Here is a 144,179-nt window from a genome sequence, read left to right as displayed (position 1 = left end):
TTGCTGGTGAATTACGGCCTGTCGGATTGGGGCGCTGCTGGTAGACACTGATTCCTACTGCTTCCCAAGATGGCAGATAGCGGAGAATCATGGGCTTTTTATTGATTATTTTCCCAGGGCCTGTATACACTTGGGGTTTACATTTGTTTGGAAATTTTGGTTTGAATCCTTAAGCTTTGCACGTTTTCCCGACAGCACAGTGTTTATTATGCAGCATCATTTTTTTTAAAGCACAATTAAATTGGCTTTGCAAGTCTTCTTACCTTTCAATATGGAAAACAAATATATATCCAAAAAAATATTTAATAATTTATTATGATTGTTTTGTGATAATAATTTTACAATTGTATTTTTTTCTGCATTCATTTCAGACATTTTGATAAGAGGCCTTTAAATATCATGAAAAAACATTTTAGTCAAGTCACTCTAAACTTTAAAACGGGAGAGAACATACAACTATTTTTACAATGAAATAAATACGTTTTATATTTATTTAAAAGTGTACCTTGAAAAACATGTCGAATGTGCAAGGACTGATACAAGCTAACATTTCAGCACATGTTTCTCTTCAATGCTGAAGGAATAAAGAGTTAAAAGACTTCAAGGCCTTTAAAGCTCTTCCACATTATCCAGATCTCCGTTTAACAACCCAAACTGACCATGTTGCCTCACCCTCACGTTTTTTTATCTTCCGATCTTATTGTACAAAGAGCAGAGGAGTTAAGAGTCAGGCGGAGATGTTGTGCTTGGGCTGGGTTTGGCCCCCCTTTTGATTTACACTTCCAATCTCTCCATATCTACCCTTCATTTCCTCCCATTTAGGTTTATGACTCTTGGTGACTGTTTGAAGATCAATAGCGAAGGACAGACCACTGCAGGGAAAACTAAAGCCAGACGTCTCACAAACAGTGTTTTTCTCTGTCCCTTTCACATCATCTCGATCTTCTCAAAGCCAGCGTTGCTGCTCAGAGTCGGGTCATTGAGTGTGCCGAACGCTCCACTTAAGCAACTTTGAACAAACAGAGCCATAATATCCGAGAAAAACCAGAGGAGGTCCGGGGGGCCTGGCTGAGTGCAGTGCAATTGAAATAGCAGATCTATGGACCTCTCAAAACTCTGAGGCTCTGGGAAAGTGTGACTGGTGTATTCTTGAGAAGAGAGAAGGGGGTGGTGGGGTGAGGAGGCTTCATTGTTGCTAATGCATTATTTAGCTTAATGTGACATGTTTGGGTATTAGTGCCTGTTGAAGCTCCATCGTGATGGCAACTACAGAAAAAAGTCTGTTTTGTCTTCATTAACTCCAGAGTCAGAAGTTCAGATGAGGCCAAGCATGTTGGCAGGCAAAGAAAATCAATGGCTTTCATGCGCCTCGGCATATACAAAACAGAACGATAATTCAGGGCAATGTAGTATAATCCACAGAAAATAGCTTCATGTTATGGTGCTGTGTGACAAGCAACTGGGAAAACACCACTGGAAAAACATTCAAATGCATTGTTATAATAAGTGACAATAAGTTAAATATTAGGGCTGTCAAGAGATTCATCGGATACAAGAATAAAAGTTGAAAAAGTGTTTACATAATGTGTGTTGTATGCATATTGATTTTGTATTTATAAAAACACATTATTGGGTTATATTTAAGAAAAATATCAAATCACACACACAGACATATATTATGTGAATACAAACCTTTATTCTGCATGTGATTAATTGCGATTAATCATTTGACGTCCCTAGTAAAAATATAAGTAAAAATAAAGGTCCTTTAAATTCTATAATTCGCATGAATTAGCAAACATAAATATGCTGGAGGAAGGTTTTAAAGCTCTCAACAGTCAATACCAAGCACAACAAATAACCCAAAACTCAGAGGCTTAACAGAGGTTAATATCTGTTTACCGTTTATATGTGGCACACAGCCTGCAGCACATATGACACACCACATCGCCGAATTCCCCAGACAGCTGACATCGGATTACCTGAAATCAAGATACTTCTGAGAACTTCTCTCCGGACAATGAGTAAGGGAAGAACGCGCTGGTTTGCGGTGGGCATATTGTTTTGCGTGGGGTTTCCACCAGTTGTCCACGTATTAAGTTTACCAACTTGGCCTCTCGGTGACCCGACTGGGATGAGCTGCTTCAAAAGAAGATTGATCTGTGCGTGATCTCTGCCTGAGAGAGAGTCATCGGGCCATGAAGAGGAGTTTGGAAGCAAGGCTAAATCAACAGTGACCGCATGCCTCTCATAGCCACCGTCCGCCTGTTCTATAGGGCTAAACTGACCTTGGATGCCAGGGCTACCAACTCTGCCCTCTTTGTGCATCTTAGTTTTACTAAAGGTTTAGAGAGGTAAACATACAAGGTGCTTGCTTTATGTTAGGTTCTATCAAAAATTGGATCTGTGGGGTAAAAATAGTGTATCAGACAAACTCCAATCCCTTACAAAATTTAAGCCAACCCTCACCAAAAAAGCGTATTCATATTCCAGAGCATTTACATGACACGTTGTGTTGAAAAACAGAACAAGAGTGAATGCTTAAAAATAAATATTTAATGATTTGTTTTGTTTTGTTTTGTTTGTACTTTCCATAAATCATGCATGAAACGATGTGTAAGCACTTTTTAATATTTATTAAAAAAAATTGTCTGCTTCACTCAAACATAATATTTGTAATAGGGCTGTCAATCGCATCCAGAATTAAAGTTTGTGTTTACATAATATATGTCTGTGTACTGTATATATTATTTTTTTATTTATAAAAACATAAACATACAGTACATGCATGTATTAGATAAGAAAAATAAATACAAAATATATAAAAATAATATTTATATATAAATATTGCCTTATATAACTTTTAAATATAAATACATGCATATATTTCCTAAATATGCATACATTTATGTGTTCATACTGTAAATACAAAATTAATATGTAAAGATAAAATAAATGTAATTCACGATGCGAAAGAAGAACCTTCTTTGTCTACATGGTTCCATTAAGGACTGTTAACACCCAGAGAGAGGAAAAAAGGTTCTTCAGATCATAGAGATTAAATGGTTCTTTGTGGAACCAGAAAATGGTTCTTCTATGGCATCACAGTGAAGAACCGTTTAAGCATCTTTATTTTTAAGAGTGAACTGACACACTGTATATTACAGCCCTAATTTCTAAATCTCTTGCCCTTCATTGCTTGTACTTCTGTGGATATGTTATGTAGACACGGTTATGGTCGAAGCCTCAAATATGCCAACAGTATTCTGTCTGCATGCTTTCTGTCGTATTAACTCCTTGTGAACTTATTAGACAGATTATTCTGAAATGTTCCACAATTCACACTGCTTTCAAAAGTTGTCCCGTGCAAATAAACCTCAACTTCATAAAGAAAAATATAACTTGAATATAAAGTTTAGTGCATGTAATGGAAAACACGCAACCACAATATGGATCCATCAACCTTCCTGCATTTTCACATAGAGCTTCTCTTATCCTTTTTCCATGATCTTAAAGATCTGTGGTAATTGTATATGCTAAATAAGCTATCATCAGGTGTAGTTTGATTGAGCTGAAGATTTGGTGGACTCACAGAGACTAGAGAGAAGTATCTTGTAACTTGGCAAGAAGAGCCATGTGCTCTTAAACGACAGAAAGAGGAGAACACAGGCTGGTTTTCACACAGCTGTGGTAATCTAAACAGACATACCGGGCTTTAAAAAGCCAGACCTATTCCAGGCAGCCATCTCTGCTGGAGTCTGGAAACAGAACGGGAAATGTGACTGCTTGGGACAAACGCCAAAAGAAAAAGAAAGGTCATAGACAATCACGCAAGGACAGTATCCATGAGCGCAACAGGTTTATATCTTTGTACTTTTTACTTGAACAACATGTTCTACATTTGGCATTTCGTTAATGTAAACCACATTCTAATAGTCATCTCACCTTTGTTTGTACACAAGAAAGTCCTGAAAACACTGAAAAACTATGATATCAGTCCATGTTATCTCTCGAGGTCTTCAAAATATGTTGAAACATCTATATGAAACAAAAAGTGGTGCAGTTGCCAACACTGGGAACATGTATGTATATACAGTTTTAGATCTAGATAGGTTTGCTGTGATATGAAACTCATTTAGCTTGACACGTAGAACGTTACTTTAGCATGCAAAAAGGAAGATCTATACTACGTATACCTCATGCATCTCTCACTCACAAACAGCTGTAAATAATGGGCCCTCTCCACATTTTTGTTTGATGTAGAGGTCAACACATTTGACCCAGGAATGCATCTATTCCCTAGAAAATCTAAAATGAATGCAATATCTGATCCTTATATTTTTACTGTCTTTCAATAGGGAACCAGAGTAACTGTGCTGTTGACAGCTGTGAACTTTGCAGTCAGTGAAATGTTAACACAGATGGTATAGAGGAAGAACTGTGTTTGTTTGGTAAACACATTGAGACTAAAACTAGTCGCATTTTATCAGTTCTGGCAGGGGGTTAAGGGTGGTTTCAGCATGTCCTTGACATTTTCAGATTCTAATTTCAGGCCATCAAAATTTAACCATTGGTTATTTTATATATTGCAGCGCTTGAATGCGGTTTCTGCCCTCAAAACTACATAAGAAAAGCAAGCCAGCCGCATTAAAAAAAGGACTCAAAAATAATGAATAATTTCAACAATAAGATTTATTAAAGAATAAGACACGAGGAATCATTAACATTCATTTTACAGAGTCATTTACAGCTAATCGTGTAAAAGGGATGAAGCAATTGCTCATGCATATTTAATGTGCATTTAACAAAAGCCCTTGAAAATCAGCAGGTGAACTTGCCTTCGTAACTTTATTTTGTCAGACAGACTGCGTCTGTAATGCACTGCTTCAGCTAAGTCATACTTTCCGTACCATTTCCATGTATGACTAACCAAATATATTAAGTTATAAATATCTTATTTAGAAAATTAACCATGTATACTGCATTAACATAGTACTTGCTATGTAGATGCATCACAGCAAAGCTGGATTTATAATAAATACTAAACAAAAAAAAGTAAAAAAGGCTAAAGACATTGACATCAGGGGGATAACAAAGAAGCTTTTCAAATGACATTTTTAGCATTCGTTTAGTTGTAAAAGTGCAGGCAATGGAGCCGGACAGAAATCGAGTTCCCAGCTGATAGGATCTCTGACCGAGAGCGTATGACAGGCAGTTTTAGGCCATTCAGCTGAATTCTGTCTAGGCACTTGATTGAGTGTCTTGCCGCCAAGTTGATTGGCCGCGTGTGAACGTTTCGTGAGTCTCTCACACGGTGGTCATGAGTTTTAATGAGCCTGATCTGAAACGCAAGATCTTCTTCTTCAAATTGTGAGAAGCCTTGATTTTGACGAACGCCTTCGCCTGAGCTGCCGTCATTCCATGGGACTCCGCCTGTTTGAACTGGGGCCAGTTGACCCCTGCGCTACCTTCAGAGTCGCTGCTAGTGCTGCTCTCAGCCACGTACTCCGCCTCACTCCCGCTTGACTCACTGTCTCCGAAACAGTTGGTGGTGTAGTTACTACGCTCATCTTCACTGGTGTCCAAAATGGTGGAATGGAAGAGGGAGGCGCACTCCGCTGAATATTCAGAGTCGCTGCCTACGTAAGCGTAGGGACTGGTGTAGTGCGCGTTAGACGGCAGGTACATGTGACCCAGCATTTCTTGTTTCTGTCTGCGATGAGCTCTCTTGAAAGCCTCCTCGTACGGGATCTCGTGGAGACCCCTCGGGCGCCGGTGGTAGTCGTTGCGCTTGTGCTTGGGTTTGGCAAGCACTGCGTCATGATGCCGATGATGCCTGTGATGTCTTTGGGAAGACGATCGGCCCGTGGAGCTGGTGTGCTTCTCCAGGATTCTTCCTTCAGGGATGGAGGCAGGGATTCTCTTGACTTTTGATGTGGACTTCTTAGAGGACTTGTGCGAGTAGTGGACATCGTCTGCATGTCGAGACCTCCTAGATCCGGTCCGAAGCTTGTGGGTGGTCTCGGACATGTGCTCGGAAACGTGGGATCTGGTTTTCGCACTGTTGGTGTCTTTCACTTTAACAACATTGATGTTTTTAGTGCCCCCCTTGCGGAGATATACGTTATGTTTTTGGCCAGGGATGTACTGGGCACTGACCGGTTGACCTCCCTCATCTTGGCTTTGAGAAGAGGAACCAAGACTTAGCAATTCTGAAGCCATCCTCTCCACCTCCTTGCCACACCCGACTGAAGTTTGAGTCTCAGGACTCCTCTTAACAGAGCATTCTTTCGCTGTCTGGCCTGATGTGTTGTCCTCCACAATGTAATTTGAGTGTTTGTTGAGCTTGGGAGAGGAAACTGCATTTGGGCTTCCTAAATCCTGGCAGTCCTTTGATACAACACTTACTGGCTGGCCTTTACCAGCTCCAGAATGTTTGTTCTTCAAGAGACAGTTAGTATCATTGGTGGTTGTGTAACCATTGTGTGGTTGACTTGAAGAAAAAGATGCTCTGTTTTGTAAAGTTCCTTCTTTGGACTCAACAGTCCATTGTCTTTGGGGCGAAGCTGTTCTTGGCTCAGTGCTTGTTGCTGACACATCTTGTAAACATGTCTGCCAGTTAGGCTTGAGGTCAGAGGTCCATTGTTGGGGCTGGACACCAGCAGGGGCCCTTGAGCAAAGGCTAGCCTGCCTAAAAATGCTCTTGGATGGGTCAGTGTTGATGCTTGTTCGGGGTCTGTTGGTCCTCAAAGGCTGCGCTCTCCTCTGAAGCAAACCAAAGATATAACTATCCAGTCTCTTGTTTGGCAAAGAACCATGCCAGGAGGAATTCTGGGAACTCGTGGGGTGATCTGGTTTCTGCTCATCACTCAACGCTTCACCCGGTTTGGAAATGTTACAATCATCCTTTAGGTAACCAGTCATGGATTGAAGGAAGATGGGGCTCTGAACAGCCACTGCATGTAGAGGGCTGGGATACCGGTATATATCACCACCATTTTTGGCAATGAGATCACAGTGGAATTTGGACACGCCATCACTGCCACAATCTGGGGAGGGGGAGTAAGACGCAGAAAGAGACCTGTAGACTGTTCTTGAGGTCGAGTCTTCGCATTGGCAATCACACTCGGCACAGACACTCAGCTCATCTGCCAACACCAGAAAACACAACAGTCAATAAAACCATAAAAGAATGCAAGCTGAACTATTATCAAACTGTTCATTTTTAAGAATGACACGTGAGAACACCCTATTGTAGATTCCTAGTGTTTAGCTAAGTGGGTGGTTGATTAGTTTGGATGTGCTAATGAGCCTTTTGTAAGTGGCTTAAAGGTGTGGTTGGGAGAGCCATCAGCAGGCATCCGAAACAGTTTCTATCCCTGTCTGGGACTGAATGTATCTCGTTTCACGTCTGTTTACACATTCAAGCTTCAGTAATTACAGAACGCAGAAAACAACGTCAGTTGAAGAACTAGAAACAAACGAACAAAGACACCCTTTTTTCTGATGCCAGCTGGAGCAAAGCATCAGTATTAAACAAAACGCAGAGCTGCATTTGATTACCAAAGCTTGAACAGTGTTTGGAATAGTGTTGATGGATAACACCAGCCAGAATGACTAGGAAACCTCAATATGTCAAACCGAATCTCACCTGCAGGCTTCTGCCGTCCCTCGGAGGCACAGAACGAGGTGTCAAGGGGGGTGCACAGGCAGGTGGTGGAACGACAACTGGACAAACACTCACTGAAGACCGAGTTGGAGGAATTGGAGAGAGATCCTGAAGTACCGTCACTTAGCTCGTAAAAGCCTGAGAAAGAGAGAAAGAGACTTTAACACTTCAATTTCACATCTTAGGGGAAAATGAGATCATGTGAATCTTGTGCAATGAGGCTTAGGTGCAAAAACTGGAAGTAATAAACTGACAGCTAGAGTAGCAAGCTGCTTTACTTTCAACTAAACTCTTTTACGGAAACCTACATCCGAAAGCAATTTGCATAACTTTGCTTCCAGGAAAGTATCAATTTGTCAAAGGAAATAGATCCGGCTACCAGGCCTCCATACATTACATTGATATTAGCATTCAATAAAATAGGGAAGATATGACAAAATCTCCCACAACAACTACAAGCAAAACACAAAATAGCTTTTAGCTTTCAAGTGGAAAAAATCTGTCATAAACTATTCCCATAAATAGTAGCTAGAAAGCCATTTAAACAATCAAGACTTTCACAGAGTAGCATACACATGTGTAATCAATCTCCACTTCGTATAACCTTCCACCAACAAAAGCGCACTCAGTCCCAGCACTAAAATGACCTCTTGTATTTGGAATGTAAACTAATGGAGCCATGCAGGCCTCCGGCACAGGGGCAGATTGTTCATATTACCAAATTAGTGCGTAAACAAAAAAGCTAAGCAGTTTCCAACTGACATTAGGCCTTGCAGGTACACATGCTACCACAGGCCCAAAGCACGTAAAGAAGGCAGAGCATTATAGTTCGTACCGGACGGCTGATTACTCACCCCTGGTGATTTTGGAACATTGCTAACGATTAAATTCATGTAAATGGGTCTAATTAGAAATCTGGACATCTTTGCGTTCGCTAGTTGCTAACATTGCTTTCTTTGCAGGCATTCGATTTAGACAACTTGACCTTTTATCCGTTCGTAGATGTACGACAGATACCAACCTGAGCTTGGCCGGCTGTCTGTCTCCACGTGTTCATGCGACGTCTCCGTGTCCAATCGCAGGTCACTGATCTGTCTGTCTAACTCCTGGAGCTGGTTGATCAAACCAGCATCTCGCTTCCGAAGGCAGTTCTATCAAGAAACAGTAATATTACATGTTTACAAATGACAAGTTTTCATAATGTTAGGGCACAGTTCTGTTTTGTGGCACACAATTTTGTAATTTTCGATTTAAGCAAACAGCCCCAAGTAACAGTGGTTTACAGCGCATTTTATAACAGCTAAGGACGTTAACTAAAACCCCCTTAGCTGTTATAAAATACACTGTAACCCTTCGCGGGCTTATTGATTTTATAAAAACGGTTATTCCATATATGTAGCATGGTTTCTTTAATAAAATGATATTAAGGCTATGTAATTTGATCAACCGTTATAAATCGTGGTATTTTATAACGGCTCAGAACTCGTCTCCGCCAATCAGAATCAAGGACCAGAACTGACCGTTTTATAAAGTAAAATAACTTTGCAACGGTCATCGTTTTAATTCTTTTTTCAAGGTATATGCAACTGCATATGTCTCAATGCTGGTGGCCCTGATCAGACAGACATATTTGTACGAACAAACCAAAGCGACGTCGCCTATGGGAACGACCATCCAGCTTTGTCACACCGCTTAAGAGCACTTGGACGCGTCTGACAACGCCCGTATCATGTGCTGCATTCCAAATTAAGCATGCCGAAATGGCAGACCGAGGAAAACGTGGCCCCTTCAGAGCAGATGGACATTACTTCAAATGACCCATAATCTGAGGCACGTTATCTGCACATTTAACTGCCGTTTGCTGACAGAAGCAACGCAGGGAGGATTCTAGACTACGTGGAGAAGTGGAATGGCGTTGCCTTTGCAGCAGAGCGAGGCTGTAAAAAAGCCTGGTACTGACAGGCAGGCCACAAGTGATTTATGGGCCCTGCGCTCTAAGCATGCTGGGCTGTGAGGACCAATTTTACACAAAGTGCCATTTGCACAGCACACCGACGGTTATTTTGAAATGGCATCAAATTAACCGCAGACGCTGTTGATGGCCTGGGCTTAGTGCCTACATTCTGAACAAGCTCAGCCTCAAACTTTGTCAGAGACATTTGTTTCGTTTGTTCATGAACATAATGTCATCTTTCAGACTGCATTGCAGCTCTTCCTTAAACCGTTTAGTCTCGAAAAGCCAGGAAACAAATCAAAACCTTGTAATTCTTTCCTGTATACAAAACATTAGCTACAATGCATAGATCCCAACGGGTTACAATAATGGAAATGTTTGCAAATAGTCTTAAGTGGAACCAGGTGTCTGGTAATTTTAATCTCGGTCATCCTCTGAGACAGCAGGGGGCTTGAGCCGGGCTTTAAAAGTTCATTTCCATTGAAACTCCTCAACTAATCTCATTCAGACCCCCCTAGACCAGCATCAGAAACACAGGAAGTTTGATTTAAATGCCTGAATGAAGATTTCAGGGCAGCAGTGTTGTGAATTAAATGCAAAACATTCTACTTTCGCAAATAGGTGTACAAAATAATTGCCTGATCCGTGTTTTAGAACATGCTGCTCTTAATCCCGCACATGTGTTCATGTAAAACGGTTTGTTAAGTATCCCTGTCTTGTTTTTGTTGTTAGTTTCACACCCACTGGACATGCCCTTTATTAGAAAACAATGTAATATATAAAAACCATCATTTTGAATAATCACAACCAAAAATATGTTTAATGAAATAATGCCAATTCAGATGTCCTATGATAATAAACTTTGATAAGACCGTATGAATAGTAAAACAAAAATATCCCTCGAAACCAAATTGCAAACAGATCACATCTTTTGTTCCTGAATATAGGATCGTAAAAATTTGTGATGTCATGGTAATAATATGCTACTGTATGATTTCCATATTTATTTTATACATTGTGTCGATATTGCAGGATATCCACGTGCCATGGGATACAAATAAAAATAAGATGACTTTACTCACAAGTTGTTTTCTCAGCAATAAAATATTCTCCTCCAAAAGTTTCTCTTCGTTGTTCAGATAACTGTCCTCCACTACAACGCTCAGTTTCTCCTCTCGAAGGTTTAACACACTCCTGACCAGCAGCTCCTGCCTTTGCCTCACGAACTCCAGTTCAGCCAGACCCGCGACGGTCGCGTCCGAGCGCTCGCGGGTTCGAACCCTCTCCAGATCCGCGTCCCGGGAGCGCGCGTCGCATTCCTTCCGATCGCGCATCATGAGAGCAGAATAATCCCTGGACATCAACATCTCAGACAGCTCGTGCATTTATACATCCACCAGTAATGACCTAACAGGAGTCTGATCACACCTTCTGAGAGATACTTATTACATGGTTAGACCAAATCCACTGATTAAACGTGATATTGTCGGACCCCAAAAATTAGAATAAACTGTAAAAACGCGCAATAGTGTTTGTCCTGTACTTATGGGGCATTTAAAAGCGTGATGTCCTTGATAAGGAGCAGGAAAAAGTCTAAATCCAAATGTAATGAGAAAGAGAGAGAGGTGATGTGCCGTCCGTGCGATGCTGAGTTGTGAATGTGAATGCTTACTGGAACCAGAGCGCGCTCCGAGGAAACCCACTGGTGATGCCGAGGGGTCCTATAGCCCGCCCAGTTACGCCCACCATCCATGCACTCTCTTCAGAAATCCACCTTTCGTTCTGTAACCATTTCAACCAAATTCATCAGTATTTTAGAAAGGAATACATTTCATACATCATGAAAGTGTCCTTGTAGTTATAATTTTGACTAGTTTTTGACGGGGTAGTAAAGAAAACCAAAGAGTGTCCAGTTATCCAAGGCAACTTCATATTTACCATACCTCCATTTGTAATTTTTTCATACGGTTCGAAGAAATAAATGTAGATTTTAAATTGTGTCTTCATACTATTGCATACACATATTACTCCAAATACTTTAATTTAACAGCATTTAAAAGCGATAACGCCCAAAACCACAATATTACCATGGTATCATGTCACAAACAAGAACAACTTCAAAAAGCAAACATGCACATTAAGGTGAAAATGGATGAAAATAATCTCAATAATTATAGTGTTTGTGCAATATAAGCAAATTAAGAGGTGGTTTAAAGTGAGAATAAGATTTAAAGCTGGTGTGGCCTTCTTTAATTAGTTTTATCAATAAAAGTATAATAACCTAATAACATGTTTAATGACTTACATTACGGATAATTATAGTTACAGATAATTAGAGGAATTACAGATAATTTATTTGAAAACGAAGATTTATGGATGGGATTAAAAGGTGTGGGGCTCTGAGGCGTCCAGGTGTGGTGACTGCCCTCTACTGTTCTTAAAATACAACATGATCTCCTGTCCTTAAAAAAACACTTTACAGGACATACTGTAAATATGAATGACAGTATTAGCTTTTCTGGCTGTTTATGCATAAATGGAAAGTCAAAGATTTTTACCAAGATGTGGTATAATCTATATCATGATCTATAGGTATTTAAAACATGGATCTTTAAAACACGTGTTCAAACATCCTTACTGGTAATAGACTACACAGCTGCTTCTATAAGACGCTGATGTCACATTTCTCAAGCAGCACATTAGTCAGAACCATGCAGAACCAAAAGCAGACGTCTGATTTGTTTAAAGCGAGCCGCTATCATCTGTGAAACGGATTAAGAATGCATATCAAGGGTGGAGAAATGCGATTGTTTTGGCAGATCTGAAGCCAATTAAACTTCTAAACACAAAGAAATGTGGTTTCATGCAGACTTTGCATTAAAAATGAAACCCATTTATTATATTGATTTTAAACTCAGCTTTTGACAAAGCAAAGTGCAGCTGTATTTAAAGAATCATACTAGGGTAAAGCGTAAAATGAATAAAAAAAACATTTGCCTGTGCATTTACTTTATGGATATTGTGAAAGCAAAAAAAATCAGCATTAAAGTTACATTTATCTTTAAAACAGTCTGCAAAAATACAGGCAGAAGTTTAAAAATCGAATTTTGACATAACAATTATAAAAGTTTGATTTAAGCCTTTAACTTTTACTAGTTACTCAAAGTTATACGTTCACAGAATGTTGTTGACTTACTATTTGATGATATTATGTAGAAAACCGTAAATCACAAAACAATTGCCTTTAGTTGGGTGTTTACTAATGTTTGGTAACTGCCTTAAAAGTTATTGTTAAAATGTATTTTTATATATTGAAAATATTCGTTTGTATATTATCTCTGGGTTGGCTGAGAATCTGGTCACTGGGTTTACACAAAATACACAACAAGAGACAAGCAAGGTATATGTTCAGTTATATATTCAAACAAAAAAATCCAATTATAAAAGGAACATTCGTCGCGTATACTCATCCGAATAAATGAGTTTTGCCTGCAGCTCTGATGGATAGACTCATTCTGCGTGAGGGCTCCGCATTCAGCATGTCTAATTAAAAACACTGCACCTCCGAAACCCCCGTCCATCAAAACCAACCGACGGTTCAGACAGTTTCGTGTGATTCACAGTTAAGGAGCCATTGAAGAGTCAAGAGAAGACCTCCGGCAGACAGCACAAAGCTTAATCTCTCCTCTAAACATGATTGAGAAAAGGAACAGATGTTTATAACACAGCCGGTGATGCTTCTCACAGTTCCCTGAATGAAACAATATCCCTGCTCAAATCTGCTTGAACAAGAACACAGTTACAAACTCACAGATTTATACACACATGGCCATAGATGCTGAGAGAAAGAACGGCTTTAGGGCACAAGCTCTGACGGCAACAATATTTCGACGGGGTCATGACTGGCGGTCGCTCTCAGGGGTGAGATTACGGGACAGGAAGTGACCCGGGAAATACACACATTTTCATCAAAGAGAGAAGCCTTTGAGCCAACAGAATCAAATCTTTTAGACAAACAAGATAAACTCTTACTTTCTGTGTTTGTGGATCAGAATGACAGCATTTGCAATTAAATGGTCAACTTTGGGCTTATAAAACATAAAGGCCTCATTCAAGAAGCATAAAGAAAAATATGACCCAAAAAAGGCTGGAGTCTTGCGTATCTAGCTTCATAGTACAAAGTCACAATTGTGCTTTAACCTAATCCAATCGCTCACAGTAATTACCTTATGAATTTTGTGAGGCCCATTAAACCAGAACAGGAGCCCATTATGTCGCACTGGCAGAAACACGAGGAATAAATTAATACATCTAAATACATCAAAGCCAGCACCGTTCCTTATACCGAACAGTGCCGACAAATTGAGTAAACGCTCCTTGAGGATTTATAAATGCGGTCCCAATCGTCACCTCTCACCTATATCGCGTGTCACGCAGGACAGAAAGCGCTTTTTATAAAACACATCAGTCATAATACTGATCTTATTTCTTTGAAATGACATCCAACGTTTGTGGCAATGATCCAAAAGTAACTAGTTTTAGGTGTTTGGTTTAGTTTTCCTAAAGCGGTGGAAATAAAAGCATCGGAACATGTCGGATCAGGATGCATTTCGTTATTAATTCAGATGGAAAGGAAAACGGGAGTGCACTAAAAAAAAGTTTTATCATAGAGATGCACCGATATATCAGCTAATAATCGATAAAAGCCATTTTTAAGTTAACCTTTTTTGTTAATGTGAGTTAATATAACCACCAAACTATCGTCAGATATCACTCTGAATAATCGGTTATCGGTATCAATGGAGAAATGTAGTATCCGTGCATTTCAATTCTGTAAAGGCTTCTTCACTGTGATGCCATTGGATGACCAAAGAACCCTGAATGAACCTTTTAGTCCATGTTTTTTTTTAAATAAACATTTCTTTTTTATAGTCCATACAGCTTGAAGACACGTCTATATTTTAGTTGGAGTTCAGGTGACACTCTGCATCTCATAAAAGTGTTTTCAAATCTGTCTAAGGTTTGTGTTTGTAGGGAGAATGAAAGGAATGTACCAGCTTTAAAACAACATCTGTGCCATGCTGACAACTATCAAAGGCAATAATTCCCACCCGTCCCTCAGTTTGTAAAAACAAACAAAAACATTTACAAAATGGAAGTAAGAATAGATGGCATTGTCAAAGGATGAGAAGCAGGAACTGTTACATGCTATATTTAATCATATCTGATCTTAAAAATGATGTAAATCGTTCTTTTAGCAGAAGCACATTCTGGCTATTTGAAACCAATATATCTATGATATATCTCTTCGTATCTGCTAACACGATTTCCAGGAAGTTCAAGATTAGTATTCTTCAGTGTATTTTTATGTTTCCCGGTGCATTGTCTTTCCCAGTGCACATTACCGTGACCACATTTGCACATATTTTACAAACTGTCATAAAAGCATGTGACAGATGCAGTCCATGGAGGCCTGTGTTAAATGGTGAACATTAATTCAGAAATAATGTACCTTATTCCCCAGTCTGCAGTTTTGTTGTCCTTGGTGGTTTTACTGAAATTAAAATGCATGGATTGATGTAGACAAGGAGGCCAAACGCACAACTGAATATTAATGGAAACCCAAAGCTACTGTACATTTCCTATGTGGCTCCAGCTAATATCAGACCAACATATAGTGTATATCTGATGCCTCTATGCTATTTTTAGCTAAGTTATGCCTATTTTTCACTGTTCATGTTCGATATCATATGATTGTTTTAAACAATATGGAATTCTTTATGCAAGTTTACACAAAAATCTAAATTGAATGTACTGTACATGTAACCCTCTTCCCTCAACATGTAGTGGTCTAGCTTTTGTTGAAACTAGTAACTTTGTATTAGCATCTATTGTACTATTGCTCTTTGTATGACATATCGCTTATTGCTCCCCGAACTCTTTGTAAGTCACTTTGGATAAAAGCGTCTGCTAAATGACAATATAAATGTAAATTTATAATACACATACCTGGTCTGACTGTGCATCATCTCTGAAACAACCTTCGGTTGCACCTGAAGTCATCTAACTGCAGGAGGTCTCCAGGATCTCCTTACTGTCATCCTTCGGATCATTAAGAGTATTAATGGAGGGGTGATGTTGGTCTGCACAATGCCAATTACCCTCCCTGTCAAACAGACCCCTCTCAAAAGCCCCTAAACACCCATTTATTCTGAACACATGCTCACTATAACCGTCTGAGGGCAAACACACGTGACACGGCACATGCGTCGGTAGTTTTCCATGCCAGGTATGCAGAAAAGCACCTTGTTCATTAACAAGCCATTCCAAAAATCAACAGCTTGTTTAGTCAAAGAGTAGAAACAGCAGAAAGACAAAGGGTTATTGTGGTTTCACAATTTAGGTGAGCGCAATGATACCTGAATAGATGGCTGTGACAAACAAAAATAAACGGATATGATTTTAGAAACGCGTGTTAGGTTTCACAGAAAAAGCTTTTAGGTTTAAAATTAAATGAAGAAATAAAAGACATACTATACATATCTTAGACACTTTTAGGTTTTTCAAATGTTAGGGGAACATGTCTTTTGTTCATGAATGCATTACACTTGAAGGGAACTGATTTTATGTACCCACTACAAACCACAAACCACTAAGACCAGTTGGTAAAAGTAATTGTAAAAAATGTTTTTTTTTAACTTGTGTGCACATTCAGCGTGGTTTGTTATTGTGTTTTCAAATGCACATCACACATCATCTTCATCATTACATATTCCAGTCAAATCACAATATAACACATGATAGGGCACATACTGCAAAACAATTTTCATAAAATGTGGTGTAAAAGGTAAAGCAATGAAATGAATAAGACTACAGGCCAAGTGTTGTTGTCATGTGTCTTGATTTGTGGTTCTGCGATGCAGCTGCAGTACAAAGCAGTTCTGTTCTACTGCTATGAAACAAGATGTGATGCTTAGTGAGTAAAACTAAAAACTCTTAATGGGTCAAATAGCATCAAGCAATGCCTGAAATCCATTAGTATAGATGACAATATATTCAAAACAACATATATGCATCCAAATAATGCAGCCATTATTATGCTATTGCCCGGTTTCACATACGAGGCTTGAGGCTTAAGGCTGGTTCCAGACTAAAATGAAAGTTTGATCTGTCCTAACTGAAAATAACTTGGCCTGACATATCTTGAAATATACATCATTGGTATTGCTTTGTCTCGCCAGTAATATTTTTTTCTAAGGCACGGATTTAAATATCCTAATTTAACTAAGCCATAGTCCCGGTTTAAAGTAAGCCCTGTCTGTGAAACTGGGCCTAAAGATCATATTCATGAAGTACATCGTTTTTCCAAATATCAAACAACTCACATAATTGTCTCAGCGCTCATGCTTCTATACTGCATTATTAAGTATTGACAGAGGAAATCTTTATTTGCATAACAGGTTCTACAGACTAAACATAATTAAAAAGATTCAAAAAAATGTCTCATTTATTTTCAAGCAAATATTGAGTCTCTGAGATGGAAGTTTAATCTAAAAGTAATGAGTTCCATGCGGCGGTCCGTTTCTCGCCTGAAAGAGATGATACCGATTGACATTGATTTGCTTTTCTAATCTCCGCAGTGCTCGGTTTTACCGGGAGGTAACGTGGATGCGGTTGTCATGACAACGCCTTATCCGCCACAGGTACGCTCCCACATCCACACCCCGCCCCTCCTTCTTTCATCACAGGGATCTGTGCTTAATTAAAACACAGTCACGATGCTGCAGATGCTTTATTTTAGAAAAGCCCCTCTGGGTGTCTGAGACGGGTTGGACAAAAGGTGTTGTGTCTTAAAATGAATACCCGCTTTGCTTTTTAAGGTCATAACCTGCGAAAGGCATGTTTTTAGCCCACAGCTATAATTTATTCTAAAATAGTGCGAGACAGATGCGTTTGTGTGTGTTGTGATTACAGATGGGTCACATATTTTAGAATAATGAAAGCTACAGTGTATAATAGAGTGTTGCCCCAGGCAACCGGTTTTAGCATCACTGTGGTCTTACACAAATTGAAATTCCATCTATTCATTTATTTGGTAAGTAGCCATGACATAAATGGAATAATATACAGTCATCCAGCCATTACTGCAAATACAGTCCTTCGGGGTGATTACTTGTCTAAAAAAAAATGACAGCTAAAGTCAACGTTTACATTACCAACATGGCCTTTTTCAGTTTGGCTAAATGGACATAACAAAATGACAGGCTTAAAATTCACCCACGATGCATTTAAACAGTCTGTCAGCACTCATATATATCAATGTGTCAACATTTCAGCTGTGCACTTATCGGTATCTTATATGCTACATGATTAATATCCTTATGCAGTTTTTCCAGCCCATGATAATACATCTGTAGCTCTGGATAATTGCTTTCCTCCGATTGATCAAAGCGTCCATTACAGCCGACACTGAGATAATACTACGAAAAATAAACATATTCCCTCCTAATTCAAGAATAAATTAAATAATACGCAGAGCTGATTAAATCAAACACAGGGGAGTGGAAACAAACTGTATAATCGTACTATGAAAGCACAAACTCGCTATTTTAAGGCCAACTTTCTCTCGGCTCAGTTACTCGACACGGTCTGAGAATGACTCCCGGCACACACAAACCAGTCTGGATTTTCATCGCACACTTAATTATACCGGGATGTGTTTACTCAAGACGACATCTCTCTCACTATCATATCGCTCGCACCATCGGAGGCGTAAATCACCGCGGCGACCAGTTTCCTCATCTTTGGCGGGGTCCCTTAATAGCCTTAATTAAATAGCAACTGGTGGCTCCAAAAATATCTCAAAGTTTCCACCGACCTAAAGGCCAGATCAAACAAACATCTGCAGAGGCAGAAAGTGACTGTGGTGAGGGTGGGTACCAGCGTAGGTCCTGAGAGACCCATGCAGGGTTCTCACAAACGTCACCGAATAAAAGATGGACTCCATTAGGGTCTGACTGTTTAAAGATCTGCTTCATGTTAGGAAAACTGTGAGGTTTTCCAGCCTGCCTCCCATGTCCCCACATCATTACTGGAGCTGGGTCTCTCCTAAACTATGGGATTAGGTTTTGATTTTTTCGGAGATGCTCGGGTGCTCTGATGTCTGTCTGCTGTCCATCAGGTGAAAAATATAAACCAGATTAACTGGCGTATGTGAATTATGGATACATGCATTTTGCAAGTCATAAACTGTGAACACCAATAACCTCAGTGAAAGGATTTTTATCAAATGACTTAAATGATGGTCTGTTCCTCACAAAAAACTATTGCCTGCTTTTTAACTTTCTTCAAAACGTCCAATGGTCATCCACAAAAAAAACAAGGTTGAAAGCTAGTCAGTGCATGAGATTGATGCACGGCTGAAGTCAAATAAGAAACAGATACGTGGACCACTCGGTAAGCGCAAGACAATTTCGGATTTAAAAAAATGACTTCAATGAGGACCGATTATTTTTAATGCAGTAAATATTTAACAGGAGTCTGTTACCACAATCTTTAAAGCTCAGCTGTCAGCGTTTCAGTCAAAGCTCTACAAATGTTTCTGCCACACAACATCTGCGGTATACCTTTCAATAGTCCACCCATTTACAATGAAAGTTTTAAGACTCTCCCTCTAGTTCTGTTATTTTCAACCATTAATCAGATCCCTGAAAAAGCACAGAGAGAGAGAGAGCGAGAGAGAGAGCGAGAGAGAGCGAGAGAGAGAGAGAGAGAGAGCGAGAGGGAGCGAGAGAGAGAGAGAGAGAGAGAGAGCGAGAGAGAGCGAGAGAGAGCGAGAGAGAGAGAGAGCGAGAGAGAGAGACAGAGAGAGAGCGAGAGTGAGCGAGAGTGAGCGAGAGAGAGAGAGCAAGAGAGAGAAAGAGAGATAGAGAGAGCGAGAGAGAGAGAGCGAGCGAGTGAGAGAGAGAGACAGAGAGAGAGAGAGAGTGAGAGAGAGAGAGAGAGAGAGAGAGAGAGCGAGAGAGAGAGAGAGAGAGCGAGAGAGAGAGAGAGAGAGAGCGAGAGAGAGAGACAGAGAGAGAGAGAGAGAGAGAGAGAGAGAGCATTGTTCCCAGAGAGGTGCGGAGAGTGAGATGGAAAGTGAGAAAGAAAAGTGTGTGCATCTAGAGACTACAGAACATTAATTCTATTTCGGACATTCAAGAGGAAAGAAAAGAGAAAAATAGCAGAGAGAACATCTCAAATATCCAGGACACACCCGGTCGAAAACAGTTTGAATATGTTCATGCTGAGCATCTTTACAATAAAACCAATATCAAAACCAATCGTCGTTTTCCTTCAGTCATGTGTAGTGTATCCTGAGGCATTTCACCAATTCGGACGGGAAAAAATACATTGCAAATATGTGGAAACAACAAACAAATTCCTGAGGGCACGGCTATCAGAAGCGGAAAATATCTGAAAGATTGGACCTAGATGTGTTTACACCGTATACAAACACAATGGCATTTCTTAGAAATACATTCCATTCTGTGGAACAACAAATAATGGAGGATAATAAATAAACAAGGCAAAAATGTAAGGAACGCTTATTTCTTCAAAGATATTTCGGAACCACTGGATTTGCATTTGCAGACGGGTCAAATGCATTAGAATTAACATTGAGAATGCGTAGTTCAGAGCCTGTGGGTGCATACACATTGAATTGAATCTAGTTTGGGCTCAGCGCCCGAGGCAAGGCTCAAAAACACAGCCTGACTATTGCAAAGACAGCTGTGGACAGCAGGCTTCTAGCTTTTAGCTGATCTATCTCCATTCCCAATGGCCTCTTACTTATTCCACCCTTGCTTTTCCCTTCTGTGTGGGAAGGAATTAACGATACAGTCCCTCCTCAGCTTTTGTTTTCCTGTCTTCACTTGTATGATTCACTAACTGCCAATGGGTGTGAATAATGAATGCTCTCACGGGCACGTATACACCCCTCCGCCTCCATCAGTCTTTAGACGCTGGACAAGCATCTACAGATCTGATGTTTATGCAATGCTCTCTATTCAACTTTACTACGGCTGAATACCAAATCAAGATATGTGATGTTATATAGAAGTCAAGTTATTTCATGTTTTAAAAACCAGGAATGATATTGTGTTCAATAGACTTATGTCGTAAAATCTAATGATAAAATTATAACATTATAGTAATTTAAATGATAACATTATAGTTATAGCCATAAAAGTGAGGTTTATTGATTTTAATGGTCAATTATATTACATATTTTTTAAGATAAAGTAGTAACATTTTTATTAGATAATACTGAAATGCATCGTTTTTATTTGACAGTATGTTTTATGATTTTGCACAGAAGTTGGATCCCTAAACATTGAATATTATATTTGACATGGCATTATCCGGTTAATATTAAAGCTATCAATCTTATAGTTTCACATAATGCTTACATCATTTTGTGGAAAACACAAAGAAATATTTACACACACGATCACATTTTATCAACATTATAAGTCATTTCTAATGTTCTACAAACATTGGAAAAACATTAGTATGAAATGGTACGATTCTTACAGTGCTGGTGGTACATTTGAAGAAACATTTTTATAACTTGCTAGCGAAACATTCTTAAAAATAAATGTATTAGCTGGGTTAATACTAATGCTAAATGTAATGCTATTCTATTCAAAATAAAGGTGCTTCGTGATGCCACATAAGAACCTTCTTTGCCTAAATGGCTCCATAAAAAACGTTTAAATCCAACAAATCTTTAGACAAAACAGGTCTTTGTGACGAAAACAGGTTCTTCAGATTATAAAAAGGTAAGAAATAGAGGACGGTTTGAAGTACCTTTGACTAAATGGTTCTTTGTGGAACCCAAAATGGTTCTTTTATGGAATCGCATAAGTGCCTTTATTTTGAAGAGTCTTCTCTTCTAGAACATAGACGGTCATTGTCAGGGCTGTGTAGATTCTCACTTCCATATCTCTCTACATCTGCTGAAACAGCTGTCTGTGTTAGGAGGATAAAAGCTGTTTTACTTCCTGTGCACACAGCACGGCTGCCATCTCTGCCTCAAAGGGTATTGCTGAGGGTCAGCGACTGCTCTCAGAACAAACATCTGGACACATCTGCTCATAAAGCAACCCTGCCCTTCCGAAATAAAATGCATATCTGTGACTTTGCCGAAGCTGGCGAGGGCACAAATGCATTTCATCACAACATGTCTAAATATCAGCACCAATGTATTGAACATAGATTGATTAAATGCCCTCGACATCTTGCAGAGCAGAGAGTAGAAAATCAATGCGGTTTGCATATTAGCTGACTATAGATCCCAGATGGGTCACACCTCTAGAGATGCTGAGATGTCCAAAGCACTCATGAATAGATAATTGATAATAGAGACGTTTCATAAGCGAAGGTCATCTAGATAACAACAACACTGATGTTTTCTGTTTTTTTGTAACTAAAGATAAACCCTGAAATCCCCCAAATCAAAGCGGTCCGTGAGCTCCTCTGTGATGTTGCAAGGTTGGAGCAATGAGGCTGACTATATGTCCATCTATCATGTGATCTAGCCAGCCTAGTTTCCATAAACAAATCAAGTCCATCTGTAGGCCTCCCCTGGTTGCCAAATTTTACGCTGCGTAACCAATCTCGGGCAAAGCGAAGAGCCGATAAAACGCTTGGAAACAAAAGGTCTTTTCACACTTGAAATCAGTAAGCCCGGGTTATTCTAAACCGCAAGTTAACAGAATGCTGGGTTATCTGTTTTATGTTTCAAACTGCTTATACTGTACCGGGGTTAAGAGATTCCCTGGGTATTGGTGACCTGTTGTTTCACACTGTACATCACTAAACCCTGGGTTAACATTCGAATTTGCATTTTTGCGGTGTCAACAGTCATGATAGGATAAGTACTGCAGTGTCAAAAGGACTAAATAAAAATAGTGCGTTGTTCCTTTTAAATAACTGAATACCTTGTTGTACCGTATCATGGGAAAGATGATGCCTCGCGATTCCTTTTTGGTTGTTTTAAGCCTCCTAAGGTGTTACTTACTCAAATAAATAAAAAATTCAAAGGATTGTTTACACAGTGCATGGAGTTTCTGTGACTGTGCACAGTTTGTGAAATTAGGTTTTTGATTGGTTGTCCATTGCTAGGCATATCAATATACCCCCCCTTCGTTTCACACTGTACACGTTTGGCATAGCAAAGCAGTGTTCACCCTGCAAAACCGCAGGGTTTCATAACCCCGGGTAAAATGCAGGGATAACCCAGCTTCAAAATTACAAGTGTGAAACATTCGTTTACCCGGGGTTTAGAATGAAGCATAGTGTGAAAAGCCCTTATGTGTAGTGGGGTTCTGTTTGTGGTGTTAGATACAATTACAGCAAACCAGCTCACTTTGTAGTGATGCACATCTTTCTAAATCATCCCGCGTATTGGATTATCATCCAATAATCCCCAGAGAAACATAATCAAACTCCTCCCAAATGCTCATTAAGAAACATCAGCGCTGCCAAAAGATCTGCAGCGTGCGTCCAAATCCACTCTCACATTTGACTTGAAAACATTCATCAAATATCTTAATAAATGAGATAAACTCATTTTCCCATGAGTGCCGAGGCGTGGTGCACACCCTATGACAACACGGCAACTATTCCAGCTGTTGTAAAAGGCTGCAGGAGTTCATTTGGCAGTGAACAGTATATTAAATCAGTTAATGCAATAACTAGAACGTTGTGAAAAGCAATGCAAAATTCACATAATTGAAAAGAACGAATAGAGGGAATAGATGTATCCTTCACTTTCCTTATTATCCCTTATTTGAAGACTAAATGTCGAAAAGACGAATATTGGTGGACGTGACACGAGTGAGATTCTCAGCAGGTGGAGGGCTGAGGGCCTGACACGAGGGAGTGATTTATACGGCAGGTGCTGGGTACCGCGGGTCATCCGGGTAAAATCCTCACGTACTAAACCTCAACTGCGGTCATTCATCAATGCAGAGACACAACAAAGCGATGGGACGCTAACCCGGTCTAAATCCTGCAAGCAAGTCATTTATCTTCTAAAGCTCTCGGTTTGAGAGTGCAGGATGTTCTTCGTCCTGCTTATCGTGACCTGGAACATCATTACTCACCGTCATCCGACTGCTGCGGTGGAGTAAAGATATCATCACCAGGTTGATCAATGTCACCTATACTGAGGAGGACACAGGTCGAAGATCTCCGGTGTGTTATGAGGATGTGAAAGTGCTGCTTCCATGCAGATCGCTCTTTTATGGTCCGAGCCTGTTAGCTTCGAGTCTCTGAAATAATGACAAGATATGACAAGAAAAATAAAATGATATCATCATTTACTCACATTCATGTCATTCCAAACCTGTATGAGTTTCTTATGTCTGAGGAAAGAATGAAGAATGTTGGTAACCCAACAACATTGGCTCCCATTAACTTCTATCGTACGGACACAAAACCACAGAAACATTTCTCCAAATATCTTATTTTTCTGTACACAGAAGAAAGAATCACATACAGTTTTTGTTAAGTAAATGATAAAAGATTTGTTTTATTTTGGAGCGAACTATCCCTTTAATCTGAACTCTGCATCTGCTGGGTCTCTGTTACTCGCATCAAAAGAAAATGAAAGAGTTCTGGTCATCTTGACTCTCTAAATCACCGTCAGTATGATTTCCTCTTAAATTGATCATTTTGACCGTTTGTTCAGAATAATTTACAATTATTGTTACAAGAGCTTTGGAATTTTCCCAAACGCATCGTCCATCTAAAGTCTACAAGATGAAATGCCACCTCTAACCTCTTAAGAATGTCCACGAATGACAAGAAGATTCCTACCAGCTACTGACATCACAAGCAACACACCAAGCACGACATGTGGCAATTCCCATAAAGTTTAAGCACCAACCTATGACGGAAACTGTCCGGGATAAGTTACCCAAAAATGACAAATCATACACTCGCCCTTATGTCTGTCCAGACCTGTATGACCTTCTTTCTACAACAGAACACGAAAAAACACTGGCCCCATTGAATGAACACAAAACCCTTGAGACATTTCTCAAAATATTGTGTTCTACAAAGAAAAGAGTCATATACAGGTTTTGAACAACATGAAAGGATGACTACATTTTTTCGGTAAACATTCATTTGAAAGAAACGGTTTGTTAGTGAGGGCAATGTTTTACGTGCATTTTCCCCTGTTCTACGAGGACTTTCAAGAGAGGAGTGGACAATGTCACGCTTCATTTCCTACAGCTTCCTGCCCAACACATCTGGCTTTGATAAACAGCTGGCTAACAGGGGAGTTTTTTTCTTGGGGCGGGAAGGCTGATATGAGCTGACTGCAAAGCTTGGCCCACAAACCTAATCTTTAGAAAACACTTAGAGAAACTTTGAGTGATATCAGGCCAGCTGTGGGGTTTTCGAGGGCTTCTTCTCTCTCTGTAATTCTCTTCGCGGTTCTCCTGCGTGCTCATTATAATCCAATCAAACACGGCTTGGCTATCGGCCGCATGTGAATGAGGTTGATCGGTTAGTGTTTTGACACACACAGCTGCTTAAATGATTTGGTCTGCAGAAGCCACATATCCAGTACCAAACTGAAGGGGTCATGAGATGAAATTAATCACATGAAGAGCAATAAAACAGTTGGCAAAGTGTCCGTACCACAGACATGCATTGGAACTCATTCCTCAGATAAACTTTAAGGCAGATATCTAGACTTCAACATTACATGTATAAATTCAAACCAATGAGCCACCTTGTAAAATAGTACAAATTGCGTTGCACTGATGTTATACAGACATTATATTATAGTACAAAATCCTACAAAAGTTTTAACCGCGAACTTACTTCACATTTCTTTGGAGCGCCTATGGACTAAAATCGCTGGTCAACTTCACATTACACCATCAGCTTCTTTATATCCAGACCTGTTCTGCCTGCTCTTATCGCTCAATTGGCTGCTCTGAAAGCCTACAGTTTTCCCAGATGACTTTGTTATATATAGATTTGCTGTTCTTCTTTATTATTTCTCTCAAGATCTTCTCCTTCTACCTGCGGAAAAAGCAGAACAGTGTATCGGGGAGAAGTGGACTAAAAACAATATTCTCCAGTTATTATATTCTTGTACCGAGTCTGCTGGGAGCTCTGCACCAAGGTCAGGACGGATCTAGATATAGTCTCAGCCTTAGATGGGATGCCCGCGGCTCATCTGATATTGAACATGGAAATTGGAAGAGCTTTTTTCAAATTTCCTGATAGGTTGGATTTACGATATATGAAATCTTTGAAAGAAATGCGTACACTTGGATGACACATGGTTGGGTCAAACATGGACATTTTCTCATTTAAACAAAGGATTGGGTTCGTCCATATTCACCCCGACATAGGTTGAAGCCTTCCAGCGTTTTTACGGTTGCAGCTTTGTTTGAGGTTAAATGGGATGTTTGAAAACTTGTCGAGTCTGACATCATGACGGAAGAAACTGATATTTATCTCGCAAAAATATTGACGTTGGAGTTCCGTGAGATTGAAGTTTATATAAGTTTAGCTTACACTTGTGATATGACAGCGCTCATAAACAGCTGTTTAAGAGTGGATGCTCTGAACATTATTCTTGTGTCATTATCAGGGACTGTGGTACTAATTAAATGAGTTAAACTGTAACTCTATCATTGTCTTATAACATATATATATAATCTCTAGACTATATATTTCAAATACACCCGACCCCAAAACGTCAACCAAACAGAATGCAGCCAGATGGCTCCTTCCTGTCTGATTGGGTCCCGTACAAGAATGAGCTGCACAGTGGACCAGAGTTCACGCCAAAAAATAAAAGCTCTGGCTCTGCAAAGCCGTCTGTGGTTCACATGCTCTCTCCTGGGCTTTATCATGTCTTGAGTGCTGAAAAGGAAACAGGATGCTTATTAGACAGGCATCATCAGTACAGGACACTGCAAAGCAACATCAGATAGCAGCTATCTTGTCTTTATCTCTCCGTCTAATGGGAGAAAAAAGCAGTCCGAGACTAATGATGTGAAACCTCCTCTCGTGAAGTCGTGCCATTACCATGACAGAAAACAGCCGCGCTTAGACCTACGGTAAACCTGGAAAAACAACGTGACCAAACAATTGAAACAGCATTGAATGTACAGACAAAAAAACGGATGTGTAACCAAGATTTGTTTAAAGCATTTATTTGTATAAACATGTACAATTGATGTGACACAGTTAACGACAACAGACATAAAAGACAGAAGTTCATTGTACCGTATCTCATGGACGCAAGCATAAAAACACGGTATAAATAATATTAAAACTGCATATTCTTTTGTACTTAGCAGTTTCAAGACAGGTTGGATGTCGGCTAGAACACATCATTAGCAGAAGAGTCTGTATCTCCTTCGACAGAGCTGAGACTGACGGACTCGTGGTCCTGTTTGACAGACGGCAGCCTCACTGACATCACTCTGGCGTCACTTCCTCCTCCTCCTGTGTGCAGAAAAACGTCTTTATCTGTGGAAAACAATTGATGTGATTATCAATTGAGTAAAGAAGTCATGCATCTCGGATAAGTATCTAAGTAGGAAAGAAATCAAATGTTTAGGTGAATTGTGCAGAATCTGCATTGCATTGTCTTTTTACACATCTCAACTGTGATAACATCATTCATATGTGCATTTCCAAAGTACAGCAAGTTGCATTTCTCTGAGAAAAAAACCTGCATTTCCAAGTGTAAATTGCTTTAATTTCGACTTTACAATACAATTAAGCCGTCCTTATGAATGCTTTCCAACTTAGCGAACGGTACTGAACTCATCATTAAATCAGTCTGACATCATCCACTTATAAGGACATGTTTTCTAAACAGGTCGCACTGCTTCAGTGATGACACACTTAAAAGAGAGAAACAAACACTCATCATTCATTTCCTCCACATCGGAGGGGGCAGCGGGCAGAAGCTGGGTGGGCATTTACCCAGATCAATGGGGTGTGCAGTAGAGGAAGTGCTAGTGAACGCGGACCCTCACGGGACCGCCCGGACACACAGTGATGGAGATCAGCTCAGGCAGTTCTGCAGGGGAGGGAGTCTCCGCGGGGAGCTTTGATTCAGCCTCACACACATTCACAATAGAGGATGGTTTTGTGTGTTTTCTCAAGCTGTTGGGAACATTTACTGGTGTGGAAAATACTGTATATACGAACTCTTTTCTACATAAGCTTACTTGCACACAAAAAAGGCCGGATTTTATCATTTATTTGTGATAATGTTATTATGACTATCATTGTAATTAAAGACACTTCTGTATAAGAAACCTCCTTGTTCACACGGTTAGTTAGTCTGGGTCAATCCGCTAAACACTCAAAAAGTGCTGATGTGCAAATGCAGACGATTGTGTGCTCATGTCGTAACATCATAACAATAATGATTTCTGCATGAGCTGTTTCTGCAGATGGGCTTTGATAAATCATCCATTGAACTGGGAATGAAGCTTTGAGCTGTCAGCATTTAAACATGTTCACTGACTAAATCAAACACTTGCACTGTACAGAAAAAAAACAAAAAGTTGTTTTCCATAAGCTAGCTTCTTTAAAATAACTTTGGTATGCTTTGATCCAGTAGACATCATGTGAACTGGAGATTTACTGTGAAGAGACCAACAGAGGTGAGGACGATGAGTCTCTCCCATAATTTCCCTCCCACAAATATCGAGCTTCGTTGCCTTTGTCAGATTCAACGGACCGCACATGTTTTGACTGGAGCGAATTCAAAGCAATCTGACGTGATCGGATTCATCAAATAGATGGTTAATAAAAACTATTTCACGCCTGAACATTTCAAATATAAATAACAAGAAACAGATTTGGAATATGTGATATGGATTGGCCACAATGAAAAGAGAACGAGGTGATGTCGTTTCACAAAGACTTTTTGTGTTTTGCCAGCATTGGCAAAAACCTTGATCAAGATATTAAAGCCAATAAGCACAGGCTGTACGCCATCTACCTTATTAAGACATTTCAATAACAACAAACTGATGGACACTATGGAAAAAGAGAAGATTGAACAAGTGATGTTATTTTACACACAAACTTAAAGGTAAAAGACCCTCGAGGACATCAGCTTGCCATGGCATCTTTTGAGTTGTGTGCAGTGAATATTGTCTCTACAGAGCAGATGGGCCAAGTCTGGCACAGATTCATGTTGGAAAAGCTACACACTAACCACCACACCTCAGGGTAGAGGAGAGAAAGATTGAAAGAGAAAGAACGTAGAGACGAAGAGCGTTGGAGTTTGCCCATCGATAAAAAACTAACTTTTTTATGAGGTGTAAGCAGCCTTGAGCTATTCAGACCCATGTGAATGTGATAGTGGGTGTTATATATGAGTAAAAAGTATTAAAAGAATATCTCAAATATTTATTTTGCTGTGATTTAAAGGCACAGCTCACCCCAAAAATATACATTTGTTCACTTGTGTGAACAAAGAGGGTCAATTTTGACCTTTACAATGAAAGTGAATGGGTACTGAGATTCAGAGATCAGCCTTACATCTCCTTTTATGTACACACACAAAAAGTGTATTTGGAATAACATATAACAAACCATATATAACAATAATCATTGGTGTGAACTTTATAAAAATAGCTTCCTTTTTTGGATGCTCAGCATTCATTCTCCTCTAATCTTTCCAGAGGAAAAAATGTCTGTGTGGGCTTCAACAAACATTCACAGCTGTGTGAAAAGACATGGAGTCATCGCACTGGAATCATGAGGCAGACATCTCATCTCTTTGACTGTATGAATACTGCAGGGACATTAGGTCATCCCCAAATTCTTGGACTGTTGAACTTTGAGTGCTTCGAAAAAAGACATCAGTACAAATCTTCACAATCCATATTTTTCTTTAAAGGTTCAACCTCTAAAATAAAAAATGGCCTTTGCTTTAAAACACACATAATTGTGGTGTGAGCTTGAATTGTTCAACACGAGTCGTTTGTTTGGTTTTTCTTGGGATTTTGAGGAACAGGATGATGATCACGGAAGAATTAAACCACCGAAACAATGAGATAATTCTTAATAACTTTGACATTTCATTTGTTTTCTAAAGAATTCCTTAAGCTGTAAGTCAAAGAGTTTTATGGGAACATGACAAAAAAAAGACAGCTTCTTACAGGAACAGTTCAAAAAGGCTTAAAAAGGCTTTCATTATTTATCAAAATACACAATTGGTCACGAGAACCACCGACAACATTTTGTGGTACTTTCAACATGCTTTTTAACATCCGCTTGGCACCATGCTTTTAAAGAACAACATGACTGAATGACACAGTTTTCTGGATGAACTATTCTTAAGTGCTTTGGATAAAGCAGCGCATCAAGATATCTACATAAAGTATGCATGCATTAAACAAATAAAAAAAAACATCAAAATACGACTGCATTAATGAAAGTTAGAATACAAAAAGTTCAGACTTTAAATCTGCCTGACAACAGTTCCATTAAGGATGGAATTTGCTTTAAGTATAAAAAACACAGACGTTTCATCAAGTATTAATAACAGATCTAACTGGAACAAGCAGCAGAAGAGAGTCCAGCTATCTGCACATTTACATCTAAGCAAAGCGACGTAGAATGCACACAAGGGCAAACCGTTTCAATTTTGTGTGTTTCCTGGGAGTCCAACACATGACCTCGGTGTTGTGAGTGTCACGCTTTACAAACTGAGCTACAGCTATCTGAAATTAAACTGTCAGCTCTTCATGACTTACTATTGCTCTCTATGAGTACAAGCACCGGTATGAGAATGTTTCCTAACAGGAAATAGTTACGTGACATAAAATGTGTTCTCATGCCCTACATGCCACTGTGCAAAGTCACAAAGATCCGGCTTATGCAGTGTTGTGGGATCTAACAGCTTTATGAGTGATGACATTTCACAACCACCCAGAATCATAGACATGTGTACGCAGATGCCACATTTGACCGCAGCAGGTTTTTAAACTACGGTAAGTTTTAGATGTTGTATCTGCTAGGGCCTTTTTCTTTATTGTTTTGTTTAGCAATTATAATGATAATGTTTATGACTACAAACCAGCACGTAATATTTGAATAATATCTGCCAATGCACAGTCTAGCTGCATCTCAAGTGATCTTGTACCGGCATTGACAGTTCCAATATGGCAGACGGCTTGTTTATTGACGGTTTCAAGCAACAACATAAACGTCGTTACTGTTAATGTGCGCTTTTGTGGCACGGACGTAACTTCTAGTGCAAATCGGCGAAGAAAAATAAATGACAAAAACAATATAGACAAAACTAAATAAATAACATGTAAATTACATTAGCTAGCGAGTTAAAAGTATGTCTAGCCAGTTATATTTCGGGTTACCAGTAAAAGTACCGTCTCTTTTAGGGGGGAGTTAGTGTTTCATGCATTCTGACTTCTTCACAATGTTAAACGTGTCGGCGTCTAGTGCTTGACATGCTCAATTTATCAAAAAACGAGTTGGGCGTGTGACGTAGTATTTCTGTGCTTGCGGAAAGTTTTTCGATCATGAAATTCTGTTACATAACAACTTTTCTTAGTGGCTTACTAGGCATTTCTGCCGGAAAAGTTATTATATATTATTGTGCCAAAATACCCTGGCAATCATCCATGCTACCCTCCATGCGTTGCGTTTTTTTGCAGAGCCAAACACATTATTTATTTAAAATAAAATGTAATATGTCGAGTTATGTTTGGTTCCGTTATTAGCACAGCAGCTATTGCTCAAACTCCAGAAGTGACATTTTAACAATGCCTTTCACCTCGCAGAGTCTCAAAACTTTTATTAAACCCTGAACCAGAGCCTGACCTCTTTTGGGCATGCCAGTAAAAACAAAGAGCAGAGAACAGAGATTGATATCTGTGTCTCTGCAGAGCACCAGGTGGTGAGGTCAAACCTTATCCATCAGCACGGCTTGAAAATATCACACCACGCACAAAAGACGCTTCAGCTGTAAGAGAAGATCTTCTGCATGACCTTCAGAGATGGTAAAAGTAGCCAGGTGCAGGAGAAATCCAAAATCAGTAAAGAACAAAACAAACGGCCAGAGACGATAAAAGAGGAAGATCTGACACATTTGGCAAAGCGCTCATTCCAGAGAACTGGAGCATCGGGAAAAATGACTCACGAAAGTGTGTTTAAGGTCTGATGGTAACAAACATGCAAGCACGTTCTTGCACACACCTAAAGTTTGACTTGGCTCTTCGAAGACACCTGCAAGCACTTAACAGAGTTCTCCAGCGCGTTCATGCTCTCGGGACTGACAGATGAGTTCAACCCCTCCCCGCTCATCTTCTCCACTTTCTCCGCTCTCATCTGGCTGCTGGGAGGTTTGGTGATTTTAAAGAATGAAGCTGTCTGGCAGTGTTTGTATAGTGATACGGTCATTGGAAAGCTTTCTATACTGTTCAAAATAGAGCTTCAGCAAGGTTCAGCGTCGAGAAGCATTTAGAAAAGGGGGCATGTGATAATATGAAACAAGTCCGTGTCAAAGCATCTGTTTTTTACACTGACAGAATATATGAAAAGAAGAAAGACAAACTATTTACACAATACCTTTCTCGTCGTACTCAAAAAATGTGTCATTTGAAGATCGTCTCGGTTTGAGAAGCTCTAGGGAGAAACGAAGACAGAGGTGACATAAGTCAGCAATTTTAAGCATTCAGGATCATTTAGGTTAATTGAAACACCCTTCAGAAATGATCATTCTATAGTTATTACTCTATTATTGTTGCTTTCAGTTCTGCAAATGTCATAAATCAAATCCAAAAGGGACCTGCTCTCCTGTGTAAACTGTGAGAGTCTTGTCATTTTCAGGTGAATGGGCTGAACAGAACAGAACAGAACCTCAATTCACTTTCCCCGTGGGCATGTCAAAGCGTTCAGAAGAGCCAATCACATTCAGACTTTTCCTGCTGCAAGCTAATACCAGACACATCTTAAAACCCACATGACTATAAAGAAAGGCATAATATAAGAAGTCTGGGGTTATTTTGGGAAACGTTCTTTATCCCCGAGCATGGAACACAATAGGCAATTGAACTAAATGGTTGCTTTATTGAATTGAAAAACGGTGAGCAAAGACAGCCCGTGGTCATGCCTGCTTGTAATGGAAATACCAAATTCGATACAATTGTGATGTCCAACTTTGGGCAATTGATGTATTTGTCCTTCATTCAAATATTTTATTAAAGATGCATTTAAAATGTGTGTGCATGTTGCATAGTTGTGCTTGGAGTGTAAACTAAAGCTCAGCTTTCCGAAGAACATGCATGGTGGAAGATTAGATTAGATTCAACTTTATTGTCATTACACATATACATATACAGTGTAACGAAATGTAGTTTAGGTCTAACCAGAAGTGCAGTTAGCAAGTGCAGGATATACAGTTAGAATAAATACAGAATACAATATTGATAAAATATTATACAGTTATGAAAATATTTTACAGTAGGTATGTACTATGAACAATATATAGAGATGACTATATACTATGAACATTAACACTATGAACATTAATGTACAGGTGGATATGAGCAGATAATAATTTAGACTAAACAATAGTGCAAGTGATTAGGTGTGCATAGATTATTGACATTAGCTGTTAAAGTTGCAATGCAATAGGTGAGTTAATGCAGTTGTTGAAGTAACAGTGCAGTGGATGAGTTAATGCGGTTATTAAAGTTACGGTGCAGTATAAGAGTTAGGAAGGCACAGGAGAATGAGTATAAGCTTTTAGTACAAAATAAGATCCACAAATATTAATAACATAAAATTGTAGTCGATGTTTGCTTCGTTGCATGTGAGCTCCTTGGTTGTTTTATGCATTTTTTGTATTTAAGAAGAAAACCCACCTCCCATGATATAGTGTAGTTTCCAGTTTTACCAAATTACTTTGACCAATAAATCTCTTTAAAGTTTAGTGTTTTATCCATTTTGCCACATGCCTCATATTTTGATGAGAGGCCATTAAAAGTCCCTTTTGTACAAATATGTCCCCCACCGGACATCACTTTTGGTCACTACAATAGATGAAATCTATAGCACTAAAGTCTTGGATAAAGGCATTAACATTCCTTCAGCTTTATGTATTTTGCTAGTGTGACATCACGGTACCTTTCCCACGTCTAAAGGAGTCCAAAGATAAATCATAACAGGACGTGCTGGTTTAAAGCCAGATAAGAACCATACAAGGGTAATAAACAGGGCGTGTGTTTGAAAAGCCGGCCAGCGGTTCTTTCATCAAACCAGCACGCCGGAGTCAAAGTGTCAAACCAAAAGCAACGCTTCATAAATTAATTACACCATCTTCCCTGCTTCATTTTTGGGGAGCACAGCCAAAAGCTCATTGCTTGGGATAAACGTCAGGTCGAATTTGATTTACTGGGCTTTTCTTCTGCAGGTGGAGACCTTCTGACACGGCCCGCTGAAGATTTTGGTGCAGGGTGGGGGTGCGGCCAGGTGGAGCTGGGGTCGTCCGCGGAGCATTTAAAACCCCATCAAACTTCCTATCCCCTAAAGACAGTTTAAGTCAATCAAAGACATCAATGAGTCTTAACTAATCCTTTTCATTCAGCTTGTTTACAGCACCGCTCAGGAAAGCCGCATGGGCCGCTGATTGAAGCATTGTGTTGCAAAGTGCCGCCCACCATCCATCTCCCACAGATTCATCTGTCCCGACCCTAGAAACAAGAGCAGCTTGAATACAGGGAGTGCTAATTGAGAGTCAAGGGGTTACGACCTTTGGATAGGGGTCCACGTGACTCCACCAACCTCCCCGGAGAGGGAACCGCGGCTTCGATGAGCATGAGGTACAGTTCGAATCCGAGGTCACGTGGAAAAGTCTTCTTGGCAAATTCCAGCGATGAAAACAAGTATGAGGAGGGGGCTGCGGTGAAGATCTGGCAGCAGGGTTAGATTCGGGGGGATTTGCATTTGGCCAGAGGAGCTTTTATCCCCCCTGCCTCTTGTCCCTTCCAAAGAGGGCTGGAGGGGGCCTGGGGTGATGGGACAGCCTCTCAATGATCCTTTCATCTGGATCTGGAGAAGAGGTTGGAACACTGAGCTGGGCTTAGCAGGCAGGACTCCCATGCGGAGAAGCCGGGCCGAAACCTCACTCAGAAGGGTCAAGGAGCGTAGAGGAGATAAGGTCAGCGAGGCCACGGCTCAGGGCCAGAGAAAGAGACACATAGGTAGATAGAGAGAGAGTGAAAGAGAACAGAGAGAGATCTTATCCATCTTCATTTGGAGAAGCCCCCTCCATGGGTTTGTTAAAGTCGATGGACACTGTATCAGAGACAAAGACATGGCCAGCGTTTACGGCCACCACAGGTCATCGCAATCATTCAAGTACCATGTGACGGAACAGCTCATGGATGAAATGTATCAAATCTGTTAAAACATATCAAAAGACAACAAAGAGATTATATTTGTTTGCGGAAAAAAAACGCTTTCAGGACCAACAATTTTCTACATTGTGATATTATCAGAAGAGATCGCAACACGACACGTGATTTATTTTTACCATCTATAATAACTAATATAAACATTTCTTAATTTGTATATATATTTTTTAAATGCATGTTTAGTATATTTATGTGTTTATCAATACAAAATAAATATGCGCCGTACCGAGACGTATAATATGTGAACATTTACTTTTATTCTGGATACAATTAATAGCGAATAATCATTTGTTACACCACGTCTACACCAGACGTGACGCAATGCAACAAGACAAAAGACATTAGAAACGCATTTGAATCTATTATATTTCAACATTTTGTCCACACTGAATGCGGTGCGGCAAGACGCGACAAATCCATTAAGAACAAACTGTTTTTTGTGTAGACATGGTGACAGACCTACATCATTTTTGTCTTTTTTATACCTACACTATCAAGGTACAAAACTGGAAAAATGATTTAAAAAATCCACACCATACAGTTTTAATCAATGACGTTTGAAAAAAGATGTTTATGATAATATGAGCGTCTGCCACATCAATCATATAAATCAAGTCTAAACCGAGCGTACAAAGACTGACAATATGAATCTTCCGAACTGCTTTCTCACAGACTTGGACCACAGCTGGAGAGATGTTTGAGAATTCATTTATTGGCATCACTGTCATTATAAATACAACTCTTTCCACATTGCACAACAGGCTGATGCATTTCACAGAAGTCGTGCTATACAGGATTTTCAAAAGTATGCTGAAACAGAGCCGTGGACCCTCCTTTGGACTAAAGGTTATTTTTAGATAAGTGGGCTATTTGTCCCAAGAGACCTCAGAAAAAAGCCATCATGTGGGCCAGTTTCAAAGCAGGTCAAACAGAAAGGTAATAATTGAGAAATCAGCGCTTTTCCAGGAATAACTCTGCCTGGTTGACCTTCTGTTCTCGCCAACACTCAGTTTTAATGAGGTTTTCTTCAGACAAATGAAAACAACAACCCTTTTCATTTCCAACTGAAATGCTTTCTCACATATATCTCTCCATCTCTCACCCCATCAAAATGTACTCCAAGTATACTAAATTAAGCTTTATTTTTACACGGCTCTGCCAATACTGACACAGACTACGGTAAACATGCAAAAAAATCTTTTAAAAAATTGGACTGAAATAATAAAATCATTTGGCTAAGCAACTGTAATTGTATAAATGGTATAATGACGGTATTTTAATGGTGCAATGATGCATTAAGCTTCTCCGGCTTAATTCATTCATCACCGTGAGTTCTTGAATAAAAGCAAAACCTTTTCCTCTTTATAAAAACGCAGGTGATACCACACGGCGGATAAAGTTGTCATTCATGCTAATAGGGTTTTTGACATCTGAAATCCAAGGATTATCAAACAAGCTATTTACAAAATGTATGGTCCTTATGGATTGAATAATGGAAAGTAACATTGTTTTTATAGTACACAAAACTTTCTTTTTAAAAGATAGCTTAAAGGAACAGTTCACACAAACATGAAAATCGTACACATTTCTTTGTTCTGATGAAGATATTTGGAAGAATGCTTGTAACCAAACAGTTCTTGGTCACCATCGACTACAACAGAAAGTAAGATTTCTTCGTAAATTTCTTTGTTAAAAAGATAGTACAACATATGTTTTAAAGAATGTTGGAAAGCAAACAGTTCTCGGGCACTTTTTACGACAATTGTCATTTTTTCCATGGAAGTCAATGCTGTCCAAGAACTGTTTGGTTACAAGCATTCTACCAGATATCTTTCTCTCTGTTTAACAGAACATAGACATTCATCTTGATGAACATGAATTTACTTACACTCAAGGGTGAGTCAATTATGATATTTTTGGGTGAATTCAATCTCTAATGACTACTAAAAAGAGCTTGCACCTTTCTTGCATTTATTTTCAGAAGGTTGAAGCTAAAATACAGGAAGTAAAACGGGACGAGAGAAAGTATCATGAAATAATCATGAGAAGGGACTCGGACTCTGTTCACCCGAAGCACTGTTGCACTATATCTCTCCGGTCCACATCGCTATCGTGCCGAGCAAAAATAAGTGAAACTGCATAGAAACGATAATCTACAAACTGTTTCATTTGCCTACGCCCGCTCTTCCTATGCGCCAGACAGCTGTACGTTAAACAAGATGTCCTCCTGCATCTCTCCGATGGGGGCCAGGAATGAAGCAAGCTCGCGGGAGATCGCATGACAGCTCACCTGAAAACAATCTGCTATCTGCTAAAGCCAGCAAAGCATTATATTGGCTTAGCACACCTTCAGTCTTAGATCTAGTCTAATTAAGAGGCATGCCTTTGAAAACCAAGCTGTCAGCACGGCACTTCTATCAGGAACGCTGCTCTGTGTACGCCTAACCGAGCGCATCGCAGGTATGTGAGGGCCCTGCGGGAGTGCGGCAGAAGCTGCGATCACTGAGGGGTGGAGAGGGAAAGGGTGCCAGGGCGGACCTGTGGGCGAGCCGCCCGAACTGTCAGCCATCTGTGAACAAGAGAACGTGTGTCTGAAGGGCTAAAATGATCTGAAATAAGAGGGAGTGATGGGAAGGCATGTATGTGTGATTGAAATAAAACGCTGGGGAATGCGTGTGTGTATTTGTTGGATGGGTCCTTTTTAGGAGAATAAATCTGATGCTGGTGGTTTTTGGGCTTCCTGTAGAACACAAAAGAAGATACTTTGAGTAATGTCTCAGTTGTTTTGTGTCCATACAATGTGGTATTCAATGTTGTTTGGTTATCAACCTTGTTCAAAATATCTTCTTTTGAAAAACTTTTGTATAGTATATTGCATTTCTGTCAATAGATCCTCCTAAAAACCGGTATTGTTCCTTTAAATCGCTTAAAACTCAAACATGTTCACACTGCAGACAAATAAAACGGAAGCCTCAGCGTCTACCCTGCATCCAACGCAACAAGGAAAACAAAGATGCACTTAAAAAATATTATGTGAAAGTCACAGTGGCGGCAATAATCGGATGAGAACCTGGAAGCACTTGTGACAGGACTGATAGATTCAAGATGCTGGTCTGGTTGTACAGAATTGGTGGTAGCCAGGATTTTAATGGGGCGCTGGGGTCTGTTCCAGTCCCCCAGCTGGGGGGGAAAGAGCCATAGAGAGAGATGGAGAAAGAGGTTGAGTGGCAGTGAGAGCCGGTCTTATATAAAACAGATGAGTGGAGAGCTGTCAGAATCAAAAGGCACTCTATCCAGCCGCAAACACAACACTGAGTCAATGTGGCGAAACCATTTTGTTAAATCGGCATGGCAGCTGCTCATAAAAACCAATAGGTAATAACAGACCATCTTGTTGCTTTAATACAATAACAGCACTTGTGATCAGTAACTCACATTAATGATTATTCTACCATGAAAAATCCAAAGAACTACTCAGCTATTGTTTTACAAAAAATATGTGTATCATGCATGATTCGAGTCACACGCAATGACACACACAAACCTTTTCAAAATTATAGCTACAGTGCAATTCAATGTCAATTGACATCCATTGTTCACGTCCTCATCTACACTGACCAGTGAGTTTTCAATAGTTCTTAAAGGGAAATTTAATTTCCTTCATCATTTACTCATCAACATGTCATTCCAAACCTGTATGACTTTCTATCTTCTGCAGAACACAAAAGAAGATATTTTGAAGAATGTCGGTAACCAGACAACACTGGACCCCCATTGACTTCCATTGTATGGACACAAAGAAATAAATGTGTGTTAGTACGTGTGCATATTGTGTGTGTGGAGTGTTTTTCTGTATAAATAAAGTTGACTTCACAAAACTACGGAGACATTTCTTTGAATTTCTGCTTTTGCGTTTCACAGATAAACAAATCATATACAGGTTTTGAATGACATAAGGGTAATTAAATGATGACATTTTGGGTGAACTATCCTTTTAATGGCAAACATTTAGCAACCTAATAATCACAATTCAAATCAATTCATCACATGTGTGTACATAACATTTTATAAAACCAGCCTTCACCAGCCAACCACGCACTGGATCCTCAACAGCAGGATAATTCACTTACAGCCCACAGTTTCCTGTAAAGTGGGGCCATGTTGCCCTGTCATATAGGACACTCATCCATCCATCTGGCAGACAGAAGGTCCCTACTCACCACTCATCCCAACTTCAAACACAAACACAGGCCCATAACCCCGCAAAACCTCAGCGCACCGTAACAAGAGCACTCTCTCGAAAGCCCTTCTCCTCCACCTGTGAAGGGAAAGATTCTGCCTTCTGCCGCGTGGCTTAGCGCCCCTGCCCAGCGCGGCTGATCAAAGCGACCCTGCTCCAGGGACGAGCACCCCCTCCTCTCAATGTCTGGCAGATGAGGAGTCAGAGGTGAAGAGGTGATGACTGTTGGAGCGCACAGCCGCACTCACAACCCGGTTCATTTTCCAAAAGTCTATCCTTCTCATCTCCACTCATCCATCTGTGTGGGGAACTTTATCTCTGCACCTGATCTCACGCTTGACAGGAGGACACGGGACTGCCGGAACCGCCTAGTGCTGCATCCCTCCAAGTAAAAAGAGAAAGTAAGTCTGTTTAACGGAACGTCAGCCGCAATTTCTTGACGCCACTTGAGCTTTTAATGAGTTATGTGAAGAAGTTTTAAACAATAGGCTTAAAGTAATAATTAAGACCCCGAAATAAACGCTCATTATTTTCCCCCCTGTTGTTCCACACCCAAACGATTTTGTTTCTTTTGTGGAAGCATAAAACCAAAGCAATATTCAACAAAGTCTATATAAACCCAGTTCATTCGACTGCCATCGCTTTCACGTGATGAAATACTTTAATTTTTATGTGAACTGTTATATTAAGAATATTAAATGTAGAAATAAAAACTAATTAATTATGTTAAATTAACCATAAATCAAACATAATTTATATCACAATAATAAAAATGCGCTAAAGTTAAAGCTTCAATTTGTAGCTTTTAGGCTAAAAATAAACCAAAATGTACATAAACACTTTTTATTCAACACCATTTTACAATTGTATAGGTCAGTTTGACGTCATTTGATTTCACAAACGAAATCATGTCAATGAATGTAGTTTTGAGGAAAAATAGCATTATAGATGCAACATTTACGCATTGCTATTAAAGGTCCTGTGTATGCGGCATCTAGTGGTGAAGGTAAGAATTGCAACAAACGGCTCACTGCAACCCTCCCTTTGAAAGCACTACGGAGGCTGACAGAGGACTAAGATGTCGTCACGTTTTTAATTATTTGCAGAAGGAGATAACGAAATAAAGGAAATTTACGAAACGCGCTCTGTAGAGCAGTGTGTCTGTTTAGGGCTACCGTAGAAACAACATGGCGAATACCATGTAAAGCTACCCGCTGGTAAGGACATAAAAATAGTTAGTTCTAAAGTAATAAAAACATAACGCTTCAGTATGTAAGGTCTTTATACACATAGTTATGTATATTATATTGCATTTCTGTCAATAGAACCCCATAATAAAAGTAGTACAAATTGGACCTTTAACTGTTGTGACTTGGTATTGTCCTCCATTTTCTACAAAACATAAAAACATATAAATATAATAAATTGAACCAAATTATTCTCATATTGATTATCACTTATTTCACATTAGTAACATAAATGCAATAATTTTGCTGAAAACTATGGCTACAGTGGTAAATGTTTGTAAGCGCTTTCAGGAAATTCTATCGGTCAGCAACTAAAACTGTATTTATAGATTGTGAGAAACATCATTTAACTGAACCTGCTCAAGCTCGACCAGTTGGTGTCATTTGCAGATGACTGCGGTACCAAAGGACCAGAGCAAAGAACTTCAAACATGCATCGTCCTCGACAGACACAATAAAATGATATGCATGGCCCGGGTGAGTGGCGTGGAATGTCTGTTGGTCTCGAGCTCTTAGTGGAACCTCCTGCAGCTGTTCACAGACAGACGGCTCAGTACAGCTGGACGAAGTGACAACACATTTTCAAGCTTCCTCGAATTACATCGAACAACTGGACGAGGGGTTTATTCTCGACAGCTCGCGCTAACAGGCCGTGTAGATCTTACAGGAAACTCTTAGCATGAGAACGCATGATTTAACAATGATTTGTTTTCCACTGCTCGATATTTTACAGGCCAGTAGATTTTTCCAAGACTTCCTCAGAAGACACGCTGCCATATGAGTCACTTGTTTGTCCAGAGCTCATATTGGCCCATTTGGCAGCACGCGGGTACAAACAGAGAACAGGTTTTTTGTTTCATCTTAGAAAGTTAGAAAGTGTGAAGTGAAAATTGGACCAGTATTCAGTTATGGGAAACACTTTGCTGGAAATCTGTGTATAGAATATATTATGCGGGATAACATTTTTATGAAAACAGGTCTACGTATAACGTACAAATTCAAAAAACAAAAATAAGAAAATATATTTTGTTAAATTAAAATGGAGCCTGTTTATAGGATGTATAGAAGTTATCTGATGCATTTGAACATTAACATTTCCTTCCCAAGTCCTTCCCTTTTTTTATAAATTTTCTTTATTCTACTGCAGCTTTTTCATTCACCATTTAAATCAAAATATTTTTTTGCATTATAGTAATGAGAATTTGTCATGAAAAACAAATTGAGAAAAAACAATACTAACATACTGTAGACATTATTTAGTTTAAAGTGGCCCTGCAACGGTGTTTCATGCATTCTGACTTCTTTACAATGTTAAACTTGTTGTCTTCTCATGCTTAACGTGGTCACCTTGTAAAAAAACCGAGTTGGACGTATGACGCAGTATTTCTGTGCTCGATACACTGTTGGTAGTCAATAGTGGCCGAGAACTGTTTGAATACAAGCATTCTTCCAAATATCTTTCTCTGTTCGAGGGTGATTAAATGATGACATAATTTGTACATCTGTCCCTTCAAACACGTTGTAGCAAGGTTCAATAAATAAAGGAAGGAGGCGGGAACAGGCGAACATGAAACAGACCTTTAATAATATAAACAAACAACAAAACAAGCATAAAATGCCGGCAGCTCCCTCACCATCAACTGCCGTCCACACAAACATAACAAAACATCACATATAATCCAGGCCTGGTCCTCTCTCGCCCTTCCCTGTTGTCGCTCCTCTCTTATGCTCCCGGAGCTCCTCTGTGAGAGATGCGAGACCGGTGCACGCGCAGCTGACACTCATTATCACTCACGTCACCAACCTCGCGCCGTTCCCTCACGGCTCTAGTCCCGCCCTCCTCGCCACACATCTTACAAAAATGATAACAAAGTGTTCACAACAGTACCATGTTTCCAAGTATTTAACCACAGTACCGTATAAATTAACCAGGAACCATTGCAAAAGTTTAAGATATCATTGCACCATCACCGTAATTTAGCGAACCCTGCGACGGTTGTGTCAGGGCTGCCGTGCCTCTGCGGGGTGGCGGCTCGTAACTGTGCCGTGAAATTGCTTTGCAGCATCTGCAGGTCAGACGATGGGAAAGTCCGATGAAGCATGACTATAAACAAGCACTTGGCCGGGTGAGTCTCTGTCAGTCAACTGCAGATAAGCACTTACTGTGACACTACAAAGGGGCCGTATGAACACAAACATACACACTACAGTCATCACTTACCCATCTTTTACAGACACTTGACACTGTCATTCCACACCCTGCTGTCAAAACAACTATAGTCTAACCCTAAACTACGGTTCCAGACAGTGTTAACCATTTACGAAATTACCACGGTCACCATAGTTTCAAACAAAATACTCCACGTACACCAAAGAAATAATAATAGTTATAGTTGCCTAACCGTGTACCACTAATAACTGTACTTCCAGTGATATTTGGGCAGGATAGTTGCCATGCAAGAACTGCATATTCATCTTTTTATTTTGACTCCGTTTTTCTTTCTCTGGAGCCGTTTCACGTCCGGCTTGGAGTGATGTTAAAGACTTAACAGTTCCACTTTGGTTTTGGCAGATCTGTCTTATTTAATCTGGAAAAGTTGATTTCTCAATTCAGCTTTAAAAAGTGCACGCAGATTCCTTGGCACAGCTTAACGGCAACATACACAGAAAACATCTTCTTGAGAACAGTAGAAGAAAACGGGCTCTGAATCAAAAACGAAGAACCCAACATCATTTGGACAAGCCCTGTGTCGCGTCACTTCATTTGTGGGAAACCTCTCGCATGACTTCTCTCTGTGGTGGACGTCCACATGCTTTACCAAACACAGTGTAAAAACACTTTATAAAGCACTAAATCCAGTTAAGCCCACGTCTTCTTGTGTAGAACAACAAGGTTTCTCCCGCCATTTTCTGTTGTTGCAAGTGAACGGCCTCTATCACAACACCCGCTCTTCTCTGCCTTCTGCCTTCCTCTTTCCATTCTGTTTCAATGTGGTGAAGTTCTGGGTGGCTACAAAACCTCAACTCTTTGGGTTTGTTTATATAGACTGTTATTCCAGAGCTTTTGGAGTGAGAGTTTATGTCCGAACGGCAGAGAGAAGCGGGTGACTGTGTGGCTGCGTAAATACAAAGACAGAATTTTACTTTCTGGTTTGTTATTCTTTCATCGGGTCCCATCATCGCTTCTTTCCACTTTAAGAGAAAAACATGGCCAAAGGCTGGCATTGATCTACTTCTTTCATCCTGTGACCTCGGAAATCATATAAAAAATGTGATTTGTCAACCACACCATACAGCTCCTATGAAAGAATGTGACGTGTGCACCATATATCATTTATTCACATTGGGAAGCTATTTATATTTTAGAGCTGTAAGATCAAACAAATCCGCTATACTTGAGTAAGTAAGATGTAAGAAGTCCACAGTGTCATACAATAACACGTATACATTGTTTTGTGCTTCTGGCTATCGGCCAACGGATGAGATGTTTAAACAAACACACTCGAGACGTCATTCTTTGCACATAAACCTAAAAGCAGACGTAGAGTAAATAATCTGCTCTCAACTGCATTTAAAGGAGTCACCCCCCCACATCCGCGAGGAGCGGTGCGATGAAAAGTGAAAAGAGGAGACAGCGTCTCAGTGTGTCTATGTTTGTTTGCGTTAGACTGCTGTTTGAAAAGGAAACACGAGACCGCGTCACACTGCGAGCTTAAACCGAAACAAAAACATTAATAATACAACGATTTATTGAGATAGTCGAACTTCAGAGCACATCACAGAAATCTGGACTGATTTGAAGTGAACGTAAAGATTTACTGTTTCTCTTAAAGTCTAACTAACTATAGTTTAATCCATATGCGAGATACATAAATACGATTTGCACAATTTATACAATATAACATATGTTAAAGGGGACCATAAAACTTGAAAACTTGTACTTGACATTGATTTCATAAGATATGAGTTGTGTGCGTTAGAATAGGTTTGCATAACGCATTAAACTCTTATTACACGAAAGACAATCAAAAACTAAAATATTGACTTTAAAGCGTAACTTGCCTCTTTATGGAAAGCTCTGTTTGAAACCCAAAATGACAAGTCATTTACATTTTTTATTTGTCTTTATGTATCAATAAACAATTGATTATAGATTATATTTTAGATCATTATAATAAGCTTATAGTTGCAAAATGGTATAAGGCAAAAAGAAAACGTTCTGAATACCGTTTTTGATGTATTTGCCAAATAACTTATTTTTGTTTATTTTTATACCCACAATTTACAGCTATAAAATAAAAATATAATGCATGCATGTTTAAACAACGTTTAAGCAAAACAAAAAGACCAACGCAATCCGACCGAAGCGTAAATGATTCCTGCATGCTTTGCATAACAATAAGCTCAAAATGTCATAAAAATTCTGCACCAGGACCATGCAAATCGTAAGTCACTTAATGGCATAGGCACTTGAATGCATGCTGCTCTGTTCTCGCTTGGCACAAATATATTTTTCTTAACCAAACGTGGCTGCAGGCGTGTTATCATTACAGCGACGAGCTGGCAGAACCGATCGAGAAACAAGGCCACACATAGCTGAACTGAACGCGGCTCTCAACACCTCGAAAGATGTTTTGATCCCAATAAAAACAGAGCGACTGAGCAGCTTGGAAACAGTTTATCGGTATGGCCCTCGAGAGGCGAGCTGTGTGCCCTCGGCCCCTTCCTGCGCTCCACAGAGGGGCCAATATTTCACACACAAGAGTCCAGTGTTCAACCAAAGCCACTTTCACATCAGGATAGAGAGTCTTTTATGGGTTGTGCAAGTCTGTGAAGCGCAAGTATATATGAACGTACATTACGACTGGACAAAAATCTCCACATTTCACTTATAATAAAAAATGAAAGGTGTAAACTAAATCTAATTGAAAATGTAATACAGACTCTGCCAGTGAAAACCACATTTTCTGGTGATTTTACAAAAATCATGAGAAATAATATAAAGAACATTCTGTGAAATAACCTTGATATCTTTAATATTGACAGAGTAAGACCGCATCAAAGATTGGAATCAAACTTTGATGCTTGTTATCTCAAAATGAGTTTTTCACAGGGAGGGTTACATTTATAAACGTCGGTATTGGCCGACACGATAACATTAAAATGACCATTTATCGGCCGATATTTAAATATTTGACCCTCATTTTGAGATCACAAAATTGGTTTCACAGGAAGAACATCTATAATTAGTTTGTTGAATAAAAACCATACTACAAAATTTTGAAGTTTAAATAATCTTTAACTAGTGTAAAGTTGTCTTTGTACATGATTTTCAGTGTAAGAAAGAGAACTTACGGTTGTCTTGTTTTCTGAAGGGAATGTATTCATATGAGAGCAGTTGTCGACTTTTTGCCTTTTGTTTCATTCTAAGGAAATGTTACATTAATATCTAGATACTGTATATCGGCCCATATATCGGTTATCGCCTCCCAATTTTATAGAATCATCTGTTATTGGCCAAAATGTACATATCAGTGTATCCCTAATCTATATACTGTGTATAAAACCATCTTACAGACTTACAGAATATGTCAGAATATTAAAGAAACACGATCTAAAATGAACAAAAAAAGAGTAAATAACTACACCACACTGCATCTGTGGCCGAACCCATCCACAATTACATCAGCATCCTAAACTTGCCTTTCACCCTCAATGTCACGGCAACAACCAGAACCAGGACATCTGAACAGAGCATCTATTCTCTGATTGGTAAAGCACTAGATGACAATCAGAAAGAGCAGATGTATTTTAACAGAGGACGTTGCTCAGGTCATGTCTACATCGATCGGAGCGTACAGTAGCACACTAAGTCTTTATTAGACGACACAATTGGCCCATCTGTAGATCAGACACAGGCGCGAAGCGTAGCCACAGAAGGTCTATTTGTTCGATGCCTTTCGTCCGGGGTAAAGCTGCGACTAAAAGGGTCTCATGTCATGTACTTACAGTATAGCATTGCACTGGGAAAACAAGGAAACACATTGGGGTACATTCAGTGCCGTCACCTCTATTCAAAGGCACAAACGGTTTACTGTGCGAGCGCTGATAAAGAGCGGAAAGGACAGATCTAACAGTGAGACTTTGTGAAGATATACCGTACAGGCTGCATCATTACGTTTTGTGACGCCTACAATAGAAATAACAGTGCATGTCTATGTAAACGGATACCTTTAAGATTATACCAAACAAGCTTGTTGTAAAATGGGCGCACACATACAGAAGTGTCAAAAAGTGGTTCAACTTTGGAATATTTACTAATTTGTCCTTTTTTAAAACGCAGTATTAAAGCTTTATTTAACATTTTTGTATTTTGCAAATTGTGTAAATCGTGCTTTTACGGAATTTCGAGATTATATCTTAATGTCTTTATATAACAACATCATATTTTTATCTTAATTGCAAAATGAAATCTTTCATTTACGTCTGTATTTAATGTTTAACATCCATGATGGCCGTTAACCGGCTCCAGTCAAAAATTTAACATAAATGGATGAGGTACCGTGCATCTGATACTGTTTTAAAACTAAATGCCTTTGCAAATACAAAAATGACCTTGAAAATCAATCCCAGGGCATTTACTTCCCCCTAATAAAGTCAATTTCAGACAGCGTTACATACGTACAGAAAACTGCACACATCACTGTAATGATGGAGTGTAATGTCCTGGCAATTTGCAAAGTAACCGGAGACCCCCAAATTGACGTGCAGCTCTGGTATTTTTGTATTTTCACTGGTGCGTCAAATTACACGGTGAGAGAGAAAAGAAAAACCAGCCGGGCAAATGTAATGACACGCAACGAGTTCAAACACTGATCATGTCCATTCAGCCGTCAGCACACGCTAATAACACACGATGGGCCGCTCCACATGAATATATCTCAATGCTTCTGAATAACTATAATGACACACATGTGTGGAGAACTACGGGTAAGAGCGGAAAATCTGAATCATGACAAAACGAGAAATGGAGGAGGATGCAAAAGACAGTTGAACACGAAAGCAACAAACCATGAGAGAGGTTGAATGTTTATGAGACAAAGGTAAATAATAACGGTGAAATAAAAACTAACATACGGACAGACAATAAATATGATGACACACAGACAGACAATGCTTGGTAATGCAAACCAATATAATTGGCTAAATCGGTTTATGGTCGCTAAGCAACACGGCTCATTAATGTACAATTGATGTGCAGTCACAGGTGTGCATACGGTTTATTTGACAAGATGGTGGCACATTGGATTTTATAGCCAGACTTACAGGTTTATAGTGAGTCTCACGGAGGGTAAGGAGTGTCATACAAGAACATTGGCAGCTGTGTCGTGTTATTAAACTCGGGTGATGTGTATCGAATTCAGAAATGTTCTCAAATACAAACCTTAAAGGAAAACTTCGCCTTCTAAATGAAAATTCTGTCATTATTTACTCTTGTCATTTCAAACCTGTATAACTTCTTTTCCTCTGCAGAACACAAAAGAAAATATTTAGAAAAGTGTTGGTTACAGAAAAACGTTCTTTATATGTAACTATGCAACTCTCAGCCGTTCCTTAAACCAACTGATTCAGTCAAACCATCAAACTAAACACAAATCTGCTGTCAGGAGGATATTTGTCTCAGTTGAGCATCTCCTTCACACCTGAGTGAAGTCTGAAAAGCTGATTCCAGCATCTCTGGACCCTTGACGACAAGAAGCGGGGGTCACAAGAGAAGATGACGATTTGCTTTACAGTGACTGCATTGACCTCAGCGTGTCAATAGGACACTGCAGACGGTGGTATAGACACACCGCCATCCTCAGGCCGCGGAGCAAACTGCACCATTTATTTAAGGGATGCTTCACCCATTTAATCACCGTCGAGTTGTTCCAAATCTGTATAAATGTATTTGTTCTGATAAACACAGAGAAAGACGTTTGGATAATGCTTTTAACCAGACACATTTTGCGTCTAATAAAATACTTTAGCCCTTTTTTGTGCTGTTGAACACAAAAGAAGATATTTTGAAGAATGTAGGACAGCAAACCGTTCTGGGGCACTTCTGTCCACCATTGTATTTTTTCCTTCTATGGGAGTCAATGGAGGTGAGATCTGTCTGGTTACAAGCATTCTTCCAAATATCTTTCTCTGTTTTCATCAGAACAAAGAAATGTATACAGATTTGGAACAACTTCATTTTTGGGTGAAGTATCCCTTTCACAGTAGTGAGGCCGAGCCAAGATCATTCACTTCCCTGAACTATGAGATAGGAAAATCTTGGGTTGTAGATGTTTCCAAGGAGGTTTTAGTAGGAATCATATCGATCGGCATCACAACAAGATTACGACATAAACGGATTTAAATTCAGATTTGGCTTTCTTTAAAAGCATCCGCCAAAAGCATCCGTGTACATATCTTAAAATACAGTAAGGGGAGAGAGTTTGTTTATGTACCTGGCTCCTGTTCCTCTTGGTACTGCCTCACCAGGATCGCTGCAGGTCTGTGCACCATCTGTGTTGTCTCGGGGCTCTAAAAACAAAAAGATGAGACGATCTGAGACAACATCAGAAGAGAGATGGGCGTCGGGTGGACAGTGTGTGTAGAGGGATTAGACAGGAAGAGCTGCAGAACACGGTTTCAATCTCTCTCTAATTCAGGGGTAAATCCCACACATGGGCAGCGTACAGACCACAGATCCTGAATAAATAGGGGTTCAACGCAGCGCTGATGATACCACTTTGTTTTTGTGATCACTCAAATGCAGCTTAAAAACTCGAATTGACCCAACAGAGCATCGCTGTTTGAGATAACAAGTGAAGTCTATTTAGTGATAACATTCTGACTGTATAGGTCACTCAAAAATGCTGTCCCAGTTTATGAGTTCCTTTAGTTGAACAAGAAACATTTTGATGTAAGATTATACATTTAATACGGAACAAAACATACAACATTAAAGTAATCAAAAGTCTCGAGTGGGCTAATAAATGTCTTCAGAAGTGAAACGATAGGTCAATACATTGATAGGTCAATCACTTTTTAAGATTGTCGTGTTTGTTAAAGAAATCTTAAAGAACCAATGACCTTTTATAAGTTATAGATATGTGCTGGTACGCGTTTGCCTTGGTTTCAATTTCAATACGTGAGATTTAAAAATATATTTTATTAACATGCACCAATCGCATCAATTTCCAAACATGCATTTATGCACCCTTGAAGGGCCCTTCGCGAAAACTTTCAGAAGTCTGTTAGCTAAGGGTGCATGCTGTTTGTGATTAAGTGATCTTGGATTACTCGCGATGAATTTTGAAGCAAATATGGTGCGGGAGTTTGACGTTAGCTACAAATTTAAGTACAATAATTTAGTCGGTATTAATACACTATTTTTATCAGTGATAAATATGATTTAAGTATATTATAAGCTATATACTTTAAAGTAATTTAGTCTGTAGGAAAGAATGTTTGATATGTTTAATAGTAGTAATGTCATTTTTTAATAGCAAGTGACAAAACAAGGTGAAATAAGACATAATTAGGCAATATTCATCAAGAAAGGAAGAAATATTGTGTTTATTTTTAACAACCGAGAGCTGGTTTCAGAGTGCACCGAGTGTGTTGTCAAGGTAACATTTGGCCTGTCATTCCCTTTGTGAAGAGAGATCCATAGGCATACACGAGAGACAGTGATGCCCTACACCTTCAAAGAGTTCACTTCAAGAGCTGAGCCCTTCAAAGGGAGTAGGGCATAGGGATGCTCACTACCATTTGAGAAATTCCCTTCCTATCCCACTGGAGTTTATGATGGATTTCTCCACTTTGTGTCCCATATATAAGTGATAATATGACGGCATTTTAATATACAATACTATTTATTTTGTCTTCAACAACATGAGGGTGAGTAAATGAGAAAATGTTACATATTTGTGTGAACTATTCCTAACATAATTGAAAATTCATTATTATTACTCAGCTCTCTAAATTATGTAATAATGTCATATTGTCGTAGATACATTCATGATGCGAAACGCCTTGTTCATAATGGGTCACTGTACCTGTTGATGAGGTGACGAGACAGCCATCACATGATAAACTTCTTTTGGTTCCCTTGACGACCTGAGGGTGACTGACAGTTCACTCTCTTCATCTACTGCACCTGGTTGTCATGGATACAACGGCACATCATTTCTGGTTTTATGCATTAGGAGTCAAACCAAACATTTCTGTCTGTCAAATAACAACAACATGCCATGACTGTAAATCACATTAACACGGTCACAAAATCATAATTCCAATATGCAAAGCCACTTTTTAGTCTGAATCCTATAGCCATGTAAGCAAAAAGCTTGACATAGTGTGACGTGTTAATACAGATTCAAGATTCGGCTCGACAGGCTAAATGAGATGGTTTAGTGACCGTGAACTTTGATTTGTCTCTGTAATGGGTTTTTTTACAATTGAGAGGAAAGCAAAACAGCATTAAATTCTGCCTCAGTCAAGGATGAACTCTTGTATGTGCTGCCGGGGTCTGTGTGTTTTTTTTCTTTGGCAGCTCTCGTCTCTAAGCAACACTGAGGGTCTTTTTACAGGGAGCAGAGCAGTCTTGGCTTTAAGTAAATATTGGTTAAGGCCAACACAGGAAGAGATTTGGAACCTACACCAGCGTTCTGTTGCCCGGGACCCATAACTTAAACATAGTTTTTAGAACAGCAGGAGTTCACTAATCGCTGAACGGCAAACCTTTTAAAAGCCGGCCGCGTTGTAAACCTTTTCCAAAACATCTTCGCTTCGAAACGTATTTGATTGTGTGCTTTTGTTTGGACAGATGTTTCCGTTTTAAGTCATGATGCAAATCTAATAGTTACAGCAACATAATCCAACTAAAGTTAATTTTTATAGTAAAACTAGACCAATAATATAAACTTCGCAGCTATTCATTCAACACAGATTTTAAGCCACTCATTTTTAGACGTACTTTAAAACAACAATTTAAATACATTTGTGGCCATCTAGCCTAAAAACAACTTTACATACAGTAAGTGTAATGGCATAATAACTCATGAACAAACGCATACAGAACCTTGCTATAGTATTCATCCCCCTTCGTTTTATTCACATTTTGTTATGTTGCCGCCTTATCTTAAACTATATTTTACATTGATCTACACTCCATCCACAATAATGTCAAATCAAAAAACAGGTTGTGACTTTGCAAGTTCATTAAAAATAAATACTAAAATAAGTACATTGCATAAGTATTCTACCCTTAACTCGGTAGTTGGTTAAAGCACCTTTACAGATTCAAATCTTGTTGGGTATGATGAAGTTTGCCATTTCTCTCCTCAGATCCTCTCAAACTCTGTCAGGTTGGATGGAGATCATCAGTAGACAGCCATTTTCAGGGACATACATAGATGTTCACTTGGGTGCAAGCCCAAGCACTAGCTGGGCCACTCAAGGACATAGACAGAGTTGTCCATAAGCCACTCTTGCATAGTTTTAGCTGTGTGCTTAGGGTCACTGTCACCTTCTGCTCTGTCTGAGGTTCTGAATGTTCTGGGTTAGGTTTTCATGATCATACATGCTTCTGTGAACCTTCAATACAGCAGCTTTCTTTTCAGAAGTCTTCCCCAGATATGTGTCGTGATACAATCCGTCTGAGACTTCTACTGGCAGTTCTTTTGACCTCGTGTGTTGGTTTTTACTTCAATATGCATTTTCAGCAGTCGTACCTTTTATTGAGAGATATGTGCCGCTCCAAATCATACTTATTCAATTGAATTTGCCACAGTTTAACTCCACTCGAAGCGTAGAAACATCAACAAGCAAAACTAATGCTTCTGAGCTCAATTTCAAGTGTCCCAGAAAAGGGTATGAATACTTATGCAATGTACTTATTTCAGTTTTTAATTTGTAATACATTTGCAAAGTTTTTGTTTTGTCATTATTGTGCACGGAGTGTAAATTAATGTAATTTTTTTAAGTAGTTTCAGATAAGCCGGCAACATAAGATGGGGGAGATTTTTTTGCAAGGTACTGTATTTTGTCTTTGTTTTCATTGTTATAGTTATAACTGTTCTATATCATGTCAAAAACTAAGTTTTGGAACACTATAATAATATTATAATAACTATTGGTGGTGAAATAAAAACAATATCGGTGATACTGGATCAGTTGTTTAAGCAGAAGGATGCACGTGGAGCTGGGACTCTTCAGATGAACATCAGTGGAAACAGCGCTGCATCTCTGTGGTTGCGTTTGGACCGAGTTCACAGGCTTCGTGAAAGATGCTCAGAGTGGAAAAGAGTTTGGCTTCCTCTCCTCTCCCCGAGCCTGAATTCTGATGAAGTATCCAGACAGCCTGACTTCCTCTGTGTCGGCCCAAGCTCTCTCGCTCTCTCTCTCTCACACACACAAAGATCCTAAAGCAATAACAGCTTAATTCCCTGTGATCACATAACACGGGTAGTGTGAGACACGCTGCATTTGAAACGCCCCCGGTAACAACGCCGAAGGGGAACAGGAAGGGGACAAGGCCACCCAAACGGCCACGTCGAGTTAACAGGCAAAAAGAGAGATTAACAGTGACAGGAATAACAATGTAAAAAAGTTGGCGTTTATATAGGGGCGGTAGGGGAGCAGAACATAGCATGCTTTATGTCAGATTGGCTTTGCTGTTAATTCCTAAAGACCGACACACGTGTTTGTGATGTTTTTATACCTGTATGGTCAGCGAGCACTTGTCCAGGTGATGTGAGCGTGGCATGGGGCGACACCTCTGTGTTTCTAGGCTGTGCGAATCTCTGTTGGTCTATAAGAGAATGTCCCGTCAGCACACTTTCCTCTGCCGTGGTCAGCAGAGGCCTCTGACCCTCACTGATCTCTCCACTGCTCTCCTCCATCCACCATCTCTGTATGAGGAACGAATTATGAAGGTCATTTAAACATGTGCTGGTAGCGCCATCTACTGGGTTATGAGCAGAACTGAAACACACGTTGATACTCTAATCCTACATTTGATAAACATTTGGGAATTGGTTAAAACCGAAAGCAATGTTATAAAGCTTGGACAAGTCACATATTTGTATTTCAAGGAAAGAAATATAGAATCAAAAAGTTACAACTGGTCAGAATGAATCATTTAAAACTAAAAAGCCTGATTGTCAGAAGCACTAGAATCATGCGATACCTCTGGCTCCTGTAAATGCCTGACAGGTCCGTGATCCATTCTGGCCAAAAGAGACAAGATAGGGTCATGATGAGCTTGGAGGCGTGACCCTCTGATCACCTGACCCTCACTGGGTGGATCATAATCCTAAAGAAAAGATTTATTTTTATGAAATCAGTGTATTCCTAGAAAAGTGTCAGAAAGACATGTCATTGTATGAGCAGTCTTAGTGCGTTTACACCGGAAAGCACAGATGATTGTTCATTCACTCAATCCTGGTCAATAAATGGTGACACAAGTGTTGCTAAGACTCTGAGGTCAAACGTTTACCATGTCCTGGACTCCATGCATGGAACTGTTCAAGCTGCTCAACAAATTTGGCAGAAGGAGTCCTTCCTCGTTCAGAGCTGCCAAGAAAAGAGGTGGGAGTTTAATAAAAACTATTTGTGCACACTGATACCATTTGCTCACTGTATCGGTTCAGTCACCCGCCATAATGTCAAACAAAATGTTTCATTTGCTATATGCGTCGTCCATTTATCTTTTTTTTATGTACAGGTATGTGTGTACTACTGACATTTTGTTTTACAGCTGTGCAATGACAATCAAGGTATCTTACTACTGTAGAGATGGTTTCATTTTTGGGCCACGTGGCATTTGTTTATGTTGAACTATAGTGTGCTTGATCTAGCATTTTAGGGACTATATGTTACAACCACTGTGTCTCTTCAAAACACACACTGTGCGCTGAAACATGTGGATTGGTACTTGCCTTAGAAGACAGCTCCCTACACGGTGAGGCAGCTAGGGACTAGGGATTAACTAGGGATTGGGCAGAGATTTTGCGTTGAGCGTACCTCTGACTGCCGCCATCTGGCCGTGACTGAACAACAGCTCTCCCTCTGAGATGTGTCTGGCTGCTGTCTCGGTCTCAGTCACTGTATCACTGGAACTGGTCCTGCTCTCCTCTGTGGAGGAGGATTCAGACTCAGCAGCAGGCGAAGGAAGAGGAGGTGAAACTGTAGGGATGACGGATTCTTCTTCATCCTCTTGGACTACTGACATCACACTGTTTAGACAGAAAGGTGGAGCAAAACAAGCATTACACGCGAGGCAAAACACATTGATAGCAGTATTATTTATTATTCATTTCACATGAAAGTTAGCCAGTCACAATAGAGGTCATTTGCACATAAACCTTTTTAAATTCAGACTTTTTTATAAAATGGGATGGTAACTAAAACTAAACTGTGATTGTGACAGGTATAAATACAAGATTATAAAATGGACAAAATACAACTAAACTGTAGGTTAGTCGATTTAAGTCAAATATGCGCTTTTGCTTTTTGAGTACTTCAATGTCGGAGAATAGGGATTGATATCAAATATATCTTAACGTCAGCGGGGGGCACTGTGGGCCAACAAATTTCATCCGTCCTGCACATCATGTCCAAATATCCTAAACCTAAAAGGTTGAAAATACTAGCACAACTTGTTTGTGTTACTGCAAAAAGTAAACAAAGGATTTCAAATCAAACAAGATATCACAAATCCACTTTAAAGCTGCTGTAAGTATTTTCTAATGCCGCCTACATTGTTCTGTAAACTTTTTGAGGAGGGACTCATGTATGAAAAATCTGTAGGCCTACGTATGAAAAATTGAAACAAGCAAGTGTGTGTTTTTTGCTCTGCATTAGGATCAACAGTGAGAATAAAACATGGCGTACACTGGAGGAGGCTGCTCCTCTTCTCTCTCGCTGTGTGGCACTTCCTCCTGCAGGGGGAGCTCTGGATGATTCGGCGGGCTGGCTGACTCTGGACTCTGACTGGCAGGAGGAGGAGAGGGTGTGTTCACCCTGATGGGAGACGGGATTGGTGTAGAAGTCGGTGTGTCCACGGGAATTCTAGCTGGACCTGAGACAAAGACAGAAACGTTTAGGCTTGACTAATGCATGTTGGGAGCGTGATTTGTTAGTCATAAAATGTATGATATGAAGACCTGGTGGAGTTAATTCCTGAGGTCGGTTTTCTTCAAGAGACAAAGCTGTAGAAGGATGATCGGAGAGATCAGGGGTTCTGACAGGAGATGGAGGCTCTTTAAGGACGGGTTCAGGTGTGGGTGCTGGTGTTGGCACTATTGTCACCTCCTGCAATATTAAAAACTGAAATGTATTATCTTAAGCACATTCAAATAAGAGTTTGCAATAAAGCTGCTATGATCTTAAACTATGAATGCAATTTTCAAGCCATTGAAAACAACGGTTAACAAAATAAATATTTTGACATTTCTCAAACTATCTTTTTTGTGTTCCACCGAAAAACACAACAAGTCTTGTGAGATTGTGGCATATATATTTGCAAATGGACTCAAAAGCTGTCTTTGTGCATGCAGTACCTCCTGTGTGCGTGTTCCCTGTGTTTGAGCGGGTTCAGCAGGGACTCTCTGGGTCTCTCTCTGTCCCAGCATCAGAGCAACGGTTTCGGTCAGCACCTCATTCACACACTCCCTTATGAGCTCAGAGTCCACCGGTACCCCTGCATCCACAAACAACTGCAGACCGGCCCCTCCGGCTGTCTCCACTATAACACAACAACACAAACAGCCACATTCACCCGATGAACATGGGGCACAGCACTGACCAGCATCATGGAGACCAGTATCTCCATATTTTGTGATTTTTACAATAAATCATTATTATAAGTCACCCTTTATGTTTATCCCTGGGTTTTTGCAAATATCTAAGCAATAAAATGTATTAAACAATTGAAAAAAATAATTGATTAAATACTACTTCCTGAAAAACTGTGAATTTGGACATGGTTTTAGATGAACAGCGACGATATAAGTGTTTACATGAAAACAGTTATGAACAGGCAAACAATAATTATTATTATTATTAACTGTTGCTCAAATAAAATGAAATAAAATCATTTTAAATATGCAATAACTAAATAAACAAACAGTGGCTTGTTAAGTTAGTCTTTTGAAATGATATATAATCATATTTTTTATATTTTAACAGTCAATAAAAACAGTCACGCACCACAGACCCTATTCCTAACCTAGAGTTATTTTAGCTTTCTGTCTTTCTTTTGTCATCGCACCTGTAACTTTGTCAAAATAGCAAAAGAAAAAATAAATGAAATATATTTGACTGTATACGTATGCATACCTCTGAAGCTAAAAACAGTCGTGTGTGTGAGACTTCTCACTTTCAGATACCTTAAAGCGAAATGTTATGATATATATACCACAACCCCAACGATATTTTCGGCTTGGTATAGATTTACATCAAGTTGGTATCATTTAAACAGACAACCCTCTTAACATTAACTGCACATACGCAGAATAATTGCATAATGCATAAAATGTCACGTCAACATTTCCATGAATTATTCCTACAGATTTAGTGCGTTTTTGACAGCGAAATAATTTACAACAACCTCTCAAACTATTCTGAATTCTTGCACCCGTAAGCATTTCGGACCGGTGCTATTAAAAAGCTAATATACAGAACTGACATTTTTGGCAGAGGTCCTCGTTTCCTTTATTCTAAGGCCAAGCGTTCAAACTGAACTACACGAGGAAGAGTCTGTGCAGGCTGAATATGCTGACGACAGTTTGCTCGCGGCAGACTCGTAAGCCTCCTCTGCATATTTGATACATCATTGATCTTTCTATTAAACGAAAGCGAGAATTAATGAGGCAGGACCTCCGCGCTGGCTGAGCACAAGTGACGCGACGCAGACAGCGATGGAGCGAAGGAGGAGTGAAGCGCCTGAGGACAAGCCATCGCACTTTAATTGGGAAATACTATCTCGCTGACATTCTTGACAAACGTGCCGCTCATCTCCGACGACACTATGAATCAAGTTATGAGTTTGTTGAGTGGAACGTGGTGCAGCTCCGCCACACTTACTGTTTTCTGTCAGCCTTTATTAATCGTGTTGTTGGTTTTTAACATTCTTCGGAGGCGACGGTATATTAGTGATGATGTATGACGGCTGAAGAACAGACTGACAAACTTCAGCGCTTAACGTGAGAGATTTTAAATGTGACAGCAAACTCACACGTGACTTTGTGGATGTAGTTGAGCGGTGCGTGTGAAGTGACTTGCATTACTTTGGGATGTTGCATTAAGTGCAGTAGTGGCAAAAAGCGAATGTAGTTATTTGTAAATGCAGAACGTTTGATGCTTGACCGCTAGATACAATGATTCAGTCATCTATTAGCACTGTACTGTTTGCGCATATTATTTTTACCTGCGAGATACATTCATTCGGTTTGAACTACTCACCTATATCTGACGTCACGCTATTCTCAAGCTCTGATTGGCTGGCTGGATCAGCCTGGACAGGCCGAGGGAACATTTCAGTTATCATTCTGGCCATGAGCTGTTGCTCCACCCTGTGAGACAAACGACAATACAGCGCCTACCTGTTAGCACACAATGATGATGATGGCTTGATATGAACCATCTAGTTACATATTTTTTATTCTGTTCTAAAAAAAGCAATCACAATTAGATTAGGCAAAAATATGTTAAAATATATGTCAAAATCTTGAATAACGTATTTAATAATGTTTATTTTGAAATAAACTTCATTCTTTTAAAATAAAATAACTTTAATTTAGCCCATTGGCAGATATTTTCTCAATGTAAGCACAGACTGACTTAATTATTTAATTTTGACATCAATATGTTAACATCAAAATCATTTGTGTCTTGTTTTAAGAGTCTTTGATTTAATTTTAAGATATTTGTGCAAGGCAAAAAATGTATTGCCGTGTTATTTACTCATTAATATATAACATTAGCAGTTATATGACCTCTGAATGAACAAAAAATGAACCAACATTTAGTTACAATTCAACGACTAGACATGCAGGTATAGTTTGCAATCTATTACTTATACAAAACTACAGCCCAATTCATTTTGATAATTGGATAATCTAAACGTTAAAATAATGACTGACTGATATTTGTAAAGAGTCTCACCAATCCACAAGTCTATTCTCGAGTGTCTCTCTCTGCTGGATGGTGTTGAGAACGGGCTCTGTGAGCGGGGTGGACCGGTGAGGCTGTGGAGGAAACGCCGGGCCATGATACAGAGCGCAGGGAGGAGACGGAAATCCATTCAGCTCTACAGGAGAGTCTCCGACACATGTTTCCTGAAATCAACACAAGAATCTTATACATGAATTATCATACACATCGGCCAAAAAACAGTATTCACTGACGCTGCCAAAATATCCTTGACAGCTCACAAGATCAGACATTTAACTTTCATCACAAAATGACACAAATGTGTGCAATAACGCCAAACATATGTTAGTCTGCAACGGTCGCAACAGAAAGAGAAGCTGTGGAGAAGAAGGATATTTGTCTTATATCATTTCATCCCTAGCTCTGCGGGCCGGATTTCAGCATTTCGGTCACTGGTTTGGATATTGTTCAGATTCCTTTGGCCCGGGCTCAGGAAGGTCTGTGAAAGATGCCATTAGCTCATTTCCAGTGGCCAGGAGCCAGAGAAAGAGAGAAGTACATTTCGCCAGCCGGCGCTGGGCCCGGATGAGGTTTACGGCTTCATCAAAACAGACCCGGCCAACGCTAAAGCTCTAGAGACTTAGAGGAGTGACATTTAGGAGCTGCCAATGATCTGAGGCTGCAGTCCAAAAGAGAGTAAGGGTGTGATCACAGGGCCTGCTGTAAAGTTGCTGTGGCCTTAATTCGGTCGTTTGGAAAACTCTGAGTGGGCAAAAAACACGCCAGTCCTCAATCACAAAAACGTAATTACAGGCAATTTCTGTGCAAAACACTTGTTTTTTTATTGCACTCAATGTTTATATTCCTGGACTCGTAACTGATCTCAACTGCCATGCAATAAGACTGGAGAACTCGCTGATTAAAATCACATCAATGAAAAAGACACCAAAACACTTTCCTGTAGCTCAGTGGTAAGAGCATTGTGTTAACAACGCAAGGTTGTGGGTTCGATTGCAGATACCTATGTAAAACGTATAGGATAATGTTACGTTACATTACGCTTGTAGTATTCGACCAATCACGTGGCACTGGTTGACTGGCCAATCATAGTACACCTTACGCTTTGTAAAAAATCTTCGCGTTTCAGAGAGGCGGAGCATACAATCATGCACGTAATGTGTAAAATACAGTGTTTTTGAATCTTCAATCGTGTATACACATTGCATTACATCTAAAACAAATGATAATTGTTTTAGCCGTGTCATATGACCCCTTTAAGCTAATTCAGTTAGCCTCTCTATCGCTCCCTCTGTTTGAAACATAAAAATCCTCTAGCCCAGATTGTATATCAACAATAACAATACATTTGTTTTATATAACGCCTTCATAGCAGCTTCTCAAGACACTTTACACAATAAAAATTATAGTAAAAATATTGATCACATTATAAACAAACCATGGTACAAAATGGTAAACCCATCAGAAAAACAAATTACTATGATGAGAAAGCCAACAGATCGCAAACGTGTCTGTCGGACAGCTAATAGACCAGCTTTACAAACACACGCAAACAACGTAGACAGATAGTGAGGGATTTTAACAAAATAATAAATCAAAAATCCTGCAAACAGTCTCTTGAGCAAAACCCTTTATTCTAATACTCAACAAATACCTTTTCTTCAAAAAACAAAACCTGTCAGCGTACATTCTCTGTTAACCTGAGATAAGATGAGCCCTCTGTGGTGGTGGTGGGCTGCTGGAACCAAAAGGGGGCACTGTGGAACAGCTCATGTCATTGGTGAGCACACCCCCACAGATTCATAATTCTCATTTGAAACGCTCTTTTTTCCCAGCAAAAGCCTGTGAGAACAACACCGATTTGCCTTCCTCTCCCGTGCCTTCTCTTCCAGCCTAATGACTGCCATGCCATTTCTATGCTAACTGTCGCCTTGCCCTTGTACGACCGTGCGGTGCAATCGGCCTAATGCCCAATACGCTGGGTGTCCTGTGCAGCTTGTTAGTGGTAAATATAAGGGGCTTACGGCTCCACGTGAATGCTTGAGTGAGCTGTGACATGAGCGGAATTGTTAACCAGGGTTGCCGTAAGGGGAACAAAAAAGACATGCAATATGCACCACATCCCTTCAATATCAATCCACCCGAAAGGCCAAATCTCATTCGATCTTTTTTTTCCGGGGCGTGTAAAATGTCCTTATTTTAAACTCTCATTTGTTGGCTGGTCTCTGTTAATTAAAGAGAGCGATTCTCCTTCACCCTTTGGCTCTGAAAACCTCATTATCGGAGCACCGTGCCACCAATTTTTCCAAGATGGAGGGATTTGGAATATTTGTGTTTTGGTCGCATGAGAATCAGAACGATGAAGGAATCGTCAGGCGGGCCGACATTCTCAGGGTGGACACCAGGCCAGTGAAATGACCTTTATAGCGGTGGCGTGTATTGGTGGTGACTCACTGAAATGTGCTTTTAATTGAATGTACCTGGCTGATGTCGGCTACCTCCAAGAAATTGGTTCCAGGAAAGACATTTTCCTCCTCGTCTTCGCGAGCGTGCTGTTCCTCCTCGGCCTGTGAGACGAGAAATTAAGACAAAGGTCAAGAAGCTATGCGGCATCGGCAGATTACAAATTTCATTAACGGCTTTGAAGATTAGAAACATGTCTCTCAAAGGAATAGTTCAAGGCAAAAATTTAACTTTTGTAATAATGTGCTGACCCTTTTTTTGTCACAAACCTGTATACATTTCTTTGTCGCGCTGAACACAAATGAAGATATTTGAATGAAAGTTTGTAACTAGTCAGTGGTTTTGAGTCCAAACAATGGAAGCTAATGTTGTTTGGTTACCAACTTTCTTCAAAATATCTTCCTTTGTGTTCTGCAGAAGACAGGTTTGGACTGACATGAGGATGAATAATGGGATGAACTATCCCTTTAATTCCAAAAAGACATTTCCTTTAGAAGCACCTTTATCCTTGATGCACGTCCTGACACACCTTCGGTGAATCCTCCAATGACTGCTGACTACACACACACACAACAAAATGCCTGTCACTTCACCAACATCAGGCCTCTAATCTCATTACAGAAAGGACGAGACATTGTCCTTAGGGGACATCTCTACGAAGTATCCATGAATTGCTTAAGCACACATGTGTGAGGTGTGCGTGTGTACGAAAAGGTAAAAATCACTCATCCGTTTTTCACGTCTTTGTCTCATACAGCTTGGCCTTGTCTCTATGGTAACCGAGAGAATCAGTCTGCTCATATGAATGAGAGGTATGAGATTGCCGAGTATGGAGACGTACGTGTTGTATTAGACTGTATTTTCGTAGCTTTTTTGCTACGTTTATAATGACCAATTAATCTATACAGTAGCTCCTGTATAGTGTTTGGTCAATAGTGATTGTGAAAGTGAAATTAGCAAGGCTTTTAATCGATTTGGCGACATTGAATGGATGACTGTACATTATCCCGGTCCTGCTTGGTTTGTGTTTCATTGTGTAAGAGAGTCGGCATGCACTGCATCTGAGCTGCTGTAAGCCGCAGGACTGCAGCAAATGCGGCGCGGTGAACTGCGAACGTACACTTTTACAATTCAGCTCACACACAGTTGCACAATCACACCTGCACGCAAACATTAATTCATGTCTGTGCACATGCTCACAGGGTGTTTTTGCTTCTAGATTTCAAATTATGGCGACAATACAAAATGCGTAATCGCGTAAAACACCTCTTAACGTAATTAAGAAAAAAATCGTTATGTTACAAGTGCAAGCAATGTGAACTTTCTGAAGATGTTTAGTGGGAACGGGGAAGCAGTCAAATTTAATTCCTCCCATCTGACAGGCCTCGGGAGAGACGTGAATTCAATGCAAAACTTAAAGCCTGTTGGTGTATTTGTGGCGTTGTGAGACTGCATCTGTGAATCTATATATGTGCTGTGTGTATTTGTGTGTGTGGTTAGCGGCTGTGGTCTGCCAGGCTGATGAGTCATGGGCATTAACCAGGCAGAGAAAGTGATGAATTTAGCCATGCTGCTATAGTGCCAGGGGTTGGCAGAACTGAACACCGCTGTGCGGCACCGGGCAGACGATTTGAGACGTACATAAATACACACACACATATTCACAAGTGTTTTCTGCTTCACACTTCATACAAGATGTGAACTATCAAAAATCCTTAACCATTGTAAATCCCTGTAAGGCAAGGGTCTCGTCATGCGTTTTATTTAAATGCAGTGGTGTTTTGAAAATAGAGAAAATTCAGAATCCAATACTCAGAACTGAAAGAAAAGGCAGTAACACGTGAATTCATTCATACGGTTCATACAGCAAGTGTTACGTTTTATACCGAACTATACAAAAAGACAACAAAATGGAGTGGGAGTTCGCTCTTAAAGGAATAGTTCAGGCAAAAATTGCGGAAATGTTGTCATCATTTGCTCACCATCCAGTTGTCACTAACCTGTATACATTTCTGAACACAAATGAAGATATTTAAATGAAATTTAATAACTAAGCCGTTTGATTTCCGTAGTAGGACAAAATACTACTATGGGAGTCAACGGGGACCCAAAAAGGCTATTCCTTTAAAGATTGTTGCAGGCTCAACACAATTATATCTTATATCCGACACCTCTTTCTACCAGCTATTCGCACTAAATATATATTCAGTAAAGATTCAAATTAAGCAGTTAAATTCATTTTAACAGTCCTAAAGTTGTGAACTGTAGATGCTTAGTTCAAAAAATATGTCTCTAACCTTGATACAATACAAAGAAACCTCCACAAACGTATCACAAAACTCAATTGATTCCAATATAAATGTTAAATCTGTTGTGCGGTTCTTTCCAGACAGCTGTAATGATTACTATGATGCTAACAGCAGCAGGCAGAGCACAGAGCGTCTTTGTCCTCCCAAACGCTTGCTCACAATCCTCTGACACAAAGAATTGAAGCTGCATCTGTTGCCTAGCAACCAGATGTGAGCAGCCGAGGTCGGTTTTGGAGGAGTGAGAGCAGAAATCGCTGCCGGCAAAGTCCCCTCTGAATCATTATGAATTCAGCCCCATGCACGCGGAGAAACGCACACACCTCATCCATCTTCATCCGCTCGAGCGCATTCTGAGAGCACAAGCGCACGTATGCGAGCGCAGGGCTTGGCAAAAATCAATGGCGGAGCAATGAGAAATGCAAACCGTGAACAAAACTGGCCCTTATAGAAGAACAGCACACTGGAACACGGCCAAAATCTAATGGTATAAGATCCATCTATCCCTTCTCTGAATGGAGCAAAGACCAGCTGGAGGTCCTCTGGCCATGGACAGCACATACAAATGTTCAAAGAGAGCACATTCTAAATGTACCATCCATCTCATTATCTCAATATTCATAATATTCATCCGTCTGCAGAAATATTAGTGATGGCTCTGCTACAAAAAAGCATATCGCTCTCGTTGATGGATAGAAAGAGATAAAAAGAAATACTGAAAACAGGAATGACAACCAACCGCATTAACCGCTAGCGATCATTGCTATGCGTTTCTGTATGACCAATTTCATTTGCAAATAATGTGAATTCGGCTTTCTAATTTGTGTTGTTTGTGATTTACATCAATGATGGGCGGAGGAAGGATGGGATCAGCTGAGATCAACGGAGCCGGTCCGCTGCACAAGACGCTCTCAATGTTCACACCAGGCTGGACCTGCAAACAAAACAGGTGATGCAAATGCCATTTGAATTCACAAGATAATAAATGCAAAGGGTATCAGTGTCATTTTGGCCCACTGCGAAAGGAAAATACTGTGCGAATCTACAAATACAAAAGATATTTGATGATCAGTAAGCATCTATGTGAAATCTACTGCTGGAATTGCTCGAACACAACAGTGCAGTTCTTTCTGTTTAAATGCATTGAAAATACAGTGATATCAAAGTTCTACTGTAACTCTCACCTGTATTTCGAGATGCGGGCGGCGTTTCTTTGGTTCCGACAGGACCTCCAGTAAGATGGTGTTGGGCTTCCGAATGACTGGAGCGGTTTTGGGTTCAGCGATGGTTGTAGGTGGGAAGGAAGTTGTTACCATCGGGGTTTTGTCCCTGATGGTGATCTGTGAAGGCACTGGGCCTTGGCCGTCCACTCTGGGTTTACCTATAAAGACAGATACAGAGCGGGGTAGAGATTAAAAATCTGAGCTAGGATTTGAAAGGTTAGAGATGTGAATTTTACAATGGGCTCTCCATAAACTGTCATTACGGCTTGTGTTGTGAACATTGACTGGTTAGTTTTGCATCTAGGTCCCTTTGTGAAGTTTAATTAAATAGCACTTCTACAATTTCGCATTGTTGAAAAGCAACATGCAATAAACGAATCAACAGATATGGGAAGAATAATAACTTATAAAGAATGGGAAATTATATTATACTGTATTGCTGTATGTAGAGCTGAAAAATAGTTTTTCAGTTTTTCTGAATTTTACAATTTTTACTATTAAGTAAAATTATAATTTTTGTTTCATTCTGTGAACTATGCAATCGTGTCAACATATCTCCTAAATTCAAAATAAACAGAATTTGCAGACAAAATACAAAAAGAAAAGATGCAGTATTTGCAGATCTTGAATACTGCAAAGAAAGCAAGTTCATATTCATGTATAAACAACACGATACTAATGTTAACATGTATTTTATGATCAGTTCAAAAGTGAGTATATGACGCAAAACCTTCATGTGTCTTGGCATTCTCTTAGTCTTTCGCATTGCTGTTGGTTCTTTCAGACTATTGTCATGAATAATTATACGTAGGTTTGTGTTTATGCACATTGCAGAACTTCACAATAAAAAAACATCTGCTGAATGACAAGACTTAAAAAGGATGCAGTTCTCGTGCACTGGGGATATCTGTCTGCGGAATTTAAGGGACTGCATTAAACCGAGAGTAAAATTTAGACCCCTGTCTCTCCCGCAGGATACAAGAGTGGATTAACAACACAATTAGACAGACGAAAGCTGCTCCTGCCAAACCCCTGAAGTCTGCACATCCATCGGCCCAATGCAGCAGAGATAACATCTACACGCTGTTTACAGGCAAAGACACAGCGAGACCCCAATACTCACGCAAGAGGGATATTAAAGACAGACACACTCCTGCGGATGAAGCCCACACACACACTCATTACTTCACCTCTCAACACACTTCAGTGTGATTGTAAAGGACATTCACGGTACTTCAAACAGCCCTGTCTGTCCAAAACCTATTCGCACACATCTGGTAAAGCGGAAGGCAAGCGTCTGTTCTGTAACGGTACCAAAAGACAAAAAGGTTCAGCCAGAGTGCGTTAGAGGTTTGTGTCATCCCTGTTTGCGGGAAGGCAGATTACGGACACGCACGCCCCATTACAGAGACGCAAGTCTGGACTCGGCACATTAACGGCGAACGAGGAGGCTTGAATTAGCATAAATCTGCTGCGAGCACAGCAATCTGTTTTCCCCAGCCTTCCATGCAAAGCAGGGGAAACATAAGCTTTACGATTTCCATAATTTGGCTGAAGGGCATCCAAACAGTGGCTCAGGAGCAAGAAGTACTGACTCATCTGGAATGCACAAATAGTTCTGATAGCAAACATGTGGGCTGCGCTTGCAGGACTGCAGACGGAGGAAAGACATTTGTATTCCACAACCTAGAGAGAGAGAGAGAGAGAGAGAGAGAGAGAGAGAGCGTGCGAAATACGAAACGAGATCGGACAGATTAGCGCAGTGATGGACGACGAGAGGGTATATGGAGAGATGCTATTATGGCGAACCAGAGAGGCCGCCAGGCATGCGAGGAAACGAAGACCAGAATCGGGAAACAGAATGAACTTCCCTTTTTTCCTCAAAATGCACGGGAACACATCCAGGAACGTGTAAATCACAGATTTTATCAGACCTGGGGCCTTGCTGTGCAGGTCAGTGGAAATAGAAAAGAGGTTATGATGGTTAAAGTCCCAGTGAAATTAAAACTGAGTATTCTTATTTTTTCATGAAACATTGAAGCGTTTAGAGCTTAGCAATGTGTGTCATTTTCCTTAAAAAATTCGAGTACCCTCATAATCTTCAGTCAAAACCTGAAATGACAATCCATCTCAAATGACGTAAAGTAGACGGCTTGGCCGGAGCATCCGTTAACTCCTCCCCTTCAACTGTCTATGGCTGAATCCGAAATGGTATACTTCCTTACTATATAGTAGGCATAAAGCAGTAGCCGAACGAATAGTATGTCAAATTGTCAGTATTCACAAAACAGTAGGTGAGAAATACCCGGGTGGTGTACCGTTTCTCGTGAAATTTTGACGTACATATACTAATGTTGCGTCCGAATACGCCTACTTAACTACTATGTAGTAGAAGAAAACAGTACTTAAACAGAGTACTATGTCCGAAACGTTAGTATTCATAAAATTCCCGGATGGCTTACTGGTTACGCCCAGATTCTGAAGCACTCAGCGACGGACACTCCAGATACTTTTATATCCCATGAGCCCACGGGACAGAATACTACGCGCAGCCTGCAAAACAGTCTCAGGCGACTTTCATGTACAATTAAACATATTGCTAATTATTGTAAAGCCAATGTAACATTAACATTGACCTCGCTTTGTTCTTACATTGACCGTGTGTTATATTGTTTTAAAATAAGCCTTAAACAAATTAATTACTACAATTAAATTACATATTTATCCAATCGAAAAATGAAGAGACGTGTAAAAAACACTTTAGAAAAGAACAGATGAGGAAGAGTTAAAGTTAAACGAGAGAGCGTGGTCGAATAACGTCCATCTTAAAACATACTTTGCACATAATAAAGGCCACAGAAGAGATTTTCTCAGGTTGTTTTTAATACTGTAATAGAATGCATATTGAAGCGACGTATCTACGTGAGAGGTATCAACCAATAGGCAGCCGTTTACAGTCTGTTACAAAAAGAACATTCAATTGGCATACTCATTCTTTACAATGGAAGCGTGCAAGGGCCTGTTATTGCCGAAATTTAACTGATAAAACGCATTGCAAAATCACAGAGCTGCTGTATTCCATTCAATAATTTACTTGAATCAAAAGCATATAGCCCGACAAGGTAAAAAGCTCTGAATGTGCTGTACTTGCGCTTGCCATTACATCACATGGCTAATCTCTGGCCCACCCTCTGGTACAGTAGGTGGCGGACATGCACCTTAAACGCAAGTTACCACCCGCCATTGAATAAGAACAGAAGAAGAATTATGTCATATGATCACGTCAATATGGCGTACGACGGCAGGCTCGCATTCATAATACACCCATTCATTCAAAACAGTACGTACCCATTCAGCCCTCCTTAAGTAAGTACATACTAAAATATTACCTACTCATTGAGTATGCCAGTATTCCTATTCAGCCAACCTCAATGCAACATCTGTTTTATTACATCCAATCAATTTGCAGTGAAGAACGCAAGCCACGCCTACTCATTTTCTCCTTTGAAATTGCTTTTCACAATGTGTCAGAATACGGAAGTAAAAACGATCGCAACTTCCCGTTCACAGGGACTTTAGGAAAACAGAAAAAGCACCAAAGTGTGTGTGCGCACGCTGCGTCTTCTGCAACCGCACGCAATTAAGATGCAACAAATGAAGTCACGTCTTCACCGCGGGCGACAACATGGGCAATTTCTCTTTCAATCAATAAACTATAAGCATTCACCCCTGAGACAGCAAGACACTGTGAGCTCAAGCTGCTCAGTGCCTGCGTGCAAGAGAAGGGAAACAGGCAAATTAAGAGTTTCAGGAATTTCTTTATCAATGACATATTTTCATTTCAATTACTTAAAGTAATGCAGATAATAATAAAAAGCCCTTCGAAGGTCACAAAGAAATGCAAAAACAACCATTATAAAGAAAATATATGTTATAAAAACTTCACTGTATAAAAAACATCACATTCTGTGAAACACCCAAAGCCCTTAATCACTGCCGGAGTTAAATTGCCTGCCATGTGCTCCTCTCCGCAGAGCAGAACCGGCTAAGCAGATTTACCGAAAGCTTTCCGTGTGACTGTGACTCGGGGGCCGTCTGCGGATGAGGCGTACGGAACATCTGCACCAGATGAAAGTCTCGCTCTCGGCCCCCATGGGGCGCCCTGCAATTCCCACTGTCCTCCCCGGAGAGTCACGGAAGAGGGGAAATTAGGCCAGCTCTAATCTACAGCCCTCCAGAGACCCAGTCTGAGCCTTGGCGAGTCAATCCAATCCAGCCTGGGCCGGTCTGGTACCCTCTACTTTACAGATACCCCGCAAAACAGTTTTTAATGAGAGTCTGCAACTTTCACACATTCAGTGCGACGAGAAATAGGACTGCCGCAGGGACAACACCGGCGGACGGTGTATGAACAGATTAAAATGCCGTGGGAATCGCATCGCCTCCAATATCCCCACGAGTGCTAATAAAAGTGATATGCTTCAAATGCTTCAAATGCCGATGAAGGGTGCTAAAGAACTTATGAGGAGATGTGATGCTTCATTTTCATCAGATAGAATTTAGACGAGTCTGATACAACTTGGGGAATGACACAAGTTAATACGACTTTTCAGATCAAAAAGTTGATCATCCAAAATATGAAAAATATTTGTATAGTCACATCTTCTGAAACCTAATGATTCAAAACCGGTTCACACTGAGAACGATAACTGTACGTTTTAAAATGAAGAGTTTAAAAGCTAACAATACAAAGGGGATTTTTTCAGCTCGTAAACCAGTAAACATTGACGCCCGACTAAAAATGTATTCGAATTGAAAGGACTCTCACACTCAAAAGGTGAAACTGTAGTGCACGAGAACAAACAGACCACATTTGCTAATAGCCGTGAATGTCAATATAGTTAGTTATCTTTCTTTCTTGGTGTGAACATGTCTTCAAAAACAATTATTATTATTTGTTTCTCATTAGCCCGCTACACAAAAATCCTGCCGTTTATTAAACAACAAGTGGCATCTCACAGCATATGAACAGCATCACACCTGATAAGGACATCAGTGATATCAGCATCACAGCTACAGTTATGATGCATTCACATCACACTCAAATGACTGTTCTTACCAAATTCTACTCTGAGCTGTTAACATCCAGAAATGATGTTTCTATGGCAACAGTCATAGTGCCAAATGAATCCATGTGGCTATTCAAAGTATTTATTCACCACGCAAGTGTAAAAGCTTTTGTTAAATGTTTAAGAATAAAAAGCACACATTGTCTATAGCAATTAAAACAGCAAATGTCCTTCTGAAACCTCGGATGTCCCCGTTTTTTCAGGAAATGAAAATAAAACGCTATACTTAAACGATTAAATACTGTTTTTTCAAAGTTGACAAACCCTTTTTAATACCATTTCATTGTTAGATATTTGCAAAGCCCAGTGACAAACCTAAAGGATTACTATTGATTTATGGCAAAAAATAAAATAAAGTAATAGAAGTTTACAAAAGGACAAATATGTGTGCATGTACCAAACTACCGTCAAAGACTCGGAAACAGTAGGCCGAGGTACGAGATATTCAATGGCTCCTCCCCCATTTAAAATAGTGAACAGCCATTATCACTTAGTTTCCTTTCCGGTTTAAATTTTAATGAGAAGTGCAGAATGATGTCATCAAAATTCTTTATATATGCAGAAATAAGAGTCTGTTATTATGAATGCCAATATCCTCTTAATCTATAGTTTATAGATGTCCTTAAAGGTATAGCCTAATCTTTAGCCTACTAAAGATATTTGGAAAGATGTTAGCAACTGACATTTCTGGGACATCATTGACTATCATAGTAGGACAAATTTAAGAGGTAGTCAAAGGTTTGAACAGTTGTTCAACCGAACAAAGACGTGATGATTTTTATGGTAGTCAATAATGTCCCAGAAATGTCAGTTGCTAACATTTTCCCAAATATCTTTCTGTGTGTTCGTCAGAATAAAGAAGTCTATACAGGAAGTAAATGATGTCAGAATTCATTCTTTTTTGAGGGGGTGGAGTTAATGCTGACATTAATATTTCAGCTCTATTTCACAACGGTCAATTTAATACAATACCAAATGGCGTGTCTGAATAATTCATAATTCCTACCTAAAATGAACGCAGGATTATTGCTGCGGAAGAAATTCAGGTAACACACTGAATAGTGAGAGGAAGCTGCGAGGTGATATGAGCGTAAGGTAAATTCAATGACACCGTTCAGGGCCACTGCATTGCAGATGTGATTAGCCGAGTCTTTGTTCACTCAAGCGCAGCTCGGATCAAAGGTCAACGCAGCAGACAGACGACAGCCCACAAAACCACCACCTGCCATTTCAACGTCCGCCGTTCTCTGCCATTTCATTTCATTTTCAATAGCCCGAGTCGCAATTCCGGAAGCGTTTGACTATTGTAAACAATATAACCGGAGCAAAGGTGCACAGTCACCGCTATTTATTCGAGCGATACCTTTAATTACCTCCTCGGTCCATTACAGAAAATAATAACGACTCCAATTCAGCGGTTACCCAACTAATGGATTCTTCTGTCGCCAGGAGGTCCAAAAGAAGGGGGGGAGTAGGGTTAATAAAAATAATCTCATAATACCAACACTTTCAAAATGTTTTCAATTGGCTATTTGCAATTACTGCCCTAAAAAAGGCGCCCTCGTAAAGCACGCCGGTGTTTTCATACGCAGGCTAATAAAAAGAATTACCTCCGACTGCACAAGGTCAGAGCGGAGATGGAGGTTGCGGTGATTTGAACTGGGAAAATGGGAGCGCGATAGAAAGCATTAATGTCCCTGACAGTGAAGTGATTAAAAGAGAGCGGTGTTGGAAGGCTTTTTAATGAGTGGAGAGGAAGCCGTAATTAAGAGCTCGACTCGCCGAGCTGCAATGTCTGTCTAATTAAGTCCGTTCTTTAATGCCGCTGCACGCACGCGTCCCGCCTGAGGAGAGACGGTTTTATGACTGCAGCATGAGGAGACTGTCGCAATCCTAGCGTCTTCGTTGCAGAATGGCCAAACGGGATGACGAAAAGCAAAAACTACTCCATATAGTCAAACGACAGGAGATTTATGTCCGAACCTACTTATATTTTCCTACAAAGTTTTTTTTGGGCATCGAAGAGCTGTAATTCTGATGCAAATCGGATTCTCTGAAACCTATTCAATCAGAGGTCAGGAGAGTTGACTGCAAGTAGTTTCGATAACTTTTGTGAATGCAAAGGAGAAAGAGCAGTTGGTGGTCTTTACACACGTTAATGATGGTTTACCTAAGGGTATGGCCATGGGAATGAGGTAGCCGCGTACTGGGGAACCGTGCAGATGGGGCCGGGCGGAGTCACTGGGGCTGAACAGGAAATGAGGTTCAGAGACTGAAGGCTGCGGGGCCGAGACAGCATCCCCAAATGGACTAGTTTGGGTTTTAGATGACTTCATTACAACCCCTATATGAAATAATCGAAAGAGGAGAATTAAACAAAATGGATCATTTAAGGAATGGTTTCCAACTGAAGATTATGGACATATTTCAAGAACTCACCTCTGACGGTCTCTATTACTTTGGGTCGTTGAGTTTTGGATCTAGGTGTGGGGGAAGTGAATCGAAGGTAAGGTCCCTTTTTCAGAGTCCGTCTGTGACCCTCATAGAGAGCTTTCCCGTAAAGCTTGGCCAGATATTCATGATCGTCCTGAGTTTTCACAACCATTGGATGGACCTGATTGAAAAACAAACCATCAATAATGTGGAGAATTATTCAGTATAGAATGATGATACATTATTGCAAACATGTTGAAATACATACAAAAGCATACCATACTATATACTATACTATGGTAATGGTAAATTATATATTTTGACTTTACTCCGACACGACTAAAAAAATAATCCACATACTTGGGTAAAAGCTTATTAAAGCCATGGATCTTTATCGTCAAAATCTCATGGCAACCCCACAGAGCCGCGAACAAAATCCATCACAAACTCTTATAATTGTGTGCCGAAATAACTCGACTGGCTTTACCTTTTACGAAAGCAACAAAAAGCAGTAACTCGCTTCACGCTTGGTAACCTTTCAGATAACCAACGGATGTGTTGCTAGGTTAAGAATCTTCCACAAAGACATTGGCAACAGGGACAGACATTAACCGGACCTGGCGTGCCAAACACAGATAAAGCAGGCCTGTCTATTGTCTTCACACTCTTTATATTTAGTAAATTAGTGTCAGGGCAACATATGTGCGTTCATTTAGAGAAACACCACAGAGATGTAGAGAAGCAACCGCATGGTTGTCCAGATGGACAATTTGGGGAGTGTTGTGAGATGCTGTAGTCAGGTCACGGCGATAAGCAAACAAAAACAGGTTAACAGATTTTCATTTTCGTGATTGCAGACGGATGCTTAGAAGCTAAAACAGCATGCCGCTGCCATAGAATCTGGCAAAAACGAAGTGCCACAATTTCTACTATCTTGAGCTCACAAGGTTTTGGAACAGTTATAAAGTTTGAGTTTTATGCGATCTAAATTCATTAGATAACACTGTGCTTGCTCACCATCTCTTGGTTTAGTTCAGGTTTGGTTCTGACACACACAGTGGGTTGTTTCCCATGCGGCAGTGTGTTTTCCGCCTGTTCTCTTACTGAGCCTCTCAGAGAGGTTTTCTTCTCCGATGCAGAGGTTTCACCTCCTCCTCCTCCTCTTCCTCCTCTTCCTCCCCCTCTCAGTCCAGCCCTGCGGCTGCTCCCGCTCCCCTGGCCCTGCTGCACCATTTTAGTGACTGCAGCATTGTTGCTCTCCACAATCCTCTTCTCAGAAACAGAGCTCTCCCTCGCCAGCTCATCCTGCCAGGAGAGAGAGAGAGGCCACGTTGTAGTCAGAAACGCTTGAAGTGAGCTTTTGTTTAACTCTGGCAATGCCCCTGGTTTTCAACGGCCAAATATTAACGATAAATTCTTCGAAGTTTAAACTTAGGGATGACAATGCCATTATGTAAATGCTATCAAAACATTGGTCTGTTCAGGTATCCCCAAACGTCCAACATCTTTTTATTTGACCAATGGCAGACGAAGAGAGTTATAATCTACAGATGGTTTCATTTTAATAACATAAACAAACGTTATTGCGCATGTTCACTTTTGTGACCCCACCTTAACTTTCTGTACACATTCACAAGCAATAGAGCGCCTGTAGATTATTTCTGATAACATTTAAAAGAAACCGAGAAGAAACTTTTCTTGGCTAAACTTGTCTATGCAATATTTTGAATTTAGATTGCGATACCAAGCTCAACCACTAGTGTACCATACGGTTTGATTAAATGCGACCGAACCACAGGACCCATTCAACAAATTATCAATTTAATAAAATGAACATACAACAATATTCAACAAATAATTTATTGAATACAAAAAACTTTTATTTATTCAATAAAATAATAATACAATTAAATAAATTAAATATAAATATTTATATTATTAGACAGTAGCCAAACACAAACCGGAAGTTAACTGGGGGTGAGGCCCGGGCGTCCGATAAAACGCCCTGTAATAATCTTACCGTTGTGAATGGAAGAAGGTAAGGAGAGAATTTTTGTTACATGTACAACTTGTGTATTTTTAACCAACAAAAGCAGCTTTTAACCAAATTAAAACAAACAAAAGAAAAAAGACAAGCCGTTGAAAATGATTCAAACATTTTAAAACTAAATTCTACAGAAAAAGAAACATCGATGGATTGTGTAAAACCATCCCGACGTATTTTACTTTTACGATAGATAAGGAGACGAGGAGAGAAATGTTTTGTTCAACTCACCTGAATCTCTTTGCCGAGTGTATTTATCCAGGCATCAACTGTCTTCTTTATCCTCAGTTCTTCACTAAGATCTCTATAGGACAAGACACATGACAGAACATCAACATTTAGCAAACGTCCTCAAAGACACGACAGAAACTACAAAAGTGACACAACAACAGAGTCTCATTGTTAAAATTCTGTCATGTTGCTTTAGGCATTTTAGGTCCTTTCAAAGGTTTCGAGAGTAAAGCTGAAACCCTGGCTTGAGTTCAGAGCCAATTTCTTAGAGAAAAATGGCCACACTTTATTTAAAAGTTCTCGCAATATACAAAGCATTAACTAAGACTTTTGCCTTAACAACTACCTTACTAACTATGAATAAGCAACAAATTAGGAGTTAATAAAGTTTAGGTATTGGGTAGGATTAGGGATGTTGAATATTGTCATACTGAATGTGTGCTTTATAAAGCTAAACAGCTTATAATAGGCATGCTAAACAGGAACTAGTTAATAGTAAGAATTGGTCTCTATACTAAAGTGTTACTGAAATAACTTTACGTTGAGGTATGAACCTGTTTTATTACGTTGGACTCAAAATTTACGATCTGTATACGTATCTAAGCATTTTCTTGTATTTCTACATCACAAAATGACTGTATTGGAATCGGCCAGTTAACAATTGAATCACTGACATCCGTTTGTTTAATATCGGAAGATAAAATTAACAGACGTTTAATTTTACCAACTCAAATTATATTGCAAGGTTTCACAAGAACTTTCAGACAGTTTTTCATCTTTTCTATGTTTGAACCTCATTTCTACCATGATTTCCTTAACTGCAAATGATCATGTTTTTATGTTTAAAATATGGTGCATATCTCATATCATCTATAAGCAATAACATAAAAATTTAAACAACATTAACATGTTTATCAGTGTCAGATCATTTCCAAAAATCACTGGTTGTAGAGTTTAGCCTCGATGGAGATGATGGTGTGAATTTCATGAAGAAATACACAAAAACAAATCTTCAAATTCAGTTTCTACATCTCCAAAATAAACACACCAGACATGAATATGTGCAAAAACACATAGTTCCCCCTTACCAATATATTCGTGTGCATAATAATCTCCACGTTCACTTTCTAAACGTTTGAAAAAGTGAATCCCGACGCGGGCTGACATCTGCGAGCAGAGCTAATCTAAATGTAGCAAACTGCGTTCAGAGACGCAGATCATCTTCCAGCGTTTCTCCACAGCACACATTATGTTAATGTCCTGCTGTCTGCTGGCCTGTTAGTCCATCTCTGCATCACTTATTGCACTGTATAAATCACAGAGATGAGGGGCTGAGTGACATTCCCAGCATGCCTCTCGACTGCTGCTCTGAACCACCAGAACCCGACGCATCAACTGTCTTCTTTAAGATCTCTCTCTGAGCTTCAACCCGTAACTCGGGAGCAATCGTGAGGGCTGGTGAAGAGCGCCGGCACAATGGAGTTACGTAGAAGAACACTGCGGATCCAACAGTTTCAAAGGGGATAGGGCGATGCAGAGTGTAGAGGGAAAATGGAGGGTTTGTGAAAGTGAACGCTTGCTGAAATGTGCTTTGATATTGGCATCTGTAGATGTTTTCAAAATCAACTTGTGAGTGGACCGCCTACGATACGAACTTGTTTTTGTAAGGGTTGTATAATCTTGCTCCCGGAGGGCGGCTGTCCTGCTGATTTCAGCTTCGACCCTGATCAAACACCTGTCTGTAATTTTTAAACTAATCTGAAGACTTTGGCTGGTCCAGGTGCGTTTGATTAAAGCTGGAGAGGGACTGGACACCCCTGGCATAGACATACAGTACACTAATTCTTTATTTCACTTTTTTCTCCATAATTTCTGGAAAAAAGCAAATTCATCAAAACATATGAATAAAAGCATCTAAAATAAATCAAAACTGTTATGTTTCAGCATCTTCAAGACATATCTTAGCATCTTCAAAGTTGTCAACCTTTGACTGTAGTTAGCAAACTTCGTTCTCTTGGTATTGTTTCATTCAGCTCGTCTATTCGGGGCTCTTATTGGCTGCTTTTTCTTTCTTATGTGGTCTAGGTCGTGCAGTTTTATAAATAAAATTTTGGTTTTCTTATGAAAGAAACGCCCAATTATATTTTTGTCTTCAAAAGTCATTTTAAACATTTAAGCATACACCTTGAGATTAAAAGATTATTAAGATCATAAGAAACACTTCAGTGTTTATAAAGCGTTATCAAGCGTTTTTCCTCATAAAAAGCATCGCATTTACATTCCTCAGTCGAATTTTAATTGTGTCGTATCTACGTAAAGTGCAAAAAAACTTTAATCTCCAACTTTAGTTATTGTCATAAGCATTGAAAAACCCTTCCCTTATTTACTTGTACATGTGTGTGTTAAAAGGGCCCTCTTGATCTGGATGTGACGTTGGCATTTGATTTAGAAGATGTAACCCTTTATTATTAAGTTATGGACAGTTATGAACAGAGATGTTTTCAACACCTTCAATCTTTAATATGAGACGTTACATTGGCGCCAAAGACCTCTGAAGTGTCAGGAGGGTTTTACCATACGGTCTAAGCTCACTACCAAGCAACACTGCTGTCTAAGTCTAAGAAAAATGCAATAATATACAAAAGAAAAACTATAAATAAGAATGTAAGAAACATTTTTAAATTGTTGCATGTATTGACCACTAGACTCATTATTACCATTAACCAATACACATTTATGAGAGACTTTCTGATAAATCTAGTTTGCTGTATTCTTGCTTGATTTCAATCCGACCGTTCTCTTTCCACACCCTCAATCCTATCCCCCACTCCATCAGAGCTCTCTCTGGTGTGTAAGTGCCATTAGGAAGATACTTTGGATGGTAGCCTGACAGATATTGCACTGCGGCACAAAGGGAAGATATCCAACATGCCTAAAGCCCAGAGAAGGACTGAGGCACTGTCAGGAGAGAGGATGTTTCAGGGGCACAGCGGTGCAAATTCTGGACTAAAATTCACAACAGCTGGCCATAAAAAAAACCACAAAGACAAAGAGAACTGAGCTATGCTGATCCTTACCCAACACCCACTAGAATCACAACAAACACACACACACACACACACAGACTTCCTACACAAGGACTTGCTGATCCAAGAACCGACACAGCTGCCCACAGTACTCAAACAGCCCTTGACACAAACACAGACTCATATCCGAAGACGCTGGCTGGCGATAAAGGTCCTGTCACCGAACTCCGGTGCCTCCTGCGTCTCTGCCGGCTGTCTGCGGTGTGATGGCTTCGCCTAATCAGATGATGCTCGAAGACACTTGTGACTTCAAATGTAGCGCAATTGATTCAAGCTCGGCGAATGACCTTCAATTAACCTCTTTAGACCACTCGCCATTTTCCTCACCATCCTCTAACTGAGCCCCTTTAAACTCCTTATTATCTCGTAAATTTGAGCTTCTAAGGAAGGGGCGAAAGTGGAAAATGAGCCGTAAAGTCTATTTAGCACATCTCTTTATTCACGATTCCTTTCCGAAAAAAAAGAGGAGAAATGGCTGCAGAGAGAGCATCGGAAAAAGATAAAAGCTTAAAGTATTTGCTGACGGCTCTAAAAACGCATCCACTAATATCAGAATCAGCAAATTTGGAGTTGTGAGTGGACGAAGAAAAGATGTTGTGTTGGTTGGAGATGGGTGTGGATGTCGACTACTACAACAACAATTGACAATTAGTGACGTTTATGTTTTTTCTAAAGTATTTTTTACCATGATGTGACCCCAGCATCCTGTTGTTTCCTGTTGTGCTCCGACATGATCGTAATTAAAGCTGTCAAATAATGAATCGCATCCAGAATAAAAGTTTGTGTTTACATAGTATTTGTCTGTGTCACATGAATGCAAATATTGAAGAAAAATATAAGAAATGACGAACGTTTATGTATCATTTTGATGATTGGTAAATTGGTAAATATTTCCTAAATATTATATTTGTATTATTATATATACAAATTAAAGGGATACTTCGGCCAAAATGGCGATCACCTTCAAGTTTTTCCAGATCTGAATAAATGTCTTTGTTCTGATGAACACAGAGAAAGATACTTGGATACTTTCGAATAACTTTCTCTGTGTTCATCAGAACAAAGACATTAATACAGAACTCGAAGGATTTTCATATTTGGGTGAAGTATCTCTTTAAATATGCACAGTACACAGACATTTACTATGTAAAAACAAATATTTTAAAGTTAAGGAATACATCAAATCCTACTATTCTCCAGAAATCAGTTTCACTCCAAACGTGACATACGTGAGTCATCAAATCCAAAAATCAGCCCCTAAAGAACAATAAAAGCTCATAATCTCCGAGGTTGGAAACAGATGTAATTCTTGGAGTAATTACCAGAAGACACTCTTGGAGTTGACACAACTACCAATTACATAACTATAATCCAAACAACTTCAGATGAAAGTTGGGATGGGAGTCGAGGAAACGTGAACATAATACAGGAAACGTGAACAAACTCCAAGCCTCTGCTACTGACGAAACGAAGCCATAACATTTATGAGCGGAGACGGTAGGAAGCATCAAGAAAACTAGTTAGAAGCAGCGAGACGAACGATAAATCTCACCACCGTCTCGGCAACCCAAAGCCTTTGCCATCTGTTGAATTATGCAACACCCTTCATGAGATTTTCAGCACATTGGATAATTACAATTACAAAGTCATTGAAACTCAAACTGAGAAAATATTGCCTTTACCCAAGTGTGAGGTGTAACTTTTCGGAGGGGGCCCACGGTGCATAAAGAAGGAAAAAAGATCGGAAACTTCCACATTTGCAAACGCCCTCATTAATATTTCATCGCGTCGGATGGCGGGAATAAAATCGAACTTCAGACTCGTTTTGCAGTGTCACATCCTCAAATGGATGAATCCATCAAGCTCTGCACATAAAGCGCGACGTGAAACGCTCTTCTCCCGCGGCGTGGGTGGGGCGGGCTCAACCGGTGAACGGGGGAGAGCAGAACAGCATCTGGCACCTCAATCCCTGCGACCTTTCAGCAAAGGAAAAGATCAAAGCCATTAGAGCAGAGAGAAGCAGCCACATCAATCAGCCGTTTGTGTTTTCGTGCGCGTGCGGACATTAGGAGTGCGGCTGATTGTCGCTGCCATTTTGGAGACAATTAGCATTGGGGGTGACATTTTGGTTGAAGAGTTTGGATACCGAGACCAGTTTGAGAGGTGTCGGAGGGGGACTGCCGAGCCGGGAACGCCGACCTCACGTTGGGCTAAAGCTTTCAAAAATAACAAAGCACATTTACACTAAAGAAAACAACCAGTATCATTTGACAGTCTGCTATGTAAATAGAGAATACATTAGACATTTAGTGCTGTATTTGGTTAATTTATCAGCCAATATCTCATAAGCTGATATTGGCAATAAGCAGTAGTGGCCTAAAGTGATGTGCAGATGACTTTTTGGTGCAATGTTTGCGCGTTTCGCGAACACGCAAAGAAGCGTAAGGTGATGACACCATAATGCTTTGAAAGAGAGGGGTGAACTGAGACGTGGGTTGCAATTCACAACCTCACTGCTAGATGCCACTAAACTTCATACGCTGGACCTTAATGGTATTTACATATATATTTATTTATTTAGCGAACGCTTATATCCAAAGCGACTTACAGAGAGTTCAGGGAGCAATAAAGCAATATGTCACACAGGAGCAATAATACAATAGATGCTAATACCAAATCCATATTTAATGGATAACATTATTTGGCGAAAAGGCATACTAAAGCATATCAAGAAATATGGGGTTCGCTTGAAATGTTGTTGAATGTAATTATTAGGTCTGAATGAAAACAAATAGGGGAAATAAATAAATAGTTTAAGTGCCAATTTCCATTTGAGAACCAGGAATGAGATGAGAAACATTATAGGAAATAGAAATACAAGTTCAATCAGGTGAACTTAAAAAGGAAAAAAGGTCAGACATGTTTGCTTTCACTAAAGCACACAAGATGCTCTTTGGAACATTTAGCGAGAGTCCATCAGGTTTTAAACAAACATGAGGCATCCACGCCACCATAAAATACTGCCTTTACCTTCAGTCTACTTTGGTTGTTTTTTGGTGCTATATAAATAAACATCTTTATCTGCCAGAAGCACAAATGTAAATGCAAAACAAAAGCATTTTCATTGGCGGTCTCAGGCCCTACTATACATCGCTTGACCACTAATTTCAAAACATATTATAGCACTGACTGTGCACTGAGCCCGAGGAAAGCCAGAGAACACTGCTGTTCCCTCCGCTGTCACAGCCTGAGCATCACATAACAGACAGCAGTCCTGGGGCGGCCGTCTCCATTTCACTTTTTAAACTGCTGCTTTAGCACTCTGACTCTCTCTCTCTCTGAAAATGTGCATGATGTGGGCAGAGAATGTAGCTCGCGGTGTATCACAAACCATTAGCTCCTCTACGCCCGGGGGAAGTGGGCTAATGTCACATTGAGACGAGGCAGAATGGTAAGATTGAGACTGACCTCACGCTATAAAGCCTTGACCCTCTGTGTGAGATCTGCTAAAGGAGCAAAAAATCGACCCCCTTCCATCCAAACACTTTGTTCGGCTCTGAGCGTAATGTTTAAAAGCTGCAAACAAATGCAAACTGTTCATAATGCGCAGCGACATAACGTCCTGACGGAGCGTTTACAACCACCGTGTGCCGTGACGGACTGGGGATATTATGACCAAATGAGAATGAGTTTATTTCTGCTCTGCGCTGCCTTTGAATATCTGCAACTTTTGAATGAATATTGACAAATATCATCAAGCAACAAGGATGAAAATAAAAAGCAAGTCTCAGACGACACGACCACAGATCGTTGGCTGCACGTCTGATGCAAAAGGCACACTTTATTGGAAACACTTCAGCAAGGTTGAAGCCGTCATCTGATTGGTTGAAGTCCACAGGATTTCCAGGAGACGTGCGTGTCACGTTCTTTAACGGTCCGCCTGGGACGAAGCCGTCTGTCGTGTTTACATCGGTTGCAATAAGAGTCCATCACGATCGACTTAATGCTAAATTCTTTAAAACTATGTGAGGTTCACGACATAATCTCATAAACATTGTTGTTGCTGTTTACTTTTGACGTGAATGACATTCATGAATGTACACTGGCCTGTAAGTTTGAAAACATTTCCACTCCTCTAAACATGACGTGACACAAATCGAAATGTGATTGGTTGCTTTATCTGTCAGTCATATGACCTTTTGGGCAGGCCTTGGCCAAATAAAGCGGCCAAAGTTCCCAGACCTTCAATATGCTAGACTAATAAAAAGCTGACGTTAGCTATAATAGAGAGAATTTTGTACATTTTAACATCTTTTAAAATTGCTGACTTTTGCTTAACAAATCGTAATAAATTCAATCCAGTTTTACTTTGTAATAATTTGATCCTATTTAATGTTTGCCTAATTTTGATTCGGCGATAAATAGGTTAATCTTTTATTTAATATATTAAGGCGCATCAGAAGAACACAATAAAATTTACGGGATTGCAGAAAAGAACCCTTCTAGTTTTTGGTGCTAGAAGAATATTCGTGACATTTTATTGTGTCATGCACTTCTTCCCGTAACACCAAGATTAGCAAGTTAACGGTAATGAAAAGGAATATTTCTATAATGACATTCACCTACGAAAGCTGTATTTTTGCTATTCTCCTGCATAAAACCGCATACCAGTTTTGCAGCCATATTTGATTATAACCGCATGTGGCTGACAATCATTCTTGCCTTTGTGTAAGAAAAATACATGTAATATTCTGTTCTGAGTTGAATGCGTTGCCAGAGCTGTTAACCTCGGGTGGAAGCCTGCTCTGCTCTCAGAGGTGATGCTGTGGGTTGAATATCTTGAGGTTGAGCGCCTCTTCTGCCGCATCGGAGTAGAGGCCTCCGCTGACAGCTGCCTATCAACGTGACGCTTTCCTTTGGCTTAGACCTTTCCAGCCTGGAGTGTGCTCTGAGGCCAGCTGTCAATCAAACTTGCATTCTGGTTCACTGCCTCAAACTTTCAAAAGCGTGAAAACACTCGAAAAACGCTGGAGTTAACAAGCTGAACTCTCAGAAGCATTGCAAGAGAGCTAAACCGTACGACTAGCAATGCCCTGTGAAAATATTAATGCATTAAATTATTTACCGAGAGAAAATAGCTCAAGCAGACCATTTACTTGAAGTGATTAAGATGGTTAACAGTCAAATGTTTGCACACTACAGTACAAAAACCCATTTTGTCATCATTTATTCACTCTCATGTCTTTCTTCTGTGGAACACAAAATAAGTTATTACAAGAACTGTCTTTTATTCATACAATAGTCAACTGGCCAATTAAGTTTGGTTACCAACATTCTTCAAAATATCTTCTTTTGTGTTCTGCAGAAGAAAAAGTCAAACAGGTTTTGTAATAATCACATCACCACTTTAAATATCACTCACACCTACAAATGACCACGACAGCAATGTCAAAACACCATTTTTATATTGATACTGTAGTTCAATGGTACTTTTTAAAGGGCCTTAACACTCATACCTGTTTTTTGACAGTGCCTCTAACTGAGCATGAAGCACCTCTCCGTCTTTGGCTCTCAAAATGGCTTGCAGATTTTCTTCCAGAACCTTCTTGCGCTGTCGTACCTGCCTCAGGACCTGTCCTGCATCCGCAAACATGGACGTGGGCGGCTGGATGCTCTTCAGAATGCTCGGTCTGTTTAAAGGAACGGCTCTGGCAGGAATTACATCAACGGGCTCTGAGGGCTGCAGGAAAGGAGATCATTTAAATAATCATATGTATTTCCAGGGGCGTGCGTATTTCCTTAAAAATATTTTTAAAAGAGCAGCTTCGGAGAAAAAAATAAGCAAAATCAGTTCATTAAAAAATTTCAATAAATGCATTTAATTTTGATGTTAAATACAAATGTATTCACTAAAGGCACGACTTTATTACTGTTATATCTCAAACAATTAAATGAACTGTATTTTTTCATATTAAAATGATCTGAAACGAGTCAATGAAAATGAAAAAAATACTGCATTAAACGGTGGTAAATTGTAGTATACTATAGTGTATTAAAATATTCTGTAACACTTTACAATAAGAGTATTTTTGTTAACAGTAGTAAATGCATAACATAGCTTTCAGTTTTTTTTCAGCATTAATAAATCTGTTAATTTTAGGTCATGTCAATTCAGATATTCATGTTCATTCGTGATGCATTAACTAATGTTAACAGTGACATCGTTTGGTTTTAATAATGTATTAGTAAATGCTAAAATTAACATAAACTAACATTGATAAAGGTGACAGCTGTTGTGTAAATCTGGGCCCGAATCACAGCATCGTTCCCTGTTGAACACATTTCACGTTCCTTCTCGGCAAGCATGAAAGTGAGCAGCCGAGGGTCCTTGGCTGTCTCTTTCTCTCATCCTCTCCTGAATATAAATCTGTCGGCGAGCTCCATAAATCCATTACAGAGACCAGCAGATGCTGCCCTGGCGAGCTCGACGAGTGATTTTACCCCGAAACCCTGTGCTCCTGTCGAATGTTAAGCTACATCGGAGATGCTAAATGACTGTTAATCACGAACTTTTAAAGATCCTCTTACAGCACACAAGGAATGCGGCATTCACATCCTGATCGATATAGGGACAGAGGCGATGCGTTAGCAGTACGTTTACAAGATAACGGTTTAATTCAAGTTCGGTACAACGAGTGTCAATTCATATAATATGTAACATAACAATGAAGAGATACAAATGACACATTTAATGGCAACAACAAGAGGCTGCGATTGTTGACTCGGACGAAAAGAAACAAATCTCAACACAAAGAATGCTGAAATTTGCAGCGCCGGCTTACGGAAGTGTTTTTAGAGTCATTGCACAATTATTTTCTATCCCCAGGTGCAAACTAGCGATAACAACGCTGATTTATCTGAACGGTCTTTGAATAACAGCGTGCCTTAAATTACACGACACAAAAGGTACCCGTGTGCCTATCTGTTGTTATGTATAGAAAACGCTCGGAGAAGAAACCTCGTAAACCAAGCACTGCAGAGGATGGGGTTGCCATGGAAACCTACCACGGAGATGGGGGTTGTGGAAGGAGGCGGGTCCGGGGTGGTGGGTGTGAGATGGCTGCTCCTGCTGTTCTGGGTTGACTTGGCGTGCTGCGCAGGAAACGCATCGGCAGTCTGAAAGGACAAGGACCAACATAAGAATCTTATTTGCCTTGAACACGAACTTGAACTTGTATGTAAAACATAAGCTGCATCGACATGCTTTTGTATGCAATTAAATGTAGCTAGTCATTTAACACTTCTTATTATTTTCCAAAATGGCACACGTTGGAAATCAGCCGCATGACATGTTCGTTCACTACGCAGTGTGAGTGACATTCTATTAAAACAGGCCAGACTGCAGGACCAGTGACTGAGTGAGAGCGAAAGCGAGACAGTTTCTGACAGCGGCCAAAGAGCATTCAAATCCTGCATCCTCAATTATATGCTAATGTGTCATTTGCTGTATGTTACATTATTCCGGGCTGATGGAATTTTTCAGCCGCAGAGACGTGACTGGAAACTCAATGCCGTACTGGGAAAGCGAGTGCGACAGTAATGGATGGAAACAGGCAGTGGCACATTGGTGAGAATGAAGAAGTGTTGTAATTTATTAGTGTGGGAGGCAGAGGAACGAAACAATTGGAAAAATTGGTGTCTGGTCAATGAGACGCAAATGTCTCGCTTCGGTGTCTCGGCTTGATTTCATCAGCGGCCCCCTCCAATTAGATTAAGTCAATCCGGAGCTCAACACTTGGACGGTCATTGGGCCACTTTAAGAGAGCAGAAACCTGCTGGTGCTGGGTGCTACGATGGTACATACGGCGGCTAAAATCTCTTAATTGTCCAACTGTTTCAAATCTTGTTTGAAACTTCAGTGTTACATGTGAAGCTGTTGTTGTATTGATAACAGACTTGTGGTTAGGAATAATCTTTTGCTTTGCGTGTGGTTTATAAAAAATTTAAATAACCAAATAAGATCAAATGCATTTTAGTAGTGAGCAAGTGAATTCACTGCATATACAAAGTTTTTTCTATACAAACCATTTGCTTTGAGATTCCATTGAAAATAACTATAACTGTATGTAGCGTCCAACCCTACCCAAAAACAAACTTAAGGTGCTAACGAATAAGCTATTCAAAGAACACATGTGGGTATTTTGTCTTGAAATATGCCTCAGAATTCAGATTTGCGATGCGAGCCTTTAAATAGGCTTGCTCTAGACAGATAACACTACTGCTTGAGATCTATTCTAGCAACTCTGCTTAAAGCCAGGCTAGTAGAGTGTGAAAGTTAGCATTGATTTTCAAGGCTCTCACCTGCATCAGACGACTCATCTCGTTTTTTAGTCGGCCCAGATCTCGCAGCATCTCGCCGGCCCTCTGCACGGCTGAGCCGGAAGATGCCATGTGTGTCTGTTCTCTGTGGTCCTCCAGTTTGCTCTGTTGCTTCACGGCTGGTTCTGATGGTTCTTGATATCCAGAACTTGATGATTGAGGTGACGTCTGTGTTCTTCTGCAAAAGCATCGAAGAGATAAGACTTACATTTAGTGAGATGCCTCATACATGAAGTCACATATACAGCCGCGGAAATCACTTTTGTTTAATTCTGTGTAACTTCTAACAATATTTCTCCCAAATCTCCAATAAAATATTGTTTCCATTTATATGCAGAAAATGAAAATTGGAAGAACGGGTCACAATAACAGAAAATATTCTGTGTGAGTTTTCACACCTCAAATACTACAAAGTAAACAAGTTCATATTCACTTTGAGCAATTCAACAGTAAACGTTATACATGTATTTATAAAAAAAATACTGTCTGATAGATGACATGTCATTTCTGAGGTTTGATTTTGTTCAAATTTAACATACACTGGACTGAAATGACCACAATACATCTAAAAATGCTGATTATATGAAAATTTTGAATAGTCTCTTAATTTGCTTGCTCATATATAAATGAGAACATGCTTACCAAAGACAAACACGAACAATTCATTGGTGTAAATCATTCAAAAAACAGGCAAAACGTTGTGCAAAACAAATGCATTGCCAAAATTGGTCTTGCTTGTGTTTCATGCATGTAGCCCATCAAGTATACGTCCATCCCCGAGGTAAGAATCTTAAACATCAATATTTTTGCACATTGGTGATTGAAATGTGTTTTCCATCCCTAACATCAATAACGCTTATCTAACAATACCAAACACTGTCCAGTTAACTTAACTGACAGATATATTGACAGTATATCATTACAATTCAGTGTGCTAATAATCCAGTTAAAGGATTAGTGTTCCACACACACACAGACTATAATCATATATAGTTTAGCTGAAGGACTTTGAGGTCGTCCAGCAGTGATGCTCGCCTCTTTCATTAGAGGAATGAATGAGCAAACGCCCTGAAAATGTGCCGGAGGATGAGCACTCATCGCCCTCTGTGCGACTCCCCACCATCCCCATCCGAACAGCTTAGCGTTTACACCACGTCACGTGAGCGGCATCAGGGAGAAAACCCGAAACGGGCCAGACTGAATCTGAAATATGTATTTATACTGGCAGGTAAGCAGAGAGCCATGAGAGGGGCCCCGGAGGCCCTCAGCTCAGGGGTTTGTCAGGTTTTAGCAGTCTGGTTTCACAGCATTTGGTTGCCAGCGCATCTAACGTTACTGCGAAGGCAATTTCTCAAACACTGAAACGCTTGTCTAACGTTGCACAATTAATCATCTGCTGGCGGTTTCGGTTTGCCAAAATTATGCTGCACATTTGAACAATAAAAGAGAGGGTTTTCGGGCAGATCGTTCCTTGACAGAGAGAGGCAAAAGAGGTTATTTCAACATGATTTCTAAATCTGTCACTTGGTTATTTTTCAGTCCACAATAACAAATACAAAACCACATAAACACATTCAAAGGACTATTAGGTAGGTTACAGCCAGACACAATTTTCTTGAAATTATCTTAGATTCTTATTTCTTTCTCTTGACTTGAGACCGGGACAATTTCACGAAATTCACTATGAAGCTAAATGTCATCCGGAGGGTTAATATGGGTTTCTTGTTACACTGACTGCTTTTCCCACAGGTTTGCTCACCTACTTGGACAGGGTTCTTTAAAGATCCGTGTTGCCCTTTAAGCCACAAAGACAAAGAGCCATTACGTGAGAATGGATACTGGAAGAAAATAAAGCGTTGAGCTTGACGGCTTTATTTAGAGAGAGAGAAGCTGGTGGAACGACAAAGGGAAGAGCTGGGGAGAGACGATTGAAACAAAGCAGAGATGACAAAACGAGAAAAAATGAGAAAGGACAAGAACAAAAATGGAAAATGAAACGTGATACAGTAGGACAAAGACAGAGAGAGACAGGGGAAAAGAAAATTCTCTTTTAACACAAAGGTCAAAATGAAGAGACGGGCAAGCCTCTCTTCTCCAAAACATACCAAACTGTCTATTTAGAAATCATTTCAAAGCATCATAGGTATTTTTGTTCAAATTCTAAAGCAGCACTGCATGCATATACAACAATCCCAGAATGCATTGCAACAAGTCCGAGCAACAATATGAAACACTGTGTATAAATGTGAATAAAACATGTAAAGAATTGTATACAGAGTTCCAAAAGTTCCAACAATATCAAACATTTGATATGAAACTTTAAAAGTCTTTTATTTAATACATTTTTTTATTTTTTGAGCTTTGGTGTTCCTACTTTATATACAATTTATTAGTTTTTCTGGTCGGGCACCCACTTGAGGTTGATGTGCATGCTTTGGTCTTCTTTATTTAAATGACAAAGTAAATAAATAACAGACAGCAGGCTGAGGTAGCTTACTATCTACACATCATGAGGTCCTGTGGAAAACGTGCACGCGCACACACACACACAAATTAGTTGGTGTACTTCTCTACAGACAGATACTCATTCCATCCATCATGCAATAGCAAAGAGTCAAGACAGTATGTAGAAGAAAAGTGTAATCTTGACATTCGGAAGAAACACAAGACGTTATTGATTTGTCCAAAAGGGAAAGTTCCATTTCTTGTCGCTATGAAAACGAAAAGTGCATTTATTTTTTTTAAGAGTGAAAATGAATGACTATTTTGAATAGGTCAATGATGATCTTGGCAAAAAATCCTACCAATTAGCTTCGAAAAGGGGATTCGAGTCATATCTTGTGACCAGAATAGCACAGAGACCTACTGACATAGGTCAATAAGAAAACAGTGAACTTATAAATCAACAAAGTGTCTTTGGTGCTAAAATAGGGTTCATCTGAATCCTGTCTAAAAGGTACGGTTCACCCAAAAATGAAAATTCTCTAGTTTGGAACAACCCTCTTGTCTAGTCTGTATACATTTCTTTGTGCGGTTCAATATATCTAGAAGAATAGTAGCCTACAAAGATTTCTGAGGCACCATTGACTTTCAATAGTAGGAAAATTATTTGAGTAATTCTTTGTCTGTTGAACACAAAATTTTACAAAAGTTATTTGAGGAATTTTAAAAAGCAAGCAGTTCTTGGGCACCTTTGACTACTATTGTCATTTTTCCTACGTGTCAATCGTGCCTCTGACTTGAGGGTGAGTAAATACAGAGCGAATTTAATTATTTTGGGTGAACTGTTCCTTTAAAGGAACTACAAGTAGTCCTATTAAACAGGAAAAGTTTTACCTGCAAGAAAAAATGTGCAGGCAGACATGAAACAGAAAATGGCCAAATCACATCCAATTAACATTATATGTGAGCAAAACTTGCTCATTCTTAAATGACCGACAGTCACCTCCTCTCTTATAAATAGCCGGTAGGTGAAGGGAATGATACAGACAAATCATCTAATTCTCTCAAGGTCAAGAGTCTGATGCTGAAGACGGCTGCGTTAACCTGAGACAGCGTTGTGTTTGATCCATCGCTTGGCGACAGACATCACAACAGGCAGATGCATTAGACATCCCTCTCATCAGAGACGCCTTTCTGTCCCCAAGTTTCATCTGCCGACAGGAAGCCAGTGAAAGAAACAGGTGCTTTTTTGCCTTTTAGAGCTTCGCAATAAATAAACATGAAGGAGGGAGCGACGGGGCACGGAGTGACGGTTTCCACGCAGCACGCTTCCCTCAATCAGCTTTAAGATGCCACAAAAAGAAGCTAATCCATTTGAAGAGGGAGATGCCAGGCTTTTTGATCTCGCTCAAATTGATTAGGGTGTAGATACGATGTGTGTGTGTGTGTGTGGGGTGGGAGAGAACGCCCGATGGAGGTCACACAATGCTAATGTCTGAGAGACATCTCCCAGAAAACACGGCGGTTAATGAGTTTCCTGTTTGTGTGTCGATGTTCCGTGGTGATAGAAATCGTTCTTAAATGATGCACTGCCAGACGGTGTATGGATTTTCCTGCTGAAAAATTCATATGGAGGGTTATTTGTGTGCCAATAAGAAAGCATGATCAATATGTGACACCTGTATATTTCTCAAATCGAATTACGACTTTCCATCACCTTCCAGAGAAAAGACGTGTTTTATCAACGCTCTGCACATTTTTGGTTTATCGCAGAGATAGACATCATCTATAAGGTTTAACTCGCCAAGACGCCAAACCTCAAGGACAAACCGAGAATCGCTTTTAACAAACACTACAGAGAGAACAATGCATTATCCAAAACCTGCAAAGCCCCAAAAATAGAACAAAGAAACACGACGTTTTCCCCCTTCGTTCAATCCGAAACGCTTGATGTCTAACTTCATTTATCTGTCACAACAGATCTGGAGCAGAAAGGAGAGGGAAGAACCTCTTTCTGAAAAGGTGAAATGAGGATGGAGGAAGGGTGACGTCATCTAACCTCACGGCTGCTTCGGTCTACGGGAAACGGCGACCGTGGGCTTCGCTAATGGTGGCACATGAGTAACACCCCTCCTGTGAAGAGATTTCATTTCATCTATTCAGATTTCAGTGAAATGTCAGGGGCAGGTGGGATATTCATCGTGGGGTGCTGCGCTCCACACAGCGAGGGAAACCTGAGGAACAAAAGAACCGGCAGGTTCTCTGACTACTGACTATATTTAAAAAGATGACAGCATGCTGTTTTAATGACAGACAGGTTATTATTTCATGAATAGAATGAACAGACAACAGTCAAGTCAGGAGATGAGGAAAACTGTACTGCTGTGTTCACAGTCCGCACACCATCTTTGCAGTAAGCACGTAGTGTGTATACTAAGCACAGTATGTTAATCGTTCATTTAAAAAAATATTTGTATTGACTTGAATTGAAACTGAATGAATTATTATTATAAACTTCGGAAGATGTAAACAAAGCTGGTCCAACGTGGTCCAGAAGAACTTCCTGTTTCAGTTTTTTTAACACAAGACAAACCCTTATACAAAATGCAACCAACAGAACATTTATAACCAAATCAAAATGTTAAACGAATAACTTTAAGATTTATCAATGTTAGATTTAAAAATAATAATAATAAGGGGGGAAAATGAAACTGGAAGTGCATCTCCACCGGTGTTAACATCTTGCGAAGTGGTCTATAACACTGCACGTGGGGAACACTGCATACCCACAATGCAAAGCGATAGACGTACACAAATAAACCGAAAGCGATATCAATAGATTTAAATGTAAACTTATTCCCAGACACTGGAATTCGACAGACACTGGACTTGAATGACCACAATACATCTAGAAATGATGATTCAATTAAAATCACTTTTTTGTTTTAAAGCATTATATGGCTATATAACCTTCCTAGTGCAAATAGTATAATAGGTCTGTCATTGAAAAATAAACCTGAATTCTAAGATAAAATTAAGAAAGAATTAAAAAAATCTAAACATATATATATATATATATATATATATATATATATGTGTTGGCTCAGCTCATGTGTAGCAGTAGGGCTGTCACAATATTAGAGTATCCCTATACAATTATTACGACCAAATTACACACGATAACAATATTATAGCAATATCTATGAATTATTGAAAACTATATTGACATATACATATATAATTATAATTACTAATATTCATCTTTTAGCTTTTTTATTTTGTGCCATATACATATGTTACTTCCCTAATATATAAACCCTGATTTCTAACCACGATATGTCCTAAAAACAATGTGGATGCAAGTGGCTGATATGACAATGATAACTAGTAAACCGCACGGAAAAACAAATCAATGACAGATTTTCTACCTACAGCCACTGCCTCCTACAAACATCACTGCAAGCATTTAAGCAACAGGGTGGCTGCATCTCATTTCCTAACAACAGACTGTTTTTCTGTGCCGTGCATTAGCCAAAGGGACCCATCATCCATCATGGCGACCCGCGGCTGCACAGATGCTGGGTAAACCCCGCTCATCTAAATGCCATCTCGCACACACACCGACCCGAGCATGGCAGCTCTTTCCACCGCACCAGCCACAACAGATGTGGCTTCGGACCTTGCTATTTAAATCCGGCCACCTGATGCCCGGAGCTGTGGCGAGAACTCGGATCTTGGGTGCTCATTTATCATGATTTGTACAGGGTGCCCTGCTTCCATTTATGCTCTTCATCATATCGGTTTTTGGGTGATTATGTTTTTGGCTTGTGCAGTCTATGTGAATGTCCTCTGGATACAGACGCTGTATTTTCACCTGCATCAATGCATATTCATATAAATATATGACATGCACTCCCAAGAAAGATTATTGGGTTATATCAACACACCATTTGGTCAAAAATGGACAAACCCATCCGTTGGATTATAAATTTAACGTTTGCTGGGTTATTTTAACCCAACAGTTGGGTTCCAAGTAATTTTCTTGTTAAACTCAGGATTCCCGACTTCTATAAAGAGAAATTAGATCAATAAACAGTGTGTCCACTTCGTTGCAAATGTCCATAGCAAAGAACCAAATTGGATATTCCGAACTGATATTTATTTCCTCTGCTTCACAGATAATGAAGGGGATCGAGGGAGAAACCCGGAAATGTAATTTAAAAGCAATTTTACAGGACAGAACAGAGATGGGCCTGGAAGAGAAGACTTTGCAGAATGATGAAACTCTCCTCTGAATTGCTCCTCTTACAATCCCTCAAGGATTTTGTCACACTGTGTGCACACAGCTCCAATTTCTTATGCTCCATGAGAACACGCATTTTAGTTCTGTTCCAATAACCCACATTACGCCACATACAATCGTTTTGGTGAACATCTAAGGCATCGTTGCATGTCTCCATTCAGCATAAGCCAATCTCAAGTTTTCTATTTGCTTTGCAGAAATTCGACTGACAACAAATAAATCTGCAGATTTCATAGGTGGCATTCAAACAGACCGCAAGCTCTCTAGGTTTAAAAAGAGCAGCTAATGACAAATGAAAGACCTTGTGAAAAGTAACACGAGTGCCATTCAAAGCCATGAAAAATAGAAAAAGTTTAACACTCCTTTGTGTTGGACTCCTCATGTGCAAATATAGTCCCCTGCCCATAATGTCACGACAGGGTGGATACCATGACATTTTGGCAGGATCAAGGTCAGTTTATTGGCTTTACGTTGGTGCAGGCAGGAGCTGTCTATCAGTAGTGGGTGACATTTAAACTGGAGTCCACTAATGTGCTGAAAGTCTCAATGGAGAAAGCAGGGAGGACACACACACACACACACATACATATTGAATGCAGGCAGTTATCAACATACAAATCTTATATTTACACAGTAAATGTGCTGTTGCGGTGCAACAGAGGTCATCAATTCATCAGTTCAAACATATGCGTGACAATAAAAAAAGAATGCTGTTTGGTCAATATAAAAGCCAGTCACGCAGACACATACAAATCAGGTTACATAACTGGTTTTGTTGAAAAGATGCACTCCGATATGTCAAAGGTACACACCAAAAAATGCTGAATTGTCTTAACCCATGGTCGGGTCAAATTTGGACATTGTCCTAGTTAATTTTAAGGCAGTGGTTCTCAAACTTGTTGTTGTAAGGCACCCCATATGTAGGGTGCATCCTTTAGTCCCCCCCAAACTTTGAATATGGTTTTTGTTTAATTACATTTCTATTACACAATGCTGGAATATCAATTATTTAGATGGGTGGCCTTATTTTTCGATTACACAAAATTTAGGATGAATTTCTATATTTCACGAACTGTCACAAAAACCGTGCCACCCCTGGATCCATTGCTGGCTCAAATATAATCTCTCTTTGGGGGTAAATTTCGTCCGTGCATTTTTAGCCCAACGCCGCATTTTTTAGATGAATCAGCAACACACTTATAAACTTAAAATAACAATAAAAAAGAAATAAAATGAACATAAAATGAATACAACAAAGAAACCAATGGTTGGGCTTGTTCATATTTTGCCTAACTATGGGGCAAAAAATTATCTGCTTACATAATTAAATGTAAATTACATTATTTTTTTTTGTCCTAGTAACCCATTTCTCAAAGCGATAAGACAATCATAGTATTGTGAATACAGTCTAAAAGTGTGGAAAAACTCAACCCTGCTTTTAAGCTTAAACGTCACATTAACTGTAAATGTATAAACTAAAATGTGATTGGTATGAGAGCCAAAAATGTTTCCCAAGACCACCTACAGCCCACACTGTTCAAGCATCAGTCACAATTTTGGGATTTATATGTGCACATATATGTCTATAGAATCTCTGCTGCACTTCATGAATTAAAATGCCTTACAGCTGAGAATATATTCACACATTGGCACCATCCCCAACCAGTATTGCTTAAACACACCCTGAAAAGAAACTAAAGAAAGACACACGTTAATGTTCTGCTTCACAATGCTCAATCCCAGTGCCTATTCTCCTCAATTCACATAACACCTGTGCATGCGATAACAAACTCAGCGATACCGCTTTCTGTGCACCCGAACGAGACAAGAATTTCATTCTAGCGTTTCTGCAGCCCGCAGTCTCCTCCTCTCCAGCCCCTCCAGCGCATTCGGGTGCATGTGAATGACTCCGAGCAGGTGGAAAACCGTGAGGGCTGGAGCAGAACAAAGGTATGTGGTGGCATTAGTATTCCGCGCAGTCTTGCACCCTGCCGACCTTCCCAGCATCCTCCTCAGTGACACACATGCTTGTTATTGAAACTATATTCGTCTGAAACAAGCTTCCTCGTTATTATTTATCCGGCTTAATGAAAGGCTTATGTATTTTGGATTAATGTAAAGGTTTGGATGGTTCACGCATCTTTATGTCAGCATGCGCACGTGTGTGTGGAGGTCAGCTGATCCAAACTGCACCGTTGCAGCCCTTTTGCCTACTTCCATACGACATAGTTTGCAAAAATCAGTACGTTTAAAACCTTAGCATGTAAAAAAGCAGAAGGTGGTGGTCTTTTGCATCAATTGAGGTTTCAAAGAATGCATGGGATGGGATCTATCCCATGGGGCCGAGGGAGATGAGAAGCTACCAAATTCATGTTTATAAATTAAAAAGAGGCGAGCGACTGCGACAACCTATTCTGTAAATGAAAGATTGGTTGTTTTTGTTACATCAACCTTCTGCTATGAAGCCCGACTCATTTCCAACCAGCCGTATTTGTTCACGGTGATGCCTCACCTTGAGCAAGGAGTCATTGGCTATTCCCATAATTCTCTTTTTCTGTCTGCCTGCTGCCCTTCGTGTTTCTCCTTATCAACTCGGCCTTTCTCGCTCATTGTAAACAAACCCCCCGCCACACCCACGTCTTCTGCCGTAAGAGCTCTCGTCTCGGCAAGGGGGATGCGATCGCCACGTATTAGGCGAGGGGGCAGCAGAGCCATTACCTAGCAACAGGGCCAGCTGCGATTGGCTGGTTGTATCAGACGTTCAAGGGGTTTTGGTTGGGGCAGAGAAAACGAGGATGAGGGCAGCTGAAACGGGGGAGACGAGGCTATTTCTGCTCGTGTCATGGCCGTTCGTCGCATCGGAACGACACGGTAAGAGCTCCTCCCCCATGGCCTGCCTTACTGATGGAAAGGCCAGCAGACGGAAACGACTCGCGGCACCCACGGCAGTCAAACTTTCTGTCAAAAGAGCACATTTCTCATGAAAAAACGATATTACATCACGCGCAGGATTCTTCTGTTAGATGAAGTTTGGAGCAAATGCTTGCCGAAGACGTAGGCGTGACATGAGAAAATGGCATATGCTTTTGCGTTACATTTTTTCATTATGACCCTATATTCTGCCTTTACTGACTGACACGGTACGTCAAGGCATGTAACTGGTTGTTTAACTTCATTGGTTTCAGAATGACAGTTGCGCTATAAACATATTTTATAATCATGAATTATTTACAGCCTTATTACACAACTAATAGACACAAAATAACGATGTGATACTGATGCGAGACCACCGAGCAGGTAACATCAGATAAACACACATACTACGGATAAAGAGAACGTTTGAAAGGGGAACATTTGTTCATCATAAATTTACCGTTACGTTATTTCTTTTATGATGCGTTTTGTGTCCATACAATGGAAGTCAATGGGGGCAAATGTAACCAAAATTCTTCTAAGTATCTTCTTTTGTATAAAAAAATGACACAAGGGTAAGAAAATTAAGGTAACATCTTCATTGTACTGATTTATAATGTACCTAATCTTGCATATTATTTAGTATGAAATTACAACGTGATTCAGGGTCACCCAAAAAGATTAGAACTTCATAAAGGGTGAAACATAACATGAAAACCTCAGATATATCACAGATGAACAAAGAAAAAAAGACACATATAACTTATCAGACCTACTTCCTACTGAACTTTGGCACGCTTTGCTCAATTATGCGGCTAGCGTACGTCCGCAGCCATCTGCAGCTGAGGCAGTGAGTGACATATGATTAATATCCAGCGCCACGGACAGTAAATGTAAGAAAAACAACCCACCAGTTTAAATGGAGAGTGCACTTCATAAATATGCACTACACCCTAGTATAAATCTGACAACGTGAAGGAAATACACCAGGGACAAGAGAGACCGATGCCGTCCTCGGAGGCTGAGAGAGGAGCCGGGATTTCATAAATCACAGTAAAGGAACAGGGCTCTGCTCTCCTGTACGATTCAACATCTGTGCCAGGACCTGCGGCCACCATCAGAAAACAGGCTGCAATGCATTACATCTGGCCCAGACCTTTGGTGGAAAGCTAGAAGAGTTGGCTTTTAAAGGGACAGCTCACCCTAAAATGTAATTATATTCATTTATTCACCCTCATGTGGTTCAAAACTGTTTATGACTCTTTTTTATGTGGGACACAAAAGAAGATATTTTGAGAAATGTCTCAATTGAAGTCCATTGGGGTTGGAGTTGCTTGGTTATCAAAGGTTCTTTAAAACCATTTTTTTCTTCAAAAGAACGTCATACAGGTTAGGAAAGACACGAGGGTGAATAAATGATGAAAGAATGATCATCGTTGGGAGAGCGGTCCCTTTAAATCAACATAAAATGGCATTTCAATCTCTGGAATCTGATGAAAAACTATTTCGGTAATTAAACTGAGCAACAATGCAAATTCACTGTTGAACTAAGATTTACACATTGTGTTTTCTTTCATGATGAAAAGAGACAAAATCACAATCATTTAAAAAAAGCATTGTCAATAAGAATAATAGGACAGCCCAAGGTATATTTCATCACTTGCTTGTTTATTTGTCGCCCAAGGTATCAATTTAGTATCTATACAAAGATAACTGTGGACGGTCGAATCAAATCCAGAATATTGGTATTGATCCAAGCCCTAGAATGAAGCCAGGCGTTTGGATAAAAATAAATAAAAGCCAGAAAGGAAATCTGTTTCGGAGACATTGCACATTTTATCATCCATTTACTCCCTATATGGTTTATGCTTATACAGCCAGAGCCCATTCCAACATATTTCATAACACAGGCACGGAAACACCCTGAACAGTAGGAACATCATTATATTATTAAATTAAAAATATTTAACATTGTGGAATAAAATGTGATGCATACTGTATGTCAAAGAACAAGTAATAAGTAAATATGGATTTCATGTGGACTTGGTGAACTAGACATGCAGAAAATATTGAGTGTTAACCAACCAGTGTGACTTTAATTAAAGGTAAAAAGGAAACAATATTGTTGAACCCATGAAGTTAAATGCAATAGCACACATTAACCAGCAGGAGTCCTTCTGAGTATAGCGCATAGAGTAAAAGAGTGTGAATGAGAAAGCAGCACCTTTTAAAGGCAACGCAGGCGTTCAGAGGTGTAAATGAAGGCCTCAAACTGAAATAGTTATGACTCATCCTCTCTGAATTCCCTAGGTGGATAATACACATATATGATCATCGCCCAGACAACATGGGAAGACAAGTTATGTTCATCCGTTGGCTGAGATACAATAATGAGCTTTAAATTGTGATTACCAGAAATGAGAGTGGGTCAGAAAGATAAAACTGAAGGGTTTGGCGTCCGGACAAAAACAAATTAACAATGAGAGAGATATTCAAGAAAGAGGAGAGACGGGAACAGTGAGACGACAAGAGAAAAAAGATAATGCTAGAAAGGCACTATAAAATCTCCCGCGTACGGCTGACAAATATAAACATAAAAATGTTACTTTACAAAATGTCATTTTATAACAGACGTTGAGTGGCGCTTCAATCAATATGAGGAAAGTATGACAGCTGTTATGTAATAGTATTTCTAAAACCTTCCCTTTAGAAACCCATAAAACGTGTTATTTTTTTTAATATTAAATTACTAAAGGATGGTATCCTAGACTGCCGCCAACACCTTCCCGGCTATAAAAAAAAAATCACCGCAAAAATTCCTGGCCTAGTTCTACTCTTCAAGTAATCCCGTCTCACATGCATTTTCCCATGAACCTCGGGGCATGCGACTCATCTCTCTCTGTCATTCAGGGTGGATTGAAGGCAAAAAAAACCGGGAGAGAGAAAAAGAGAGATATCAAAAGACTCCGAGACCTTCAATTTACAACCAACCAGCATCATCTCACGTCTTCCTCTCCATGGCAACAGGCATCTCCTCCGAGCCCTCCCACTTTCTCTCGGCAACAGTTCATGACAGACGCAGCAGCTGATCTCCTCGCCGTACGGGAGGTGGAGTGACTTCCACATTTGCTGATTAGTAATCAGAACAGAGACTCGCTCTGATTCCTGGGGGTTGAAAACTGAATTATACATCGCCTCTGCCAATCAGGCTGTGCGTTCCTTCATTGACATTCTATTTAAAGAACGGTCCACCATTCCCTAATCATCCCGAAGACATGGAGAGCCACACAATCTAATGCCACGCCGAACCACGGCTCTTCCGAACGGACGCGACATTTATGGGAAATGTCAAAGTGGATGTCAGGGAGTGTTTGTTAACAGAACGACACTAATGGCTACGGATATATCATCCAGGTGCAAGGCCGCAGTCATTAGTGCTGTTCGCTAAGGCGAGCTTCACTGTTCCGTTTGATCTTAAGATTGTACGGGGAAAATAGAGAACACTAACCTTTTTATTGAACTCATTTGTTATACAGATATGGTGTGCTTCTTTTCTATACTATCAGACATTTTATCTTGGTGGATGACAAAATATCTCATAGAAGGGACACCTGAAATATTTATGAACCAGGGAGTGTGGAACGCAAAATATATTTTGAGAAACGTCTCAATGGTTTTGTGTCCATACAATGGAAGTCAATGTTGTTTAATTACCAACGTACTTCAAAATTTCTTCTTTTCTAGAAGAAAGTAGACGGTACAGGTTTGGAATGACAAGGCAGTGAATAAATGATTCATTTATTTTGGGGGGGTATTCAAAACAACCAGGAACTATCCCAACATGCATGTTGTCCATGAGATCCTCTGTTTCAATGTTCATTCAGTCTGATGGAAATTCAATCAATGGGTGCAGTGTTTAAAATTCAGCCATGACTGGAGCACACCGCCAGCTGAAACTGAGAAAAAACATCACAAAGGAGAGTTTGTCAATGACATTCTTCGGTTGAATTTCAATAGCTTTCCTAAGTTGTACCATTTCTGGGTGCGAACGGCATGACGGGTGAGACAGAAATAAACAGTCTGCGAAAACAATTTACACATGCTTTTTCCCTTATTTCAAGTCTAGTCTGGAAGTGTGAAGGGAAGTCTGGTACAGCTGTTGACGTTCTTCTAACACTCTTTAATGAAGCACCATCACAGCTCTCGTTCACGCAACAGATGGCCTACAGGTGGGCCGGGGGGTGGGGGTTTGTGATCGCACCCGACCCAGGTGACGGGAGGAAGGCCATTACGATCGTACTCATCCAAAACAGCTCTGTTTGCACGGGGCATTGGTGTCAGATGTCTATTGACCAATCAGCAGCTGGGAGATGAGGTCATCGAGCGTCAGCTGGATTTGACTGCGAATTGTTCAGTCAACAAAACGGGTGACGATGGAGTGGAATGAAACGCAGGGAAATGAACGGGGGAGTGCCGACATGTGAGGCACGTTGCTCAAGGAAGTGGAATATTAAATATTAATCACAGCTGCTCGTCTGCCATTACTGCCATTATTTTGGAAGGTCAAAAAGGAGTCTTACATGACAAAATGGTAATAAAAAGATACATATTGATTTTTTTGGCAATCTCATGCGAATGGTAAAGAAACGACTGGGTCATATTTCACCCCAACGCACTGAAAATCCTTTTAAACATGATAAATATAATTTTCCTTTAATTTGGAGTGAAATGTTACCTAGTCATTACTTAGCAAAAGTTACACTTTTAATCATGGCCCTCAACCCTGATGCTTAAAGGGACAGTTCAACCAAAAATGGAAATTTGTTCATCATTTACTCTCACTCTTGTTATATCAAACCTGTATGACTTTGATTCTTCTGCAGAACACACAAGGAGATATTTTGAAGAACAACGGCGGTACCCATTGACTTCTATTATATGGACACAAAACAAATGCAAGTTGTAAGTAAACGATGACAGAATTTTTACTTTTGAGTGAACTATCACCATTTCTCAAATATACCAACCAAATTAGCGAAGATGCATACACTTATTTTGAGAACAAACTAATTTTCTTCTACGTCCTCACTGTGATCACACTTGCCATAACAATGTTTGATGATCTACCCAAACCGAAAAGGTCAAAGTCAGCCTGATTCAATGGATGTAAATTACCAATCGTAGTTACCGCACTGCAAATATCAACAGGCTCACAAAATCATTCCAAACAAATGAGCTGCGCACATACAGTAGCACGCAGCTCAACGACTGGAGAAAAGGCTAAATCCATCTTATAAATCGACGATGTAATTTATTGACATGATAGAAGCAAACGGCAAAGGAGGACGCGGTTGATCAATCATACTCATTTTCTAATGAAAGCAGATGATACCCATCCGGCTGTGCCGGGGGTTTTACATTTGGGAACGCTCGATTAGATCCAATCAAAGGGCCTGAAATAATACTTCAAAGACTTAACTGATAAAAATGGAACGGTGCTAGGTTTAAGATCCACAGACAAATAAATGACATCACCTTTAAAACAGACCACCAATTAGACACTTCACTGGGCAAACCACACCCACTGTCCTTTCTTGCTGTTGGGCCTGAGATAGATAGCAACCTTTGGTTTCACAGCAAGGTCGTTGGGAAGGTTTTCATTACATGGGAGTTTCGCTGCTATTAATACTGATGGTTTTGGTACAGTGAGATCATCTGTATTTGTTGGTACGGGATCAAAGCAACAGATAGACACAGGCACTAATGCGGACACAGTATCCTCATCCACTAATGGACCTGTGAAAGTATGCGCTTTTAAAATTAGGACAAGGTAAGGTTGATTGACTCGGCAGAATAGACAGCTGTGAGACACGCTTTTTAAGAACAACGTATTATTAAAGCTAACCTAAAAATACAAATTTCAGTCATCATTTATGCACCTTTATTTCATTCAAAACCTATAGAACTTCAATATGCATTTGTTTTGATAATATTTCTTGGCTAAAACCATCCGTTACCCTTAAGAGAATGAAGCCCACCGTGAAATGTGGCCGAATCTCGTTTAATAAACAACAGAGCACTTAAGTTAAAACACAGTTCTCAGGGTACAGTGAATTGTGGATGGTGACCAGATTTTGGAATGAGAGAATGGAGGAATGTGTGTCTTGGGGGGGTAGGGCCCGATGGAAGATAGATGAGAGAACAAGCCGTTGAGTGAACCCGCTGCACCCTGAGCTTAAGAAACCTGAATCCTCTCTGTGTTAGCAGAGCTCCGGTCTAAAATGGCTGCCAGTCGCGTAAACAACCCGGAGAATGAACGGGGGCTACATTTCTCCAGACGGCCAGCCAAAAGCTGCACGGTTCCAGTTAACCCCTTCCTTCCAACCAGATGTCAGGAAAATAAAAAGAGAGTACTGGATGTTTATTAGTAAGAGACTGAACAGTTTTGACTGAATATAAACATTAATTATGATAAAGTTATTTAATGTTAATTAATTATGCAACTACAAATGTGCTCAATGTTTGTTTTATTCATTTTTCATGCCATTTCAGCATCTCAGGCTACAATCCTGGAGAGAACCAGACGATCCATACACAAGTTGGGGTGACTCTGCGTGACGGTCAAAAGGACGGATTGTTTATTTAGACATTGGTACAAAAATGTAGATCAATCAAGTGAAACCGCCCTTGAACAATCCAGACAGCGAGCTTTTCAAGACAGAGTGAATCTCCATGGTGCCCTATTGCCCATTTTCAAGTGCTCAGAAGCAACCCCCACCCCACCCTATGGCCTCAAACTAGCACCCCCCACACCCCAAACTGCTCTGGCGGGAAACTACAGGAAGCTGTAACAGGCTCTGGCCCTCAAGGAGGCACCGGCCTTGAAATGCAAATTGGAATTCCATCCGAAAATTGATGTCCTTTACAAGCTAATGAAAAACATCTGAAACTCGGCCAAAATGGCCCCTTTTTACCATCCACATGCCATTAGTCAAGGCTAGACCCTACATCCATTACACAGGGCTTACGGTCTTATATAAGAAGCTGTAAAATATAAATATAGCGAGGATCCAAACAAGATGATTAAGAATGTTTATTTAAGAGATAGTTTACCTAAAAATAAAACGTCTGTTGACATTTTCTCACCTAGGTGTCTGTCTAACCCCGTTTGACTTAGTTACATTCTGTGGACACATGGAATGAAATAAAAACGAGAGATTTTGATAATATCGATGCTTTGTTGCATTAAATAGATTTGTCATTCTGCAAAATAACTCCTTTAATGTCCCAAGACATAAAGTCATACAAGTTGTGAACATGATTTTACAAGTGAGCTATTCCAAAGATTAAATGCAAACGGACTCGAAAACCAACTAAGATGCATAAAGTGATAACACATTAAACCATAATAAAAATAACTTTCTAATCCCAAATGATGCGGACAAATTATATGTGCAACATGCCGAAGGGATGGTGCCGCATTTCCTCTGAACTACAAAAGAGGAAAAGCCTGAAAAATAAAATAAACGACAGTGTGGGAGTGAAAAGCGGTAGAAAATCAATTCCCCCTCTGCGCCTTTAATTTCTGCAGAACGAGTGGGGGAAGCACACGCCCGCTGTAGCCTGCAGCTTATTTGCGAGGCAGGAATGGAATGTCTGAGATTGCATACATTATGTGCCAAGAGGCCCTGGGCTATGGAAGATAGTGCTGACATCACCGTCTATAAATGGCTGTGCTCGGAGGCACGGTGAATGAAAACAAAATAGGAATAACCCTCTTGCACATAAACCCCCTCTGTTGGCGCCAAATAACGAGCACAGGCGAGGAGAGTTAATGTCATATCGCAGCGAGAGATGCCCTGACACGGAGGGGGGAAAGGTGGGAAGACAATATGTGCCTGAACGGCCTTTATCCAATAACTTTTTAAATAAACTTAAAAGACCAACTTCTATCACAGATTTATGTGAAGAAATAACTATAAACATTGCTTGAGCATCTAACGTGTTGTTTTGGGTTACACTACTTGCTTGGTGGTCCAGTTGCAGATGCTGACGTTTGTAAAAACCTGTCTGAGATGATGATGATGGTTTTCCTTGTTGTTCTTCCGAAAGAAATACAAAGCAACATCATAAAAATTTGTGAGAGAAGTTACATGCACTTAAGACACCTCTATAAACATGACTATTTAACAAAGTAAGAGACTAAAGCACAACGCAAGAACCTTTCTAGGGAGTTTAGACAGCCGGCACATGCGGGGGTTAAGGCTGAACCTCCGTCTCAACTCTTTGTGTCCGCACATTCCTGAATAAATGATGTTTTGAACAAGGCTGTTGCCACGGGCAACTGTGCACGATGGCACTGCGGTGCAACCTTTGGAGTGGCTGTATTTTTTCTGCTGGAAACTTCTCACTGAGAGGCTGTGTGTGTGTGTTTGTGTGGACTTGGGTTTTTACATGTTTGTGGGGACCTTAACCTGAATGCACATCAACTCATGGAGACCCGTGTCACTGTGTGGTCCCCACAGGCACAAAAGCTCATATATTGTACAGAACGATTTTCTTTAAGTTGAGGGTATAAAATATGCAGTTTGTACAGTATACAACTCATTACGACTACGGACTGTCCCCACAGAGATAATAAAGCATACATGTGTGTGTGGTTCATGAGGATTGAGGAGCATTGGAGGAGTGACAGGCGAGGGATGAACAGTCTGCAGTGATTTTACAATGCGTCCAAAACAAATTTCAGATCAGACAATTGACGTCAGAGCTGATGTTCGTATAGTTGCGGAAATGTTTTTTGCAATGCAAATAAATGCAACGGGTAACATAAACAACACACAAAAGCAGCAAGAATCGTTTCGACGGAAATAGCATTGCAACCTAGTATAAGAAAGTATTCCGCCGATATAAAGCAGCTACAGAAAACCCACTTAAAAAATGCGAACCGGTGGTAGACAAATCCTTAAAACACAAGCTATAAAGCTTTTATAGAGATCAGTCTTACTAACGGTCTCATTTGTGTCCCAAAGATCGAGAATGGCATGAAAAGGTGCAGAATTTGACACACACACTCAGACGGCACAGATATGCGTGTGGTAAATAGGAAGTGGGACCCCCTCCCTCCCTGACGGGTGGGGTATCTGTTTATTTTTCTTTGTATGTGCACTGATACTTGAAACCCAGGTGATTACCAAGACAGCCAAGGGCACCTCAATCTAAATCTGTTTTTGCATGACAATAGGAAGCTTCTCCATTAAACAGACACCACACCTTTGATTCCTACAGCGACAACAATATCACTGCATTGCACCACAAAACATGTCTCCTTAATTTTGGCTCAAATGATAGAATATAAATTGTGAGTGGATGATATCTGTGTGATCTCAAAAGAGCCATTGTCTTTTTGAATAACAATTATTTTGGCAAGACTATCTGAATACGGGCCGCACCATTTAAGGAATAATATTGAATTTGTCGATCGTTTAAGAAAATGTACTATATTTGACAGAAAACAATGACTATGCAATAATGTATACAATAAATATCATTTATTGCACTTACAATGCCATATTGTGATCAAATACTCATGACTGAAGTTAAATGCAGTGTAGTTATGGATTTCCATCAAAACCATCATATATTAAACACTGCAATTAAATGCAAATGTACTACACAAAAAATGTATGTAGGTAAAATAAATGTTCCATGCTAATAAGCATGCATGCTGTTTGTGTCCTCAAAACAACAACAAAATCCCTTGCTTGGTGCAACCCCGTCAAATTACTGCGCTCCAGAATGTGCACCACAGGCCTCCACAGAATTCAAGCACAAAGCCCACTTCAGTGGGATAGTTTGGCATACGCATTGTTCCCTGACCTTAATGTCCCCCCTGTTTTCTGGTCTGGATGCTCTTGCAAGGCCGGCTGCCATGAATTGTGCCACCCTCTATTTGCCTGAGCTTCTGAAGGGAAAGAGCATGCATTAGTATGAGTCATGGCAACAGCCACGCACCAACTGTTTTTTTCTCTCTCCCGCAGCCAATGCAAAAATACGACTGACAAGTCACATGACCACCAGCTGAATTCTAAATGAGGAAAACATCCCCCGAGAGATCTCAGGCATGTGCAAGCATTTTTCGCCCTTCTTTACCTCCCCAAATATACTCTCAGATAGGGGAAGGGTTGCTAAACTGAGGCATGGCAGATTAAGCGTGCTAGTATAGCATACTATTTTAAAACCTCCTGCATGTGCAGAGAAACAGCTTTTATCATGTGCCATTAACAGAACTTGTTACTAAGGGAGAAACAAGGGGGGGGCATATTAAAAAAGCACCACAGCCACTCCATGTGACAGCCATATGTACCGTGTGCTGAAAGATGCTTAGAACTTTACTTTTTTTAGGTCAGTGTAGCAGGACTAAATCGGTGTAAAGCAAAACAATGCCATGAATTCTCAAGACAAGACAGTGTCAAAAGCAACGAAAGAGATATGCTTATTGTGACACTTGATCCACTGTTTCACATCAATGTGCTTGGTTAAGCGCTTATCTTTATATAGAAAAGTTAATTGAAATGCAAAACGAATCACTATGAGTCAATGAACTACTCCAAAATAAATAAAAGATGAAATATGTCTGTTTCACACACAGAGTAGACACCATAAAATCTATGCCAGGAAGATATTAAATGATCTCTTTAGAAAGATCTCTTATGAGGTCATGAGGTAATTATTCAGCAAATCTGGCTTGTTTCATAACATTAAAAAAGCTTAATGAACCAACAGTAATGCAAACACAATTCTGATTTAATAAACAAATAATAAGTCAACTTTACAATAAATATATGAGTAATATTTCCTTCTACCTCAACAAATTAACACGCCACAAAGAGTTAATATCAATGAATTTATTACAATTTACTCCGCTCCAAGGCACATTACAAGTCTTCTGTTGCTACAGAAATATGTATAAACAAACAGAGCTTTTCTTTTTTTCATGTACAGTATTTTCAGCTCTACTAAAGCGTCCGTGCAACTTCAAAGCAAAAAGAGAGAATGAAATCACGTAATAAAATATATCTGTATTCTCAGACCACGGGATACAAATTAAAAATCGCTGTTTTAAAGATCATACTAAAAAAATGACAAGATCAAAAAACAACAAACCCCCTCTCTTAGACTCACTTCGTTTGTTACACCTACCACAAAAGTGTATTCGTTAATAATATATTTTTTTGCTTGGGATTGTACATGTAGATGTGGAAACGAGTATGAAATCGAATAGAAACGTTAACGTAAACCGTAAAAGTGCCGTAAAAATGTTTCCACGCACACCGCCTCCTCCCCCTTCGTGGCGAAACGCAAATGTCTCTGTACACTGGACTGCTTCTGTAACTTCAATATTCACAACAAATAAGAGTTGCGCTTTAAACCCCGGCGAGCTGCACACACAAACCGCATCTCTGTTCACTACAGGCAGGTTTCAAGTTTGAATGATGCCCAAAAATACCGCGCGCACCTGTAATGCCCGAATACGCGGATTATTTGGCAGCTCGCGGGGTTTTAAAACACAGCCGTAAATATAGTCGCTTCACTTGACCGTTTCTGATGCAGGAAGCATATATAGTTATGCTTAAGGGTCTCTTTCTTTCTTTACTTTCACATCCCCAGCTAAAATTGTCGCTATCTCGCCTTGCATGAAAGCCCAAGGCACGTTTGACCCTACCAGGGGACATTTCTCTCCGCTGGGGCAGTACACCTCTCCCGTTGCCCCCTGCGCTTTGATGCTCTCCCGGGAACACGGGAAGCAAAACTTGTGGTTAGGAACTGACGGACATTGGACGAAGTGTGTGTCTTCTAAACGTTCGTGGCAGATAGTACAACACAAGGGTCCGCTATTTGCCATGGGCGAGTCTGGAATGTTCTGAGGATGCACCTGATCCATGCCCTGATGCGCACCGGATTGGGAAGGTGTCCCGGCTAGACCAATGTCCCCGTTTCGGGAGGCTAAACGCCGCTGTCCGGACACAGAAGCGGGGGAGACCGGGCTGCTACTGTTGTGTCGCGTCGACGTGGTGGAGTGCACGGAGTTGCTGTCCTTTGGTGAGTGCGCGTTACCCAAAGTGTCTGCCACGGACATGAGCGCAGCCATGGGTGACTGTCCGTTCTGGGGGGCGGATTCGGGTGGTGTGGCTCGGCTGGAGTGGACGGATCCGAGGGGTGGGGGTCCGCCGTGGGAAGCTGCGAATGGTCCGGATGCCATGGTTAGTTTAAGGGCTTCGCTTTGACTCGCCATCCACTGCTGTCTCTGCTGCTCGCTATCCGCCGAGTCCGGTTCTGGAGAGGCTTTACGTTTACGCACGCCCGTTCTGAGCGCGCTGCCCGATGCCACAGCCCGGGGCATGTTCACCAGCGGCGAGGGCAACGGAGGGCAGCTGGCGTCGATGTAAGGCTGGGGTAGCATTTCACCGCCGAGTCCCTCCTTAAAGAAACGCACCGACTCCGGTAGTAAATCACCCAGGAGTCTCCAGTCAACAGAGCCGTGCTTTTTCTCATATTCCAGATATTTAAACCCAGAGGAGAGTCCCCTGCCAAAGTCTTTCATGCAGTCTTGGTACATCTGTTTAGCTACACCAGAAGCGCTGGAAAACACATTACCAGATCCACTGGGATATTCAATGAATATTTTTAGTTCATAGTCCATGCCTGGCTTTGAAACGGCATCGAAAGCAAACACTCTTCCCATAAGAGAATGGTCTTTCTTGAACCTCACATCAAACGGGGTGCAACTGGAAAGTGTAATTAATGTGTCCCTTACTATTTTGGGTTTATTTGGCCAGTCCTCCGCTCTGTTCCTCAAACTTTCACTGAGTTCAGCCAGAGCCTCTGCGTTACGCTGCTTTTCTTTCAGGTCTCTCTCTTGGTCCGTGCTGGAAACAGAGCCTGGTCTTTTACCTTGCTCTGACAGTGTCATCCCCGGACCGATGCTGCCCGATGCCGGAGGTGCTCGTCCGGTCAGGCTGTGCTGGGCTATGCTCGCCGCCAACGGTGGGCCGTTCAGCAGGGTCTGCGGAAGCAAATTCGGCGGCACGCTCATCTGACCCGACACCGTCACCAGCCCGTGGCTCCGACGCGAATTCGGGCTCTGTCTGTTCAATTCGGGTGGCCCGTCGTCTGATTTAGGAAAGCCGTTTGGTCCACCGATCCCGTTGGGAAGCCTGTGCGCGCCAATGCTGGAATAATCGAACCGTGATCTCTCCGTATTTAGTGCGTAGCGGTCCATCCCGGTCGGCTGCTGTTTCGACGAGCCGTCCACATGGTTCAGCTGCTCCTTGGATGACATTCCCGTCTGCGTCTTCACTGCAGGCGACGGCGCGGGACCCGGGGATCTCCCCTCCTGAAAGCCATGAGCCCGTTTCAGATGGCGTGCTGTCTCGATAACAAACTCGATCCGATCCGCGCCCTCGTAGTTCACGCAACCCCTGCACACGGGCTCCGTAAAGTCCCAAATCATAGCCCACGGCATGCGCGGCAAATCGCACAAATAACACGACTGTCTCCTCGACGAGGAGACTTGCGCCGAAGACATGTTGAACTGCTCCTCTCGGGTCCGCTATTCGGTTACTGAGAGGTGAACGCGCCTCTTCTTCTCGGAATGCCACCTGGCTGGGCCGGTGACGTCAGCACCACGTTCCGCAGTTCTGTTACAAAGTGACAAGCCACTTGTTGCCATGCGAGTGCGCATGCGCTGACCACTCCCTAACAAATCTTCTGAATGGACCGAGGAACGCGCATCACACGCTGGCCAGTGTGTCCAATGTAAGAACCCGATTGAGGAAAATCGTTGTTATTCAGTTTTTCCGCCAGAGTATCTGTTTTAATGTGTACTAAGTGCCCTACGGGATATTTTGTGCATTACTGTAAATGCGAGATCACGTCTTTGCAAAAGTGCTTACATCAGCAAAACGGGCACGTGCCATTTCTAATAAAAACAAGCGCATTCTTGCTGTATTTTACATGGTTTGTAAAAAATCTGCTTTGTAAATATCGGATAAAGAATATGCGCAATAGCGATTTTCTTAATACTTATAGTAAAACACAAACTATGGCACCAACCGATCAACGATTACTACACTTTGACTTTTAATAAAACCATTACTCCTTAGAGATCATCTGTGAGAAATCGGAGTATCATACACCTATATTTAAACAATATTCATTTTGAACAGTTTCTGTATTTTTGCATAGTAAGATCTGTCATCCCCTGGATGTTTACATTAAATGAGCAGTTCTCAGCCCCGCCCCTTTCTCGGAGTCTATTCTCTGCTTAACGTAGACAAGAAAAAACTGACCCTGTTATACAACTAAATGTGATGCTGGAAAAACAGCAAGAAAAAGCAAGGAGAGGGAAAGAAGAAATGCCATTTATTTCGATCCCTGCATTCTGCTGGCACAGAACGAAGCTGCACTCTATCCCAGCCAAAAACTAAAAACGCCTGAAGCCAATTTCAAGGATGTTTTTTTTCTCCCTACCCGAATATTACATATGCAGTATACCAAGAATTAAGGAGCCTCACATGAAAGCCAAACAAACTCGAATAACAGCTACTGGTATAGAAATGCATATATCAGCCCTTCTCAAAGCAGCTGGAGACGATTTGTAAACTATCCGTGCAATGCGATTGTGACTCGGGCTGTTTAAAAGAACGTGACGGGTTTAGTTTTTCTCTCAAATGAACAACACAAAGAAAGGAGTGTATGTGCAATGATCTTTACACAGACAGAGCAAATCACTTTATATTGAAATCAGACTTCACAAATGAACAATCCTCACATCAGACGGACTGTGGAGATTCTCAATATTTATATTTTGGAGTGGAAGTTCTCTGGAAGATTTATGTTTATCACATTTTAATGGAAAAAAATAAATGCAATTAAAATATCCTTTTGCAATATTCAGCGAGTCTAAAACCAAAGTGCAACTAAAGTTTATATATTTATCTCTACTGAGAGATGTTTCGCTGTCCGTGTAGCCTTCTCATGAATACAGATCACCCAGAGGCTTGGCTCGCTCACTCCCTCTCTCTCTCTGGCCCTGTGCAAAATATCACCCACCCACCTACTCTCACACACACACACACGTGCAGACGCACTCACTCACTGCGCATGGAAAATTTTCCATGTTCAGCTTATCGCAGGGGTTAACGCTCAGCTTCCGCTAAGTGGCTGGCGGGCTGCCAGAGTGAGGGATTCTGGGAAAAGGCAAGTCTTGCCAAGTACAAACTGCCAACATTAAGCAGGCCTGACAGCCCCTCTCCTCCTCCAAAGCTGGCAGCCATTCAAAGTGCTCTTTCTTTTGAGACGCTGGCGGGCAGCCAAATGCATGCAGATTTACATTACCTATTCTCAGATGGAGCTGATAGAGACCGCCCCGCAGTTGTCATGGGAACCAGAGACTTCCCAGTGCCGCCGATCGTGCACATCTAGTGAAGAACTCTCAATAACCTGCAGACGTATGACTTTGCTCTCCCTGGCTTGTTGGTCTTTCTCATGGGACTAGCGACTCGAAAAGAAAGACGAATGTGAAAACAACAATTTTCCCCACCACAACAACCAAATGTGGCCTTTCTGAACAACATTACCATTTGGAATTGAGGTTTTCATATGCCTTTTATACATGAGGCGTTCTTTCTTTAAAACATAAACAACACTTTTTATAATCATGCGGAATATATTTTTTTAAAACATCACCCAATGTCTGCAAGTAAACAAAGTTTGACAAAAACATAGTTTATACAAAAAGAGAACCGTGTCAGAACCGTACTGATATCCTATGGTAATACTATGGTACACCGCCATATTTTGTCAGCATCAGCTGCACAATGTCTACCGTTATATAAACTACAAATCACACGTTGCTCTTCATAACAAATGAGAACACCCACATGAATCTGCAGATGTAGTGCAGAAAGATCCTGGAACCGGATCCAAAACATGCTCACATTATTAAAAGCCTCCACGACTTTATAACAGGCCAGAATCAAAGACAAGGTTACAGTGTTAAGCCCTGCTTCTCATCCAGCCATTTTGACAAGCAGCGCCAAGCCTCACCGAGACACGCTCAAGCAAACCGCGTTATCTTTAAATGACACTTGCTTACGGAACATTTCTAAAGCATATTTAACAGAAAAAGACAAGCTGGCCCAGCGGTGTGCCATATATAAAACAAAAGCATTCTTTGGCTTGGGAATGGAAATAGTTGTGAAGGTCCAGTGCTATGGTTACACTATGTGTACAATGAAACATGAAAGGCCAAGGGTTGTGTGCTTTCACGCTCTGAAAACAAGATCTATTATTACCTGGATTGCTCTGGTTGGCCATTGTCCGCTGTTGCTATGGCAAACCTCTTTACCCCGACAGACTGCACATCACATCTCTCAGGAGACCTCCGGCTGTTACGGTTCTGGTCCTGGATTCTGCCATTTCCTGCAAAGAGAGAATATACCGCCATGATCGCACGCAGCCTGAGCCAATGCCTTAGACTCTTACAACGCCCCGTGTGTTTCAGCAACAGTCATCAGTTCTGCAAAAACCCAGCGTGCCAATAACCTGAACCATAAACATGAGATGCTCATCAGGCGTTCGTGAACACAAAGTTTTTCTTTCGTTATTCTTACGGTTACACAGCCGTTGACTGTACATGGAAAAAGTCTGAATCTGTCAGAGAAGGGAAACCTCATATCTCTCAGATTTCCTGAATCCGATCAGAGGCGGGCGAGCGGAATGTTCTCCCCGAGGTCCCGTGGAATGCAGACGAGAGGAAACAAAAGCTATATAAATACGCAGGACAAGGATTTCTCAATCCTCCAAAAACAACAGTGTCCCCTGGCAGTCGAGAGAGCTCCCGACCATAATCATTTCCTTGAGGTCAAAAAGGCACCGTAAAGTGGGTCTCCAACTACAACAACATCAATGTTGCAATGTGCACCTCCGGCGGTCCCCAGCGGGCCCCGGCGTCTGACGAACAGCAGGCTTTGACTGAGAGGCCCTCCAGCTTCTTGACTACAGTTAAATGAGCAGCCAAAACCTCATGACTTAACAGCTAACAAAGCTTTCTTTTAATGGACGCGTTTCCTGTGCAAAAACAAGAAGATGTGGAAAAACAATCAACGTCTAGATGATATGCTTTGGAAATCAATAGTCTGATTTGGGTTGTTGACCAAACTAGAGTTTTATATTTCTGAGGGGTACAATTTATTTAGTTGAAAAGCAAACCTGCATAAAAACACATTACTTTGCGCATTCAAATGGAACTCATTCAATGAAATTACATATTAAAGCTTTAAAATGACATGAATGTACAGATAAAAAAAATCACTTTTTAGTCACTGATTTCTATCAGATCGGTAACTTGATTAGCGCCATTTCTTTTGTTTCTAAATTATTATTCGCCGTATAGTTTTATGAAGAAAACAACGAAGTTTAGGGAAACACTCATATCAAGGAAAATACATATTCAATTTGTCATGTTTTAGAACAAGGTTAATCCTAGAGATGCATGATACTAAAATTATCCACAGATAACGATATCCAATTATTCAGAGTGATATCTGCCGATACCGATTCTGATGATTACATTAATATTTCTTAACTTTCTGAATGGTATTAATTTATAAAATAATATTGTACATCAAACCGATGTGAAAATCTGCTTTTATCGACCGCTACCAATATAATTGGCCGATATATATCGGTGCATCTCTAGTTAATACATACAGTGCATTCAATAGATTGTACTGTATTAGTCATGTTCAAGATCTTTAGATCATGTCACATTTCAACAATTCATGTTTTCTGGAATTTTCAATAATGGTAGTTATACAACCTATTAAATGCACTCTGCATCCATTTCTGAATGCCCGGACCAAAGTGGACTCATGTCATTTTTAAGCACATCTGTATGACTTTTTATAAGCATACAGTACATAAAAATACATTGAATAATATAAAGAAATTAAATACAACAAACAGATCTGTAATAAACCTTTTCACAGCAATCAAAAGGGGTTACTGATGCCATACATGAACTAAAACATAGAAAAAGGAAGCAATGTTTTGAGTCATGAGTCATCGTTTCACTACATTATATTTTAAAACACATTCAGGGCTTCAAATACAATCTCCGATCCCCATTTACAGCTGCGGTGTGACGTCAAAGTAACATGTCCACAGCTGCGAAACATCAGCTGTAATGTGTGGACCCAGAGTTTTTTCTGCTTTGTTTTCCTGCTTTGTTTCGAGCTGTAAACAATACTCAGCATTTACAAGGAATCTGGCACTTCACCAAGAGGTGATTTCTCGTAATAATGCTGCCAGACTGCAGCCCGCCGGGAGCGCCGCGTCCAGACGGACTGGCAAAGCATTAGTGTATGCCATCACACATTAAACTACAGTAAAATGGTTTTAAGAGAGCAGGGGTGTGCAAGATCTCTAATGCATTAAAAGCATTAAAGAGCAAAACAAAAGAACCATAATGCATTTGCCTGCCACGCACAGGCCTATTTGTGTGCTTTATTGAGAAGTGACGCACAGCATGTGACTCACCCCCCATCGCACATCAACAGTGATGGGGTCCCCGCAGGTAAGGCTACTGGCTATTAATAAAATCTGCCATTTGTATCAGAAAGGGCATCCCGGCAGGGGGAACACAGACTCTCTTGGCATCTTTCAGTTGATGTGGGAGAAGTGACAAGACCCTTCAAATCACAGCAACACGTACGGTGAACGTGTTGGGATCATAATGTGGGTCACAATGTTTTAAAAAACACGTCAGTATTCTTGCTTATGGTAATCTATGACTTTGCTCGTGATTTAATCATTATGTTAAGTCTGCAGCATCTTTTTATGAAACAAAAACACACATGAATCGCATATGCACTAGTGTCTGTCTAGAACAAGCTAAAACTCTGGCCCATAAATATTTGAGACGGTAAGACCACAGGAATTGCAATATTCATAACCTTTAATGTACGACCTCTTTCTATATATACCCGAGAAAATAAAATCTGAGTCTTCTATAGAGCAGAAAACACCATTACATTTAAATCTAAATGGCTTCTGTGCTTTGCAAAAGGATGCTTGACATTTCAGACAGTGACAACAGTGTCTTTCAATAAGTTGTTCTTAAATATACTTTAAAATTCAATATAGTTTACTAAATTTGTATGTGGGTTTTAATAATGACATGTTAACAGAGAGATTTACAATGAATAAATGAACCGTAAAAAAAAATATCACACCACTTGACCTTTTCAAAGAACTGCTAAAATGCTAAAGGCTGAAAAATGGTGGAAAACCCTGACTAGTCTCAGCACCTACAATATCCACATTTTTCTTGTACATTCAAATACATTTTAATCTGAAGTCTTGATGCTTAAAACCAATCTACCCTAGATAATTAAACCAGTTCTATAACCAGTTAATTTTCTGCAGGATTACTCAAAAATGGGTGGATATTAAAAGTGTCCTCCACATTACACGCCAGATATAGCTTCCCCGCATCTATTTAACGCCACTTTGATGATGTTTTATAAACAAAAGGTTGTTTGGCTAAAAATAGCTTGTTTAATGGAGAGAGCAGCCCGACGGCCAGAGAGACGAACGGAGCAAAGCTGCCACTGAAATAGAAGGGTTGCCATGACAACCAGATTGATGCTCACAAATTACAAAATGGAGTCAGTTAAAACAGACATCTTAAAACCTGCTTACATTCCCCACTGCCTGACAAACACAAAGTCTTTTTAATTCTGACTGTGGAATTTTTCATGAATTCTATATGAAACATAAGGGACGAGGGTTTTGTATATGTATCTGGGTCAATTATGAAAAAACAGACAGAACTAATGCTCTTAATGAGAATTTTTAAGCTGTGCAAGCCGTAATGAACGTTTCCCATTACGTTTAGCCCGAGAACAGAGTTCTTGCATCTGGGAAAGCAATCCTGTGTTCGTGTGGGACATACTTCAGGAGGTGGATTAGGTTCAGACGGACAGCCTGCGTCACTGACCCCATCTCTGAGCTTAAAACTCGCACCTAAATTACCTCCCTGTTGGAAAAGGAAATCTAATGGCTAATCTAGTGTATGCAAACCGCTACACAACGTTGTGTAACTCAGGTATACAGTGGACCGTTTAATGACGCTGACTCCTAAGACACTGAGGCAGCTGTTTTCTCAGGTCAGCCTGTGCAAACATGCCCGAAGCTTTTCCAATAACAAGCCTCAGTCCTCCGACAAAAGCTGACACAGAGCAAAACAGTGTGATGGAGGAACAGCTTAAACCGTTCGTATTTACACAGCTGTTCGGCAGAGACGCCCCCTTCAACACAACTGTTTTGCGGTAATTGGTTTCTGGTGCAAAAGCAAGCCTTCAATGCGAGCCGGAGGAGTGACAAAGTGGTTGAATGATGGTGTCTACCGTCTACAAGGAAAAGACATGTTCCTGGATAAATTACTGGTACGAAAATAACTTGTTTTACCCTGAGCAGAACGCTGCTGCCTCTTAAACAGGAAACTAAAACCAGGCTGTGTCTTGGCAAAGGCAGAACACAATGGATTCCAAAGCCTGCGGCCATGGCAGCAGACGAGAAAGCCATTTAAAAGCAGTGATAAAATATTTGAGACGCAACTAAAAACCACGTGCTGCAAAATACACGCAAGCAGTGATCGATTAAAACATTGCGGCCTCTTGCCAGAACATGCTTACAAACAAACAAACAATGATTTCTTAAACAGATGGAACGTATTCTATGATCTGACAGTAAATAAATACCTTAATAAAAAGATTTATGGCAACAATAATAATGACCAAATGCTGTACGTGAATTGCATTACAATCTTCATTTGTCAATGCTTGCAAAGATATAATCCAAAAGCGTGCAACTAATTCCAGAATACCATTAGCCAATAAAGCTTTTAGATTCGACCATCCAGACAGTCTTGGGAGAGATTAGAACAGACAGTTTTATGGCTTTTATGGATTAACATTACCTATGCTTATACTAAAATCTACAATGAAACTATTATACGACACTGACTATACGGTAGGGTTCCTCAATGGTTATGGTATGTGACGCTACTGCCATCCAGTGGCTTAAATGTCAAATGCCATCAACACTGCTATGATGCCAGACAATGCGTTTAATAACACTGGATATACATTTAGCAAATGCTGACCAAATTGCTTTTGGCAATAAACTCACCTTGGGTTTTAATAGACGTTCTCTGGGGTTTGATAGCTTTGGATGAGGATGTCCAGTGGGTGGGTTTCGGAACGATTTTACGAGGTGCTGGGGTCTCCATGGGGCTTTTATGTCCACCTGTCAGCTTCTCTATGTTCTCAAATTTTGAAGCTGATAAGAAAAAGAAAAAAAAAAAGAAACACTTGAGCCAGTGCTTCCGTTTATATTTGTAATTGCTTTAAAAAGCCAAACCTAACATATTCTGTATATTTCTAGTACATTCAGTATATCTGCATATATCTTTAAGATTTAAAGGCATAGTTTATGCAAAAAATTATAATTCTGTCATCATTTAGTCACCCTCTTGTTATTTCAAACCTGTATGATTTTTTTCTTTCGCAGAACACAAAAGAAGAAATTTTGAAGAAAGTTGGTATCCGAACAGTGCCGGGACTCAATTCACTTCTATTGTTTGATCACAAAACCAATGCAAGTGCATGTGTGCCAGTTAAAAACATTCTTCAAAATATCTTGTGTTCTGCGGAAGAAAGAAAGTCATACAGGTTTGAAATGACAAGAGGGAGAGTAAATGATGAAAGAATTTTCATCTTTGGGTGAAATATCACTAAGTAAATGGCTCATATTAGAATATTATACACAGTTAGATTCTAACAATAAATGCCAAACATACATAATGATTCAATTTGATAAATATCTTCTATAAAATGATAATTTTTTAATAGTTTAATATTTTGTTTGTCACAGTCATGGATCACTCTGAAACGTATTATACATTCTGAATTTATGAAATTTAAATCAACAAAACTGCTGAGATGTTTTGAAGAATATCTACAGATATCAGCCTCACCTGCTTCTAGGCTTCGAGCAAAGGTTTTATCGGTGAAAGTGTGAGCTGGCAGCGACTCTGTCTGTCTGATTTCAGAAACAGTATGATGTGTGTGCGAGTCTGCGTATGTACGAGCTGTAACGGCATCCAGAGCTGAGTCCAAGAGACGATTCTACAGTCAAAAACATAACCATATTAATTCATATTCAATCAATTCATGAAATTTTAAATGACATTTCAGACATTTAAATAGCAGTTCTTAAAGGTCATCACAGCCTGTTTATATTAACACTCACATAGAGGTCGAAAGTAGTTTTTGGTGCAAAAAAGATTGAATAACATTTATTAAATAGTACACTAACACACTAAACAGGGGAAAAAAACATACTAAACTAGGATGGCCAGATTTAGCATTTCTAGATCTGGAGAGAGGGTTTGGCAGTGATACCTGTAGTTGGATCTGCTGACACTGGATCGTCTCTAGGTGTTGCAGTCTCTGCTGGATCAGAACGTTCAGCTGCTCTTCCAGATGGCTCACTTTACCAGCAGAAGTGTCCGCTCTCCCCTGCGGGGCTATGGCCTCTGATCCCTGCAGTCTCTTCAGCTCGGCTCTTACCTGAGTAATCTGTGCCTCCATTTCACTCTGAGCCTTAAGGTAACAGAGTATAACATGCACAATGGTCATAACAAATGTGTGACTTTTAAACAGGCATTAGCTCATATGAGCTGCCTTTTGGATCCTTGGATCTCATTACTATTACACCAAACGTTTTAGAAAGTCCATAAATATGCAACTTCCAGATATTTTTTTACAATCTCATATTTTCTATAATGTATTCTGTATGTAGTGTAATGTAATCTATGAATGTCTACCTTCAGAAGTGGAGCAGTCGCAGCTATCGCAGCAGCTGAAATAGTTGCCGCCGTTGCAGAAGCTCCAGTATCTACGGATGGACAGGGAGGATCATTGAGGACTCTGGGAGATTGAGATCGTGCTTGGTCCAAACGCTGTACCGTCACACTTCGGTTTATAGGTGCACTCTGACTTCTGACAGAGACAAAAGATTCATTTGATAGTGATATAGACAACAAGGTTTGATCACATTCTTGTATGGTATTAATGAGAATCTAAGCAAGCGTCACCTCTTCTTGAGTGCTGCAGAAACTGCCCCTCTCCCATCACCCGAGTATCTAGAAATGTGCACATCTTCACCTGCAAAAAAATATACAGTCACCTCATACCACTATCTCTTACAAACATACACATTTGATCAATTTGAGTGGTTTTTGGAATTCAAAACCAGGATGAAATATAAGGGACAAAAACACACCTTTTAATTTTGAATATACTGTTTGCATGATTGTTTGAGCTTTGTTTTTCTCTTTTCTGGGGTCCTACAGGAGTAAACATATGCTATGGGTAATACACATGAAAAAAACAATATACTTGGCAAATCAATAAACATCCCCAACATGAGCAAAAACTCACCTTGTTTAAAGATTCAGGAACCTGTTTCGATGGCCCACAAGCTTGTTGTACCTTGGGTCTTTCTAAACACATACAAACATGGTTTGTTTCTTTTGTTCATCTGAATTAATTTGTCTCATAATGTTACTAACGCAAGTTGTAGGGTGTTACCTGTTTCTGAACCTGGAGGCTTATTCAGAGACGGTTTGACTTCCTCTATACACCTGTCATCCTCAAACGAAACATGCGTGGAGTCGGATATTCTCCTGATATAAATATTCACTTTGTTATGACTCTTGTGTTGTGTTTCGACTGTGCCGGGATCCGCTGAAGCTCTGGTTGAACCGATCAATACATCTGCCGCATCAGAGCTTGAAGTTGAGTCATTTAAACGTGTATTATTGATAACAGACACACAAGGGTCCATTGCTACTCATACCCCTGCTGAAAGAAATACAAATGCTATTGGGTTCCTTTACAAATACCATTAATATAAACATCAGCCGTCTACCATTAAACTATTACAATATAATTCCATTAGGAGTTAATAGCATTGTATTGACTCCCATGCACAAGATAACATTTCACAGAATCCAACATATTACCAATAGTGATCCAGAGAAAGCATTATAAATACAATTCCCATTATAACCACTTAATACATTAGATTTTATGTTCTTAGCAAAGATATCAGTTATTAAACTCTAACGGCGGCTTCATTACAAATTGTAACTCAATAAGGATGAATGTGATAAAGAATGTGATCTAGTAGTCAGGTGTCACGTGCGTTGACTATTGTTAAGCATTAATAGACATTTTTCTGAACAGGTGAGCTAGTAACAGTTATTAATATAATGTTTTCGTCAGATAGCTAGCGCTGACACACGTCAATCTCTTTAACATGTTTGCCAATAGGTTTCCTTTTCAAATTTCCCGCCGCGTGTTGTATTTAAAAGCAACAGTGTTTCGCCGGTGTACTAAATTACTCCTGTGGAGTATTTTGAGGGAAATATCAAAGCGTGCACAGTTTAGTTTAACCATAAATACACTTACTGTACAGAGACGGTTGTTGTTGTTGACAACAGAAAGTTAACAAATCTGTGAATCAGAAAACAATATGTCGACTACATAACAATCGTTTCAAAGTAAAAGTCTCCCCTTCGCTGACGTTGATTTAAAGCGATTTAAGCCGTGAAGTGTTTTTGACCTTCTGATGTGGCGAAACGAGCGAAAATATTTCTTAACGTTGATTTATAATATTAAATCTTGTTAGAAGGCTTAGAACACCCAAGGTCACAAACTAACAAAACAATACAATTCTTTTATTTTATTAAACATTTAAAATTATTCTGTTGTGGCGATATGAGGGGGAGGGGGGTCTTTTTTTAGCGTTGATTTATAATATTAAATATATAGTGTTATAAGCATTAGAACACCCAAGGTCACAAACTAACAAAACAATACAATTCTTTTATTTTATTAAACATTTTAAATTATTCTGTTGTGGCGATATGAGGGGGAGGGGGGTCTTTTTTAGCGTTGATTTATAATATTAAATATATATTGTTATAAGCATTAGAACACCCAAGGTCACAAACTAACAAAACAATACAATTCTTTTATTTTATTAAACATTTTAAATTATTCTGTTGTGGCGATATGAGGGGGGGGGGTCTTTTTTAGCGTTGATTTATAATATTAAATATTGTTATAAGCATTAGAACACCCAAGGTCACAAATTTACAAAAAAATACAATTTTTTTATTTTATTAAACATTTTAAATTATTCTGTTGTGGCGATATGGGGGGGTCTTTTTTAACGTTGGTTTATAATTTTAAATAATGTTATAAGCATTAGAACACCCAAGGTCACAAACTAACAAAACAATACAATTATTTTATTTTATTAAACATTTTAAATTATTCTGTTGTGGCGATATGAGGGGGGTATTTTTTAGCGTTAATTTATAATATTAAATATTGTTATAAGCATTAGAACACCCAAGGTCACAAATTTACAAAAAAATACAATTTTTTTATTTTATTAAACATTTTAAATTATTCTGTTGTGGCGATATGGGGGGTCTTTTTTAACGTTCATTTATAATATTAAATAGTGTTAAGAGGCTTAGAACACGTTAGTTATCAAGAATGTAAAAAGTCGCAAATTAGAGAAACAGTTAAAACATATTTTATGAAACATTTCAATTGTTTGTTGTTTTATGCATCTGCATTCCCAAATATACTTTTGCTTATACATTCTAAATTTGTTACAAGGGCTTTTATTTTTAGCGAAAGTGCCACTATTAATCACCGGATGTGTATCTTGTTCTCCTTGGTTCACGTGCCCTTCACATCCGTAGTTCTGACAGCAAAGGTAACGTTTATATTGTCATTCTTTGTAGTGTTGCCATGCTTATCTCATACATTTGATATATTATGAATGTTTTCAATATTTTCGACATGTTCCGTGTTTTAGTATGATAAATCTAAGGGAATGCTAACGGCTAATCTAGCTACTCATCTAATTTATAGAATGATTATGATACCTTTCTATATATATATATATACATACATACATACACACGTATTTAATTATTCATTTAATCAATGATCTTAAATGCTGTGCTTAAACAGTTAACAGATGAATGTTTGGTATTCATTTGATATTTCATTTCGCCCACAGCATCCCATAATAATCTAACTATGGCAGCTCAGGTCACTGAATCAGATCAAATTAAACAGGTAATAATAGTCTTACATATATAATTACTTATATTAGTCTATGGATTGTTAGAAAATCATGTTCAATAATTGTTGAATGCATCTTTGCAGTTTAAAGAATTTTTGGGCACCTACAACAAACTGACAGAAAACTGCTTTATGGATTGTGTGAAAGATTTCACTACAAGAGAAGTCAAAGCAGAAGAGGTATGATGTGCACTTAATAGTAATACTGAGGTTTTTAAGCAAAAAATCCTTAAACAACTTATTCAGTGCAATCCTTTTCTTCTGATTAATAATATGAATGTGTCTTTCCAGACCACGTGCTCTGAGAGCTGCTTACAGAAGTACCTGAAGATGACACAGAGGATCTCCATGCGTTTCCAGGAATATCACATCCAGCAAAATGAAGCATTGGCTGCTAAAGCTGGCTTGTTAGGACAGCCGCGGTAATCAACCGCTATTGCGATGGACTCCAAACCAGTACGCCACTCTTTCTGTTTCAGTGTGGAGAAGGGCTCTTCAAACTGGACCCCACAGAGGACAGAGAGACATGGGTGAAAGCGTGAGAAGTCCTCTGAGCTCCATCAGATAACTGGATTTCCTTTCAAAAAGGACAGATACTTTAATATTGATGGATGCAAACTATACTGATTTGTTGCCATGCTACTAAATATTCTCACTTGAGTTTATTACTGTATGTGATTGAACTGAATAAATTAAAGGGTGAGATGTCAGTTTTTTGTTGTATTTGCTGGGCAAATTGGTTTCTTCAATTAAGCAGTTCTTTTAAAATCGGGTATGTGTTGTCATTTTTATATAATGTACTGGCTCATTTTACTCCAAAAATGACTTAAACCAGCACAAAGATGCATTGAAGTGTTTAGTTTACTAAGGGGTGGGGTCGCAGTACACACTCACTGCAAGATTTTACTTTGGAGTAAACGTGTGGCGTGATCTTTCGGTTTTAATTTAAGCAAATGAAGACAACGTGATGAATCTGAATATTTCAAAACTTTATTAGAAATGAGAAGAACTCTTATTTTACATAAAGATACAATGGCTTTGCTTAGGAACCTAATGCCTTCATTCCATTCAGTCCAGGAATCTGTAAATAAACTGAAGTCACAGGGAAGCAAGTTTTCACAATTTCATCTCATCAGTGAATTAATGGATGCCTACAGCATAAAATGATCAACATATCATGGGTTCATCACTCTAGACAGCCTGGTTTAGGTTCCTAAACGGTTGAGTATATACAGTCTAAAGATGTGCTAATGCTTCTACCAACTTGACATAGAAAAGGAAAATTAATATACAAATATGTACTGTTTAAAAATAATATAAATCATTTTTACAGTTTGTGTAAAATGTATTTTCAAATACATGGTTTCAGAAGATCTATTTACAATAGGAACAGTTAGAAACCCCTGGGCTTAACATACTTGTGTAATAAGCAACCGATTTATTCAATTGGTCAAGAACTTGAAGAAAACAAGAAATGTTTAAATTAACAAACAAAGTACCAGCAAATCAAGGGGACAAAAAGCAGGCCACCAGTTTCTGGTGTTCCATTAAAGGTGTAGGAAATACCTCAGGTTATTTGGGCCCAAATGAAATGAAAGAAATAGGAGAGGACACTGTTTACTGCACAGTAGTTAACCAATTGTGACATCACATTCAAACAATCAAGATGACCTCACAAAATTCTTATTTTCCTTCTACCCCACCAACTGAACCAAACGTGGGAGTATTGTGTGATCTCATCTTGTAAAAATTACAAAAACGCTGTCCACGGACTGAATAAATATATTTAACAAGTTGCAAGATAACACCTTTATTTTACACAAAAATTTCAGCTCTAGAAATCTTTCATTAAATAACTTCACGGCTGTGATATATACTTTTTGAAAATTTCCATACCAAAATAAAAACTCTGCAATTACATATAAAAAGACAAAATACAATTTGCAAAGGAAATTAGTCCACTGAAAACAGATTTGTCTCGTATTCCACTGTAAACATTTGCTCAGGTTTTTTTCTGTTTTCGTTTTTACTTTCTTAAAAAGTCAACAAAATTTGTTTTTTGCATAATTCTCTGCGCCCGCACACCAAGATAGGTGGAAGACGCCGGCTGTGGTTTTCAGTAAACTACATTCCCTTTTGCAATTGACTTTGTCCTACTTTTCCAAAATAGGGCACTCTGCTGTAACATGTACTTTGGCAGTTCTGATGGAGCAAGCACATTACAATTGACCTTTCATTGAATAACCATGTCCAGCTGGTTAAGTGACCATTACCGAGGGATCTTACATGAGGTTCTTACCATGTTCTGACAGAGGACCGTACTAATGATTGACTACTGCATCCAAATTCAGAATTCTGTTCAGGGTGTGTAGAGAATGAAGTGGAAAGTGCCATTGTATTCTTTCTGGATGGATAAATTGTAAGCTTTTATTTCATAGATTACATTCAACCCTCACGTAGAGTCCGTTCCCTGGTGCTGTAGCGACAGTGAGCGAGTGGAGGCAGGTTCAGTTTACAAAGTGCAGAAGGTGGGAGTGGTCAAATGAATCTGAGGAGACATGGAGGCGGGCAGTCTAGTGCTATTGGCTGCTTCCTCTGACCCATCAGTATGCACGTCTCCGAGGAGGCAGCAGGATGCTGAAAAGGCAGAGGTGTGACGGGGCGCAGGCGTGGCATCACCTGCACTCCACGGCCACAGTGTTTTGAGTGGGTGATGCTGAAGATGGACTCATGCCGGTGTCGGACGAGCCCGATGATGTGGATGCCGTGGTGTGGGACACTGTTGACCAATAGTCAAAGGTTAATACACAATGATTTTTCTTCTATACAGCCAAAACATGACAAAAAAATTGGCCCTCAACAGTACAGCTGCAAAAATCTGTAAAGCACTTTCTGTCCTCACTGACAGTGAGATGTCAGTATGGACAAGTCTGCTCTGACTTATCAAAAATCTATAGTGTACAGTGATGTGTTAAAAGTTATGGCTGTTTTAGCAATCACATTCTGACATCATCAACAACACGTGAAATTGAAATGGTTCTGCACAAATCCCAGAAAGCCTTTGCACTTCAGTAACCATGAAAAAAGCAAGTTAGGGTCTGCAGGCAGTCGTGCTTCGCAAGAACAGGACTGTTTTACAGAGCACACCTAGCAACTTTTTGTTTGGCAATTAATTATGATTAGTTGATTCATTATGATTGGTTGATTCAAGTAACAAGTCGTTATGATGAAGTGCCCTTCACGAAAAAGCTGTTTGGAATTCGTCTACGGTGTATTCATACATGTCATATTTAACTTAACTGTCTTTTAGACCTCTCTCAAGCTCCAAATGCGGATTTTGTTTCAAGCAGCTATGCTGTTTTCGTTACCGCCGTATTGAGTAGAGCGGCTTGTTCACAAGCTCGTTTGTTTTCATATCAGAGAGGGACTATTGCGGCTTTGACACCAGCCGATTATAGTTCCGAACCTGCTTTATCTGGAAAACACAATACAAGTCCTCGAGTCTTTTAACCTGCCGCTGTCTGTCCCGAGTGTGCAACTGTGCATGCACGTGTGATTGGGTGTGCGCGTGCTTTTGACACACAGACAAAGGGCACCGCTAATAGATAACAAATGTTAACTCAATGGGGATATATTGCATCAACAAAAACTACTGATGTCAAGTTTATTTATGGCGCGATCATGACAGGCCTAGGTGTAGAAACGGTGTAAGAATCTGTCAGAGGCTGTGTTTCTGTCCAAATGGCATTCAACGGCTGATCTAAAACTTTTAAAAACATAATTCTTTCACAATCCCAATAATGCAAGAAACAAAACTAGATTTTATAGCATAAAGCTGATTTTTTTATTTTCAAGTCAATCCTACCTTCTCTTTCCTTCTTTTTTAACCTTTTCCGCCTCCTGTCGATGGACGCCACTTCGGACTTGAGTGACATGTAATACTTCCTGATTTCCTGCAGCTTCTCTTGCAGGAATGAAATTCGCTCAGTGCTCGACATGTTGTCCAGCTCAGCTGTGGACAAACAGAAGCAGGTCCCAGTCAGTACAAAATTCATACCCGACTACAAAAATGACAGCACAAAATCTTGTAAGTTGCTTTGGATAAAAGTGTCTCCTTAATGCTTTAATATAATGAATTCACTTTGGAGGACAAAGATGATGAAAAACTCAAATAAAGCAAATGCATAAACCTTTCATTTGAATCATTCTACATATAAACCAAAGTTTGCTATTAACTCTTCCCATATTGGCACATTTCAAGAAGAGAATAGTGAGAAAATGAACCGCAATATCTTTGATGCATATCAGCATATAAACCACACGAGTAAAACTGTAAGGAAGTAACTGCAAGCCTTGCAGTACAGCTCAGAATTAACAGTAAACCGCTTTATATTAATTGGGAAGCTGCACAGCCAAATGTCTGCCAACCATGAAAACACATCTACTAAGAACATGCTTAAACATCTGCAGTTAGCAAACTCAATCTCGGATACATGCGGCCAAAGGAGTTCGACATATGTGCGGAACAAAGGAGTATGTAAACTCCACCAGACCGTCAGAGGGCAGCACTGAGCTGCGTTATTCACGGGCCTACTCCAAATTAATGATAGAAGCATGGCTCCACCATTGCAGACAACAGCATGCATTGGCGGCTTTACTTTTGAAAAGATTCAAGACTCACTCAGCTGGCAGGACCACTTCTGTGCGCGGGGGGAGGGGACAGACTGCTTCTCTTTGTGCTTATCTTTCTCCATGTCTTTACTATTGGGAGAAACCAGAGCAGGTGATGGCGAAAGCTTCTGACTCTTGGTTAGGCTGGAGTGCTTCACTGGGGTTAGCTTATTTGAGCTGTCCATGGCAGGCAGGTCCTCACTGTCGCTACTGTGACCTGGAGACATTCGGAGAAACTGTCAGAGTCATTCAATGCAAGGCAAGTTGATATTGAAGTATGAACAACGAAGTGATCATGATGCTTGTGATTGAAAAGCTAAACGTGTACTGTGACAACGTTGAACATCTTAAAACTGGAGCAGGGGGGTCAATCAGACAGCCAAGAGAAGTGTGACATCACATGAAATCAGCGATTTAAGCGAAACCATTCTCTGGTATCATCATCTCTGACCTCATTCATTTTTCACAAACCTTTAGTTTTTCAAAAGCAAATAATACTTGCTCGCAAATGACTTTCAGACAAAGCGATAACTTACCCGCTCCATTCTTTTCGGTTTTACAGACCACGTTTGAACGTTTCTGGCTGCGTTTTAGCTTCTTGGGCAATGAGCCGGTAGTGCAGTCTAATAATCTCTTCTGACCTAAAATTCACATTGACAACAAAACCAATGAGAAGAGTTACAAAGTCCAGACCATTAAGGACAAGCAAATGTCAATCATGTAAATATTCAGAAACTTCTAGACCGACCTCTGTCCTTTCCATCTCGTTCCTGTAGTGAGATGCTGGAGTTACTGGAACTGGTGCTAGCATCAAAGCTATGAGTGGATTCATTCTCTCCAAGACCTTCCTGCGACTCCGCCACGCTGTCCACCTCGATAGTGGCATCGCTTTCGCTTTTAGTGCTATGGGACTCGTCCGGGCTGGGGGCAGATAATGGGCAAAAGAGCCGGGGAGGTCCCACCTGAGCCAGGGCGTGAGGAAATTGATCAGTACTCTCCATAGGCTGAAGTGGAGCTTTCTCTTCCTTCATCATCATCAGTAACTCTTCACCAGATGGTTTGTCTTTCTCCTCTGGGTCATCTAGGTCCACTTCATGGCAAACCAGCGCTTCTGGGCCTATTTGGGGCATCATCTCTTTGTTTGTGGCTGTTGTGGGATCCTGCAGTGCCAGACACAAAGGTTCCATCCTAATGTGTACCTCTCTGGTGAGCGCGGGCATCTCAGACTTCACCTCCAGATCTTTGCTGGGGGATGATAGTGTTGGGGAAGGATGTTCTTCTAGCTTCTCGGCTGGCTCAGGCCTCCTCTCAGGCTCCTGTGGCAATGTTTTTACTGGAGACAGCATTTTGGGTTCTTCTTTTTTGTCCAGGCGAACCTTCTTCTCTGGCGTCCGCTGTTCAGTGGTTTTGCGTTTCAAAGCACTGCTTCGTTCTGGAGGGTCGACATCCTCGGTGGCGGAGTCTGTGTCCGAGCCAGGTGTCTCGGGTATTCTCTCTGCAGGACTGCTATGGGGTGTTTCCTGGGATTTCTTAGCAGGACATGGAGGAGTGCAAGGTTCCTCTGTCTCTAAATGATTAGCAGTGGCAGGTGTTTGCGTAGGAGTCTCTGATCCTGGTTCTCTCAGCGGAGGCCTCTTTGCTCTTGATTTCAGAGATCCGTCATCAGACTCTATAAACAGGGGTGTCTCCACTTCAGGTTTGTCACTCTTCTGGAAATTGGGCATCTCTGCAGGACTGTTGGGACATTCTGGCTCAGGCTGCGTAGATTCTGGAATTCGTCTCTCTTCCTCCTGAGGCTCCTCTTTCACCTCCTCTTGTTTTTCTGTTGGGGGTGCATCGGTTTTGTCAGTCCACTCTGGCTTCGGCTCAGGAGAGTCCTCGCATTCGCTATCATCTGAAGAGTTTCCTGAATCTAAGAACAATGAAAGTCAACTGTCACCTATAAATCCATATCAAACATATTGTCATATTTAACATCGAACTAGACTAAAAGTGTACTGTGACAAAAGAGAACATCTCAACTGGAGCAGAGGGGTCAATCAGACAGCCAAGAGAAGTGTGACATCACATGAAATCAGCGATGTTAGCGAAACCATTCTCTGGTATCATCATCTCAGACCAAATTCGGTTTTCACAAACTCTTTATCAACAGATTACTTCATTAAGCATATTATGTCAAGCATATAACATTTTACATCTATATTTTAAAGTAGAATGCATTGGTTTTGGAAACCATTAACCACATTAAAACAATAAATCTTTGTCCCAAAGTCCTTCATCCTTATTAAGCATTTAAGCTTTAAGCATTGCTAGCTGCTATTTGGACTTACCATTAGACCCTCTGTCAGAATCATACATGCCAGAAGTTCTCCTTGTGCGTCGACGAGGGGTACCTGTGCAAACATTTTCCACTGTTAATGATTAACAGTTAATCTTATTCAAGAAATATGACATTACACTTAGCATCTGACAATTGTACCTTCTCCATTCGGCAGGACAGATGCGTCTGTGGGCCGTGAGTTCTTGCTGCTGGATCGACCCTCACTGCTGGGGGTCTTGGACAGACTGCGGGATGTGCTTGGAGGGGTGGATTTGAGCGGAGGACGACCACGTCTTGGTGCCACTTTGACCTGTTTATCCTCCTCTTTCTCCTTCTCTTCATCCTCTTTATTCTATGGTGAAAAATAATGTGGGCTTTAGAAAATTTAAGAAGTCCTCAATAGTTAATAAAAAGTTTTAATTTGCTCACCTTTTTCTTTTGTTTTCTCTTTGTTCCACCCTTATCGACAGGCCATATTATTCTATCGGCTTTAACCCACTCATCATATCTGTTATAAACAAAACAAAAACCTCACGTAAATAATCGATTTCAATTTGTTCATACATATATGAAAATAAAAATAAATGTGAAACGTAACAGGCGGAGAGAATGTTTGATATTGAAAGAGAGGTGGTCTTGTGAGATGTGCCAACACATTTCATGTACTGTACTGTACAATACGGAAAACTCTACAGGTAATAGGACAAAGGTTTTCTAGGAGAAAGTCGAACATCAAAAACTGGAGCAGAGGTTAATCAGACAGCCAAGAGAAATGTGACATCACATGACATCAGTCAAGTTAGCGAAACCATTCCCTGGTATCATCATGTTTGACCTCATTCTCTTCACAGAAACCTTAAATTCTCAAACACATCTAATGGCCTTTTATTTGGGCCTAAATATTAGAAGTGTCAAAAGCTTCAAAGGCCAAAGCACATCGCAGTCTCACCTCACGTTCCAGCCGTAGTAATGCACCAGGTATAGAATCTCGCCATTATCAGTCTCTGTATTTTTTATGTTGGCCTCATAGATCTTCTGTGTCTTTCCCTTGCCGTATTTCACTTTGACTTTAGTGCCAGCCAAAGAGTGCTCAGGGTCTTCACAGCCATCATCTTCCCTCTCATCTCTGTCAAACAGATGCAAGCCATCAGATTTATCCTCCACACAGTGATTAATTCTGACACAAGTATTTCAGAGGACATCAGTTTATTTTATTGAAAATCCCAAAATGGCATCAGCAACTAAAATATTTGGTTCTCTCTATCTGGCCTTCCCCGATGCACAAAGTAATGCATTACAATACATTCACAGGAAAGATAAAGCTGTAAATTTTCATTTTAGATTGATCTGTGCTTCTATACAAAGATCAAACACATACAGATGTCTTAAACATATTCATTAAAACAGGCTGTTTAACTCTATGGTAAGAGAGAATTGTGTCACTTAACACTAAAAGCATTGGTCAGTGCCAAAAAAAGAACATTTGTAGCTTTTTGTGCTCTTCAAAGTCAGCTAAAGTGTAGAACATTGCCCTGTCAAACGCAATATGAAAGGACTCTGAAATCACTGTTAAAATGCAGAGATTGATCAGACAGCCAAGAGAAGTGTGACATCACATCAAATCAGTAATGTTAGCGAAACCATCTCTGGTATCATCATTTTTTACTCTGCGAGAACAAGCACAATTTATCCTAACCATATTCTTCTAATGTACCTGTCCCTGAATCTCTCTCCATAGTCCTCATCATCCTCATCATCATCCTCCAAATCCTCATCATCAGAGTCTCCATCAGAGTCCTCAAGGCGACGGCTGCGTCGTTTCCCAGGATTCTCTTCATCGGCTTTCTCTTTAGGCTCCTCTCCACTGGCTTCGCCTTCTATTGGTGCCTCCTCAATCACTTTCTCCTCCTTCAGAGAATCCCTGCCCTCAACTTTTTCAGGAGGCAAAGAACTCCGCCCCTGGCCCTGAAAGTTAAAAAACACATTTGTCATTTAAATCTATAGTGTACTTGTCCATGGGAGCTTGTATATGCTTTTTTACATTGATCCATTTCATCCTATACCAGCTTAAACATAGTTGTAAGCCATTTCTTAGGCCGATTTCCTTCAAAACACTGATGATGTTGACGGTATTTATTTCCTCATCATGTCAATTTGGGCAAGTTTGGGGATAAGAATTCCTGAGTGCTTGGAACTTGTTTGAAAGCAGTCGTGGTTATGGTGCAGTTCTGTTTGGATCAGCTAATACCGCAGAAGTTACACAATGCAACCACTAAGCAGAAAATCTGGACATGGTTATAAATTGGCATTGAGGCAACAGGATACAAGATCACAGAAAACACAAAAATGCATCAAAATCGTATTAATCATGCTTTTTTATGTCTGGCCTTCAATGTTTTTTCCCTGTAACATTCACAGAAGTTCAGTTCTGGTAAAACATTAAGGCTGCAATTAAATCCTTCACTTCCTGCAGAACTAAAAGACAACCATTAATCTATTCAAACCAGAAGATGTATCAGACAGCCAAGAGAAGTGTGGCATCATGTGATATCAGGTCATTTAAGCGAAACCATTCTCTTGCATCATCATGTACATTTCCTCCCTAAAGTGCATAATGCTTTGAATCCCAGCATTATTGCAATGTGGCTCAAAGGTCAACAAGTATGACAATCCCACAACCAGAGTGCAGCCCTGTAGAAACTCACCCTGGGCGAGCAGATATCTTCGTGTCCCTTTTCACTCTCGGTGTCAGACTCCTCTCCGTCCCCGCTGGTCACAGGCTCTGCTTTAACCTGCTCTCCCACTTCCTCTGTCGCCTCGCTCTCGTTTTTCATGGGGCTGTCGCTCTTCAAGCTCTCCGGTCGAGGCTCGTTGTGGTGCACCGTCCTAAACTGGATCTGTGCCGAGCGGCAGTACTCCTCAAAACCGTACAGGTACCTGATGTTCAGGACACTGAATGAGTCATGTTGCATTTCAACACTATTAGGTGTTTTATGTTGCATTTCAACAATATTAGGTGTTTTATGTTTAAGGAACAATGCAGGATATTTTCTAAGTGTCTAAGGATAGCGTCTGTAGTGCACTATTATGGACCGCCCCCTTTCTCATTTCAAGGTTTAGAACACAGAAGGGTAAAAAGCACGGCTAGAAAATGTTGCCACATTATAGTTTCTACAATGGGTTACAGCTGAGCCAAAGTTACAGTCACTTTCACAACACCTACCTCTGAAATTTGATGTTGATGCGTTTAATTTAAAGTGTATATGATATTTACGATGCAGGGCACTATTAAACTATTTAAACTTGCATATTGCATTTCTTACATATTGCAATAAGACTAGAATTATAACAAAAGCTATAAAGCACAACTGGCTGCTAAACATTCAATATGAGTGTTTGTACAACAAACATGTTTTGTGTTAGCATAAGTACACTTTGGAGGATAAGTTAAAACTTTCTGTGGAGATTAAAAGCAGGCGACAGATTCTATCCATAATCAATATGTTGAAAACAAGAAATTAAGCTCTGTGTAGAATTGTCTGTTTGCTAACTTTACAAAAATGTTTTTGCTTTGCTATAAAACACTGGGTTATGTTTGTCAGCAGATAAAGCAGCAGAAATTGTGCAAGCATGCACTTACTTCCTGTAAGCCGTTTTCACATTGTAAGAGGCTGCAGAGTTCAGGACCGGGATGCCGAGATCCATGTAGATCTGCTTCCAAATGGATCCGCTCTCAATCTGTAAACATCAATGAACCGTTCCATTACAAAACTCTTCAATGACGACTTAAAGTAATGTTCTTACTGTAGAGGTCATTGTGCTATGCACATCCAACAAACATATAAAGCCAAATAGCACATTTTAGTTTCCTTCACTCAAAGAAATGAAAATCAAAGGCCAACTTTCAGTTCACCTTTGTCACGGTCTAATTGCTCACTTGCAGAGAACAAAAAAAACTATTGTAGGAAAGTGAAAAACACTCACATGGTCACAGCCGCCATGAAGGTAGACCAGCCGGAAGAGCTTGAAGAGGTTAAGATCCTTATAGCCCAGCACTGGAGGTTTGTTTATTGGAGTCCCTGCAAGGAAAATAAAGAGGCAGAGAGTGTTGAACTGAAAGTCTGCCTTGCAGAATTAGCCATGGAGTCTTTTCAAAATGTAAAAATACAGTAGAGCTACCATGATCTACACTTTTCAGACACCGGTGGAATTTGTTAATCGTGCATTTCTTTTTACATTTAAAAATGTTAATCAAGTCTACTGGGAATGTGCAAACATTACCCCTGTCCTCCATAAATTTGTAGAGCTGCTGTAGAAAATGGTCCCTCTCCTCTGGATCAGGTTCATCATCAGGCTGGTTAAGAGACAAAGGCACAACAAAATCATTAGATAGTTACTCTATATCATCAATCAAGCTGAATCATTTATAAATACCATTGTTACCAAAAAACAAACAATTTCTATACCAATTGAATCCTGTTTTAAATCCTATTGCAGTACCACAAATGAAAACTCAGCAAATAAGTTGTGCTGAATCAAGCTTCAGAGTTGAACTTAACTTCTTATGACGAGTAGATCGTGAGCCCACCAGTGTAGGCCTGTGTGTGTAATAAGGGAAGCTGCGTGCACGCTGGATGACTGATATTTCTAGCTGTCCTGGAATCAGTCACAGCTCAGCTCATCATTGACAAGTTTACAGACACAACGTGAGCACATTACTACAATTCTCTGTTTGCAGTGACTGATTTTTTTAGCCTGGGGACAAACCATTTGAATTTTAAGACGATTGAAACCAAACTAACCACAGAGGAGTTCCGAATACAGCATTTATCTGTGGATTACTTGAGACAGCGCTGAATCCTTTCCAATCCATTCACAACAAGAATGCACAACAGGGGAATGCTTTTGTTAGGTTTTATGTGAATCTTTACATTGTGTTGTGAACATGGGTGTTCTTAATACACAATTCATCATAAGAACCGTTCTTGATTTAACTAAACACAAAACCAGTAATACAATTTAATAAAGGAAATCTACTGCAAAAACATGGTCCATTTACCAAAGCAAAAACACCAACCAACTCTCATTGAATGCAAAATCTTAGTAGTTTCTATTTAGTAGCAAAAAAACACATTCAGGCCAATCTTTCAGTTCAACTTTATATTTCAACTTTTTACAAATTTATATAAAGTTTAAGACCAATCAATGTCCATGGATGATGCGAGAAAGGATAATAAAGAGAATTAAGTCTTATCTGAATTCCTCAAAGTCTCATAATATCCAGTATATCCTCCAGAAAAGGATCAGGCTTAATCCATATTTTTGATGTCTCAATAGCAGAGTCCATGTACAATAAAGGCGATTGTCTTCTGATGAGTTGAAGCTTCATGTATCAAGGAACTTATTTCTTCTCACAGACCATAGTCTTCCAGAAAACGAACAAGTCCTTTTATAAATTGAGCAGAAACCAAACGTGACTCAGCCAGCCCTCATGGCATTGCCATGCTTCATCCTTTTCCGGTTACACACTTTTCTTCTAATATGTTACCTGAGCTATACATACACATGTTGCCCTCTAGTACCCCTAGTGGTGAGGAAGATAACTTGCCCTGTAACAGGCTTGTGACTGTTATAATGTATTAAACAGAGCACCCTTCAGTTTTACTTTAACAATATAAAAAAACAGAATATATACTTTTTATACAAAAAGAGATGAACATTTTCTGTTGGTTAGAATGAGTTTAGAGTACTAATTTGGTCTGTTTTTTTCAGAGTTTAAACACTATCTTTCATAGCACTTTAAGCTTCTCTGTAAGATCTGCATCTTTTTAAATGATGAGCAGAACCAAACCACTGTCACTTGCAGTAAAATGCATAGACAGGTAGTATTTTCAAACTGTTTTCAGTTACATTTCCACATGATTACATTTCCACACAAATGTACACTGTATTCTGCAGATTATTAAAAATTTTAGCAACGAATTAACAAAAGCCCCTGGTATTGAGTACATTTACATTTAGCGGACGCTTTTATCCAAATCGACTTACAAATGAGGTAAACAATGGAAGCAATAGGACAGCAAAAAGCATTAGCGCAGTAAAACTGGTCTCATATCACAATATACAAAGCTAAGGGATTTTTTAAGGATAGAAAAGAGACCGAAGTCAGAACTAATCGGTCAGGATCTGACTGTAATGTCATATCCCTCAAAAATAAAACTGCACATCGTAATTTCTGTGAGTTCAGTTTATTATCAAATTATTTGTCAGTAATACAGCGGTTTTGGGGAAAATGTAAATAATTGCATTGCAGGCTGATTTAAGAGGTGCCCCTACATTTCTGCTTGCATTTCAGTCAGGGGCTACAGTGCTCCTATTAAAAAAAGGTAGTCTGGAGCCCTGCATTTGCATGTGCACAAGCGCAAACACCGAAGAAAAGTAAAAATAAAAAGCAAGACAAATGTTGTTGAGATTGTGGTGGTAAAAACAACAACAACTTTGCTTCAAGCCATAAACTTAAAGCATCCGCGTGCTCATTGCTGCTATTAACCATTTACAAGAGCAGACATAAACAGCATCTTTCCAATGACAACGCTCTCAAAAAGAACCCATCTTTCCCCCAAAATATTCTGTGATGTGCACGACCACCTCCAGTGAAGAGAGAGGACTCTTTGAGATGAGTGCAGCCCTGCCCGGTGCCCACCAATAATCTGGCACACCTCCACTGGGCCTCAGCCAATCCCCACAGCCTTTTCACAATCAAAGGAACGAACAGTTGCCATGGGAACGTGTCGAAAAACCAAGCAAATTGCCATTTGTCCAAATTCGGGGAGCAGGAAGAATGAGACATTGTTGCATGGAGCCTGGGGGCTTTCCCACATGCTGGGACCATTCAGTGGACTTAATCAAGGTGTACAAGAACATGAGATGTAAAGAGCAGGGGAATGTCTTCACAAATCAACAAAAATGCCAACACTGGGGCTTTTGGCTCTTGGTCAGTGCATTGCACCTGTGAATGTCCTTATACATATTTGTGCCAGCCACTTTAACCCTAGCTACCTTTGCAACACTACATGCCAAACTCTGTGGACCAGGACCACAAGTTGAAAGCAATAGTATAAAACTAAAATCTGAACGCTGAAGATTTTCCATACACTTCTTTTTGGACCACTTCAAAAAACACTGTTGTTGAAAATATTTATTGAGCGAGTTTGCAATGATGAGCAAGTTAAAGTCTTACCTGTTCTTGCTCTGGCTCTTTCAACTCTTCCTCGCTCTCTTTGCCATCACCATCATCTTCTTCATTCTCTTCATCACTGCTTGAAGACTCCAAAATCTCACTTAGGTCCATTTTCCAGCTGTCAGGGACCTGTCTGGACTGTAGAAAATGTTGTGCTGATTCAAATCCTGTCCAGAGAAAAAGAATAGTGGATTGGAGATCTGACACTGGTGAGGAAACCAGTTAATGAAATTAACTTAAGTCAGTCAAGGTCTCGTACCTTTCCTGTTTGAGTATTCAGGTTTGGAGATGGTGAGGATGTTCAACTCCTGAATTTCTTTGCGTGCCACTGTGTGACTATAGGGGACAAACAAAACAAAGATCTGTCAGCATGCTGCGGTAATTTACTGAAATGTACCATTCTTTTTTTTTTTTGCAATAACAGGGCTTGACATTAACGCTTGTCCGGGACAAGTGAATGTGTGCTGAATGCTGCGCCACAGCAAAGCCTGACACTGAATATCGGAATGAATGAGGTGCAGAGTTTAACATACTACACGAGTGATGGTCGAGGATTTGTCTGCGTCTGTACTGTATGAGGGTATAAAAGACATTCATCTCCAGAAAAGTTCTGAGAATTTATTTTACAGACATTTTAGTGTTTGAGTGAAGCCAAACTCGAGCAATTTGAATCTACTAAATGGGTTTAGTTTTCACAGATATTAATGTATACAATTTTAGCAATAAATACGTAAAAAGGAAACAAATTAGTTGTTACTTTAAAGAGACCAGTCTTATTTCCTCGTGTATATTTAGTATTGCTCTTTAATGAAGAAAAAGTACTTATCTGAATACTCTATTAATCGATGTAATAATTGGTGGAATACTCCATTATTAACATAATCGATAGCTAAAGCCCTACTACTGTATTTGCTATAGAAAATTGCAGTGCCATTGTTGTAAATTGATAAACTTTATTAAACCCTATAGTATTATATAGTGAATCTCAAAACATACTATACTATACTATCTAGGAATTCTACTGTAGTTACTCTTAGATACTATACTACAGTGATTTATGTGGGCAAATATACCCTTATTGTATAGTAAACAAATTTAAAACAGACCTTAGACAATTTTAAACAAATTTAGGTAAACTAAAAGTGATATGGCCCTAATTTGTCCATCTGAATGTAAAATGAATGTCCTTTGTCAGTTACCAGCCTATTCATGTGATGTATTTTAATTACACATTTTTTTAATGACAACAGACGTTTTATACTTGTGCTACAATTGTTTGGCATCTGTAGCATCAGTGCTATGTGCAAAAAAAGTTAACAACCACACTAAGCCCTCACACTAATAATAATTACTGAGTAGAACCATATTCAGGGGGCCAGTGAACACTAGGTAAGGCACTTGGAAGCAAACTTAACTAATCAGAATCCAAAACAATTGTGAAACTTCAAATGAAATATAATTTCTTATCTTCGGACAAGTGAATGACAACCACGTGACAATGCTTAATGTCAAGACCTGCCATAAGCACAATTATTATTTGTCATTTCAAAAAGAAACAGTAACAGCTACTTTTTAGGCTACTCACAATTTGGAGTCAGTAAATGATCTCACTAAACATTGGTCCTTTTTGATAGTTATGTCATCATTGCAGCTTGGAGATATTACCTTCAGAGAGAAATAAATAAATATATATATATTTATCTTTAAAAATCTAAGCAGTGTAGTAACTAACAAGAAATGCACACCGTACAACAATGCAACTGTCTCCATACTGGCTATGTACATATTCTTTAAAACACAAAAGTGGGTCAAAAAGCTATACAATAAATCAATTGAAGCCAGGACTAACCAGGGCATAGAACCATGAATTACTATCCGAACCGCTGTCGATACAGGCAACTTTCCCCAACAGATCATCATTGAGCCTCCTCCTGTCATCATCATCGTCTTCACTCGATGAAGACTCCTTCTCATCCTCTGCACTGCAAAGCATCAAAGAAAGCAGTTGTATTTTAATCAGTTAGTTTTTGTCACACTGCAACACTGGCAGAACGGCATTTAAGCATTTAGAAAAATAAATCAGCTCAGAAACAAATCAGCTGATAAACATACATTTCTAAGATTCACTGTAAGTATAATCGGCCTCATGACAAGCATTTTTCAACAAGCTCAGTGTGAATAAGCTGATAACACCTAATTTGCATAACATCTTTATCCACAACAAACATTTATTACACTCACTTTTTGTTTTTAGACATGCAGTCACAGTAACAGCAAATACGAAAGCCAAAATTAAACCGACTTAAAGGGGCCATACTTTTACAGCACTATGTGGACATACTTGAACACTCACAAAGCAAAGCTTCCCATAAAGATGTCAAACACCAGGAGGTAAAAATCCATAAATACTCACACTGCCTGTGAAGACCTTCTACCTCGGTTTGTCTTCTTTCCAATGACAGGAGTGCCAAAGTGCTCTGGGTTAGTCAGGGGCAGTTGGTCCAAAGTCTGTCAGTGAGAAAGAGATGGAAAGCCAGCAAAAAGAGAAAAAGACCACCACAAAGAAGCGTTAGCACAAATGCGACAAAGTAAAGACATCACATCACATTCCAAGCAAATACTTCAGACCTCGCTCTCTGCAAAATGTCTCTCGCCTTTGAGACACAGCGACGTTCTTCTAAGCGTCTTCTCATCTCCATCATCAAATACTGCAACGAGAAAGATAACCAAACTTGTCGTTAGGTTTCTAAAGTTGTTAAAACCTCGATCATGGTGGTGGAACTGACGAGCATTTAGAGATTGAGAACGAGTGGCTTTATGACAGCAGCTCTTCAGGCTGATTTCCTGAGCTATGCCTGTACATACCCACAGTGTACCAGCTGGCATCTGTGAGTTTGCTGATGACAGCTTCAGTAAGTCCGCCCTCTGGGCTCCTCACCTCCACTGTTGAGCCAACCTGAGACCACACAGAAACACCACATTAATGTTTTTGCAATAAACCGCCTTTGCGAAATATCATGCATAATAAAATAACATTTGGTTGTGGAATAATACATACTTAGAGTCCTTTCTGAGGCTGCAACATCTAAAGCATATCCATATTATAATTAAGTACAAATGTGACCATATCCTAATAAAATATCAAATAATCTATGCCATGATCCAAACTGTGTATTGATCGTCTGTTGTGTGTTTTGTAATATGTAGTGGGTAGTATTGTGCTGGGTTTAGACTCTAATCTACAGTTAATTTATTCCCCCTTAAAAGTGTTCCTAAACAAACTATTCCCAGGCCCTGTGGTGCGAACATGCAAACTACTGCCTATGGCTATAGAAACTATGAAAAAGTTCCTCCGGTGCAAAAGGTCCTATAGCCATGACTAAAGTCCTAAAGTGTCTGTTTAAGAGACAAGGAGATACTTTTCAATTAAGCTAGCAATTTTATTGGGCAACAACAACAAAATACACAAATATTCCACTTTACCCTTAAAGGACCTTTCACTTGGTCATCTTGGACAACTTGTGAGGTGCTGTCTCCTTTAAGCACAACCTACAAAAAAAGAATAGCAGATGTTGAAAAGTGCACAAACAAAAAAAGATGGCAGGAAGCCAGTGGATAGTAAAAGACTAGTAACACAGTTCAGTGTAGGTAAAGTAATCTGATTGTGTAACAAACAGTGTGTACGTCATTATCTTCAAGCTTCTTAGCAAGGGACTACGTACATGGTTAAACTCAGGAAAGTGCACCTACAATTCAGATGGTACATCTGTTGATCTGTGTTAACTAAAGTTGTCAGCAGCCAAGAAGTGTAAAAAAAACGGCTGCTTTCGCAGAGCTTAACAGAAAGTATAACACATGACATATATTAAAGGATTTCAACCCAAAACAAAGTAATTATGTATGCTTGGTGCATTTGAAAACGGATTGTTCGCTCACACAACATGGAAATGTTTAAGGTTACGTTTTCACTTACAGACTTTGTTGAATGTCATGGACAACTCATGCTTGAAGTCAGTAAATATTGGAAAACATGCCTTAAGCATGATCTCACGAAAAATATATGCAATTTACTTTGTAGGCCAGGGGGTGATAACTGTATACGCAGCACCAAGAAACAAATCTATGCTTGGTCAACAGTGAACACCGACACTTACAAAGAAAGTTTGTTTATCCTCCATGTCATCTGACACTGGCTTGACAGATAAGACTTCAGCCTTCTAACTGCACTCTGAACTCACAGACTCAAACCTTATGAATGAAACCGGGAAAAGCTTTAACCTAGACAGACAGAAACACATAAGCTTACCTTAACCTTCACGATGCGTTTAACAGTCTTGATTTTTGCCTCGCAGAAGGCACCGCGGTACTTCGCGCTCACATCTGTCCCCACAGTCAGGTAGGCAGGTTCATCTGCTACCTAGGACGTGATATGATAAATATTGTTATAATGCATGTACAGACTTATAACCCCTTTTGCGCTCCGTGTAATGACAATCACAAGCTTGAGTTACACTGAACATTGTTACATTATATTATAAAAAGACACAAGAATACATTTTATGAAAAGAGCACCTTTGATAACAGCTTTTGCATTGGCATTCATGTAAATAACCCCTTTTTTTCTGAAAACATGATGCACTTGACAGGAAAGAAGTATCAGTATTAAAGCTGCCAATGTGTTGACCGGTGACTACGTCAATCATTTGACTACTTTCTTAACCCCTGAATACAAAAAAAGTACATGAAAAAAACACACTTTTCCCTCTGTTCAAGTGATGCACTCATATAAATCTTTTGTCGGGGTTAATTTGAAGAGGCGTCGCCTATGAGAACTGCAGAGGATTACGCTCACCTTCATCTTGATGGCTATTTGAGGGAGTCCAGCTCGATTGGTTTCGACTGCTGAAAAAGAAAAACACAAAAGCATAAAAAAACAGAGTCACGATCTGCCACCATGTGCTGAAAAGCGTGTCGCATGTGTACGAATGGGAAAGGTTTGACAGCACGACACAAACGCACGGAGAAAATGGTACGTAAGCTAACGCAGTTAGCCAGTACTCCTCCTTGCCCCTTCAAAATGATCCAAAACACAAGACCAGCCCTTCAAACACACCTCAATCGCTCCACCATGGCTTTACCACCGACCTGAGTCACTTACAAGGTTTTGATGGTGTAAAAACAACAAAAAGTGACGGCAGAAGAAAACACAAGCCCTTCAAAACCCTGCGTGTTTCCTTCCCGCTTCACTCACTATGTGTGTGTGCGTGTGTGCGTGTGTGTCACGTCGCCATCATAGCTCACACACCGTCCTGCACCATGTCAGCCCCTCCACCATCCACTAAACCCCAATTTCCTCGCCTAACGTTGTGTTTATCGTATCTGACTTTTAAGGACGACGAACTGGCGGGTATGTAGGTTTTTGATGCCTGTCAATCAAACTCAGGCGGTCGGGCTAAATATAGTGAAGCTGTTATGGCGATTTAAACTGTTCTTCGGGTTAGTTCCGCAACAATATGCGAGGCGTCTGACGGGAGACTTTTAGCAAACGATTGAGTTACAAGTTTCTAACGAGAAAGCGATCGGTTTTGAATGGTTTAGTTTAAGTAAAAGTGCTCGGTTGAAACAAGCCGACTAGCTGTGACTAGCCTGTGCCATTCAATTTTTTTCTCTTCGTCGCCTAAATACCTTCGCTAGAAACCACGGGAAAACGACAAATATGACTGGATTACTTCCGGACAAACGGGATTAAACAGGACGCGCGTAAATGTTTACGTTTATTGAAGCGATATCGTTGTTTGTGTGTTGTGAGGGAATATAAATGTATACTTACATGCTCCTATATGACTGCTTCAGCTCAGCATTCGACTAGGTTGCAAAGGCATAAGCGAAATAACAAGCTGTTGAGCTGAGGCAGTGTTTCTCGGAACCCTATTGGCTACTGAGGCCACTGTGGGCAAATTCTCGGTTTTGTGATTGGCCGCCAAATGAGCGGTTTTCTATAGGTTGCGCTAATGTTCGCAAAGTGATAGGTGCGTACGAAAGCGGCGCTGCAAACGACGGCTGTTCATTGGTGTTCTTCGACTCCCACTCTTCGCAAATAAAACAAACCTATCCTGCTCTCCAATTGGCGGTACGTTTCCCATTCTGTGCCGTCCCGCGGTTACGATTGGTTAAATTGACTCACAAGCGTCCAGTCTGCTAAACTCATTGGCTGTAATCTTGTATGGGAAGTCGGCTTCTTTACAGAGAGCGAAAGCCTCTGATCAGTCTGCGCATGTCGGAGTGAGAAGAATATGCGCCATTTTGTACCCAACGTAATTATTTCGCATTCTCGACTCGGCGCCCGTGAGATTTCGCAGTGAGCCCTCGGCTGTACGTTCTCTGCTTTTCTAGTAAGAATCGCTCATTTTAGTCGTGTTCTCGGTGTAAATGTTCTATGTTGCATTCGTATCGTTACTGTTCTGAAAATAAATCGCTTTTTGTCTGGTCTCATAGAAAATGTCAATTGAAAGCAACGATAATGGCGTCTTGACGTCTTTGCCGGGGAGGACGTCGGACGTCACGGGTGACGGGAACAGACTAAGCAGTGTCACTCTTTAAACAAAACATGTGTGACACGTTTCTTTTTTTTAGTTACATCTGTGTGTGGGGATTAAAGCAGTGCGCATTGACTTGCTATAGAAATGTTTTCAAAGCTTTATGTCATTAAAATTAATAGTTGTTTATCAGTATTAAAAATGACTGCAAATTAGTGTCATGGATTAAGGCTTTAAACAGTCTCATTTATATGAATTATTAATGTATTTTCATATTTTAGATGTGTGCAAGCTAATGTCAGAAAGTAACATTTGTACATTGTAGTGCCTGTATTTGTGTACTTCCACTATATTTATGGGCACACAATGTATAACTAATTTTTCAATTCATTAGGTGATCGATAATACATAGAACATTTCAAGGAACTGCTTATGAGGTCCAGCTTGTCACCAGCCTGACATTGAACCTCAAAGACCCTTAGACACTGTTTTGGCTACAATTGTTTTTCATGGTTTTATAAAGCTTATGAACTAGGTTTTATAAAGCTTAACATTTTATCTAAATATGTACATGTGCATACCTTTCAATGTTGTCACAGTAATAATAGTTATTTAAGTGTTTAATGGATGAGTCATTCCAAATGCAAGAACAATAGTTGAGCATACATTTACTTTTTAAAAGCATGCACATCGTACAGTAGGTTGACAAAATGCTCAGTGTGTGTAGAGCTTTAAAAAATTATATTTGAATAATATATTTACATGTGTTCCCATGGTTTGGATACTGTTACACTAAAATGTGTGTGTGTGTAAGCTTTTTCCGTTTATAGTGTATGTGACAGTGCTAAAACATTTCATTATAAAGTGCGTATTAAGGCCCAATCGCAATTCAATTGTATACCCCTTAACCTACCCCTTGAAACAAGGGGAAGGGCTAAAATATTCCCCTGAGAAATGGGACACCACTACTATGTTGATCACAACCGTCCAAGATGCTGCTGTCAGCTGCAGTCATATCAGTTTCGTGGATAACAACCTATAAAGTGACCCTGAAATTTATCATCAAAAGCAGCTCACCACACACCCCCTCCGTTCGCCGTCTCTGGAGTCTGGGCTCGTTTTGATTAACCCTGTGTTTATCATCACATTCTGTACAATTATTTGCGGAAAACACAAGCTGCTGGGGGCAGGCGGTGGGACGGAACTACAGCCCGAGCTCACAACACATCATCGCATTAAACCCTTTGTGGTTTATACATGATGCACGTACACGCCGATTGAACAAACATATGACTTAGTTTGACTTACCGCGTGCAGTTCATGTCCAGCATCTTTTAGCGCTGG

General features: G+C 40.0%; 5 protein-coding genes across 8 annotated transcripts; 1 reads left to right on the top strand and 4 right to left on the bottom strand.

Moving 5' to 3' along the window:
- Positions 1 to 4,677: 4,677 nt before the first annotated feature.
- On the bottom strand, positions 4,678 to 11,289 carry dact1 (dishevelled-binding antagonist of beta-catenin 1). The gene is made up of 4 exons (XM_079458245.1): positions 10,706 to 11,289; positions 8,691 to 8,820; positions 7,652 to 7,807; positions 4,678 to 7,148 (listed from the first exon to the last, which is right to left on the bottom strand). Exons 1-4 carry the CDS (start codon positions 11,006 to 11,008, stop codon positions 5,308 to 5,310), a joined length of 2,430 nt encoding a protein of 809 aa, XP_079314371.1. The 5' UTR covers positions 11,009 to 11,289; the 3' UTR covers positions 4,678 to 5,307.
- Positions 11,290 to 26,848: 15,559 nt separating this feature from the next.
- On the bottom strand, positions 26,849 to 120,476 carry kiaa0586 (KIAA0586 ortholog). 3 transcript variants are annotated; one of them, XM_079458430.1, is made up of 34 exons: positions 120,371 to 120,465; positions 119,489 to 119,761; positions 119,339 to 119,400; positions 119,181 to 119,244; positions 118,993 to 119,062; positions 118,723 to 118,897; positions 118,298 to 118,498; positions 117,871 to 118,021; positions 117,024 to 117,173; positions 112,124 to 112,250; positions 86,090 to 86,285; positions 84,794 to 84,904; positions 83,245 to 83,468; positions 74,643 to 74,715; positions 73,385 to 73,672; positions 72,374 to 72,548; positions 72,105 to 72,278; positions 64,767 to 64,963; positions 64,424 to 64,516; positions 61,777 to 61,833; positions 61,294 to 61,380; positions 58,808 to 58,980; positions 58,106 to 58,215; positions 56,203 to 56,387; positions 55,807 to 55,954; positions 55,535 to 55,721; positions 54,665 to 54,876; positions 54,138 to 54,214; positions 53,829 to 53,954; positions 53,361 to 53,550; positions 50,695 to 50,795; positions 49,099 to 49,174; positions 32,268 to 32,324; positions 26,849 to 27,176 (listed from the first exon to the last, which is right to left on the bottom strand). In XM_079458430.1, the coding sequence occupies exons 2-34, from the start codon at positions 119,742 to 119,744 to the stop codon at positions 27,028 to 27,030; spliced, it is 4,722 nt and encodes a 1,573-aa protein (XP_079314556.1). In that variant the 5' UTR covers positions 119,745 to 119,761; positions 120,371 to 120,465; the 3' UTR covers positions 26,849 to 27,027. The 3 variants fall into 3 exon arrangements, with proteins under 3 accessions (XP_079314556.1, XP_079314557.1, XP_079314558.1); XM_079458431.1 differs by lacking the exon at positions 61,777 to 61,833 and having other exon boundaries at positions 120,371 to 120,476; XM_079458432.1 differs by lacking the exon at positions 61,777 to 61,833 and having other exon boundaries at positions 26,849 to 27,152.
- irf2bpl (interferon regulatory factor 2 binding protein-like) lies at positions 106,661 to 109,422 on the bottom strand. Its single transcript, XM_079458433.1, has one exon. The coding sequence runs from the start codon at positions 109,351 to 109,353 to the stop codon at positions 107,398 to 107,400; it is 1,956 nt and encodes a 651-aa protein (XP_079314559.1). The 5' UTR covers positions 109,354 to 109,422; the 3' UTR covers positions 106,661 to 107,397.
- A 1,110-nt stretch (positions 120,477 to 121,586) lies between the features above and the next one.
- On the top strand, positions 121,587 to 122,832 carry timm9 (translocase of inner mitochondrial membrane 9 homolog). Its single transcript, XM_079458976.1, has 4 exons — positions 121,587 to 121,694; positions 122,004 to 122,062; positions 122,153 to 122,248; positions 122,360 to 122,832. The coding sequence occupies exons 2-4, from the start codon at positions 122,024 to 122,026 to the stop codon at positions 122,492 to 122,494; spliced, it is 270 nt and encodes an 89-aa protein (XP_079315102.1). The 5' UTR covers positions 121,587 to 121,694; positions 122,004 to 122,023; the 3' UTR covers positions 122,495 to 122,832.
- A 205-nt stretch (positions 122,833 to 123,037) lies between these two features.
- Positions 123,038 to 142,853, bottom strand: arid4a (AT-rich interactive domain 4A). 2 transcript variants are annotated; one of them, XM_079458020.1, is made up of 25 exons: positions 142,130 to 142,853; positions 141,152 to 141,201; positions 140,606 to 140,716; positions 139,783 to 139,848; positions 139,165 to 139,255; positions 138,928 to 139,007; positions 138,713 to 138,807; positions 138,149 to 138,281; positions 137,885 to 137,964; positions 136,559 to 136,635; positions 136,300 to 136,466; positions 133,341 to 133,413; positions 133,044 to 133,138; positions 132,700 to 132,797; positions 131,765 to 131,996; positions 130,774 to 131,024; positions 130,009 to 130,185; positions 129,489 to 129,567; positions 129,219 to 129,411; positions 129,070 to 129,132; positions 127,488 to 128,651; positions 127,276 to 127,380; positions 126,750 to 126,956; positions 125,934 to 126,080; positions 123,038 to 124,847 (listed from the first exon to the last, which is right to left on the bottom strand). In XM_079458020.1, the coding sequence occupies exons 2-25, from the start codon at positions 141,155 to 141,157 to the stop codon at positions 124,744 to 124,746; spliced, it is 3,894 nt and encodes a 1,297-aa protein (XP_079314146.1). In that variant the 5' UTR covers positions 141,158 to 141,201; positions 142,130 to 142,853; the 3' UTR covers positions 123,038 to 124,743. The 2 variants fall into 2 exon arrangements, with proteins under 2 accessions (XP_079314146.1, XP_079314145.1); XM_079458019.1 differs by lacking the exon at positions 142,130 to 142,853 and having other exon boundaries at positions 141,152 to 141,314.
- Between the last annotated feature and the right edge of the window lie 1,326 nt (positions 142,854 to 144,179).

Source organism: Barbatula barbatula (genome assembly GCF_947034865.1).
Source record: "Barbatula barbatula genome assembly, chromosome: 6".
Lineage (NCBI taxonomy): Eukaryota > Metazoa > Chordata > Actinopteri > Cypriniformes > Nemacheilidae > Barbatula > Barbatula barbatula.
This window is presented reverse-complemented; position numbering and strand designations above follow the sequence as displayed.

Excerpts from the sequence above, each read along its gene's own strand:
- dact1 (XM_079458245.1), bottom strand. The coding sequence starts at position 11,008 with ATGCACGAGCTGTCTGAGATGTTGATGTCCAGGGATTATTCTGCTCTC. Across the intron at positions 8,821-10,705 it reads TATTGCTGAGAAAACAACTT|AACTGCCTTCGGAAGCGAGA; the intron begins GTGAGTAAAGTC and ends GTTTCTTGATAG. Across the intron at positions 7,149-7,651 it reads GGGACGGCAGAAGCCTGCAG|ATGAGCTGAGTGTCTGTGCC; the intron begins GTGAGATTCGGT and ends TGGTGTTGGCAG.
- irf2bpl (XM_079458433.1), bottom strand. The coding sequence starts at position 109,353 with ATGTCTTCGGCGCAAGTCTCCTCGTCGAGGAGACAGTCGTGTTATTTG.
- kiaa0586 (XM_079458430.1), bottom strand. The coding sequence starts at position 119,744 with ATGGACCCTTGTGTGTCTGTTATCAATAATACACGTTTAAATGACTCA. Across the intron at positions 119,063-119,180 it reads AGTATATTCAAAATTAAAAG|GTGAAGATGTGCACATTTCT; the intron begins GTGTGTTTTTGT and ends ATTTTTTTGCAG. Across the intron at positions 32,325-49,098 it reads CCAAGAGGAACAGGAGCCAG|AGCTTCTCAAACCGAGACGA; the intron begins GTACATAAACAA and ends GTTTCTCCCTAG.
- timm9 (XM_079458976.1), top strand. The coding sequence starts at position 122,024 with ATGGCAGCTCAGGTCACTGAATCAGATCAAATTAAACAG. Across the intron at positions 122,063-122,152 it reads AATCAGATCAAATTAAACAG|TTTAAAGAATTTTTGGGCAC; the intron begins GTAATAATAGTC and ends GCATCTTTGCAG. Across the intron at positions 122,249-122,359 it reads GAGAAGTCAAAGCAGAAGAG|ACCACGTGCTCTGAGAGCTG; the intron begins GTATGATGTGCA and ends GTGTCTTTCCAG.
- arid4a (XM_079458019.1), bottom strand. The coding sequence starts at position 141,226 with ATGCTTTTGTGTTTTTCTTTTTCAGCAGTCGAAACCAATCGAGCTGGA. Across the intron at positions 138,282-138,712 it reads AGAAGGTCTTCACAGGCAGT|TGCAGAGGATGAGAAGGAGT; the intron begins GTGAGTATTTAT and ends GATGCTTTGCAG. Across the intron at positions 131,997-132,699 it reads GTGAAAACGGCTTACAGGAA|GTACCTGTACGGTTTTGAGG; the intron begins GTAAGTGCATGC and ends CCTGAACATCAG.